General features: G+C 41.4%; 1 protein-coding gene across 1 annotated transcript; it reads left to right on the top strand.

Annotated features, from left to right (window-relative positions):
* Positions 1–5,031: 5,031 nt before the first annotated feature.
* ylpm1 (YLP motif containing 1) lies at positions 5,032–108,926 on the top strand. The gene is made up of 22 exons (XM_078234335.1): positions 5,032–5,659; positions 18,978–19,058; positions 30,561–30,827; positions 37,069–37,254; positions 41,551–42,638; positions 43,676–48,193; positions 57,237–57,351; positions 58,039–58,264; positions 65,120–65,209; positions 66,170–66,341; positions 66,815–66,963; positions 69,584–69,732; positions 75,599–75,661; positions 79,031–79,150; positions 82,366–82,542; positions 83,627–83,710; positions 87,197–87,280; positions 88,216–88,326; positions 91,695–91,746; positions 104,986–105,119; positions 105,968–106,144; positions 108,556–108,926. Exons 1-21 carry the CDS (start codon positions 5,210–5,212, stop codon positions 106,112–106,114), a joined length of 8,463 nt encoding a protein of 2,820 aa, XP_078090461.1. The 5' UTR covers positions 5,032–5,209; the 3' UTR covers positions 106,115–106,144; positions 108,556–108,926.
* Positions 108,927–119,623: the final 10,697 nt, after the last annotated feature.

Genomic DNA, 119,623 nt, shown 5'->3' with positions numbered 1-119,623 from the left:
TAACTTGGCACATAGGTCCTCAATTTTCAGTATAGGACACTGATCCAGTTTATATTTGGTTGACACATACTCTGACAGTCCTGTCCAGCTTTACAACAGGGACGATCAGGCAGCCCACTCAGAAAACTTTCTTATTCCCATATATATATATATATATGTAAAATAGTGCAGATGCTGGAATCTGAAACAAAAACAGAAAAATGCTGGAAAATCCCAGCAGGTCTGACAGCATCTGTGGAGAGAGATTAGATAGTAGAGCTCTGACGAAGGGTCATCTGGACTTGAAATGTTGGCTCTACTCTCTCCACAAATGCTGTCAAACCTGCTGAGATTTTCCAGCATTCTTCTGTTTTTGTTTCAGATAGAATTTTGTTTCAGAAAGAATATTTTATCAAGATGGAGAGTGAAGTAGTTGATTCGGAGACTAGGGTGCTGAATCTTAATGAAGGAAACTATGAGGAAATGAGGCGTGAGTTGGCCTTGATAGATTGGGGAGAGTTTCTTAAAGGGATGACAGTGGATAGGCAATGGCAAACATCCAAGGAGCACATGGGGGAACCGCACACAAAAGCAAAATGGGTAAAAGGGCCAATCCATGGCTTACAATGGAAATTAGAGAGAGTATCCAAGCTAAGGAAGAAGCATATAGATTGGCCAAGAAAAATAATAGGTCAGGATTGGGAGCTGTTTAGAATTCAGCAAAGAAGGACCAAGGGATTGATTAAGAAGGGGAAAATACAGTATGAAAGTAAGCTTGCAGGGAACATAAAGACTGATACGAAGAGTTTCTATAGATATGTGAAGAGAAAGAGGTTGGTGAAGACAAATGTAGGTCCCCGACAGACAGAAACGGGGGAATATATAATAGGGGACAAAGAAATGGGCGAACAACTGAATACATACTTTGGTTCTGTCTTCACAAAGAGGACACAAATCAAATGCCAGAAATGTTGGAGAATGCAAGATTTAGTGAGAGGGGAGATCAATATTATAGAAATTGGTGCTGGGAAAATTGATGGCATTGATCGCATAAATCCCCAGGGCCTGATAATCTACATACCAGAGTACTTAATGAAGTGGCTCTAGAAATAGTGGATGTATTGGTGGCCATCTTCCAGGATTTTATAGACTCTGGAACAATCCTTACAGATTGGAGGGTAGCTAATGTCACTCCAATGTTCAAAAAGGGAGATAGAGAGAAAACAGGAAATTATAGACCAGTAAGCTTAACATCAGTAGTGGGGAAAATTCTCAAATCCATTATTAAGGACTTTATAGCAGAGCATTTAGAAAGCAGTGGCAGGATCAGACATAGTCAGTATGGATTTATGAAGGGGAAATCATGCTTGACAAACCTGTTGGAATTCTTTGAAGATATAAGTAGTAGAATTGACAAGGGGGAACCAGTTGATGTGGTATATTTGGACTTTCAGAAAGTGTTTGACAACTTTCAGAAAGCGTTTGACAAAGTCCCGCACAAGCGATCATTGTGCAAGATTAAAGTGCATGGGATTGGGGGAAGTGTATTGAGATGGATAGAAAACTGGTTGGCACAGAGGAAACAAAGTGTAGGGATTAGTGGGTGTTTTTCAAATTGGCAGGCAGTAACTGGTGGGGTGCCATAGGGATTGGTGCTGGGACCCCACCAGTTCACAATATATATTAATGATTTGGATGAGGGAACAAAATGTAACATCTCAAAGTTTGCAGATGATACCAAGTTGGGTGGGAGGGTGAACCGTGACGCGGTGCAGAGGTCCTTCAGAATGATCTGGACAGGTTGGGTGAGTGGGCTAATCAATGGCAGATGCAGTATAATTTGGATAAATGTGAGGTTATTCACTTTGGAAGCAAAAACAAGAATGCAGATTACCACCTGAATGGCTGTAAATTGGGAGAGGGGAGTGTGCAGCACGACCTGGGTGTCCTTGTGCACCAGTCACTGAAGGTAAGCATGCAGGTGCAGCAGGCAGTAAAGAAGGCAAACGGTATGTTGGACTTCATTGCGAGAGGTTTTGAGTACAGGAGCAGGGACATGTTGTTGCAATTATACAGGGCCTTGAGGCCATATCTACAGTATTGTGTGCAGTTTTGGTCTCCTTTTCTGAGGATGTTCTTGCTCTCGAGGGAATGCAACAAAGGTTTACCGGGCTAATTCTGGGGATGGCGGGATTGATGTATGAGGAGAGATTTACTAGGTTAGGATTGTTTTTGCTGGAGTTCAGACAAATGAGGGAGATTCTCATAGAGACTTATAAAATTCTAACAGGATTAGACAGGGTAGATGCAGGGAGGATAATCCTGATGGTGGGGGAGTCCAGAACCAGGGGTCACAGTCTGAGGATTCAGGGTAGACCATTTAGGAAGGAGGTGAGGAGACATTTCTTCACCCAAAGAGTGGTGAACCTGTGGAATTCATTACCACAGGAAGTAGTCCATGCCAAAACATTGAATGTATTCAAGAGGTGGCTGGATATAGCGCTTGGAGCAAATGGGATCAAAGGTTATGGGGAAAAAGCAGGATTAGGCTATTGGGCTGGATGATCAGCCATGATCGTAATAAGTGGCAGAGCAGGCTCGAAGGGCCAATTGTCCTCCTCTTGCTCTTATCTTCTGTCTCTATGCGGTCAGACCTGCTGAGATTTTCCAGCGTTTCTGTCAGCTCCAGCTGCTTGAGCTCAGCTTCTATTTTTTTGGGTAATGTATTGGACATTGGACGAGCTCTGTAGAACTTGAGTGTTGACTCAGGATCGACATAGACTTTTGTCTTGATACCCTGTATCTTGCCCAGTTCAAAAATATTTCTTGGTATTTCCTTAATATTTCTTGAAAACTGCCTTCATTAATGCTGAAACTCCATAACTGACCTAATCAGATCTGACGGAGCCAATCTCAGCCCGAGACTTGGCCCTACATCATTAAGATGATAGCTAACTGGGCTGATTACCTATGTTAATTTACAGAGGTCTAAGGACAGTTGATAAGGGGATCTGGAAGACATGTGAGATGACACCTATCTATTCATGAGCTGATCATGCAGCCCCATGATGTCCAGTTACTAATTTCATTGGATCTATATGTAATGTATGTAGTTTGTAACCTTTATGATTGAATTGTGTGCAGCCGAGATGTATTTTCTTTGTTTGGTGGAGATGCATGTGGTCTGCCCCATGTCTTCTCCCCGCTGGGGTAACTTAGCTCCCACTGGGGGGGGGGCACAGTTGTTAACACTGCTGCCTCATTGCGCCAGGGACCCAGGTTCAATTCCCGGCTTGGGTCACTATGTGGAGTCTGAATGTTCTCTCCATGTCTGTGTGGGTTTCATCCAGGTGCTCCGGTTTTCTCCCACAGTCTGAAAGACCTGCTGGTTAGATGCATTGGCCACGCTAAATTCTCTGTCAGTGTACCTGAACAGACGTTGGAGTGTGGCGACTAGGATATTTTCACAATAACTTCATTGCAGTGTTAATATAAGCCTGTTTGCGATACTAATAAATAAACTTTAAGACTTAATAAACTGTTTGTTGATTGAATCAGGATTGTGTGTTGAATGATTCTTCTTGAGTTCATTCTCCCTAACACATCTACACTATTCAACCACTCCCTGTGGTCATATCAAGCCTTAAACAGGAGAAATTCATCAACATCTGGCCCTCCTTCCTCTCCTGCTGTGGGTGATTAATTACAATGTCAACTGCAGCCTCCAAATAAATTGCTCGAAAAGCCTGCTTCATCTCAATGGACAAGGGAATTTCCAAAGCAACTAGAGCCTGCAAGACTAAAACAATGAGCAGAGAGACACACACACACATATATATATATTTATAGTTCTCAAGGTTGTCACCAATGTCATATAATTCAAATGACAAGAATTACAAAGTATTTACAGCATAGAAACGGGCCATTCAGCCTTACAGGTTGATGTCTGTGTTTATGCTTTCACGTCTCTACATCTAAACTATTAACATATCAGGTCAGGCAGTTAACATTTCTGGCTGATGATCTTTCACACAACTGTTCTCATCAAAAGTTCTTGACCTGTTTCCCTCCAGCTGAGTATCTCCAGCACTTTCTGTTGTATGTCCAGCGTTTTGCTATTGTTCATATGTTTATGACCCCTGGTTATGGTCTCATCCGCAAGTGGAAAGATGATCTTTGTGATTTGATTTATTATTGTCACATGTATTGCGATGCATGCTACACAGGCAAAACATACCTTCATAGAGTACATAGGGGAGAAGGAAAGGAGAGGGTGCAGAATATTTTTAAAGTTTATTTATTAGTGCCACAAGTAGGCTTCCATGAATACTGCAAAGGAGTCACTGTGAAAATCCGCCAGTTGCCACACTCCGGCGCCTGTTTAAGTACACTGAGGGAGTATTTAGCATGGCCAACGCACGTCTTTGGACTGTGGGAGGAAACCGGAGCACCCGGAGGAAACCCACGCAGACACGGGGAGAATGTGTAGACTCCAACCCGGGTCTCTGGCGCTGTGAGGCAGCAGTGCTAACCACTGCCACCGTGCCACCCGAGAGTAAAAGTCTTAGCTGGGTGTAGAGAAAGATCGACTTAATATAAGGTAGATCCATTCAGAAGTCTGGTGGCAACAGGAAAGAAGCTGATTTGAGTTGTTTGGTAGGTGATCTCAGACTTTTGTATCTTTTTTTCCGGATGGAAGACGGTGGAAGAGAATATGTCCCGGATGCATGGAAGGGTCCTTGATTATGCTGGCTGCATTTCCCAGGGCAACGGGATGTGTAGACGGAGTCAGTGGATGGGAGGCTGTGGGACTAGGCAACATTCTTGCCCTCGGTCCGCGCAAGACCATGAAAGACCATTGTGCCTGCAACAAAGATGGCGCTCTCAACCTTTCAAAACGTCTTCACTGAAATCGCTTTGCCAGCGTGTCGTAAAACGAAAGAGCGAGACACTCACCGCGCCTTTTGCGACGTCGGTGGGAGCGCGTTATGCGCGCGGGGGGGAGAGCGTGACGTGATGACGCGGAGCGTCTGTTTTTCTGGTTCTTCGTGTAATGGCGCCGGTCAGGGAAGAATGAAGGAGCGTCTGAAATATTGATCGCTGATTGTGAATGTTTCGGCTCCGATTTGACAGGGGAAGCCTGTCAGAATTTTAATAATTCCCGTCATATTTCACCCCTGTTGAGTTATTTTCCTTGGTTTGAAGTGTTTGGTTTAAAGATTAAGAGCCGATGTATCCGTCGTGGGGTCGGTATGGTGGGGGAGGGGCACACCTTCCATACTATGGCGGAGCTGCAGTTCCGCCGCCAATGCCTCCCGGGCCCCGTGTGCCGGCCCCGGGCATGGTGGTTGGCGTCGGCGCCACGCTGAGCCCGACCACCGTGCCTCCGCCAGTTCCCACTGCCGGCTTAGCGTCCAACTTCCAGACGCTGAGGCAGCAGCACCTCCAGCAGATGCAGCAGCTGCAGCAAATGCACCAGCAGCAGTTGCAGTCGGTACTGCAGCATCCTGCCCATCAGAACCTCCCGCCACCGTCCATCCCACCCCCACCACTGCCGCCTCATCTACAGCAACCTCCACCGCCTCAGAACCTCTGGGACACCAGCAATACCCAGAGCCAACTAACTCAGACTAGCCAATCCACTCAACAACATCATGATTACTCCTCCGTGGCTTTGCAGGTGAGGTGAAGGGAAAGAAAAAGACAGAAGTATTTCAGATTTGCCGCAACTTCAAAGACTTTAAAATACATGTATTATAAGATGAAGAAAATCCAGATAACTTGCTTGATTTGATTTATTATTGTCACATGTTTTGGTCTATAGTGAAAAGTATTGTTTCTTGCACACTATACAGACAACATATCATTCATACAGAAGGAAAGGTGAGAGTGCAGAATGTAGTGTTACAATCATAGCTAGGGTGCAGAGAAAGATCGACTTAATACAAGGTAGGTCCATTCAGAAGTCTTAGAGACTGACACTTAGAATATAATTTGTAAGAAATCAAATCTCTAATGTTTAATTTGTTCTCTTTTTAAAAAAGTCAATAGATACTGGAGTTGTGGAGTGGGGAGAAACTGATTTGAATCACAGCCTTGGCCTGTGATCTGTTTGAACCCTTCAACAAAAATCTTGAGAAGTTTCTACAATCTAATGTAACACTTAGCAGCAGAGAGCAAATGATCGGATCACTGAGAAGGGATGATTGCGTACTTTACAACATTCTTACCAGCTGGACACTCAGTATTCCTGGCAATAATATAAATATTAATTGATTAGTTGGCGTTCAGGTTCTATGCCCTGTGAAGTGATGATGACCGAAACTATGTGAATGGACCAGTGTTCAGATTGATTTTCCTTTTCTTTCCTTGTTTCCCTTCCAACAGTTTTTTCCCAATGGAGAATATGTTGGAGACATGTCAAATTTCTGCCCAGTCCAACTTTTAAGACAATTGATTTGGAGGTAACAAAATAGTTCACGTAACAAGTCAGTTATCCTGGTTTTGGGTGAGAGCCTGATTTCTGGTGCTACTGATGATGGCATTGTTGAGATTGGGAATTCTTATTTGGAACCATAACCTGGTTTAATGTTTCATTGGATTATTCAAGATGTGTTAAGTTTGTTGTTAGAAAACTTTGATTTTAGGAGATGAGTGATATGCTGTGATAATTTACAGGATTAAGTAAAAATGTTTTGATTGGCGTACAGGAACAGAAAAACAAATTGTCAGTGCGGATTGCTGCTTGAAGCTGTAGCTGAGGTTTGGAAGATAAATCATCTCATTTTACAGTACTGGGTGTAATGTTGAAAATTCTTATTTCTCATTTAAAAAAAGTTGGAATAGGATATATGTTCTATTTTTCCAACTAAAACCAAAGTATTTCTTTTACAAAGCCTGAACAATATATCATTGTAAAAGCTTTTGGTTGTCTTATACTGTGTCCAGACAGTAATTCTTATATTGATAGCTGCCGAAATATGTTGAATGTATTGGCAATATTTGGGTGAAATTATGCAATGATACTAACTTTTGTGTCCCCCTGCTGAGGAAAGGTTCCTTTAGTTGGTATCACCCAGTGGTTGAAGTTGGCAAGTTTTTGTGCATAATTGTGAGCAGAAATACACATTGAGCTGCTTGAAAGAACTTTATTATTTGTTTTGTTATTTCTAATAGAACATAAACAATCTGGTAGAAACAATTGCTGTGATGGAGTTACAGTGATTTACATTTCTGATCTACATTACTGTTGCAATGTACAGTACAGTAACTGGCATAACTTGTCATGTCTGTTGCAGCAGCTCAATTGGAGGGAGGTAGGGCTGACTGGATTAGAAGATTTTAAAAGTCGGTAAAATTCTACTTTTCAGGTTTTTGGGGCAAGGTGAGAATGTTGAAAGTAGAAGCTGTCATAGCTGATCACTTGTGTATTTAAAATTGCAGTTTAATACGTCAGGCAGATACAATGTATGGGTAAAATCTAATGATGCCATGGAACAGGAAATATGTGAATACTGTATGCTAATTTAGTGTTTGCTCGGGCCATTTATCATATTCAGATTGCTATCTAATGTATATGCAGACCTACAAGTTTGGAAAAATCCTACAGTTGTTGAATTGGAATTCAGATAGGATTGATAAACACCTCTTAAGATGAAGCTCACCAAGTTCTAAAGATATAGTTATCCAAACAAGGATGCTGGTGTAATGAACGTTCAGAGTAGTATATTGCTCCTTGAACCTTCTCAGTATGCTATCCTGATCTGTCTTGAAGTTTACTTGTCTTTTCCAGCACTTTTCAACCATCTTTCCTGTGTCATAAAGTCTCCACATCATAAAGTAATGTCATTAGCTTTAACAAATATTTTCCATCCATAATCATCTTGTTCCCCAGCATGTTTAAAGTATTTCAGAAATATTGTAGAAAAGATTTATCTGATTAACAAAAGGTAAAATATTGCAAATACTGGAAATCAGAAATTTAAAATAAGGTCCTCAAAGCATTGAGTAGCTCAGATAGCCACTGAGGGAAAAGGAAAATCGGATTAACATCTTAAGTGTTCTTGCAAAGTGTCACAGATCTGAAGCATTTAACTTACATTTTCTATTTAACAATTGAGCTCTGGTAACAGTAATTAGTCATAGTCGATGAGGAACCATAGTCATCTCTCTCCATTAGAGGCAAGTGGCTATATAGCTTGAGAGGCACCACTCCACATCAAGCATGCACAAGGCAAGGATGTAGTCATCCATGAACTACCCCAACTAATACAAGGATTGATATTTGTATAATTCTGCACTACGCTTTAGCCAACCGAGTTAACCAACCTCTACACAGGTGAATTATGAAGAAAAAATGTCTTGGATTCTATTTTAGACCATGCTGAGATATCTGTTTTCAGTCAGAACACAGATGGCAGGGCAGCACAATTGACTTCAGCATCTCGGTTAAGAAAATCTTCCATGCATGCCACTCCTGATAGTGACGACAGCTAGGATTACACATCAATAAGCAAATGAGGACATGATTGGGCCTCATGTTTGAATAGCTGAGTTGTAAATGCTCATTCCTTGGAAGAAATATTAGAGCATTAATTCTACTTGTGGAATTATAACACAAATTACAATGCAACAGGGAGCCTGTGCCTTCAGGAAATGAAAGTTAATTGGTGAAAGAGAAAAGAACTTGTGAAAGTTTTGTAAAACATTTTCTTTCAAAGATGTGAGTTGCCTTGTCTGACAAACCTGCCAGATCAGGTAGTTCAACCTGCTGGGTTGCTCCCTAATGCCACTGAGAGCACCCAAGCATGATGAAACAGATTTATTGAAAGCAGTATTGACCACGGTTTTGGATTAGCCAAGAGAATGTACCCATTTAAATCCAAGCAAGTGTACCATTGACACAATGATCAACTAGTAATGTATTTTTTTCAAATTTTTGACACCAGTAAGTGGCCTAGAAGAAATGGAAGGCAATAAAAATAATGTGCATTTCTATGGATCGCCTAACATCAGTGCTTAAAAAGGTACAGTGATGGATAATGAACATGGAAGAGGGAAAAAAATGCAGGGATATTAAGGAGGCATTTGAAGAAAACAAAGAAGGTAGCAAACTGAAATAGTTTTGGGGAAATATTTCAAAAGGCAGGGACGTAGTGAATCAAAGGCTTACTTACAAGATGGGACACAGATCAAAGAATGAACAGTAATCTGGTATTAGCAGAGTGAAGTGTGTAGGTAGGATCATGCAATTGCTCAGAAGGTGCATTAAAATCATGCAGTATTTGAAATCTAACACCTTGAAGTCGATTTGCTGGACACAGGGAGCTGATGGTGTCTGGAAATAATAGATTGATGATGGATGGGTGTCTTGAAGAGTTCTGTATTGATTGAAGTCCTCGAAGACTGGAAATTAAGAGGTCCAGCGAGGAATGAGCTGGATCACTCAATCCTATGATGTGAAGGGGCATGGATAGGGGGTTAGTTAGGCAGCCAAGTCCACGTGGACAGTGATTCACTTGGGGTTAATTAGGCTGCTGCCGTTGCACTTTGCAAGGTTTGCACCAAGAGGGTAGCTAAGCTGGTTGATAGGATCAGAGCCAGAAAATGTGGCAACATGGGGAGATGGTGGTGTACTACTGATGCCACTGAACTAATAATGCAGAGGTATCGGCTAATGCTTTGGGGAAATGGGTTCAAATCCAATCTCAGCAGCTGATGAAATTTGAATTCAATTAGTAAAATCTGGAAAAGAAAACTAGTCTAAGTAATAGTGGCCACCATCATTGACTGTCATAAAAATCCATCTGGTTTATTAATATCCCTTATTGAAGGAAATCTGCCATTTTTACCATGTCCAATCTACATGTAATTCTAGACACACAGGAATGTGGTTGACTATTAACTGCTCTTTGAAATTGCCTAGCAAGTTACTCAGTTCAAGGGTAATAAGGATGAACGACAAACATATTTCAGGATGTCTTGGGTAAAAACTGGTCTCCAAGGTGATAACTAATCAGAGTTGGCCCAATTTAACTCTGTATTTAAAAAGCTTGCTAGAAAAGTGCAACTGCACCCAACTTAAATGTCCAACATCCATTTAATAATTGTTGCAACAACCCAACTGATACAATATGGTCAGTATTGGTGCTGTGTATAGAAATTTTTGCATTCACAATGTGATCCCTAATTCGTGGAAATTTAAAAGAAGAGCAGGTATTTTAACAATCGAAATTAGCCAGGAGGAAACACAAGGAAATATCTGGTGGATGACTTTCAATTTACTGGAAACAAAAACATGACGTTGTTTAAGAGCAGAGATGCTTTTTTACATCAAGTATTGGGAAAAAGAAATCATATCCTTTAGAGAAGTAAGTGGAACTCAGGGAAGAGACGAGGAAATGAATTGAAAGACTGAATGAGCTAAATAGGATGGTAACCATTGGCCCCAAAAGGAGAAAGTAAGCACAGCAATACCAATGGCACAAATTTTGCCACCAGTACTTTGTTCTGATCTTTGCGCCAACTCAATATCTCTCCCCATGACATTAATCAATTTATCCTGCAATGATAGCACTTCTTTCTGTAGAGTGAGAGGAGATTATAGCTGAGATTTAAAGGAATTAAAACCATTATTCAGGCAGAAGCTTGCACAGTACCCAGGAGAAAGAAGATGTGGTTTTTGGAGTAAATATTGAGCTTCACTGGAAAAGCGCAGAAGGCCAGACTAAGAAATCAGCTTGAGGCTGTGGCTCATTGGATAGCACACTTGCCTCTGAGTCAGAATGCAATGTGTTCCTGTCCCACTCCAGAGACTTGAGCATAAAATACAGGCTGATACTCTGTGCCAGTACTGAGGAATTGCTAAACTGACAGAGGTGCCATCTTTCTAATGAGATGTTAAACTGAGACACTATCATGGGTAAAAAATCCAACACTATTTGAAAAAGATCAGGGGAGCTTTTGCAGGTGTCCTGGCCACTATTTATTCCTCATCAATGTCTAAAACAGATTATCTGACCATCATCACTTATCTGTTAATGGGAACTTGCTGGGTGCAAAATGACTGCCATATTTCTTCGATTACAGCAGTGACTGCACCTCAGAAGTATTTTATTAGCTTTGACGTGCTTTGGGGCACCTTGGCATCAAGAAAGACACTATCTGTATTCAAGGCTGTTTTCTTTGACGTAGGGAAATTGAAATGCCAAGTCACTGAACTCACGTTCACACATATATAGGAAAAAGGTGTTCAGGGAAGCAATCATTGGGCAAACAAGTGCAAATCCAATGTAGAGGAGAATGTAGTGTATAATTAGTTATAGGAAATAAATACAAGTTGCTATTAAAATATAGGCAAGACTTCTGGGGCTTTGGATTGTGGAATGGGAGGAGGTGAATTAAGAGATATTCCACTTCTTCGTTTGGATGGGAAAGCACTGATGGTTTTCTGTAGCTGGTATTGGATGAGTGAACTAGTGTGACACAGAGGGAATTAATGTTTGTGTTGGGTGTGGGAGAGGGATCATGTAGTGACAGTGGCATGGAAACTAAGGACAAATGAGATTTGTTTTCTCAAGATGGCGCCAGAGCGAGGTGACTTCTTGCAAGCTGTGCCCAGCATACCTCCTAATTCTATCTTTTACTCTCATTCTATGCTTCAAAAACTTAATTCTGATCAAAAATCAAAAAAGATTAAGTCATTCCCTTTATCAATTCTGACTTTTCATATTCATTACTTTGTTTGGATGTATTCATCAATTTTAAAGTTTGAATTTGGACAGCTAAGGTAGACAGATCTGTCTTGCAATTGCACATTACTTTATCTGTGCAAGGTAATTTACATACTGAAGTCTTTTTAGGTACGATATACCAATAAGAGACAAATGTTTGTGTTTTATAAGCTGGTCAGACTTTGTTAATTAACCACTTTCTGTACTTAAGTGTGTTGTATATAAATTCTCCATATCAAAAAAGTTACTACTTTTTCTAAGCTTTCTAGATCTGGGACTCTCTTATGCTGTCAATGTTCAGTCCATAGTGAGATAGTCAACCAAGTCATGCTCCTTCCTTTAGTATGAACTGGGATTTCTTGTGATTGGGAAAACATGCTCTTAAAGAACTGGGCTCATAATATAAGAACTAGGAGCAGGAGTAGGTCATCTGGCCCTCGGGCCTGCTCTGCCATCCAATAAGATCATGGCTGACCTTTTCGTGGACTCAGCTTCACTTACCCGCCTGCTCACCATAACCTTTAATTCCTTTACCGTTCAAAAATTTATCTATCCTTGCCTTAAAAACATTCAATGAGGTAGCCTCAACTGCTTCATTGGGCAGAGAATTCCACAGATTCACAACCCTTTGAGTGAAGAAGTTCCTCCTCAACTCAGTCCTAAATCTGCTTCCCCTTATTTTGAGGCCATGCCCCCTAGTTCTAGTTTCACCTGCCAGTGGAAACAACTTCCCTACTTCTATCTTACCTATTCCCTTCATATATGTTTTTATGGCTCATGGAATAAAATGAACTATAGAAGAATGGATATGAAATTGGCTGAGTAATAGGAAACAGAAATAAAACCAGAAAATGCGGGAAAAACTTAACAGGTCTGGCAGCATCTCTCCACGGATTTCTTTCCAGCATTTACTGTTTTTATTTCAGATTTTCAGCAACTGCTGTATTTTGCTTTTATAACAGGAAATAGAAGGTAGTTCTGAACGGTTGTTTTCTTTTTGGACCAGAGGAAAGTATGCAGCAGGACTTGGTACGAGGATGACAGTTTTTTTGTATGTATTAATCACCCAGACTCTTCCACTACAGGGCAAAATATGCCAATGACACAAAACTTGGAGAGATTTTGAACTGTGAGTAAGATGAACTTCATGGGGACATAGCCAGGTTGGTGGAATGGATGGATAAGTGGCAATTGAAATTTAATGTAGAGAAGTGTGAAGTGATTAATTTTGGTCAGAATAACAAGGCAAGACAATAGAAAATGAAGGATACAGTTCTAAGAGGCACTGGAATGGCAACGTCTTGGAGAACTTGCACACCAGTTATTGAAGGTGGCAAGGCAGGATCAGCGGTTAATAAAACACGTGGGACCTTGGACTTTATATTTAGGGGCTAGATGACAAAATGAATGAAAGCTATGAAAAACCTTAATAAAAATTGGTTTGGCTTCAACTAGAGTATTGTGTCCAGTTCTGAGCACCATACTTCAGGAAGGATGTGAAGGCATTCAAGAGGGTGCAGAAAAGATTCACGAGAATGATTCCAGTGATGAGGAACTTAAGTTATGTAGACATGTAGTTATGATTGGAGAAGTTGTTCTCGTTGGAGAAGAGATGATGCAGGAAGATTCAATAGAGGTGTTCAAAAGCATAAGGGGTATGAAAGTGCAGGTAGGGAGAAACTTTCCATCGGCAGAAGGGGCAAAAACTCAGACACTCTTAAGGTAATCGACAAAAGAATCAATGGTGACATGAGGAAAAACTGTCATGCAGCAAGAGGTTGGGATCTAGAATGCATCACCCAAGAGGGTGGCATCGATAAATTCAATTGAGATCTTTCACAGAGAATCGTATTATTATCTGAAGAGAAAGAAATTGCAGAGCCATGGGGAAAAGTTGGGATTGGGACCAGCTGAGCTGCTCTTGCAGAAATCCATCCTGGGACATGATAAGCCAAATGGCCTTCTCCTGTACTTGTAACTATTCATAGGAACACGAGGAGGCCATTCAGCCCATCAAGCCTGTTCCGCCAATCAGTATGATCATTGCTGTTCGGACACATCAATGCCCTTTACCCACACCATCGTCATGGTCCTTTAAGTTATTGTTAATCCAAAATCTATCCCTTAAATATACTTAAGCATGACTCAGCTTTCACAGTCCTCTGGGGTAGAGAATTCCAAAGGTTCACAACCCTTTGTGCAAAGAACAAAGAACAATACAGCACAGGAACAGGCCCTTCGGCCCTCCAAGCCTGTGCTGCTCCCTGGTCCAAACTAGACCATTCTTTTGTATCCCTCCATTCCCACTCCGTTCATATGGCTATCTAGATAAGTTTTAAACGTTCCCAATGTGTCCGCCTCCACCACCTTGCCTGGCAGCGCATTCCAGGCCCCCACCACCCTCTGTGTAAAATATGTCCTTCTGATGATATCTGTTTTAAACCTCCCCCCCTTCACCTTGAACCTATGACCCCTTGTGAACGTCACCACCGACCTGGGGAAAAGCTTCCCACCGTTCACCCTATCTATGCCTTTCATAATTTTATACACCTCTAATAAGTCTCCCCTCATCCTCCGTCTTTCCAGGGAGATCAACCCCAGTTTACCCAATCTCTCCTCATAACTAAGCCCCTCCATACCAGGCAACATCCTGGTAAACCTCCTCTGTACTCTCTCCAAAGCCTCCACGTCCTTCTGGTAGTGTGGCGACCAGAACTGGACGCAGTATTCCAAATGCGGCCGAACCAACGTTCTATACATCTGCAACATCAGACCCCAACTTTTATACTCTATGCCCCGTCCTATAAAGGCAAGCATGCCATATGCCTTCTTCACCACCTTCTCCACCTGTGACGTCACCTTCAAGGATCTGTGGACTTGCACACCCAGGTCCCTCTGCGTATCTACACCCTTTATGGTTCTGCCATTTATCGTATAGCTCCTCCCTACATTATTTCTACCAAAATGCATCACTTCGCATTTATCAGGATTGAACTCCATCTGCCATTTCTTTGCCCAAATTTCCAGCCTATCTGTATCCTTCTGTAGCTTCTGACAATGCTCCTCACTATCTGCAAGTCCTGCCAATTTTGTGTCGTCCGCAAACTTACTGATCACCACAGTTACACCTTCTTCCAGATCGTTTATATAAATCACAAACAGCAGAGGTCCCAATACAGAGCCCTGCGGAACACCACTAGTCACAGGCCTCCAGCCGGAAAAAGACCCTTCCACTACCACCCTCTGTCTTCTGTGACCAAGCCAGTTCTCCACCCATCTAGCCACCTCCCCCTTTATCCCATGAGATCCAACCTTTTTCACCAGCCTACCATGAGGGACTTTGTCAATTTCTTCTCATCTCTTTCCTAAGCTGCTTCTCTCTCATTCGATGATTCTAAAAATGCCTTGTAGAGCCATTAAATGTGTGCAGCACAGGAGGAATCTATTTGACCCATTGAGCCTGTGCTGGTTGTTTGAGAGAGTTACTCAATTAGTCCCAGTGCTCTGCTTTTTCCCCATAGCCATGCATTTATTGTCCCTCAAATATTTTATCCAATTATCTTTTAAGGATTCTTTCCTGATACTGCCTCTTATTGAAAAACCCTTTCAGAAAGTTCATTCCAGATATTTTTTTCTGTGTATTCTCTAAAACCTTTCAAGATTTTGAACACCTATCACATATCCTCTTTATCATTTTCTACCCTGTGGAGAGCAATTCCAACTTTTCCAATCTCTCCACATATCTGAAGTACTTCAGTCCTGAGGTATAATTCTAGGAATTCTCCAATGCCACCCTCTCTCTGGCCTTGACATTATTCCTAAAAGGGGGTGTCCAGAATTGAACATGGTTCTCCAGTTAGTGCCTAACCAGTATTTTACAAAAGTTGAGCGTAATTTCCTACCTGTTTTATGCTGTACCACTGTTTATAAGGCTGAGAATCCCCTATGCTTTTCTTAACAGCCTTTCAACTTGTCCTACTTGTGTCTGTGTACCCTGAAGAATGTCTTCAAAATTGTCCCATTTGGTTTATACCTACCAAAATTAATAACTTCACAGTCTCACCTGCCGCATGTCTATCTATTTTACCAGGTTATTCTTCCCAAAATCTATTTTTGTATTCTAGTTTTGTGGTATGTACAAACTTTTAAATTATGAAGAAGGAATAAGATGTTGAATAAGATGTGTATAAGATGTTGAGAGGTATTGATAGAGTGGATTCTCAGAGGCTTTTACCCAGGGCTGAAATGGTTGTCACGAGAGGCCACAGGTTTAGGGTGCTGGGGAGTAGGTATAGAGGAGATGTTAGGGGTAAGTTTTTCACTGAGGGTGGTGGGTGCGTGGAATCGGCTGCCGGTAGTGGTGGTGGAAGTGGATTCGATTGAGTCTTTTAAGAGACTTTTGGATAGGTTCATGGAGGTTAGTAAGATAGAGGATTATAGATGAGCCTAGAAGGTAAGGAAATTGTTCGGCGCAACTTGTGGGCCGAAGGGCCTGTTTGTGCTGTAGCTTTTCTATGTTCTATGAATAATGCCATGGTTTCAGAATTATTCCTCAATGGAATTTGAGTAGATTGGAAATTATGGGTTAGGTATTTGAGGTGACTTGAAGGTCACTAGGTTTTTAAAACATTCACAGGCTATGAGTAACATTGGCAAGCTCAGCATTTATTGCTCATACCTAATTGCCCTTGAAACGGTGATAGTGTGCTAGTTGGAATTGAAGAATGACATTGAGATGAAAGCTTGGCCCATCCTTTAAAGTCTGCACCATTTCTTTGAATGGCAAAAAAATCACCAGTAACTGCTTATGAATTGCTGATGATGATTCTTCACTACATCACTAAATTCAATATATCAGTTGGAAAATGATAAAGTAAAATGATTTCTAATCTTTGCGATAGACTTCTATCTTGTATCTCTCTGTTCTGTGGGAGATGCAAATGTGGCAATGTGGAGGAAGTGTCAGTCTGGGTCACTTGGAGTCTGTTCTTTTTTATTTCTGATAATCAAATGTAGATTGCTTGTTACTTAGTGATTGCAATAAATATTTTAGTGCAGGCATAAAATGAATCGACTACATAGTCTGATCTAGTTAATGTCAAAGAACGTACTTATCTGTGTTCTTTTAAACTAATGCATCGGCTTTCTCAAATTCCAGTATAAAGAAACCTAAAATTGATAGAATCATAGAATGGGTGGCACGGTGGCACAGTGGTTAGCACTGCTGCCTCACTGCACCAGGGGCCCAGGTTTGATTCCCGGCTTGGATGACTCTCTGTGTGGAGTCTGCACGTTCTCCCTGTGTCTGCATGGGTTTACTCAGGGTGCTCTGGTTTCCTCCCACAGTCCAAAAGATGTGCTGGTCAGGTGCATTGTCCATGCTAAGTTCTCCCTCCGTGTACCCAAACAGATGCTGGAGTGTGACGACTAAGGAATTTTCACAGTAACTTCATTTCAGTGTTAATGTAAGCCTACTTCTGACACTAATAAATAAACTTAAAAAACTAGAATGTTGCAGCACAGGGGGGCAATCAGCCATCGAGTTTGTGATAGAAAGAATTATCCAATTCGTCCCAAACCTCTACAGAACTCTTTTGCCCCAGGCCTAGATTTTTCTTTTATGTATTAATCCAATTCTCTATTGAAAATTATCAAATCTGTTTCCAGCACTTCTTCGTGCAGTTCATTCTAGTTCACCATAACTTCCATGTGTGATTTTTAAAATTTTCTCCCAAGCCTCTTCTAGTTCTTTTCCCATTTACCTTAAATCTATATCCTCTGGTTATCAACCCTTTCAGCACAGTTTCCCCTTATTGATTCTTATCAAAATCTTTCATGGTTCTGAACATCTCTTTCAATTGCCTGTTAACCTTTTTCTAAAGAAACAATTCTCTAATATTTCCGTGTGACTGAGGTATTTCACTTCTGATACCATTCTAGTAAATCTCTTGTATACCCTCTCCTAAGATCTGAGAGTATGATGGCCAGCAATGGCCTCATTACTCCAGCTTGAGCCTTACCCGTGTACTTATAAAGGTTTGGCATAACTTGATTGTTTTTATACTCTATGTCTCCATTGATAAAATTCACCTTGTTGTAAGACTTGGGATTTTAAACCTCTTGTTTTTCCATGTATGTTATGACATCGTTTGGAGATCCTTGATTTAGATTTATTATCATGTAATCACAACATACTTTGTGTCTTTAATCTAGAAAAGTATCCCAAGATGTTTCTCAGGCGTGTTACCAACATAATCTGACACCAAGCCACATAATTATTTTTGAGGGGGGGTGAGGGGGGAATGATGGCTTTTAAGGAATGTCTTAAAGAAGAGAAATTGAAAGATTTAGCAAAGGAATTCTAGAGCATAACTGTCACCAATGGTGCAGTAATTGAAAAGGGAATGCGCAAGAGGAGATATTGAAGGACTGTAGTTTTCTCAGAAGATTTTAGGGCTGGATGAAGTTAGAGATATGGAGGGTCAAGGTCATAGAGAGATTTAAATATAAGTATGAGTATTTAAAATCCAAGGCATTGCTCAATCTAGAGCCAGTGTGGGTCAGGGAGAGGGTGAATGGAACTTTCTGCTAATTCGGCTGTGTGTAACAGAATTTTGGATGAACTTAAGTTTATTAATATTGGGAGCTGACAGGCTGGTTAAGGAGCGCATTGAAATGGTCAGCTCCAGAAATTGCAAAAGTTTTCATATGGGTCACGGCAGCAAAGAATACTTGAATGGGCCATAAACGCCAGCACGGACTGGTTGGACCGAATGGCCGGTTTCTGTGTTGTATATTTTATGTAATCCTAGGCAGTTGTAGCAGCAGAATCAACTGATAAGGTGATGAAATTGAAAATATTGTTTTCAGAGGAGTTAGAGTTAATAACTTTCCACAGGCATTAAAACAAACTATTTAGTTAATAGAAAAATTCCATGTGAAGGATTCTATAAAGATAATTTTGGGATTAAGAAAATGCTGGAAATACTCAGCAGGTCAGGTAGCGCCTGTGGAGAGAAACAAAGTTAACATTTCCAGTCAGGTGACCATTCATTGGAATTGATTTAAGATCACCTTTGATTTCCTAAAAGAATAGAGAAGTCATGATCTTTATTTTACTTGGAAAATTTAGTAATTTGTTTGATCTAAATTTTGCTGTTCGTTGTGAAAGAATCCTTATTAACATTTAATTACTTTCAAAATACACATTTAAACTCTAGTGAAAAGCCTACTGTACTTACATTCCTTGTTTCCTATGTATTTCAGTCAGTGACAGCGAACACTGTGACGGCATCTGGTGACAAGAAGTCAAGTGATTTCTCCAAAGCAATAAATGGCTCCTATCAGGTAAGTATAAGACATCCTGTGATAAATCTGTGTTGCCCATTAGACAATGTATATCAGCTACAGGTGTGTGGATACAATGATGCTGTTTTAGCCACTTGCCTTTGTACAGTACTTCATGTCTGCATATTTCTGTGACAAATATCTATCACCATGTGACAAGCAAGGAAGTAAGACACACAATCAAAAAAGCAATCACACATTTTGCTAATAATGCCCAAAAAGGTTAAAGATGAGATGCCCTACCCAACAACAGTAACCCATCATTATTTTTTACTAATCAAAAATTTAATTTGCCATGTCTGGATTCCAATTTCACCACATGTGACTAGTGGCTAACATATTGAACAACACAGGTGTAGATAAAGTATTAGGAATTTAGTACTATGAACACGGTACTATGTTTAAAAAGTTCCTTCCTATACTTTATGATCCGACAGCATGTTCATGTTTTTAAAAATTCATTTATGGGATGCAGGCATTGCAGGCTAGTCCAGCATTTATTGTCCATCTCTAATTGCGCTTGAGAAGATGGTGGTGAGCTGCCTGTTGGGCCACAGCAGCCCCTGTGGTGTAGGTGCACACATAGTGCTGTTAAGGAGGGAGTTTGAGGATTTTGACCACCTGTGAAGGAATGGTGATATATTTCCAGGTCAGAGTGATGAGTAGCTTGGAGGTGTGATTCCAGATGGTGGTGTTCCCATGTATCTGCTACTCTTGTTCTACTAGATGGCAGTGGTCGTAGGTTTGGGAGGTGCTTCTTAAGGCGCCTTGGTGAGTTTCAGCTGTGCAGCTTATGGTACTTGCTGCTGCAACAATATTCCTAGCTTCTGACCTGCTTTTGTAGCCACAGTATTTATAAGGCTACTCCAGTTTCTGGTCAGTGGCAACTCCCATGATGTTGATAGCAGGTTATTCAGCGATTATAATGCCACTGAATATCCAGGGGCCATAGATTCTCGCTTGCTGGCGATGGTCATTGCCTGACATTTGTGTGAAGTGAATGTTACTTGCCAGTTGTCAACCCAAGCCTGGATGTTGTCCACTTCTTGCTACATTCCAACAGGGACTGTTTCAGTATCTGAGGAATCGCGCAAATGGTGCTGGACATTGTATAATCATCAGTGAACATCACCATTTCTGAACTGATGATGGAAGCAGTTTATGATGGTTAGGCCGAGGACACTACCCTGAGGAACTATTGCAGTGATGTTCTGGAACTAAGATGACGAATCCCAACATCCACCATCATGTTCCTTTATACTAGGTATGACTCCAACCAGTGGAAAGTTTTCCCCTGATTCCCATCGACTCCTCTTTTGCTCGGGTTCCATGATGCCATGCTTGGTCAAATGCTGCCTTGGTGTCACGGGCAGTCACTCTCACTTCACCTCTGGAATTCAGCCCCTTTGTCTATGTTTAAGCCAAGACTGTAGTGAGGTCAGAAGCTGAGTGACCTGACTGTCAGTGAGCAGGTTATTGCTAAAGTGCCAATTGATAGTACTAGACCAAGTAATTGGTATGGTTGCATTTGTCCTGCTTTTTGTATACGGCACATACCCTGGGCAATTTTCCACAACACCGGTGAATGCTAATCACTAGCTGCGGTAGAACAGCTTGACTAGGGGAACGGCAAGTTCTAGAGCACGTCTTCAGTATCATTGCTGGAATATTGTCAGGGCCCATAGCCTTTGCAGTATCCAATGCCTTTAGCAGTTTCTTGACAACACATGGAGTGAATAGAATTGGTGTCTGTGATGCTGGAGACCTCTGGAGGAGGCTGGGATGGATTATCCACTTGGCATATGTGGCTGAAAACTGTTCCGATTGCTTCAGCCTTATTTTGTCACTGATGTATTGGGCTCTGTCTTGCGTTGGGGATAATTTTGGAGTCTTCTCCAGTGATTTGTTTAATTGCCACCACCATTCACAACTGGATGTGGCAGGACTGTAGAGCTTAGACGTGATCCGTTGGTTGTGAAATCACTTCGCTCAATCTTTCACTTGTTGTTTATGGTGCTTGGCACACTCGTCCCATGTTGTAACTTCACCAGGTTGACACATTTTTAGGAATGCCTAGTATTGATCCTGGCATGCCATCCTGCATTCTTCCTTGAACTAGTGTTGATCCCCTGGCTTGGTAGAATGGGGAAAATGTCAAGCTATGAAGTTACTATGGTGAAAATAGTGCAAGTAATGTATATTATGTTTAAGGAAATGTTAAAAATTCAGTTTTATGTTACAGGCAGTCGGTATGTCTGGAGGGTATGTAGCTCAGATTTTGGAAGAGGAGGATAGTTACTAATTTCAACCTTGCAAGTGTTTATTTTAAGTAGAGCTAATGGCCTTTTGTTTACTTAAGTTTCCCTGGGATTTATGATTACAGTGATTGACAGGGTTAATGTGCAGAGCTGGGTCTGTAGCAGAGAAGAAAAAGCATTTGCAGAAAGCAGTTAGTTGCAGCTGAAGCCTGGTTGAAGTTAGAAGGATTTTGCAGGCTTCTGTAACTCTATCTCTGAAAGCTTTAAGACTGTTAATTTACAGCAAGTATGCTGGGGTTTGCTAACTATTTATTTGAAAGTGGTTTTGATCTATGCATGAATGGGGATAATTTGGAACTGGAACAGTCGTAGTGTTTCATTTTAAAATCTTGTTCAACTGTTAATGGCTAAGCTGCTTCATTTATTAGAATTTATTTGAGTTGCCGGCAACAATGCACCCCCTCCCCGATGAGCTTAATGCATTCTATGCTAGTTTTGAACAAGAGGTCAGCGGGAGAACATCATCCGCCACAACACCCTCGGTTGAACAGGCATCCAAGGTCACATCACAGTCGTCAGATCGGTCTTCTTGAAAGTTAACCCACGTAAAGCGATTGGCCCGGACGAGCACTCAGATCCTGCGTGGACCAGCTGGTGCTGGTATTCGCAGACATTTTCAACCTCTCCTTATTCTGATCTGAGGTCCCTACCTGCTTCAAGAAGATGACCATCAACCTTGTACCAAAGAAAATCCAGGCAGCGTGCCTTAATGACTACGGCCCGGTGGCTCTGACATCCATCATCATGAGGTCCTTCGCAAGGTTAGTCATGGCACACACCAACTCCAGTCTCCCAGATTGCCTAGACCCACTATAGTTTGCCTATCGGCGCAACAGGTCCACAGCAGATGCCATTTCCCTGGCCATATACTCAACCTTGGAAAACCTGGAGAGCAAGGACACTTATATCAGATTCCTTTTTGTTGACTACAGCTCAATCTTCAACACCATTGTCCCAGCAAAACTCATCTCTGAACTCCATGGCCTAGGGCTCGGCTCTTCCCTATGCGACTGGATTCTAGACTTCCTAACCTACAGACCACAAAAACTAAGGATAGGTAACGACACCACCTCCACGATTATCCTCAACACCAGTGTCCTGCAAGGCTGTGTCCTCAGCCCCTTACTATACTCCTTACAGACTTATGACTGCATGGCCAAATTCTGCTCCAACTCCATTTTTAAGTTTGCTGATAACACCACTGTAGTGGGCCGGATCTCCAACAATGACGAGATGGAGTACAGGAAAGAGATAGAGAATGGTGTGATGACAATCTTTCCCTTGATGTCAGTAAAACAAAAGAGATAGTCATCGATTTCAGGAAATGTAATGGAGGACATGCCCCTGTCTACATCAATGGTGATGAAGTGGAGATGGTCAAGAATTTCAAGTTTTGAGGTGTTCAGATCACCAACAATCTATCCTGGTCCCTCCTCGCCGACATTACAGTTAAGAAAGTCTACCAATGCCTCTATTTCCTCAGGAGGCTAAGGAAATTCGGCATTTCTACAGATGCACCATGGAAAGCATCCTTTCCGGTTGCATCACAGCTCGGTACGGCTGTTGCTTGGAGCAAGAAACTAGAAAGAGTTGTGAACGTAGCCCAGTCCATCACGCAAACCAGCCTCACATCCATTGACTCCATCTACACTAATCGCTGCCTCGGAAAAGCAGTCAGCATAATCAAGGACTCCCTGAACATGCTCTCTTCCACATCCTTCCATCAGGAAAAAGATACAGAATTCTGAAAACGCATACCAACCGACTCCAGAACAACTTCTTCCCTGCTGCCATCAGAGTTTTAAATGATATCATCACACATAAGCTGATCTTTCTCTTCACCCTATCGTTAACTGCAACACTCTATTCTGCACCCTATCCTTTTCTTCTCCCCAATGTACTCTATGAACGGTATGTTTTGTCTATAACAGCTTACAAGAAACAATACTTTTCACTGTATCCCAATACATATGATAGTAAATCAATTCAAGTTATATTTAAACTGTTATTAAATAAAGTTTGCTTTACTGTAAAAGACCCCTACCATGTCAGTTGAATCATTCCTGGAAAGAAATATCCTATTCCCTCATTTATGGCAAAAAGGAAAAAATGTTTGAGTCCAGCCTGGCTAGGATGTAACTTGAGGTTCAGGTCCAGGACACTAACATGACAGATTGTGGTTGAGTGCAATTTTGCTGCTGCTGATGGTCCACCATGCCTCATGGATGCCCAATCTTGAGTTGCTAGATATGTTCCTATTTAGCACTGTGGCAGTGCACCACGACATGATGGAGGCTATCATCTATGTGAAGACGAGACTTAGCCATTTGAATGGCTTACTAGTCAACCACGTTGCTGTGGGTTTGGAGTCGCATGTAGGCCAGACCAGGTAAATATTTCAGTTTGCCTTCTCTAAAGGACATCAATAAACCCGATGGGCTTTTACGACAATTGACAATGGGGGTTTCATAGAATCATAGAATCCCTACAATGCTCATGATCATCATTAGACTTTAAGTCCAGATTTTTGTTGAATTCAAATTTCATCATCTGCTGTAATTGGATTTGAGCTCCTGTCCCTGGAGCATTCCCTTTGTCTCTGGATTACCAGTCCAGTGATAATACCATTGCACCTTCACGGCCTGTAGAACTGTTATGAACTTTTAAGTGGGAAAAACAAAAGATATATTCATGCTTGATTGGATGCAGAAGGAGCGCAAGGCTCTCACAGTCAATGTTGTGTGCATAGGAGAGGTGATGGTCTTGTGGTATTATTGCTAGACTATTAATTCAGAAACTCAGCTAATGTTCTGGGAACCCGGGTTCGAATCCCACCACGGCAGATGATGGAATTTGAATTCAATAAAAGCATCTGGAATTAAGAATCTACTGATGACCATGAAACCATTGTCAATTGTTGGGAAAACCCAACTGGTTCACTAATGTCCTTTAGGGAAAGAAATCTGCTGTCCTTATCCAGTCTGGCCTACATGTGACTTCAAAGCCACAGCAATGTGTGGTTGACTCTCAACTGCCCTCCAGGGCAACTAGGGATGGGCAATAAATGCTGGCCATCCAGCGACGCCCATGTCCCACAAATGAATAAATAAAAAAATCAGCACGCATTTCACTTCACGTGCCCTTGCTTTACATGCATATCACTTCAATTATACTGGTAGGAAAAAAGCGATGTGGATTGAAACCAATGGAATATGACAACTTTGCTCATGGGCAACAGTCAACGAAATGTCTTGTGGGCTGCACTTGGAACACTGATGGATCGCATGTGGCCCCCCCGGGCCACGGGTTGCCCACCACTGCTTTACTGAATAACCTGAATCAACAGGCCAAATGATAGTGTTTGATATAATTGCGGTTGTTTCAATCTAACGTTGCAGAATCAGGAAGGTTGAGATGTCAGGCAGGCTGAATTGAAACATAGGTGGTGGAGTTGGAAATAGGACATGAGCTGGAAGAGAAGTTGCATATTCAAAATTTTTGGAAACCAGCTTCCCAGAGATTCAAGCTTCAAATTTTTTGATCAAGTGGGAATTGGTGTCTAAAGTTTAACAAATTGAGGGGGAAACTAGTGGTCAACAGACTTCATGTAAAAAGTATAATTTTCTAACTAAAAGGAGAACGCACAAATCTTGATGAAATTGCAATTTTAATTTATTTTTCGATAGGCACAATAGGCGACCCGCCCTGATGGAATCATAGACATTTTTGTAAGCCAGTGGAGGTGTAGGTCACACGCCTGAAGCTTGACATAACCTAAACTGTCACTTCAGTACTGACTGAGTGCTGTACTGTTGGAAGTGCTGTCTTCCTACTAAGATATTAAACCAATACTCCAATCTACCCTCTCAAATGGACCTAAAAGATTCTATTGCACGTTCCAGTCCTCTCTGGCCCAGGCCAATTTTTATCTCTTAACCAACATCACTGACAGATTAACTGGTTCACCTCAATGTTTTGAGAGACCTTATGTGCAAATTAGTTGCTGCATTTTTTCACATTACAACAGTGACTACATATCAAAATGTTTATTGGCTGTAAAGCACTTTAGGACAAACAATATGAAAACAAGACCTATGAAAACAAGACCTTTATGGAATGCTGGCTCCCGAATCTAACTGGGATCCTATTTTGTAAGATGCCATCTGAATTACAAACCAATTCCTTTCACATGATTGGCTTTGACTCTCTGCCTCTCCATTAAAGTCAGTGCCAGCTAAAGTTGAGCAGTAAAATATTATTTACATTGTCACAACTTTACAGAGAACAAGATGGTGGTGATGAAAATTTTGAGTCCTGTTACTACAATGCATCTTTCTTCAAAGATTCAATTGTTTCATAAATGCTCATGATTAAGGTCATTCTTGATTTACTTAATATGCTGCAAACTACTAAATGGGTTGTTGTATGAATGAAAGTAGCTTTTGGAAACTATCTTCTGAACAGCTTGGTTGTACACAAGCTCCATATTGTCTACATCAACCTTATTATTTATAGACCTAATGTATTGAAGTTCCTTTGTGAGTGGAAGCTGTTTACTGTTATGAGATTGGGAGGAATAATATATTACCTTGTGTGGAATTAGATAATTATTAGTAGCATTGAGAAACAGCACATTGATATGTATATTTATGTACCCATGTATTTCAATCATTACAATGTTACTCTTCCTATGTACAAAATCACTTTTTATGCCATGAAAATAATGTCAAATATTCAGTGACATTTGAAAATAACAGTATCGAGTTTCTAAAAGAAATGGGCCAGCAGTAATACATTACAGCCATGTATTCATGACTGAAGCACCTGATTCTACTGGGTATGATTCATTACCAGATTAATCCGGAGTTGGATAAAATCTAACTGTGGCTGCTTGTAAATTTGAATTTAGTTTTAATAAAAACACTGGCAGAAAAAGCTGGTATCAATAAAAAGTCACTGTAAAAAGCTGGTATCAATAAAAAGTAAATAAAGCTGTCAGATTATCATAATTCATCTGATTCACTTATGCACTTCAGGAAAGGAAACTTGCCATCCTTACCTGATTTGGTTTATAAGTAACTCTATTCCCATACTAATGTGACTCTTAACTGCTCGGAAATGGCATGACAATTCTTTAACTGTATCAAATTGCCAAAAGTAAGAAAAAGCACATAGACCACCCCGCTTCAAATTAAGCATCAGATTTGAGTACAGCAAGGGCACAACCAGCTGAGTTGATCCTGCAAAGTCCTCCTCACTAATGTGTTGCAGGGCCAAAGTTTGGAGAGCTGTTTCTGTTCGAAAATAGAGCTGATTTAAACAATTCATATTTGTATTCTGGGTATTGCAAATAATGTATCAGTTTAAGTATAATTTGTGTTTCTGTACTTGTGTGCGATGAAAGGCTATAAACTTTAGTTAGCTCATACCAAAGAAAGGTACCTGCATGTCTGCTGATTTTGGTTTCACTTTAATTGTAATTAAAGTTTATGATGTAAAAGCAATTATATAGGTTATAGAAAATTAAGCTGTTGCATAATAACCAGGGCCCCACTGAAAAACATAAGCAATTAGGTTGAGTTGGCACCAGGTATCTGAGAAGAAAGCAGCTCTCGCAGAAACTGCCACCAGAAGCAGGACAATGAAATAAAGGGCAGAAAGCAAATCCCAGAAGCTAAAGAACAGAGTTCTAAAAAACAGGGAAAAAAGAAGTCCCAAGAAGCTTGAAGTCAGAGGGACAAAGAACTGCAATCTGAACGAGGTACTGTTCACGGAAGTTAAATAAAGTGGGAGAGAGAGGCTTCTAGTTAAAGATAAAACTACAAGGTGCAAATCTGGTGAAGTTGGTTAGTGAGAAGCCAGATATCTGAAGTAATCCTAATGTTGGTGACACCTTAATACAGCCTGTGAAGCAGTAGTGTTCTGTTGGACTAGAAAGGGCTCTCTTGGCATGGGCTGGGTACCTGAGAGATTGTGTGGAAGCTTGAATGCGTATAACAGTCCAAGGCAGAGGAATACTGAAAGGAGAAGTTGGAATTCTGGATGTAGATCCTTGTGAAGGCATCAAAGAGCCTTGTGTGGGAGAAGATTTCAAAATGTGTTCTTTGAGAGTGGTGATTGGAAACCTCCAAGTAGAAGTCAGAGTTCCAGTGAGACCTTTTGGCACACTGTGACAAGTATCTGGTGGGATTTGATGAGAAGCCCACAGAAATTGAATAGGGTGGCATCTGTCACTTGGTTTCAGAGGGTAGTGTGTCAGACCACATTTCACCTATTGGTTTACATGGATTGTGTGTTTACTGAGAACATTAGAGTACAAGCTATTTTGTAACTTGCAGATCTGTGTATCTGAAGGTGTCGTGGGAGTGAAGGAATAAATGTTTTATTCTTTTGTTATAAGTCAATCTGCAGTCCTGCAACGCTGTTCATCCACATCTCTAAACAAAAATAAAAGTTACGATTTGCTGAGTCAGAGTTCCACTCTGAGATCTGACTGTCTGGTAGTAACATCAGTTGGGATCATAACAGTTTCACAGACTAAGCAAGCAACAGCCTGATGTGACCATGCTCAGAGTCATGTCTATCTGACAAGGTTTCAGATCCTCCATCGCCATTCACGCATATGTCTCGTCTCACGAAAGGAGCAGACCTACACGAGGTGGCAGTACATTGGGTGGAAATGGCCCTGGCTCAGAAACCATCAAGTTTCATGGAATAAGATTACACAAGGAAAACTTCTGATTCCCACCCCTGGCTTCCCTCACTAATAAGTAATCACTCCTCCGTGTTGAACAACACTTGGAGGAAGCTTGGACAAGAAGTACTTTGGATGGGAGACTTCAGTATCCATCAATAAGTGGTTTGGGAGTACGACCATAGACTGAACTCTGAAGAATTTAGGCATTACACTGGATACGCAACAGGTGGTGAGGGAGCATTAAACCTGCCCTGGTCTTTACCAATTTACTTATTGCAAATGCAGCTATCCATGAAGTTAGTGTTATTAGGAATGACAGCATATTTGTTGAGACAAAACCAAGTCTTCACACAGGACACCCTCTCTTGTATTGTTTGGTGCTACCATTGTGTTAAGTGGGATAAATGATAGCTGAAAATTGAGCATATATGCGATGCTATGGGCCATTAGTAGAAATGTATTCTACCAATACCTGTAACTTCATGGCTTTTATAAAATCACTTCTCCAACACCACCTGGCCAATCTTGGTTTGATGAGGAGTTGAGAAAAACATGCTAGGAGTAGCACCAAGCATACCTGTTAATGAGATGCCAATGTGCTGAAACTATAGCACAGACTTAATTTTGTGCTAAATAGCTTAAGCAGCATGAGATAAAGCTAAGTGATCCCACAACCATTGGATGAGATCAATGCTGTACAGTCCTGTCACATCCAGTTGTAGATGATGGAGGACTGTTGAGTAATTAATTGGATGATTCTATGACTAGAAGCTTCTAATGCTCAAACCTTCACCACAATAAACAGGAACCTGTTGGGTGTGATGGATGGATGTAGTTAACTCTGCACCATCCAGATTAAAACAACCTGCTTTATTGGCAGCCCATCCACCACTTTTAAGTATTCACTTCATCCATCACCAACACAACATGCTTACTGTGTGTAAAATTTAGAATATGCACTACAGCAACTCACCAAGGCTTCTTTGACAGCACCTGTCAAACTTGAGGACTCTGCCACTTCGAAGATCATGGGCAGCAAGTGTATGGGAATACATTCAGCTCCCAAGTTCCTCTCCAAATCACACACCATCTTAACTTGGATATATATCACTGTCCACTCAGTGTTAGTAGGTTCAAATCCAGGAAATGTTTTCTAGATAGTTTGTGTGAATGCCTTGAACATATGGATTGCTATCTTTCTGCAAAGCCTAGCCTTCTGAAACCTGACACAACCCTATCTCCTTCTCTTCACAATTGGTGGTTTTCTAATGAAGGGTCATAAACCTGAAATGTTAACAGTCCACAAATGCTACTTGCCCTGCTGAATATTTGCAGAATTTTCTGTTTTTATTTGAATGCATGGATTTGATAACTGAAGGCTCTTCACATTTTGTAGATCAGAAGTATGTCAAAATTAAACATTTGTTTGATTATTGGAATCTTTCTTGTAGCTCAGTGCACAGAATTGATTTATTCACTGTTTCTCAGAATTATGAGGAATATGTTTTATGATTCAGCATGCTGCAGGGCTTGTTTGTAAGGATTGTTTACTATCCTCTCCTGTTCCTTGGAACAGATCACAGAGGTTCCCAGGAAGTTGCTACGCCTTTCTTCCAATCATGAGAATCCCTTGAATGGCTGATGATCGAATGTAGTTAAGAGATACATAGGTTAATTATTGGGCAGTATTACCAAAGACTAGATAGCATGAAGCCAGTAGAGATAACTTTAAGGCATATAGTGATATGAGAAGAGTTATGTTCAAGGGACAGTTTAATGTTGAAGATTAACAAGAAGAATGTTGTGTTTAACATTGAGGAGATTTGTAATTACTGTAAATCTTTTAACGCTCTAAATTTGTCTTGGAGTTGTAGCTTGAGCAAAGTTGGTATTGTATATTCCTCTGTGCCAAAGACATGAACGCTATATTGTGATTTTCTGATCTTTCATGTGATGTAATGATCAGGCAAATTGGATTGTAGAAGTTGTTAGTTAGGACTGGATAACCAGTTGTGCTAGATCAAAACAAATATCTTGCACTGGAGCAGAAAAAGGAATTGGATGATTGTATATTGTGCAGCCATCGAGTGGGTAAACAAAATAGTAACATTTTGAAATTACTATCTTGTTCTGGGACACACTGTAACTTAGTGCGGTCAAGACAGAGTAAGACAAAATTTATAAAATGGGAGAGAAGCACAGGATGAAAAGTGCAGTATTCATGTTTGAATTTCCACTTGCAATATTATTGTAATCTTTTTAAAAGTTTAAAATAGGTGCTACTAGGTACTAGAATTTCCCACATCTAAGAATATATTAATTTGATGAAAAAAGTGCTCTTGATATAAGATGCATTTCAATTTTGGAATATTTTGTACTATAGTACAACATGGATTGCATAGAACATCAACCCAGCAGCAAATTTACATTCATGACCCTTGAGTTGTAAACATAAATTAACATAAAATATCTGCATTCTCTTGGCAGCAACAGCAGTATTGGTACCAGCAGCACTTGCAGAACCTACAGAAGCATGGAAACAAACAATATGGAGGTCAGCAGGAACAGAGCCAGGATGTAGAAGTGAATCAGACCAGTGACTCTGTGCAGCAAAAGTCAGATGAGACCAAACCCTCTTACACTACTCAGCCACCTTTGCCACCAGCTCCACCTTATGAGGCCCCCAAAACGCAACCACCACCCCCACCGCCCAAAGAGGAGATACCACCACCACCACCACCTGAAGAAGCAAAGGTAGGCAATACCTTCTTATATCTTTTGTGCAAATTAATGACACTTCCTTTGTTTCCATATGGAAGGGAAATGTTAACAAAAGTATTGCTGAACTTGACATTATCAAGTTTATTTTTAGGATATCTTGGATAAAGGTTGAGACCTGTGAATCTATTTTTGCAGTTCCATTTGATTGCAAGGAAATTATCAGTAATGTTTTTTCTGGTGATTTGTGATAAAGTGTATTTTTAAGGGAGCTATAAAAAATGTGCAGTGCTTAAATGGATGATAATTGTTTTGAAGTCATCAGAGTAATTCACGCAGTGGGTCTGGAGATTAATAACATGATTAGTTCTAAATATTTGACTCCTATTTGATGAAGTTACCAGGGGGTTGAAAAGAGTAATGTGGTTGATGTGTATATCGATTTGTTAAGATAAGAGATAAAATGCCACACCATAGATTTGTTAACATAATTAAAACCCATGGAATTAAAAGGGTAATGGCTGTGCAAGTCAGAAATTTGCTAAGGGACAGAAAGCACAGTAGTGGTGAATGGTGGTTTTTTTCAGACCGCAGGGAAATGGTGTCACCCAGGAGTCAACATTGGGATCAGATTTTTTTTTAATGACCTGGACTTGGGTCTACAGGGGGATTGAAAAAACAGAAAATGCTGGAAATGCTCAGATCTGGTAGCATCTGAAGAGAGAAACAGAGTTTCAGATTAATGATTTTTTATCAGAAACGGGAAAAGTGAGAGATGTAGTAGGTTTTAAGCAAGTGAAAGGAGAGAATGGAAAAAAGGGAAGATCTGTGATAGGATTAGGTGGCAAAAAGGTTCTCAATGCAAGGCCAAAGGGAGTGGTAATGGGACAAAAAAAAGATCTAGAACGGGTGCGAATGACAGTTGTAAGCAGGTGCTATCTGAAGGCAAAAAATGGGAAGAAAAGGAAATATAATTTGAGACATTGATCTCTGCCCTTCCCCTATTTTGTTCCTATTGGTTTTGGTTTTTCTTTTTGCATTTGGAATGCAGCTGTTCAGGATTCAGCCATCTGCACCTTTTTGTTTCTTGTCCCATTATCATTATTTTTGACATTGGACAATTACACCTTTCATCACAATTGCATCATCGATGTTTGATAGCTTGAATGTTGAATTCTGGAAGATTACAAAGGTAGGGATGGGCATGGCCATGAGGGCATTTGCATTGAACGTAAACATCAGAAGTTTAAATTTGGATTTTTGAGGAATGCAATCTAGTGTCGGCCGTTGAGGACAAGGTTGGATGAGTGGAACAAGGAAAATGGTAACGGCTGCAAGATTTTAATTGTGGGAAGTTTATGGGTGTAATTGAAACTGGAGGCGAAAAAGGATATCAGTAACAGAAGGGTTATGTTAGGAGTTGGAGGCAAGTTGTTACAAAGGTTCAAGTTGTTACAAAGGTTCAAGTATTCTGGAATCTCCTGACGATGCTAGAATGCCACAACATAACATATTGGTGATGAGATGAATCAATTGGATGGCACAGCCTACCTGTGAGTACCTGGTTCGATTGAAGTTTGGAAAAGAGGGATACCCACCCGAGTGCCTGTTCTGAGCGAATAGACTCAGCAAATAGACTCAGAGGGCGTTGTCTAGGTAGTGCTAGATCCTGAGCAGATGAAGTAACAAACCCAGTGTGGCCAGCGATTCAGAGAGATTGGGAAATATACAAGAAAAATTTAAATGAAGCGAGATTAGCCTTCAGGAACAAGGAAAGTGCAACCTGATAAAAGAAAAAAAGGACAGGAATTTGAAATAAAAGGAGGTTATACCCAGCTAGAAAAAAGCTGTGTTTCAGATTTGAAGAGCAGAAATCTGGAAAGAAGTTTTTTAAAGAAGATATTGGCTGCAGTTAAACAAGTTCAGAAGTAAAGGGAGAATAAAGTCTCAAGGAACTGCAAAGCTTGTACTAAGAGCACAGAAAAGTAAAAAGCTGAGATCAGCAGGTCTCCCGATCTGAACAAAGCTGACAGGAAACCATTTCCATTCCCGCTCTGAGGACCTACAGGCAAAGAAGTCCGAAAGTTTTCAGAAGAGGAGAAATCCTTCAGCTGCTTAAAAATAAAATCTGTTAAAACATTAAAAGAAGATAATGGCCCAAAAATGGATAGCTCCTATATCTGAGTGAAATTAACAGAAAGAGTGGCATCAGGAGAAGGAGAGAAAAACTGTCTTCAGCCAACCAAAACGAATAAAAACTGCCGAAATTGTTGTCCATGTCGTCCACCAGCTGAAAAGGAGAAATTATACAGTTTACAAAGGTACAAGAAGGAAGAACTGCAGTTTCACACCAAAACTGTAAAAGTGTGGGTAAAGCACAGACACAGAGAGAAACACCAACTGTGGCTGTTTAAAACAATTAAAATGGTAAGTTTTACAACATTTAATGAAACAGCCTAAAGAAGGAACTAAGGCAAGGGACGAAGAAAATCAGTGACGACCCCAGATAGAGGGCAGCTCTAAAAAGAGAGGAAGGTAGGAAGAGTGATGAGGTCCTGCAGCAGCAGTTTAGGGAGTTGGGTAGAGAGTTAAAAAGCAGGACCTCTAGGGTTGTAATCTCCGGTTTACTCCCTGTGCCACATGCCAGTGAGGCTAGAAATAGGAAGATAGTACAGCTCAACACATGGCTAAACAGCTGGTGTAGGAGGGAGGGTTTCAGATATCTGGACCATTGGGATCTCTCCCAGGGCAGTTGGGACCTGTACAAGGAGGACGGGTTGCATCTAAACTGGAAGGGCGTAAATATTCTGGCCGGCAGGTTTGCTAGTGTCCACACGGGAGGATTTAAACTATTTATTTTGGCAGGGGGATGGGAACCAAAGCAAAGGTCAATTAACTGAAGGGAAACCAGAGAGTAGGGCCAGTAAGACTCGGAGAAAGAGCAGGCAAGGTGTGGTTGCTAATCAAAGATGGTCTGGTGGATTGAAGTGCATTTATTTTGTTGCAAGAAGTGTAACAGGTGAGGCAGATGAACTTAGAGCTTGGATTAGTACTTGGAACTTTGTTAAAGGAAGGACAGGATTGGCAGCTTAACATTCCAGGACACACATGTTTCAGGCGGGACAGGGGGGGTGTAAAAGGGGTGGGGGGAGTTACACTACTGATTTAAGGAGAATATCACAGCTGTACTGCGGGAGGACACCTCGGAGTGCTCATACAGCGAGGCAATATGGATAGAGCTCAAGAATAGGAAGGGTGTAGTCACAATGTTGGGGGTTTACGATACAACAGCCAGCGGGAGATAGGAGGACAGATATGTAGGCAGATTTGGCAAGATGTAAAAGTAACAGGATTGTTGTGGTGGGAGATTTTAACTTTCCCTATATTGACTGGGACTCACTTAGCGCAAGGAGCGTGGATGGGGCAGAGTTTGTCAGGAGCATCCAGGAGGGCTTCTTGAAGCAGTATGTAGATAGTCCAACAAGGGAAGGGGCTGTACTGGACCTGGTGATGGGGAATGAGCCTGGCCAGGTGGTCAACCTTTCAGTACGGGAGCAGTTCGGGAACAGTGATCACAACTCGGTAAGCTTTGAGGTACTGATGGATAAAAATAAGTGTAGTCCTCAAGTGAAGGTGATAACTTGGGGGAAGGCTAATTACAACAATATTAGGCAGGAACTGAGGAATGCAGATTGGGGGCAGATGTTTGAGGGCAAATCCACATCTGGCATGTGGGAGGCTTTCAAGTGTAAGTTGATAGGGATTCAGGACCAGCACATTCCTGTAAGGATGAAGGTGAGCTGGCCAGGTGGCTACAGAACTGGCTCGATCATAGAAGACAGTGGAAGGGTAGCAGTGGAAGAGTGCGTTTCTGAATGGAGGCCTGTGACGAGTGGCGTTCCTCAGGGATCAGTGCTGGGACCTTTTGCTGTTTGTAATATATATAAATGATTTGGAGGAAAATGTAACTGGTTTGATTAGTAAGTGTGTGGACGCCACAAAGCTTGGTGGATTTGCGGATAATGATGAGGTCCATCAGAGGATACAGCAGGATGTAGATCGGTTGGAGACTTGGGCGGAGAGATGGCAGATGGAGTATAATCCGGACAAATGTGAGGTAATGCATTTTGGAAAGTCTAATACAGATAGGAAATATACAGTAAATACTTTAGAGTATTGATAGGCAGAGAGATCTGGGTGTACAGGTACACAGCTCACTAAAAGTGGCAACGCAGGTGGAGAAGGTAGTCAAGAAGGCATACAGCATGCTGTCTTCATCAGCCAGGACATTGAGTTAAAAATTGGCAAGTCATGTTGCAGTTTTATAGGACCTTAGTTGGGCTGCACTTGGAATATAGTGTTCAATTCTGGTCGCCACACTACCAGAAGGATGGGGAGGCTTTGGAGAGGGTACAGAAAAGATTGATTAGGATGTTGCCTGATATGGAGGGCATTAGTTATGAGTAGAGGTTGGAAAAACTTGGTTTGTTCTCACTGGAACGATGGAGGTTGAGGAGCAACCTGATAGAAGTCTACAAGATAATGAGGGGCATGGACCGAGTGGATAGTCAGAAGCTTTTTCCCAGGGTGGAAGAGTCAATTACTAGGGGGCATAGGTTTAAGGTGCGAGGGGCAAGGTTTAAAGGAGGCAAGTTTTTTTTATACAGAGGATGGTGGGTGCCTGGAGCTCGCTGCCAGGGGAGGTGGTGGAAGCAGATACGATAGTGACTTTTAAGGGGCATCTTGACAAATACATGAATAGGATGGGAATAGAGGGATATGGTCCCCGGAAAGGTACGGGGTTTTAGTTCAGTCGGGCAGCATGGTCGGTGCAGGCTTGGAGGGCTGAAGGGCCTGTTCCTGTGCTGTAATTTTCTTTGTTCTTTGTTAACTCTGTTCCAAAAAAATTAGTAAGAAGTTTAACAACACCAGGTTAAAGTCCAACCGGTTTATTTCCAAGGGGCTTGGAGCTCCGAAAGCTTGTGTGGCTTTTGCTACCAAATAAACCTGTTGGACTTTAACCTGGTGTTGTTAAACTTCTTACTGTGTTTACCCCAGTCCAACGCCGGCATCTCCACACCAAAAAAATTAAGCAATGCAAGACCTCAAGGAAAAAATTAAGACATCAAGAAAGAGCTCAGGAGGTAATGAACACTCAAGCAGGAGGCAACACCAGACTGAGAGTAGGCAGTCAAAGCCCTCTGAGAGAGGGGTACTGCAAGACCCCAAAAGAAGGTCAATGAAAGGAGAGGATGTCTCAACTTGAAACACCAGTTTTTGGTGGTGTATAATTTTGTTTTTGGAATGGTGTGAGGAGTTACATTAAACTCCCAATGCAAATAACCAACCCAGTCATTATGTAACAATTATTAAAGACTATTTACTAAATTAAAGAAAAGACAAATACGCACAAATAGGACAAAAATACTCCAAGACAACTAAATATATAAATTACTAAATTTCATATAGAAATTATCCCTTGTTCCAAAATATATATGTGATCCTTGAGCTCCTTAAGACTTTCCCATTTCCAAACAACATCCAAATTAACTAAATCTACAAGTCAAATCAAGCTTATAGTTACCACACAATACAAGGCGGATGATCAAGTCTTGGAAGCAGCTTTTCCTGGTCCAGCAAAGGTATTTGAACTGCCTTTACAAAGGTTTATGCACTACCTTGGCTCTAAGTCTTCTTGGATGTTAAACTGGCTTATCAGATGTGAGATGTTAAACTGGCCTGTTAGCTCTTAAATGTTATAATGTCTGCCTGCTCCTGCAGGGGCTGACAATTATGCCCTGGTTCCTCTTTGAATCTCCTTCCTGTGTATGTGGGCTGTCTGCAGCTCTCACATTCCGTAAGTGTTGAAAATTAGCATCTGCATGCCTCCATAGACCTAATAGTTGTCTAGGTAAGCTGTTTCCTGATGATAGGGTTATTTGCACCCAATTCTGTCTGGATGCCTGCTAATTTCATTACTGGGTAAGGTCACATCTCATCATCCCCTTTAAGTGGTGGCAACTGCTTTCATCAGGCAGGTTTTAACTTGTTGTGCCGATCATCTCCTAACATTCTTTTTTAAATTCTTGTTCCTGCTGTTACGAGGCAGATCCATGACATGGAGGCATCAAGATCTTTATGCTACGTTTTCTGTGATTCTCATGTATGTTAGAACTTAAAAGCTATACCAATAATATCATAAGCATAGAATTTGTAGTTTCAGTCAAATATGCCTTGCAAAATACTTGCTACTCTTACATAGTGAATGTTCTTTTAGCCTACTATCCAACCTCCAGAGGATCCGGAGGAAGCAGAGAGGTTGAAGATGTTACAAGCAGCAGCAGCTCAATGGCAGCAACAACGCATAGAATACCAACAACAGAACATGATGCAACAGCATAATCAACTTCAACAACTGCTGCAACAGTACCAGCAGTTGATGCAGCAAATACAGCACATACAGGTTAGTGTCATCATAGCTATATAATTGTATCTGGGAGTGTTATGGTAACATTTTATTTTTCTTGATGTATTTATTAAGTATTGCCATGTTTTGGTACCACAACATAAGAGGAGCAAAATACTGTGGATGCTGGAATCTGAAACAAGAATAGAGTATGCTGGAAAAACTCAGCAGGTCTGCGAGCATCTCAGGCGATAGATGCTTTTCTCTTGAGAGATGCTGACAGATCTGTTGAGTTTTTCCAGCATCCTCTGTTATAATATAAAGGAAATCTGTTGGTTCTGAGACTGTAGGAATATTTTGATCTGGCATGGATAACTTTTCCCATGGAAGATTAATATTTATTACTCAAGATCCCAAATGCTGGGTACACCATTTTTAATGGCGTCTCATTTATTAATTAAGTAACCTAACATAAATATTCAACATTGTGACAATATTACATCAGAATGTTTTTTTTTTTTGCGACTTTAATTTCCCCACCTCCCCATCTCCTAGTCCCTCTTAGGCATCTTTTGTTGGCTGCAAGGATCATTTAGAGATCCCCCAAACTTTACCAATTAAGCTGTCAGTCAGTCATGGGAAGAAATGGCCCAAGTTGTCTGGACCTCTGATTTTTACAGTAATGCAGGTTGAATTAGACCTGCATGATTGAGGTGATGTATTCCACTGTCAAATTTATGACTTTAGAAGCAATTCTTCTGAAATTGTATTTGAATTATTAGTTAGATTAGGCATTCTGTTCATTGGTAGCAATGTAGTTACTAAAGAATTTTTTGTTTAGAACAGAACTTTTGAGATTATACTGGTGAGAGAAAAACAGTTGAAGTTTAGGTACTCAGTTTAGCAAACTGCAAGACGAAATGGGACTTGAATGCAACATTTTACCTATTGTTGGAAACCTAGCATCAGTCCGCATTGAGAGATGAAGCAGGGGATGGGCTGCCAGTACTGGCTGAGAGGATTCCATGTGTGCACTGATTTATAATTTTCGAAGGGATCTTTGTAAAGTTTGAATTTGGCATTTTAAAATCAGTTCTTATTCATAACTGAACATTCTAATTAAGTGCCCATAAGACACAAGTGATGATTAAAGTCTTCATAATTGAACTGATTTGTTTTTGTTTAATTTTGCAGAAAGAACTCATTCATGGGTTCATTCACACTCATAATTATTCATCAATAGAATGTTTACATTTTCTACTTGTCATTAAATCCCATAAAACAAGCAGGCGATAACACATGGCCAATGCATTTTTAATGCAGAGAATTATGATGTGATGTATTTTGACAGAATTAAATGATACAATTTTAAAGAGTTACAGGGCAGTACAGTGAGACCTGGAGCCATGCATATGCAAATCTATGAAGGTGGTAGGACCAGTTTGAAAAAATAACATGCAAGATCCTTGGCTTCCTAAATAGAGGCAGCAACTACAAAAGCAAAGAAGTTATGGTAAACCACTATAAATCAATGATTAAACCCCAGCTGAAGTGGATCTCAAAAATAGTCATCTCTGGATTAAGCCCGATACCAGGCATTAGTGATTACAGAAGTCAGCAGGTGGATCCCTAGCCAGGGAAATGCTGCAGGAGGAAGGATATTAGATTCCTGGGGCATTGCGACCAGCTCTGTGGGAGATGGGACCTATCGAAGTTGATTGTACCCATTTTTGGAGCGTATTTAAACTAGGCTGGGAAATGGGAACCTGAGCACAGATTCAGAAGGGAGAGAAGCAAAGCTGAAAATGGAAGGCAGGAAATTAGTAAACAAGTTGTCATCTTCTTTGATGATCACTTGCTAACGAGTATGATTGTCCACTTAAGAAACTCCTGTGTTATTGGACATGGGTTCTGTGGGTCCTTGCATGGCTGATGAGCCAGATACTAGATCCACATCTTCAACCATACTCTTGGCAGGGTTTCTGAGAGTGGGTTGGGTCCTTGGACTCTATGCTGGGATTCCTTTATGAGAGTCCTTTACCGCACCTCCTCTTGCTGTCAGGTGTCCTTGAAGAATTCTGTCCTTTCAATCAGGAGGTTCCTCCAAGAGGTCTCGACTGAGCAATAGACTCCCAGGCATTGATGTCTGTGTTGCATTTCTTGAGGTAAGCCTTCAGGGTGTCTTTGAAGTGTATCCTTTGTCCTTCTCTTGTTCGGGAGTCTACCTTGAGCTGGGCAAAGAAGAGTTGCTTTGATAATTAGGACTCTGACACCCTAAGCACATGGCCGGCCCAGCGGAGTTGGTTTTGGATGACCATGGCCTCAATGCTGCTGCTCTTGGCTCCTTCAAGGACGCTGATGTTAGTACGCCTGTCCTCCCAGCTGATGCGGCGAATCTGTCTAAGACAGCGATCTCGATGTGCTATCTGTATGTCATCCAAGTTTCTGAGTCGTATAAAAGAGTTGGGAGGATGACTGTCTTGTAAACGAGGATCTTGGTGTCACTATGAATGTCGCGGTTGTCAACGACACTCAAACTTAGGCGCCCAAAGGCGGCGCTCATGGATTGGTTACAATGTTGGATTTCTGCAATGATGTCAGCCTTTGATGAGAGGTGGCTCCCCAGGTAGGGGAAGTGTTCCACATTTGGGAGGATTATTCCGTTGATCGTGATGGAGGGAGGGACTGGATCTTGACTTGGGGCAGATTGGTAAAGGACTTGTCTTCTTGAGGTTGAGACTGATTCTTTTGTATGCTTCTACAAAGGTGTCAAGCATGGCTTGGAAATTCTCTTCTGAGAGAGCAGAGGTGGCGATATCATCTGCACACTGACATTTGACCGATGTCAGTGTCATTTTCTTCTTGAGTTTCAATCGATCAGTTGAGGTTGAAAGTTTTTCTGTCCATCCTGTTGACGATGTCCACTCAACTGGGAAGCTTTTTCTTGACCAGCCGAAAGATGCTGGCGGTGAAGGTGGAGAAAAGGGTGGGGGCAGTGACACATCCCTGTTTGACTCCTGTCTTGACCTCGAAGGTCTCTGTCTTATTTCTGTCGATGAGGGAGTTCGAGGGTGGTGATGAATTTCTTTTGGAAAGCCAGCTGTTGACAGGGTCTTCCATAAACACTTCCTGATTTACTGAGTCAAAAGCTTTGGTCAGATTGATGAAGGGCATGTATAGTGGCTGATGTTGCTCCTAGCATTTCTCTTGAAGTTGTCGAGCAATGAAAGTCGTGTCCTCTGTTCCACAGTTTGGTTGGAAGCCACGCTGGCTTTCCAGAGGATTACTTCAGAGACTGGGAGAAGGCGGTTAGCGAGGATTCGAGCAATGATCTTCCTGGCAATGGAGAGTAGGGAGATTCCTGCTCGTTCCCGTCTTCATCCTCGAAGATGATGGTGACGGCATCCCTGAAATCGGCAGGAATTTCTTTTCTGTCCCAGATTTTCAGGAACAACTGATGGAGATGACACATGATTCTTCAAGCTTGAACATTTTTGCGAGAATCCTGTCCATTCCTGTGGCTTTTCCATTCTTCATGTATCTAATGGTGACTTTGACTTTGTCCACACTTGATGGAAGTCCAAGATCATCTTTGATGGGGAGTTGGGGGATTTCCTCAAACGTGACCTCATCTATAAACAAGTATGGAAGGCAGAGAAAACAAAAACTGGAAAAAAACAACAAGGTAGTTGTTTGGTGCTGAGTGGGACACACAGCAATGCAATAAATCTAATGAATAGGGCAGATGAATTGAGGGCAGAGATAGATGCTTGGAAATATGACAGATATTACTGAAATGATAGCTCAACACTCCTGGTTGCAGAACTTTGAGAGTTTGTGAAACACATTTTTTTAAAAAGGAGGGTGAGTTTACATTAATTCGAGAAACAATCACAGCTGTGAGGAAAGATTATACGCTGGAGGTTGAACTGAAGAACCAGAAAAGGGACATTCACATTAAAACCCCAAACACTCAGAGGGGAGATAGAAGGTGAAATATGTGGGCAAGTTACTGAGGAGTGCAGAAACAGTAGTCACGGTTTACAACTATCCTAATACACACTATTATATTAATTAACCAGAGTAAAACTAAGTACTTGTCCAAAATAGTTGTGTTCTATAAGATTCTAATGTGATTAATAAAATCCTAACTTTTTCAGGGCGGGTCAGCTTTGCAGGTCTCTTGCTCAGTGTAGTATTCTTTATGGTGACCAATATTCGCTATCTAGACTAAATGTTTGTCAGTGGAGGAACAAAATCTCAAGCATCTTGATGAATAAGATGGTAGTGTAAAAAATCAGTGGACTATTTAAAAAATAGGACTTTTACTGTAATGCATTTCTTTTTCTTTAGTCGATGCCTCTGGAAATGCAGCTGAGACACTTAGAAATGCAGCAGCAACAGTTTATCCCTCTTTATCAAGAATGGCAGCGACAGTTCCAGATTTGGAAGGCACAGCTCCAAGCCTATCCCAACAAAGATCAGCTCCAACAATATGAAACTCAGTGGAATCAATGGCAAGAGCAAATGGTTTCAACAAATCATCACTTCCAGGAAAGGATGGATGCTCTCAGAAATGTTCAACAGCAGTACATGAACAGTCAATCCCAGAGTTATTTAGGAACTACGTCAAGCGGACTGATGTCTCAAGCACCACCGCTGCCTCCAGTGCCGCCCATGGGATTGCCCCCTACACCACCAATAGCTGGTTCTTCTGTAGGTTCAACACAAGGAGTGGCCAGCTCACCTGCAGACCCAGCTTCTTCAGAACCAAAAAGCCCGCCTGTCTCCCTGGCGCCTGCTCTGGTATCTCAGGCTCCACCAGCATTATCTCAAGCTCCTCCACTGGTGACTCAAGCACCTCCACCAATGACAGTGGTGCCTCCGCTGATGACTGTGCCTCCTCCACCAATGACTCTGCCTCCTCCGCTGATGACTGTGCCTCCTCCGCCGATAACTCTGCCACCTCCATCGGTCTCTATGGCCCCTCCTCTGGTCTCTATGGCCCCTCCTCCGGTCTCTATGGCCCCTCCTCCGGTCTGTATGGCCCCTCCTCCGGTCTGTATGGCCCCTCCTCCAGTCTGTATGGCCCCTCCTCCGGTCTCTATGGCTCCCCCTCTGATCTCTATGGCCCCTCCTCCAGTCTCTATGGCACCCCCTCCGGTCTCTATGGCCCCTCCACTCGTCACGCAGGCGCCTCTACCCATCAAGCAGGCCCATATGCCCAGTTCTCTGGGTCCTTCGTCATCATGCCAGACTGCTACTCCAGTTTCTCAGAACACTACACTTACCACAGAACAGAAAAGGCCCTTGATTCCAACACCACAGGCTGAAGTAATGGTGTCTCCTTCAGGTTTAAAACCACATGATAATCGATTTGGGATAAAGCCATCTGAACCATCACAAAGTGGACTGCGGTCTGAAGATCTCAGAACTTCAAGGTAATTAAAGTTCATATGTATGTATGTAAAAATGAGCTGGTTCTTTTTGTACAAAAGAGGATCACTCAATTTTATATTGGGTATGGTCCGTGCTTGTGGTGTGTCTCTCCCCCATCCCTAGACACACGCCTTTACCAGCTGTTTGACTAACAAATCAAAGCATTACCTCAACTCTAGATGATTGATTTGTTTCTGCCAGTACTGGTGTGTCGCTTCCTGTGCATTGCTGTGTTCCTTTCAGTTTAAGAGCTGCAAATGAATGGCGGGTCCCACCAGCTCATTATGTTGGCGCATTCACTTGCTGCTAGAATTAATTTTGCTGTCTTTAGAATGGGTCAAATGGAATTGAATTATGCTCCCTGTGAAATTGTGATTAAATGCATCTTTCATTTGTTCTGTTTTTCACATTAGAATTGAATATTTAGACCTCCGAGAAGGTGGTCGTAGCTTTGGGAGGGACTGGTTGGCTATCCCAAACTAAACTTAAGAACCTAGTTTATATTCCATTTGTAATAAATTTTATACTACCATTAAATGGTTGAAGTTGCAATTTATTTCCCTTTACTAGTTTTTGTTTACAGCATATTAGTTCTTTTGGTTCAGTAAGTTGCAGCACTAAAGTGATTATTTTGGAAATATTGCATTACATTTTGCATTTTCTATTAGAGAAGACCAGATGATACTAATGGTCCCCTTTAAAAGGAAAATGTTCTTCGGTTGCAATGTTTAGAATTGTGTAATGCATGCGATATACAGTCTGCATTTCTATGCTGAATAAATGAATAGGAAACATTGTTCCTCAAAAAAATCAACTGGAAAATGTGGTGTGAACTGACTAGCAAGCTTACTGCCATTTTACAAAATAATCAAAATTGAAGTAAGTTTTTTGATGAACTTGGATTAATTCAGTGTGTAATCTTTTGGGAAAGGAATTTGGTGCACTTCATCACCAAAAGTAAAACAGGTTTCCTTAGAATTTGCCAGGAGATTTTTAAAAGCAAAAGTGACCCTTATGAATTATTTCTTTTTCTCCAAAGGTTTGATGGACCACGTGGGAGAGGAATGCAAAGATTTGATGGACCAGGAACAAGAGGGGGTTCTCGTTCACGTTTTGATTTAAGAGGTCCTAGACTCCAAGGTCACCGATTTGAAGGACCCCAAACGAGATTTGAAGGACAGGCTTCCGGTCAGCGTGATGAGGGTGAGGCTGCAAGTCAGCATGCTGAGAATGACGTTCCAGTTCAGAGTGTCGTAGGTCAGTGCACAGCGGATTCAGCTATGGGTCAGCAAATTGAGGATAAAGCTCCTAGTCATTACCGTGAGGCTGAGGCTTTGAATCAGGCCCCTGCTCATCGCTTTGAGAAACAGGGTCCTAGTGAACACTTTGAAAAGCAGCTTCCTGGTAATCGCTTTGATAAGCAGGCTCCTGGTAATAGGTTTGACAAGCAGGCTCCCAGTAATCGATTTGACAAGCAGGCTTCTGCTAATTGCTTTGACAAGCAGGCTCCCAGTAGTCACACTGAGAAACAGGGTCCCAGTGATCTTGCTGAGAAACAGGAAGTCGTTAATTGTGTTGAAATGCAGGTCCCCAGCAGTCGCCTTGAGAAAGAGTGTCCAGGGAATCGTGTTGAGAAAGAGGGTCCCAGTAGGCATGCAGTGAAAGAGGGTCATGGCAATCGCCCTGAGATGCAGGGTCCTGGAAATCGCCTTCAAATACAGGGTGTGGGTAATCGCGCTGAGGTGCAGACTCCGAGTAACCGTGCTGAGACACAGGGTCCGGGTAATCGAGCTGAGACGCAGAGTCCGGGTAATCGAGCTGAGATGCAGGGTCCCGGCAACCGTGCTGAGACACAGGGTCCGGGTAATCGAGCTGAGATGCAGGGTCTGGCTAATCGAGCTGAGATGCAGGGTCCAGGTAACCGTGTTGAGACACAGGGTTCAGGTAATCGGGTCGGGTCGCAGGGCCTGGGTAATCATATGAAGAAACAGGGCCCGGCTAATCGCGCCGAGACGCAGGTCCCGAGTAGTCGCACTGACACGCAGGTCCCAAGTAGTCGTGCCGACATGCAGGTCCTGGGTAGTCGCACCGACACGCAGGGTCCTGGCAATTACCTTGGGAAGCAGGATAGTTGCTTTGAGGAGCAGGATCTCCATAATCGCCTTGCTAAACAGGATACAGGCAATCTCCTTAAGAATCCAGGTCCCACTAATTGTTTTGCGATGCAGGGTCCTGGCAGCAACATTGAGGGCCAGGATTCGAATAATCGCGTTGGACTCCAGGGTCCAGGCATTCACTTTGAGAAGCAGAGTGCCAGTAATTGCGTTGAAGCCCAGGGCGATCGCTTAGAACCGCAGGGTGCAGGCAATCGCATTGAGCTGCCAGGTCCGGAAAATCGCTATGCGAGCCAAGGTCCTGGTAGTTGTAGTGAGGACCAAATTCCTGGTAATCGCTTGGAGCAGCAGGGTCCCAGTAATCGCTTTGAGAAGCATGGATCTGGAAATCGTTTTGAAAAGCAGGGTCCAGGGATGAACTATTTTGAAGGCCAGGGCCCAAGCGATAATCGCTTTGAGGGCCCAGGGAGTAATCGCTTTGAGGGCCCAGGGAGCAATCGTTTTGAGGGCCCTGGGGGCAATCGCTTTGAGGGCCCTGGGGGCAATCGCTTTGAGGGCCCAGGGGGCAATCGTTTTGAGGGCCCAGGGGGCAATCGCTTTGAGGGCCCTGGGGGCAATCGTTTTGAGGGCCCTGGGGGCAATCGCTTTGAGGGCCCTGGGGGCAATCGTTTTGAGGGCCCTGGGGGCAATCGTTTTGAGGGCCCTGGGGGCAATCGCTTTGAGGGCCCGGGGGGCAATCGCTTTGAGGGCCCGGGGGGCAATCACTTTGAGGGCCCGGGGGGCAATCGCTTTGAGGGCCCGGGGGGCAATCGCTTTGAGGGCCCGGAGGGCAATCGCTTTGAGGGTCAAGGGGGCAATCGCTTTGAGGGCCCTGGGGGCAATCGCTTTGAGGGCCCGGGGGGCAATCGATTTGAGGGCCCGGGGGGCAATCGATTTGAGGGCCCGGGGGGCAATCGCTTTGAGGGCCCGGGGGGCAATCGCTTTGAGGGCCCGGGGGGCAATCGCTTTGAGGGCCGGGGGGGCAATCGCTTTGAGGGCCGGGGGGGCAATCGCTTTGAGGGCCAGGGGGGGAATCGCTTTGAGGGCCCGGGAGGAAATCGCTTTGAAGGCTCAGAGGGTAATCGCTTTGAGGGCCCTCGGGGTAATCGCTTTGAGGGTCAAGGGGGCAATCGTTTTGAGGGCCAGGGTCCAGGGGATTGCTTTGAGGGCCAGGGGGGCAATCGATTTGAAGGCCAGGGTCCAGGGGATCGCTTTGAGGGCCAGGGTCCAGGGGGTCGCTTTGAGGACCAGGGTCCAGGGAGTCGCTTTGAGGACCAGGGTCCAGGGGGTCGCTTTGAAGGCCAGGGTCGGGGGGGTCGCTTTGAGGGCCAGAGTCGGGGGGGTCGCTTTGAGGGCCAGGGTCGAGGTGCCCGTTTTGAAGGCCAGGGCCGGGGTGGTCGTTTTGATGGCTTGGGTTCGATGGGTTGCTTTGAGGGTCAGGGTCCGATGGGTCGTTTTGAGGGTCGGAGCCCAGGAAATCGCTTTGAGGGCTGGGGCCCAGGGAATCGTTTTGAAGGCCAAGGTCTGGCCCAGCACTCTGCTGGTCCTGGCCAACGCTTTGACAGTTGTGGTCCAGGGTATCGTTTTGAGGGCCAGGTTTCCGGACAGTCCTTTGAAGATTCTGGTGCAGGTCAGTGGCTTGAGCACCCAGGTCAAGGCCAGCGTTTTGATGGGCAAGCTTATGGGCAGCGCTTTGAAGGTCAAGGACTGAGGCAGCACTTTGACGGTCAGGGTCCCGGGCAGCGCTTTGACGGCCAGGGTCCCGGGCAGCGCTTTGACGGCCAGGGTCCCGGGCAGCGCTTTGACAGCCAGGGTCCCGGGCAGCGCATTGACGGCCAGGGTCCCGGGCAGCGCTTTGGCGACCAGGGTCCCGGGCAGCACTTTGAAGGGCCTGGTGGAAGATTTCAAGGTTCACGGTTTGATGGCCCAAAGGGACGTGGGCTTTGCCCCACTGGGCCTTCTGTACTCAGTCCAAGACCCAAAGGCCTTCAGGCTACATCTGGGCACACTGGACAAGGTATGGAAGGACCCAAGTCTTCTCACCCATCTTTAGACAAAGTTGAGGAGCAGATTAAACCAGGTGGAAACAAGAAACTTGAGACCACAGCTGTAGGCAAAGATGTAAAACACAACACTGAAACAGTATCACTGCCTTCAGTAGAACAAATAAATGAAAAAAACGCAGCTCATACACCTTTGGCTGCTGCATGTCATAAAAGTTCAGATTCGATAGCAAATCAAGATTCATTGAAAAAAAATGTTGATTTATCTAAATCACATGAAAATCAGAAGGAAATGGACATTTCTGAGGCAGCAACCCCTTCAGTAACTGTCGCCCAGGACCAAAAACCTCCAATTGTGCAAAGCCAATCCAATTCATCGGCTACCACTAAGGCTATATCTGAGAAATCTGAGTCAAAAACTGTTGAAACAGACAAAAGGTTTGAATCTACACCATTGCGTCTGAATAATGATCGAGAGAAAGGTCCAGAGCATAGGCCACACACTGGCAAGGACTACCCTTCTATGCGCAAGAATGATGTTGACAGTAACATAGATGGTCCAGAGATAAGACCGCTGTTACATCATAGGATAGAAATGCAGGGACATTGGCATCAGGGGGAAGAAAGACCTTTAGATGATCATTTCTCAGGACCTAGAGGAGGTCCAGCTTATGAAAGAGAAAGAGCTATGTCCTGGGAAAGGGGAAATTGGACTGGCCCTGGCCAAGACTTTTGGGATGAAAGAGATCCATTTAGAAGAGATGAACGCTCACTTCTTCGGCGGCCACCTCTGCCTCATGAAATTTTAGACAGAAGGGAAATTAGAGCTCCACCTCAAATTGATGTTTTTGACCGAGGCTTTGACAGAGAATTTGACAGGAGTGGAAGGTCACGTGAACATGGTTTTAACAGAGACAATGAACATGATAGAGAATACTTCCACAGACGAGAAGAATGGGACCTTCATGGTTGTGGAAGGGACTTTTCTCCTTTACGCCCACGATCAGATAGATGGAGAGAAGAACCATGGAGGGATGAACCGGAACGGGGCTACCATCATGAACAAAAACGGGAACTGTGGGGTCAGGGCTATCCAGACAGGCCAGACTGGAGGAGAGATGAGCATGATTATCCTCCAGAAAGGCTTGGATGGCAGCGAGAACAGGTAGATGAAAGGAGATATCCTGATACAGACAACAGACGGTTACCCTTTGACAGCTTGCATGAGATGTCATCACAGCCTGGTCCTGTTCGTGCATCTGTTTTAGCTGAGGAGCCACCAGTGTCTTTCTCTGAAAAACCTCCCGTTGACCAACCACCTGGTGGACAAAATATAGTCGCATTGTCTGAACGAGAGCATGAAATCATCTTGAAGGCAGCACAGGAGCTGAAATTATTACGGTAAGTGGCTCTTTGTAAAGTGGATATATTTTGAGAGAATATAGCTATGTATCGTGGGAAAACATGGTCAGATAATAGAAGTCATTGAGAAAAGGTGATTCAGCCTCTTCAGCTTGCTACCTATCGCAAATGATGTCTAATCTACTAAAATACTGCTGATGCTGGAATCTGAAATAAAAACAGAAAATGCTGGAAAATCTCAGCAGGTCTGACCGCATCTGTGGAGAGAGAATAGAGCCAATGTTTTGAGTCGAGATGACCCTTCATCTGAGCTCTCCACAGATGCTGTCAGACTGGCTGAGATTTTCCAGCGTTTTCGGTTTTTGTTTCTAATCTAAATCATGGTTCTGCTCTATATCCTGGTTGTAAAGTTTAATATAATATGCACCTGCCACCAAAGGTTAAAAATATTTTGGTTTCCAATCATCCTCATCACCACCAAATCTCTCCTAATCCTTTAGCCACCAGTAATCTGCATGATCAGAATAACATTTTGGTGTGTTATCCTAAACCACCAGGTTTAATCCCCATTCTGTCGATTCTAATCTGCCTTCATGCTCCTGAGTTAGTGAGGGAAGTATCTGTCAGTCGTCGTCCTCCTGATTGTTGTTCGGCAGCCCCTCTTAGCAAATGTGCTAATATGAAGATCTATTGGGGATAGAGTCCATGTTGGCTGTTGTAATTATTTAGCCTGCTGATGGTTTCTGTCTAGACTTGGACACGAAGCGAGTAACAAATCCAGTTGTCAGAGTTGATATCTATGCTCCACATTCCAACAAAAATTAGCACCTTCAGGAGAGGACAAAAACATTAAGGGTGACAGAGGAATTTGGAGGAGAAATTTACTTTATCAGATGTCCACAGGATACTTTCTGGCTGATAACTTCACAATGGCTTGACACATATTGATCACATTCTGACTAACCAATTCTGAGCTATATTCCATTATTCATGTGACTCCCTAACCATTACATGCGGAACAATATCAAATGCTGTTTGGAAGTTGAGAATTATTTAGTTGCGTACCACCTCTTTTAATTTAGTTATCCCCTCAAATACTTTGTCTTTGAAGTTTTGGCCCCAAATCCAGTTGGTACAAAGAAAATCGCTGTGATACTTTTATCCTTTAACATAAGTTCTCAACGTTTCCTGAGTTGTGATTGTGTTCTGTTTATTTATAGGTGGACTTGCTTTACAAATGATATGCTAACTTGTATTTACCTAGAACGTTTTATACATGGCGACCATAGCATAGTGTTTATGTTACTGGACAACTAATCGGGAAGTTTGAACTAAAGATGCAGTGACCTTGTAATATCACTGGACTAGTAATCCAGGGGCCCAGGTTGATGTTCTGGGGACATGGGTTCACGTCCTACCATGGCAGCAAATGGAATTTACATTTAATTAATAAATCTAGAATATAAAGCTAGTCTCATTTATGGTGACCATGAAATGATCATTGATATTAAAAAGCAATCTGGTTCACTGATGTCTTTTAGGAAGGAAATTTGCCATCCTCACCTGGCCTAATCTATATGTAACTCCTGACCCACAGCAATGTGGTTGACTCTTAACTGCCCTCAATTCAAGGGCAGTCGAACAAATGCTGGTCTCGTCAGTGATGTTCACATCGCAAGAGGATCTATGTGCCAGAGTGAGGATGTCTGACTGCGGTTGTGTAGAGGCTTGGTGAGATTGCATCAGGAGCATTGTGTTCAGTTTTGGTTTCCTTATCTAAGGAAGGATGTATTTACTGTAGAGGGAATGCAATGGAGATTCAGTAAAATAATTTAGGGTTTAGAACCAGGGGACAAAAGTCTTGGAATGAGATGAGGGTCATTTAAGATTGAGTTGAGAGGGAATGTCTTCAGTCAGAGGGTGGAAACTCAGTTATTGAGCATGACAGGAACCAATAGATTCATAGAAATCATAGAAACCCTACAGTGCAGAAGGAGGCCATTCGGCCCATCGAGTCTGCACCGACCACAATCCCACCCAGGCCCTACCCCCACATATTTACCCGCTAATCCCTCTAACCTACACATCTCAGGATTCTAAGGGGCAATTTTTAACCTGGCCAATCAACCTAACCCGCACATCTTTGGACTGTGGGAGGAAACCGGAGCACCCGGAGGAAACCCACGCAGACACGAGGAGAATGTGCAAACTCCACTGTCACAGACAGTGACCCAAGCCGGGAATCGAACCCAGGTCCCTGGAGCTGTGAAGCAGCAGTGCTAACCATTGTGCTACCGTGCCGCCCTTTAGGACCCTATTCCTGGATATTAATGATTTAAAGGAATCTGGGGATAGTGGGGGAAAAATGCTACAAGAGATAAATGATCAGCCATGGTCTGTTTGAATGGCGGAGCAGGTTCAATGGGCCGAATGGCCTTCACCTGCTCAAATTTCTTATGTTTCTATGAACGAATACAAAAAACACAGGAGCCGGAGAATTTTAACTCTAATTAAATAAATTTCTAATAAGCAAAAAGCTGGTATTAGTCATGTGACCATAAAATTATCAGATTGTCGTAAAACCTGTTCACGAATGTCCTTTCGGAAAAGAAATGTCACCTGTTTTGACTTGTATGAGACACCAGATCCACACCAATCCAGATCCACAGCCTTTGAACTGCCCTCTGTAATGGTCTCTCAATTATACTGAACCATTACAAAGAAACTCTTGAGAATAAAACTGGATTCATCACATGGCATTGACCTAAGTAAGCACTGGGAAAAAGTCAACCCAGCCCAATTGATCCTAAAAAGTTCTTGCTAATGTTGACTGGTGTCATTGTTGGAGATGAGCTATCAGCAATCTAACAAAGTTATGATTCTGAGAGTTTGACTTTGACGTTCAGACTCCTCCATCATCATCCCTGGGTAGGCCCTGTCCCCCTATTAGGCATAATGGTATCCACTCGGGAACAAGTGACATTGGGAGTTCTCAGCATTGACTCTGTATTGCATAAAGTTTAATAGTATTTAGCAAAGGGCGGCACGGTGTCACAGTGGTTAGCACTGCTGCCTCAGAGCGCCGGCCTTGGGTGACTGTATGGAGTTTGCACATTCTCCCTGTATCTGCTTGGTTTTCCTCCGGGCGCTCTGGTTTCCTCCCACAGTCCAAAGATGTGCAAGTTAGGTTGATTAGCCATGCTAAATTGCCCCTTAGTGTCAGGGAGATTGACAGGAAAAATACGTGGTATTACGGGGATAGGGCCTGGTGAGATTTATCAGTGCAGGCTCAATGGGTCCAATGGCCTCTTTCTGCACTGTGGGAATTCTATGATTCTTAGCATCTGATCAAACATGGTTGAGATGATCCATCGTTGATTGTCATCTTCTGCTGTCCCCATTAGGCAATGGGTCAGTACAGATCCATATTGAACACCATTTAGAAGAAACACTGAGGGTAGCAAGAGCACAGGATGCACACTGGATGGAAAGCCTTAAGAATGGTTCACTATCACTACTACTGGCTAAGCTGGCCCAGCCCTGAAAGGCATATCTGCCAGACTGGATTAGTAAAAAGTCTCCCAACACCAGGTTAAAGTCCAACAGGTTTATTTGGTAGCAAAAGCCACCAGCTTTCGGAGTGCTTGCTGCTCCTTCATCAGGTGAGTGGGAGTTCTGTTCACAAACAGGGCATATAAAGACACAAACTCAATTTACAAAATAATTTGGTTGGTATGCGAGTCTTTACAGGTAATCAAATCTCAAAGGTACAGACAATGTAAGTGGAGAGAGCGCTAAGCACAGGTTAAAGAGATGTGTATTGGCTCCAGACAGGACAGTTAGTGAGATTTTGCAAGCCCAGGCAAGTCATGGGGGTTACAGATAGTGTGACATGAACCCAAGATCCCGGTTGAGGCCGTCCTCATGTGTGCGGAACTTGGCTATCAGTCTCTGCTCAGCGACTCTGCACTGTCGTGTGTCGTGAAGGCCGCCTTGGAGACCGCTTACCCGAAGATCAGAGGCCGAATGTCCATGACCGCTGAAGTGTTCCCCAACAGGAAGAGAGCACTCTTGCCTGGTGATTGTCGAGCGATGTTCATTCATCCGCTGCTGTAGCGTCTGCATGGTTTCCCCAATGTACCATGCCTCAGGACATCCTTTCCTGCAGCGTATCAGGTAGACAAGGTTGGTCAAGTTGCAAGAGTATGTACCGTGTACCTGGTGGATGGTGTTCTCGTGTGAGATGATGGCATCCGTTTCGATGATCCGGCACATCTTGCAGAGGTTGCTGTGGCAGGGTTGTGTGGTGTCGTGGTCACTGTTCTCCTGAAGGCTGGGTAGTTTGCTGCGGACAATGGTCTGTTTGAGGTTGTGCGGTTGTTTGAAGGCAAGAAGTGGGGGTGTGGGGATGGCCTTGGCGAGATGTTCGTCTTCATCAATGACATGTTGAAGGCTCCGGAAAAGATGTCGTAGGAAGTACTGGACGACGACGGGTACTCTGTCCGCCGTCTCCCGTGTTTGTCTTCTGAGGAGGTCAGTGCGGTTTTTTGCTGTGACGCGTCGGAACTGTCGATCGATGAGTCGAGCGCCATATCCTGTTCATATGAGGGCACCTTTCAGCGTCTGGAGGTGTCTGTTGCGATCCTCCTCATCTGAGCAGATCCTGTGTATATGGAGGGCTTGTCCGTAAGGGATGGCGGCTTTAACGTGTTTACGGTGGAAGCTGGAGAAGTGGATGCTCCACTACTCAGCCTTCAGGAGAACAGTGACCACGACATCACGCAACCCTGTCACAGCAACCTCTGCAAGATGTGCCGGATCATTGACACGGATGCCATCATCTCATGTGAGAACACCATCCACCAGGTACACGGTACATACTCTTGCAACTCGGCCAACGTTGTCTACCTGATACGCTGCAGGAAAGGATGTCCCGAGGCATGATACATTGGGGAGACCATGCAGATGCTACAACAGCGGATGAATGAACATCGCTCGACAATCACCAGGCAAGAGTGCTCTCTTCCTGTTGGGGAGCACTTCAGCGGTCACGGGCATTCGGCCTCTGATCTTCGGGTAAGCGTTCTCCAAAGCGGCCTTCACAACACACACCGCAGAGTCGCTGAGCAGAGACTGATAGCCAAGTTCCGCACACATGAGGACGGCCCCAACCGGGATCTTGGGTTCATGTCGCACTATCTGTAACCCCCACGACTTCCCTCAGCTTGCAAAATCTCACTAACTGTCCTGTCTGGAGCCAATACACATCTCTTTAACCTGTGCTTAACGCTCTCCACTCACATCATCTGTACCTTTGAGACTTGATTACCTGTAAAGACTTGCATTCCAACCACATTATTTTGTAAATTGAGTTTGTGTCTTTATATGCCCTGTTTGTGAACAGAACTCCCACTCACCAGATGAAGGAGCAGCAAGCGCTCCGAAAGCTAGTGGCTTTTGCTACCAAATAAACCTGTTGGACTTTAACCTGGTGTTGTGAGACTTCTTACTGTGTTTACCCCAGTCCAACGCCGGCATCTCCATATCAAGACTGGATTAGTGGCAGGGATTGATAGCATGATTTAAGGGGGGAAGAACTCATTTGACCTCACCCTCACTAATCTACCTGGTAGAGATCCATTTACCCCTGAAAATATTAGTAGGAGCGACCACCTTGCAATCCTTATGGAGACAAAGTACCATCTTCAGACTGAGGTTGCCTTCCACTGTGTTGTGTGGCATGACTGATGTGCTAAATGGGATGTAGAATGGATCTAGCTGCTCAACAGGGTATCCATGTGGTGCTGTGGGCTATCAATAGCAACAGAATTGTATTCCACCCCAACACATTCTCTGGCATACTCCTCATTCTGTTATTGCTATTAACCCAACGACCATCCCTGGTTCAGTGAAGAGAGTTGGAGAGTGTGTCAGAAACACCAACAAGCATACCAAAAAATGAAGTGCCAAGCTGCTGGAAGCTACTAAACAGAAATGCATATGTACAAAAACATAGAGGCTAAGCTTTTACATTACCAGATCAAAGCAGTGGACAATTAAATTATTGCGAAGGCTCCACAAACATTCCCATCCTCACTGTTGGCAGAGCCCAGTACGTCAGTGTGAAATTCAACACTATATGCTGTATACACCCATCTACAATCAGAAAATTTGATCCGGTTTTGTCCCCTCCAACGGTGACCAGCAACACAGATGCTGGTCTTCAAACCAATTCATTACACCCCATATGGTATCAAGAAATGATTGAGTGCATGTGTACAACAAAGGCTTGTGCTCCAGGACTAGTATGTCACTCTCCCCCTGCCTCCCCAAGTCAAACTGTTCCAACACAGCTACAACACCGGCATCTATCTGACAAAATGAAATGTTATCTGTGTATGTCTTTGCCACAATGGGTCAAATTCAGTATTTCAAATGTTATAAGAATGATGGATGGTGTCATTGGAAATGCAATCAAGCTACACTACTCACCAATAACATGCTCAGTGATGTTCAGTTTAGATTCTACCAGGACTACTCCGCTACAGACCCCAGGTTCAAACATGGACGGAATCACTGAATTTTAAAGATGACATTAAGCTAGCGTTTGACAGAGTGTGGCGTTAAAGAACTTTAGTAAAGTTCAAGTCAGTAGAATCAGAGGGGAGGACTGTCCACTAGTTGGAATCGTACTGAGCACAATGGAAGATGTTTGTGGTTGTTAGAGGCCAATCACTTTTGTTGTAGGGCATGATTGCAGGAATTCCTCAGGTAGTCTCCTGGGCGCAACCATCTCCAACTACTTCAATGACCTTCCATCTATCATAAAGTCACGCTTGAGGATGTCTGATGGTTGCACAATGTTCAATTTCATTCTCAACTCCTCAGATAATAAAGCAATCCATGTCCAAGTGCGGCAAATCCTGGATGATATCCAGTCTTGGGCCGACAGATGACAAGTAATATGTGACTATCTCTCACAACTGGATATCTAACTCTGTCCCCATGTCATTCTATAGCATTATTATTCCTGAGTTGTCTAATATCAAATCAAGGGGATGCACCATTGACGGGATCAGCCACACTCACACATAGACCATGGCTTTTGAGCAGGTCACAGGCTGAATATTCTGAGGCAAGAACTCGCCTCCTGTTTTCCCAAAGCCTATTTGCCATTGATGGGCACATTAGGAATCTGATGCATTGCTCCCCATATTTCCTGGATGCGTACAGCTCGAACAACACTCGAGAAACTTGACACCATCCAGGACAAAGGAGCTTGATTGGTTCCCTACCCAACATCTTAAACACTCCCCACCATCAATTCAGTGTGTACTGTCTATAGGATGCAATGGTGCAACTAATTGAGGCTTCTCTGAGTGTATCTTGCAACTCGTGCCGTCCACTGCCTAGAAAGACAGCATGGGTATATACTCCTCCAATTGCACGCACCTCTGATTTGAAAATATATTCCCATTCCTTCACTATCATTGAGTCAAAATCTAAACTCCCTACCAACAGCTCTCCAGATGTATCTACACCATATGGACTGTATTGGTTCAAGAAGGTAGTTGGGTAATAATTGCTGGCCTTGCCTGTGATGCTCACATCCCAGGGACAAATAAAATAATATAAATCTGGTTTCGAGGAACTTTACAGTGAAATCATAGGAGAAACTGAACTGTTGGAAGGCTTTTTCATTCATTTACGGGATACAGGCGGCCAGCATTTATAGAATTCATAGAATTCCTGCAGTGCAGAAGGAGGCCATTTGGCCCATCAAGTCTGCACCGACTCTCTGAAAGAGCATCGTACCCAGGCCCACCCATCCCTGTAACCTCGGACATTTACCATGGCTGATCCACCTGACTTGCACATCTTTGGACACTAATGGGCAATTTAGCATGGCCAGCCTACCTAACCTGCACTTCTTTGGACTTATTGCTCCATTTCAGAGGACATGTGAGAGTCAGCCACATTGCTTTGGGTGTGGAGTTCACATGGGACAGCAGATTTCCTCCCTTACAGGACATTGGTGAACCAGATTTTTTTTAACCATCAATAATGGTTTCATGGTCATTATTAGACTTTTAACTCCAGATCATTATTGAATTCAAATTTCACCATTTGCCATGGTGGGATTTGAACCTGGGTCCCCAGATCTTGCCTTGGGTCTTTGGATTATTAGCACAGTGACAATGCCACTGCCGCCCCTTAAGAGAGTCTTTAAAGGAAGGGACAGAATTGGTTACACAGATTAAGAAAGGGAGAGGAGAAAATGTTGTTTGATTGAAGGCTCCACCTATCCCTATATTGTCACCATTTAACATTGCTGAGATTGACAATACAAAGCCAGAATCCTTAAGGCTAAAGCCTGGAGAAGGCTGCAATGCAGAACAAGAGCCCGTGGAGAGATTTGGAAACTGGGAAGGAGACTTCAGATTAAATATGTTGGGAAACAGCAAGTCTGTATAGGTCCTTCAGGGTGAAAGGTAGGCAGGGACTTGGAGTTCCAGTCACATTACAAGCAAGTTTTGGACATTTTGATCTGTTTTCATAAACTGCATGGCAATAGTTGGGTACCTTAATAGAGAGCACACTGAAGTAAACCTATGTTGAATCTGTGGCATAGTGGACTGGTGTATTTGTGATTTAATGTAAGAACTTATTGAAAAATGAATAGTGAAAGCATTAGATCTTTTGCATATTATGTTAAATACCTCTGATCTTTTTTGAAGAATTAATTGGAAACTTTGGGCTTTCCTTCAACAGTGGCTTACTTTCAATGTTCATGATACAAGTTAATTCCAGATCAGTTGTACTAGTTAAGGGAAGAGTTCTAAGGAAATGTGTTCAGAATTCAAAAGATGTGCTAAATCTGTGCAGTTCTTAATGTGTATGAAGCTGTATAGGCATTTTTACCCAGGAAAAGCAGCATAAGCATCTCCGGTCACAAGGATCAAGCATCGAGTCTGCTGTACTGCATTGTGAACATATGGCTTTCTGATTTTGTTGCTAACAAAATATCTCCTTCACCAGAGTTATACTCATTACTTTAACTTTTCTTCTTGTGGTATTACAGTGAATTGCAGGAGATTGAGAGAGTACCTCTTTTACCCAGCAAAACAGACTCAGCAGGAATTCCTCCTGTAATTCAGGATTATCAGAAAGCTAAAGCTGGTCAAGACTTTTACAAGGTAAGGAAATAGTTAGCCAGCAGTCCAGTACAAGACTGGATAACACCAGATTTGAACATGAAAATCCAAATATTTGCTCATAGAAATATTTCTTCACCGTATCGGGAAATTAAGTTACATGTCATTTTGTCATCTTCAATAACAACACGAGATATTGTTCATATGCAGTCATAGCAGACTATCTTTGAAATGTAAATTACATTCCATAACCTGTTGTGGTGTTTTTACCTTCTCTGGTTTGAAGAAGAAAGACTTGGTGATCTTTTGTCATTCATTCATCTGAAGGATCACTGGTCAGTCGGTTTGATTCAATCAAGTGTGCCTGGACGTAGTAAGATTGGCAGGATCCCTTCCATGAAGGACGTTAATGAGCCAGTTGGCTTTTCATCATGGCTTTATTGGCAACTGTTTTCTGATGCCATACTGCAAATCACCAAAATTTGCAGAGAGTTTTGCAGTGGAGTTTGAGCACATGACTTTGGAGTAGCAAATTTATTATCAGTCCTGAATGATAAACCCTCTATTTTTCCTACTTTGTTTTACAGTGAGATAGTTTATGTAGTTAATTTTAATCAAGGTACTATAAACTAAGTGCTTTCTATTACAGGTGGCTTTTGATATTTTGAATAATGAGGCAATTGTGCTCTAGCCAACTATTTAATCTCATCATTTTAATTGCTGTTATAGGATATGGCAAACACTGAAAACTCCATACTTGGTCCTGTGCCATCTGAAACTCCCATCCAGTCAGAGCGTTGGGACACAGATACATTCCATGGTTTATGGGATTCTGGGACTGAACCCAAAAATCCTGATTCCAATTATGGTTACAGTGAGCCTTCACCTGTCTCTACCACTCCACTTAACAAGCCACCACCTATTCAGAAAACCGTAGATTATGGGCATGGACGTGGTGAGTATGAAATCAACATCATCACCATTTATGTTGTGCCAGTAATGTGTTTCACAGGAACATTCCAAACAAAATTAGACACCCAGCTGCAAGTGCTGTGAGGATAGATGACCAAAAGCTTATTCAAAAAGTTAACCTTTAAGGAATGCTTTTAAGGAAGCTGAAAGAGTCTGAGAGGTTTAGGGTAGTAATTCTGAAGTTCGTTAGCAGCTAAAAGCTGGCTGCCAATGGAACCATAAAATAAGGATGCATCAAAATATTGACGGTTGTAGGACTGAACCAGGTTGGAGTTTGGGATGGGTGAGACCATGGAGAAATTTGAAGACATGGATGAAAATTTTGAAATACAGATGTTGACAGATTCGGACTCAATGTAGGTCAGCCAGTGCAAGTTTTTTTTAAAGTGTACATCCACCAGGTACACGGTACATACACTTGCAACTCGGCCAACGTTGTCTATCTGATACGCTGCAGGAAAGGATATCCCAAGGCATGGTACATTGGGGAGACCATGCAGACACTACGCCAACGGATGAATGAACACCGCTCGACAATCACGAGGCAAGAGTGTTCTCTTCCTGTTGGGGAACACTTCAGCGGTCACGGGCATTCAGCCTCTGATCTTCGGGTAAGCGTTCTCCAAGGCGGCCTTCACGACACACGACAACGCAGTCACTGAGCAGAGACTGATAGCCAAGTTCCACACACATGAGGACGGCTTCAACCGGGATCTTGGGTTCATGTTACACTATTTGTAACCCCCACGACTTGCCTGGGGTTGCAAAATCTCACTAACTCCTGGCTGGAGACAATACACATCGCTTTAACCTGTGCTTAACCCTCTCTCCACTCACATTGTCTGTACCTTTAAGACTTGATTACCTGTAAAGACTCGCACTCCAACCATTATTTTGTAAATTGAGTTTGTGTCTTTATATGCCTTGTTTGAGAACAGAACTCCTACTCACCTGATGAAGGGGCAGTGCTCCGAAAGCTAGTGGCTTGTGCGACCAAATAAACCTGTTGGACTTTAACCTGGTGTTGTGAGACTTCTTACTGCATTAAATCTGATAGCCCTTGTCCTAAAACTATGATCTCTTAGCAGTTTAATCCGTGATAGTCAGCACGGATTCGTGAAGGGTAAGTCTTGCCCCTCAAATTTGATTGAATTCTTTGAGGAGGTAACTAAGTGTGTAGATGAAGGTAGAGGAGTTGATATCGTATACATGGATTTTAGTAAGGCGTTTGATAAGGTTCCTCATGGTAGGCTCATGAAGAAAGTAAGGAGGTGTGGGATGGAGGGAAATTTGGCTGATTGGATAAGTAACTGGCTATCTCATAAAAGACAGGGTGGTGGTGGATGGAAAATTTTCAGACTGGAGACCAGTTACCAGTGGTGTACCACAGGGATCAGTGCTGGGTCCTCTGCTATTTGTGATTTTTATCAATGGCTTGGAGGAGGGGGCTGAAGGGTGGGTCAGTAAATTTGCTGATGATACCAAGATTGGTGGAGTAGTGGATGAGGTGGAGGGCTGTTGTAGTCTGCAAAGAGACATTGAAAGGATGTAGAGCTGGGCCGAAAAATGGCAGATGGAGTTTAACACTGATAAGTGCAAGGTGATTCATTTTGGTAGGACAAATTTGAATGCGGATTACAGGGTCAACGGCAGGGTTCTGAGGAATGTCGAGGAACAGCGAGATCTTGGGGTTCATATCCACAGATCTCTGAAGGTTGCCACTCAAGTGGATAGAGCCGTGAAGAAGGCCTATAGTGTGTTAGCGTTTATTAACAGGGGGTTTGAGTTTAAGAGCCGTGGGGTTATGCTGCAACTGTTCAGGACCTTGGTGAGTCCACATTTGGAATATTGTGTGCAGTTCTGGTCACCTCACTATAAGAAGGATGTGGAAGCATTGGAGAGAGTGCAGAGGAGATTTACCAGGATGCTGCCTGGTTTGGAGGGTAGATCTTATGAGGAAAGGTTGAGGGAGCTAGGGCTTTTCTCTTTAGAGTGGAGGAGGATGAGAGGCGACTTAATAGAGGTTTATAAGATGATGAGGGGGATAGATAGAGTGGACGTTCAGAGACTATTTCCTCGGGTGGATGTAGCTGTTACGAGGGGGCATAACTATAAGTTTCATGGTGGGAGATATGGGAGGGATGTCCGAGGTAGGTTCTTTACGCAGAGAGTGGTTGGGGTGTGGAATGGACTGCCTGCTGTGATAGTGGAGTCGGGCACTTTAGGAACTTTCAAGCGGTTATTGGATAGGCACATGGAGGATGATAGGGAGTGGGATAGCTTGATCTTGGTTTCGGACAAAGCTCGGCACAACGCCGAGGGCTGAAGGGCCTGTACTGTGCTGTACTGTTCTATATTTTGTTCTCTTGTTCTAGATTGCCCCACAAAAAGTTTAAAGTTTATTTATTAGTCACAAGTAGGCTTCCATTAACACTGCAATGAAGTTACTGTGAAATTCCCCTAGTTGCCACAGCCCGGCGCCTGACCTAACCAACACGTCTTTCAGAATGTGGGAGGAAATCGGAGCACCCGGAGGAAACCCACACAGACAGTGACCCAAGCCGGGAATTGAACCCGGGTCCCTGGCGCTGTGAGGCAGTGGTGCTAACCACTATGCTGCCGTGCCACCCTACAAGAGGAAGCATCCACTCTACACCTACTTTGTCGATACCTTTTATAATCCTATATACCTCAATTGGGTCTTCTCTCATCCTTCTAAACTCTAGGGTATAAAGGCCTAAACTGCTGAACGTCTCTTCATAAGAGAAACACCTCACCTCTGGTTGCTTGAAGTTACTTGGGTTGAGTTTCTGATCATTGCACCATCTGGTTTCTGTCTCCAACAGCATTTCTGAGATTGGAAGCTGCCATGTTCTAGTTGCATGAATTAGCTTATATGATACCACTTTGTGCACACCACACTTGAGCTGTACATATCGAATTAATAGATTATGATTTTAGCTTTGTTGCTTTTGGGTAAGTACCAAACAAATATTCTGGCCTTCATAGAATCATAGAATCATAGAAACCCTACAGTGCAGAAGGAGGCCATTCGGCCCATCGAGTCTGCACCGACCACAATCCCACCCAGGCCCTACCCCCACATATTTTACCCACTAATCCCTCTAATCTACACATCTCAGGACTCTAAGGGGCAATTTTTAACCTGGCCAATCAACCTAACCCGCACATCTTTGGACTGTGGGAGGAAACCGGAGCACCCGGAGGAAACCCACGCAGACACGAGGAGAATGTGCAAACTCCACACAGACAGTGACCCGAGCCGGGAATCGAACCTGGGACCCTGGAGCTGTGAAGCAGCAGTGCTAACCACTGTGCTACCGTGCCGCCCAACCACTGTGCTACCGTGCCGCCTTCATAATGGTGCTTTTATTTCAAGAAGCCTTGTTTACTCTGTGTAATTTTATAAATCTGGCTTGATTATTCAGTTGCCTGCACATCCTTTATGCACAGTAACAACAAATACTTGCGATGAATTTGAATAGGTCTAGAAAACGAAACGGGATGTCATAGGGATTTGTTTTGGAGAGTAGTTAGACAGAGATTTCAATCTTGATTTTGCAACTTTGTAACTGAAACTCAATATAGATGCAACAAAGAATCCACAATATGAATGTAAAAAGAACCAATGTAGACAAATACAGATTTTTTAAAAAATCATTCTGTGAAACATAAACAGCTAGAAGGAGTAGATCTGTTCTTATGGACGATTTCCTATTGTGACAGCTCTTTACTGTGTTTCACATTGGTCCAGATGATTTATTTGGTCTGTTCTGTGAGTTTATTTATTTTTCATGTTCTCTTTCCTTGATGCCTCTGTCAATGCATAATTTGAAGCTGCCATCTGAAAATTAATGTGGTGAGATATTCAAAACTTGTAGTGTTTGGGAACCAAAATACAAAATTAATGTAAAGAGAAGTACAGAGAAAATGTTTAGGAAGTAACAAGTTAATTGTGTTCAATAACTGCATATGTAAATTTCTTAAACAACAATGACAGCAGTCCTGACCTGTTCTTCCTTCTTCCCTGTTGTTGACGTAGTGAGGTGCAACATTTATGCTTCTTGAGCATTATAGAAAGAGTATTCCATTAATTGTTCTTTTGCTTTCAGCCATAATGGCACATTTATTCAGCAGGTAGTAAGTTAACTTTTAATCATAAATAGGTTTAATGTGAAATTGAGATCAAGAATGTAAGAAACGTATGTTGTGGAATTAAAATACAGTGAAATATATTGTCACATTTGGAATGTTGTTCTAGTTGCATGAATTAGGAATACCTGGCAAACCAGGTAGCTCTTTTTTGTGAAATATTGTTGCCTTTTTGTGAGTTCGAAATAATTCTTAGACTGACTCAGGGTAGGAAGGACAGAAACATGAAGGGATTTTACACCGAATACAGCAGATCAGTCAGACACTGAACTTTGCACCTAGGTCAATAGAATATAAAAAGTAAAAAGGAGATGTTTCACAAAAGAGTTGGATAAAATTAGCACTTTGAATTGTTTAACATCGTCCCACACAATACTTAACCCATTACTGCCTTTGCTTGCTTCTTCAATGTTCTAGCAACTAATTGAAGTTATTGTTTGCCTTCTACATACATGTTGGCCTTTATTTTAAAGGGAATGAAGTATGAAAATAGGGAAGTCTTGCTAAAACTATACCACGCACTAGTTGGACTGCACCTGGAATACTGTGAATAGTTTTGGTCCCTTTATCTGGCACTGGGAGCAGTCCAGAGAAGATTCATTCAGTTGATCTTGAATATGAAGGATCTTAAGAGGAGAGGTTAAATAGGTTGGGCTCATTGGAGTTTAGAAGAATTATAGGCAACCTCATAGGGCAAAATTATCTGATCTCATCCATGGCCATCCTGCGGCAAATGAGAACAAAGCATTTGACATTTCAGCCAAAACTCCATTGACTTTCAGTGGCACTGGAGAACATGGATGGATATTTTTGACAAAAGGATTCACTTGGCTTGGCAGGGTAGCTGCTGAGAGGTTGCTTCCCTTGTGAAAGAGTTGAGGACCAGAGGGCATAATTTCAGTAAATGGTTACCCATTTAAGACTGAGAAGAGGAGAAATTTCTTCTCTGAGAACATGTGGAATTCTTCACAGAGAGCTGTAGAGATTGGTTCATTAAGTATGTTCAAAGCTGAGATAGATAGATTTGTAATCAGTAAGAGAATTAAGGATTATGGAGATCAGGCAGGAAAGTGGAGTTGAGGAGTATCAGGTCAGGTCAGTCATGATCTCATTGAATGGTGGAGCAAACTCGGTGCGCCGAAAGGGCCACTTCTGCTCCAGTGTCTTATGGTCTTATTTTTTTCAACCCACAGCACACCTTTTCTACTCTCTGAAGTTACTGTTTCGGCTCAACTTCCTTTTTCATGTTAAACATCATGGCTCAAGTCTTCTGGTCTCCAGATTGTCAGGGACCACATGTATACCCCAAGTACTCTACTGAACCCCTCAAAAGTCCCAATGCACGGACTCCATGGGAATTAACCAGAAAGTTTGAAGTTCGAATGGGCAATTCTCCGAGGCCTTCTGAAAATGTCTCCAACTATGAGTTAGAGTCAGAGACATCTGGCAGAACTTGCTTACCTTCCTTAATGGCAACTCAGAAAATATTAGACTGAAAAATCCTAATCTAACTCCTGGAAAGCTTTCCAGCTGATCACACCACCCACCCAACCTGACGATCCCTACTCCCCCTGACACTCCATCTCCCCCTGACCTGACCTCACCACCTACCCAACTCCTACCCTATCCCCTGAGATCTTTACCAGATGTACCTTACTCCCTTATCCACTTAACTCACCTACCCCTGTAAACCTGTACCAAACCCACGCTATCCTCTTGCCTCATCCACCCTATCCCCTTGTATACCTATCTCATGTGTCCTAAAACACTCACTCACTAACCCTCTAAAAAGTTGTTTAAATGACCCAAAGCTTTTTCAGTGTATTAGTGAACACTTAGCCAGAATCTGGCAGCTAGTGCTGTAAAACGGGCGCATGGCTTGGCTGATATCTCTGAGGATTTTTACATTGAGTCCTGCAGGATGTTACACCCAAAGATTGGCTAGAAAAATTGGTGGAAGGTGAATAGGTATTTTATTTTAGCTGATCAAGGTTGGAAATAGGGGTTCCTACCATGATCAGAAAAATTGGGCCCATGTGTAACTCTGAGAAGTCCCCTTCAGTACAGAGGGACCTTGGCTTATCAGGTTGTTTCTTATAGCTGTTCCCCTCTCGGCAGCTCTATTGTTTTCCTTTGCTTTATCTGTATGACTTGGATGTGCAGCATTATAACTAAATGCTGCATTCTAAGTCATGTACCCAGACTGCAGCACTGAGCAATTCCAGTGTCATCCCAAGGATTTTAATTGAAGTGATTCAGTAATGCAGCCTCAACAACAACGAAGAAATTCTTCCAAGTGTAAATATATTGACAAGTTCACCGTAGCATTTTGGGGACACTTGCGTGACAGAGCTCCATGCATCTCTAATTGGCAGCACTGTTTAATGTATCATGCCAATATCTGGTCTATTTGGAATGGGTGAATAATTCAGAGCGGATATTTTCCTTTGAAAGCTAATTTTTGTTTTCCCCAATTGGTGTAATGATCCTGGGCCAAAGCCTGTTTTTTTGGGGTGAGAAAAGTTCAGATATGCTCGTTACTGCAATGAGATCGTGGAGAACTAATGAAATAAAAAGCTGCAAAATTCTCTGTTCAAAATTTGATGGTCTCAATTTCATTTTTAAGGAATATACTTTTTTAAAAAGATTTTTTTTTCTTTTTCAGATGCAGGAGGTGGAAGGATTGAACAGATCCCTTATGGAGAACGGGTTTCACTTGGTCCTGAGCCAATACGAGAGCGGATGTATGATAAAGGTAGTACTAATTACGCAAATCTAGTGCTTTTTATGACCTTTAGCATTGTACAGCCATTGAAGTTAAAGGTAATTTGTCCATTCTATTTTAGTCGCTCTATTTTTCAGAGTTCATTTGAAAAACATTGTTCAGGAAGAACCAGTTGTTTATTGTATGGAAACTTCATTTGGATACATTTAGATGTACATTACATTTTTTCTACTTCATTTAATTAGTAAGCACCTATTACAAAAACAAAATTAACTTTTGGAAAAGAGTACATTTGCTTTTGTTAGAAAGAAGTCAAATTTAATCCATTTTTCTCTAAAAGGAATGATTTTCTACATTTCTGGATTTTCAGTATAGCCCTGTATGTTATCCTTCAGTATTATGACACCTTTGGCTCCTTAGAATTTAGTCCTCCTAGCATAATTCAAACAGCAAGTTAAGATTAAGTGGTCGGTTTTTGTTCCTGATACTCAACTGTTTAGTGATTGGTAATAGACGAGCAAGCAAAACTAGAAATGGTGCTAACTTCAGGCAACCCTTGTAATACAACAGACTGTTTCTTCACTGACAATGACAGTGTGGAACACATGTGTTTTCCAATGTTTGAGTACTTACTGCACACTTGATATCACTGCAGCATATGCCCCGTCAGTTATTTAGTCATTAAATGAAACAAAGTCTTCACAGGATTCCTGCAAGCAATATTTTTCAAAAACAAAACCTTTTTACTAACATGGAGGTGATCCACAGGTAAAATATTTGCTCCTGCAAAAGTTAAATCAACAAGTGTCTTCTACATTAAATGGTCAGAGTCATGATAACGTACTGACACTTGTTAACATAACCTTATTCCAGACAGCAATCAATTAATGGTCAACTGTTTAATGCAAGTAAGCTTAAGTGGCAAGAAATAAAACTAAATTAGTCCAATTGACTTCAAACCTCCCATAAAAATGTTGTTCCCCTATTTAGATTCTCTCGGTCCTCGAGATCGTTATGGAGACAGAGATCCATTCCTGGAAAGAAGAGATCCATTTCTGGACCGCAGAGACTATGATAGAGAGCGTGATCTATACAGGGACAGATCCATGGGTGATTACGAGAGGGAAGGATTTGAGCGTGAACGATTTGGGCGTGAGGACAGGTAATCATTGGAAATGTATTAAAACATCATCATACAAAATGAAGAATTAACATGCTGAGAAAGTGTTTCTGCTTTGTAGCAGTTGAGTTTACAATGACAGCCAAGAGGCAACATCAAACTTCCCTTATTATTCATGCAGCTGTAAACCCGTGAACTAATGGTACAACATCTCACCACATCATTTCTGTAGTGCAATGTTGTATCATTAATATATGTTCATCTTTACTGAATGCAAATAACAAAACCTATGTTATAGATTTGTTTTAAGTGGTACATTCATTGGCATCCACCAAAACAGTCTTTGGACTTGAAGCCTGACAATGAAGCAGCTGCAAATTTCTGTACCAAGGGGAGATGCTTTCCGGTTGCCATATTATGGAGGAACCTAGTTCTCTTCTGTTCTTTGTAAGTAAACAAAATTCTTTCCCCAGTAAATACAAAAGGTCAACTTACTTTGTGTGCTTCATTTGCAGAATGTCCCACGGCCCATCTGGCCGTTCAAGTGGATATCACAACTTTCAGGACAGTAAAGATCATTTCAACCGAGGGGGTTTTGACAGACCACAGTTTGATCGCTTATCTGATCGACCACCATTTGATCATCCATCTAGTGGTTTTGCAGGTATTTGATTTTAAGTAGCTATTTATGTACCTATTGATGATGATTTTGCAAATTTGATTATTGCGGCATTGAAATGACTGCTGACATATTCTAAATCGCATTAGGTGATTTGAGGTGATAGCTATATCTAAACTACACGAAATTGTTGCACGGTACGCACATTGCTAGCAGTCTCTGGGAGTATCAATGGTTTAGATCTCCAGTGCTGGTAGATTGATCTGAATGGCATGATTTAAGTATTGTGGATAGGTTTAGCTATGTTTGGAATACCTGTGTGTTGGAATAGACGAGATTATCTGTACTTGTCCAAATTCCAATTGGCCAACTGCTTATATATGAAAATAACATCGACCAGCTTTAATATAAATTTGCTGAGGGACTGTTTCTGATTTTTAGTCTTGGTTGAGAATTGGCAGTTTTCTAATTTCCCTCATAGTACTCAGTTGACATTAGAAAATAATATATATCCATATTATCGATGACCCTCTGCACTTTATAAACCTAGGTCATTCTTTATTCACAAGAATACCAGAAATAGAAGCAAGGAGTGGACCATTTTGCCTGTTAAGCCTCCTCCGCCATTCAGTACTATCATGGGTGATCTTGGGCTTCAACTCCACTTTCCCACCTGCTCCCCAAATCCCTTGATTCCCTGTCTAAAATCTGTCTAATCCAGCCTCTGGGATAGAGAATTCTAAAGATTCACAATCCTTTAAATGAGCAATTACTCCTCATCACAGTCCTAAATGATCAGTTTGCCATGAGAATGTGCCCCCAAGATTTAGGTTCCTCATTAGTGAAAATAATCTCTCAGTATCTACTTTATTAAGTCTTTTCAATTAGTGTTATTTATTGGAGTTGTGGGAAGGCAGTGGCATAGTGGTATTGTCATTGGGCTAGTAATCCAGAAACCCAGGTTCACCCTCTGGGGACCAGGGTTTGAATTCCACCATGGCAGATAATGAAACTTGAATTCAATAAAAATCTGTAATTAAATGTGGTTGACTCTTAAATGCAACTCATTGCTTTAGGCCCTGAGTTACATGTGAATCCGACCACATAAGGACAGCGGATTTCCTTCCCTAAAGGACATCAGTGAGCCAGATGGGATTTTACGACAAACAACAATGACTTCACGGTCATCAAGATACTTTTGATTCCAGGTTTCTGGATTACTACTAGTCCATTGACAATGCCACTTATGCCACTGCCTCCCCTCCAGTCCAGTAACATTGAAGATGCTTGGTACCATCCAGGACAAAACTGTCCAATTGATTGACACTCCGTCCACCACCTTAAACATTCACTGTCTCTACCACCGATACACAGTGGCAGCAGTGTGTATCCCAGGATGCACTGCAGCACCGTACCAAGATTCTTTCAACAGCATCTTCCAAACTTGTGATCTCTACCAACTAGAAGGACAAGATGCGGAGATGTCGCTGTTGGACTGGGATGGGCACATTAAGAAGTCTCTCACACCAGGTTAAAGTCCAACAGGTTTATTTGGCATCACAAGCTTTTGGAACGCTGCTCCTTCATCAGGTGAGTCAGTACTCAGTGAGTCACCTGATGAAGGAGCAATGTTCCGAAAGCTTGTGATACCAAATAAACCTGTTGGACTTTAATCTGGTGTTGTGAGACTAGAAGGATAAGGGCAGCAGATGCATGTAAGCACCACCACTGCACCATCCCCTCCAGCCGAACAACACACTGACTTGGAGCTATATCACTATTCCTTCACTGTTGCTGGATCAAAATCCTGGAGCTCCCTCCCTAACAGCACTATGGATATACCTACACCACATGGACTGCATCGGTTTAAGAGGGTGGCTCACCACCACCTGAGGTGAAATTGGTTATGGGCAAGAAATGTTGGCCTAGCCAGTGATGCCCATGTCATGTGATTGAACAAAAATTGCTATCCCTGCATGCTGACTTCCTGGGTTCCTTGAACAAGCACAGCCAGACTCTTTGAACATCAATATTTAGAAGCTTCATATCTTTTTTAAAAGATTCTGCTTATCTGTTCTATTTTTATTCACCAAAGTAAATAATTTTACACATTATAATCATCTGCCACCTTGTTGCCCAGGTCATTCTTTGTCCTCCCCACACCTTAACTTTTCACCTAGCTTGGTATCATGGGGAAACATAGATATATTACTCTCTGTCACTTCACCTAAGTCATTAATATAAATTGTAAGTTGCTGAGGCCCCAGCACTGAGTCTTACAACACTCTACAACTCGCATTTATTTTTGTTCTTTGCAGTCAAATCTAGTTCCATTTTGCTTTCTTTACAGCTTTACTTTCAAGTTCCAGTATCCTCTCTCTTAGTTTTCTCTGTTCTCTTATGTCAATCTGCTTTTGTAAAGATGGTAACCAGAATTGTACAAAATCTAGATTCTGTAAATCAGTACATTTTGTTCATTTTGTGCCTATAGCTCAACATTACTGCTTTCTTCATATCATGTCCTGACTTTTGCAGTAAGAATCATTTTTTTTTTGCAGAATTGCATTGTTTATTTTAACTGCATGCACATCTTTGAAGTTTTTTATGTTTATTGGTAAACTGATACCAGTCTTAGTCAAATCTGTTCATTTACCTAAAATTTCAGGTGAACGACGTGGATATTCTGATGAAAGGGTACCCACCTCGGCCCCTCACCCATCACATCCTCCTCCTCCACGTGTTGAAAAAAAGCCAGAGAGTAAAAACGTTGATGATATTCTGAAAATGCCAGGCAGGCAAAGCCGACCTGATAGGGTGAGTTATGTTTGTTTGTTTCTTGTTTGCAACTCTCTGTTGAGCTTTTCCCCTTTGTTAGATTATATTTTGAAACTCGTGAGTCATGCTTGTGTGGTGTCTGTGTCAATCTTAGCTCAGTGAAAACACCCTTGCTAGTGAGACAAAATGTCAGACTTTCACCCCCACTTTAACTCCATAATCTTGGTGAAGCTGATTACTGAGGCAGTGCAGCACTATCAGAGCTGTTGCCTTCTGGGTGTGATGTTAAACCAAAGCTTAATTGGCCTCTACATTAGAAGAGCAGAGAATTTTTCTGATATCATGACTTTGCATTTATTCCTCAACAAACATCTTAAAAAAACAAGTTATTTGGTCAGTTTCAGCTTGATATTTGTGGGGACTTGCTGTGTGACAGTTGATTTGTTTTTACCTAAGTTCAGTTAGATCACAGACCTTATCTCCAGTTATCAGTCTTTGTTCCATATCACTTGATTCTGTTCCTAACAAAAATCTCCCTCTGTTTTGCAATTTCTGATTGTAATATTCTGTCCTGATGATCTGAAATCCCCACCGGAGGAAATAGGTTCTACATCTACTGTAACCAACCCCTCAATTATTGAAAATGCTCAGTTAGATCACCCACAACCTTCAAAAGAACAAAGAAGAACACAGAAAAGTACAGCACAGGAACAGGCCCTTCGGCCCTCCAAGCCCGCACCAATCATGATGTCTGCCTAAACTAAAACCATGCGCACTTACGGAATCCATATCCTTCCATTCCCATCATATTCATATATTTGTCTAGTTGCCCCTTAAATGCTGCTATCGTACCTGCTCCCACCAACTCCCCTGGCAGCTGGTTCCAGATATTCACCTCCCTCTGTGTTTTAAAAAAAACTTGCCTCGCTCATCTCCTCTAAACTTTTCCTTAAACCTATTTCCCCCAGTACTTGACTTTTCCACCCCAGGAAAGAGCATCTGACTATACACTCTGCCCATGCCACTCATAATCTTTTAAGCCTCTTAAGCCACCCCTCAACCTCCGTTGTTCCAGTGAGAACAAACTGAGTTTATACAATCTCTCCTCATAGCTAATACCTCCAGACCAGGCAACATCCTGGTGAACCTCATCTGTACCCTCTCCAAAGCATCCACATTCTTCTGGTAGAGTGGCGACCAGAATTGTACACAATATTCTAAATGAGACCTAACTAAGGTTCTGTACAGCTGCAGCATGACCTGCCAGTTTTTCTATTCAATGCCCTGACCGATGAAGGCAAGCATGTATATGCCTTCTTGACTACCTTATCCACCTGCATTGCCACTTTCAGTGATCAGTGAACACATACGTCCGGATCTCTCTGTCTGTCAATACTCCTAAGGGTTCTACCATTTACTGTATAATTCCTATATGCATTGGACCTTCCAAAAAGCATTGTGTCTCACTTGTTGGTATTAAACTCCATCTGCCATTTCTCCACCCAAGTCTCCAACCAGTCTGTATTTTGCTGCATCTTCTGACAATCCTCTTCACTATCCGCAACTCCACCAATTTTTGTGTCATCGAGGGATATGAGCCACTTTAGGTAACCTGTCTTTCTAATAAACTGTTGAAGCTCTGGGATTCTGGTGAATCTACACTGTATGCTTTCCATGGCCAGTTTATCTTTTCTGAGATTTGGTGCTCAAGTCTGAACACTGCTCCAAATGTAAGGTCCTTAGTCAGACCTCACAACTGAAACATAACTTCCTCTCTGTTGGACTCCCCTTGTAAAGGCCAAATATACCATTGGATTTCGAGTGATTTATGTACATGGACACCTGTGCTCCTCTACAGCTCCTAATCTCTCACAATTCAGAAAATATTCATTTTCTTTCTCAGGTTCAAAGGGATGGTCTCACACTTCCCTTTGTTAACTCCATTTTGCTGATTTTGCCCACTCACATCTCCTGTCTTTTTTTTGTAACTTATTGTTCCCATCCACAAAACTTTGCCTCCTTACTGACATATGAAATTTGAATAAGCATTTTTTCATCCAAACCGTTGGTATATAATGAAAAGTTAAGGTTACAGTACTAATCTAAGAGGAACACTATTTTTCACATCCTACCATCAGAACAAAGCCTTATTCTCTCTCTCATTAGCAATTACTGATATGTGTCAGATTCTTCTCTAACTATCTATAGCCTTTCAAGCTGATCGAACCAACGTGCTCCAACTTCTTTCCTCTGTTATCCATTCAACTCTGTGGCGCAAGCCTTGTTTGGTTCTATTTTTACATTTTCAGTCATGGCCAAAACATATCTAGCAATGGATTCTTTTCCCAAACAGCTTATCACTTTAAGGTTCCCGAAGGATCTATCCTTAACTCCCTGATTAAAAAAACTCCAACAGTAATTAAAAACTAAAGGAATGAGATTGCATCCTTGTTTAGGTGAATTTTCAGTGCCAAAGAGGTTATTTGATCGTAATTAGGATTTAACCACATTGTTCAAAGGATACATACACTGGAATGAAGGAACTCATAGTGACAAATTTAGTCTGTGCCTATGATGGCACTACAAGAACTTCTTGCCATTCAATATGTTTTAATTGGTACCAGACAGGGCCATTTTCATACAGGCTATGGAGGAGTAATTCATTTTGAATGGCTTCTTATGATTTTCATCTTTAGCTATGCATGCGCTGTCACCAGAGGTTGTTATCCAATTTAGAACATAGAACATAGAAAGCCACAGCACAAACAGGCCCTTCGGCCCACAAGTTGCGCCGATCACATCCCCACCTCTAGGCCTATCTATAGCCCTCAATCCCATTAAATCCCATGTACTCATCCAGAAGTCTCTTAAAAGACCCCAACGAGTTTGCCTCCACCACCACCGACGTCAGCCGATTCCACTCACCCACCACCCTCTGAGTGAAAAACTTACCCCTGACATCTCCTCTGTACCTACCCCCCAGCACCTTAAACCTGTGTCCTCTCGTAGCAACCATTTCAGCCCTTGGAAATAGCCTCTGGGAGTCTACCCTATCCAGACCTCTCAACATCTTGTAAACCTCTATCAGGTCACCTCTCATCCTTCGTCTCTCCAGGGAGAAGAGACCAAGCTCCCTCAACCTATCCTCATAAGGCATGCCCCCCAATCCAGGCAACATCCTTGTAAATCTCCTCTGCACCCTTTCAATGGCTTCAACATCTTTCCTGTAATGAGGTGACCAGAACTGCGCGCAGTACTCCAAGTGGGGTCTAACCAGGGTCCTATAAAGCTGCAGCATTATCTCCCGACTCCTAAACTCAATCCCTCGATTAATGAAGGCCAGTACGCCGTACGCCTTCTTGACCGCATCCTCCACTTGCGAGGCCGATTTAAGAGTCCTATGGACCCGGACCCCAAGGTCCTTCTGATCCTCTACACTGCTAAGAATGGTACCCTTCATATTATACTGCTGCTTCATCCCATTGGATCTGCCAAAATGGATCACCACACACTTATCCGGGTTGAAGTCCATCTGCCACTTCTCCGCCCAGTCTTGCATTCTATCTATGTCTCGCTGCAACTTCTGACATCCCTCCAAACTATCCACAACACCACCTACCTTGGTGTCGTCAGCAAACTTACCAACCCATCCCTCCACTTCCTCATCCAGGTCATTTATGAAAATGACAAACAGCAAGGGTCCCAGAACAGATCCCTGGGGCACTCCACTGGTCACTGACCTCCATGCAGAGAAAGACCCCTCCACAGCCACTCTCTGCCTTCTGCAGGCAAGCCAGTTCTGGATCCACAAGGCAACAGCCCCTTGGATCCCATGCCCTCTCACTTTCTCAAGAAGTCTTGCATGGGGACCTTATCGAACGCCTTGCTGAAGTCCATATAGACCACATCCACCGCTCTTCCTTCGTCAATGTGTTTGGTCACATTTTCAAAGAACTCAACCAGGCTTGTAAGGCACGACCTGCCCTTGACAAAGCCGTGCTGACTACTTTTGATCATACTAAACTTCTCTAGATGATCATAAATCCTGTCTCTCAGGATCCTCTCCATCAACTTACCAACCACTGAGGTTAGACTCACCGGTCGGTAATTTCCCGGGCTGTCCCTGTTCCCTTTCTTGAATATAGGGACCACATCTGCAATCCTCCAATCCTCCGGAACCTCTCCCGTCTCCATCGACGATGCAAAGATCATCGCCAAAGGCTCCGCAATCTCCTCCCTCGCCTCCCACAGTAACCTGGGGTACATCCCATCCGGTCCCGGCAACTTACCAACCTTGATGCCATTCAATAGTTCCAACACATCCTCTTTCTTTATGTCCACATGCTCGATCCTTTCTGTCCACCGCAAACCAGCAGTACAACCACCCAGATCCCTTTCCACCGTGAATACCGAGGTAAAGTATTCATTAAGCAGCTCCGCCATTTCTAACGGTTCCGCACAAACTTTTCCCCCTTCACCTTTTAAGGGTCCTGTGCCTTCACATCTCATCCTTTTACTCTTGACATATTTGTAGAAAGCCTTGGGATTCTCCTTAATCTTACCCGCCAAGGCCTTCTCATGACCCCTTCTCGCTCTCCTAATTTCCTTCTTAAGCTCCTTCCTACATCCCGTATACTCCTCTAAATCCTTAACACCTCCTAGCTCTCTGAACCTTCTGTACGCCTCTCTTTTCTTATTCACCAGGTTCATCACAACCTTCGTGCACCACGGTTCCCGTACCCTACCAACACCCCCCTGTCTCATCGGAACGTTGTCATGCAGAGCTCCAGACAAACATTCCTTGAAAATCCTCCACTTTCCTTCGGTACTTTTCCCCAAGAATGCCTCCTTCCAATTTACCCGTCTAATTTCCTCCCTGATGACACTGTATTTCCCTTTACTCCAGAGAAACACTTTCCTAGCCTGCCTGATCCTATCTCTTTCCAATGCTATCGTGAAGGAGATAGAATTATGATCGCTATCCCCAAGATGCTCACCCACTGAGAGATCCTCCACCTGTCCAGGTTCATTAGCCAGCACCAGATCAAGTACAGCCTCTCCTCTAGTAGGCTTATCCACATACTGTGTCAGGAAACTCTCCTGGACACACCTAACAAACTCCTCTCCATCCAAACCCCTAGCCCTAGGGATATTCCAATCTATGTTTGGGAAATTAAAATCTCCCATCACGACAACTCTGTTATTCCTACATCTCTCCAGGATCTGTTTCCCCATCTGCTCCTCAACATCTCTGTTACTATTGGGCGGCCTATAGAAAACACCCAGCAACGTTACCGACCCCTTCCTGTTCCTCACCTCCACCCACAGAGACTCCGTAGTCAATCCCTCCACGGCGTCCACCTTCTCTACAGCCGTGACACTATCCCTGATCAACAGTGCCACTCCCCCCCCTCTCTTGCGTATTTGTGTATATAGTGGTGAGAACTGTTGCCTCCACCATTTGTTTCACATCAGAGTCTGGCCCAATCTTTTAGTTGCAGTTCAGTAAATTTTAATTTGACTCCTATTAAGGATGAATTTGGTTCATTCTAACATTTGGTTGCTTTAAGTGCAGTTACCCGACACTAAGCAAAAGCAGTTTATACAGATGTTCAGTTTCTCTCTATTTCTGTGCATAGTAATAGAATTTGATTCTTTGTGAGTTTTTAAAGGAATTATTTATTACGCATTTCATGGCTAAATCCTATCATATGCTGCAATAGATTAGGACAAGTAGAAAATTTGTCTGACCTGAGTACAATAGTAATATATGCTAAGAACCAGTTTATTTTCGATGCAAATTTGCTTGTATTTGATTAAAACATTTGAAATATGTGGATCTGATTATTTAAATTTTACTTTAACTCATAACATTACTTTCCTTGTTGTCCATAATATCTTACAGATTGTAGTTATTATGCGAGGGCTCCCTGGCAGTGGGAAGACACATGTTGCTAAACTAATTCGTGTGAGTATCATCTTTTGATTGGCCATTTTAAAGATTGCAAATTATTAGGGAAAATTGTACGAAGAGTGGAATAAAAATAGAGTGCTGAAAATACTCAGGTCTGGCAGCACTTGTGGAGAGAGAAACAGTCATTGACATTTCGTCAGAACAAAGGTTGGAATATTGTCCATTATAAAAACATTTGAGAGATTCCCTCATGACTCTGCTACTGAGAAGAATAAATAGCCCTGTGCCGTAAAGACCAAGGAGCGCGAGTCAGTTGACATCAACTGGGAGTGTACAATTTAACTTAGCATTTCTGGTTGGAGATGAAAGGTCCTCAAACGTTATCTGCTACTATTCATTATCCAGCAGCTTGGAGGTTGTGTGCATGCATGTGTTCTCTTTGACTGAGCCTAAAGGCACTATATAAATGTAGGTAATTATCTCTGCATGCATAAATCTATGGGTTCATGATTGAGATATACTAGAGGACTAACTGTACTCCAGCAAAATGTCAGTTCCTGAATGATGGGGGTGAGAAAAAACTGGCAGGAAGTTTTTCCCTAATGCTTTGCTTTTTCACGGCATGCCTGCTGAATTATAAGGTTTGCAGTGGAAGCTTGCAGATACATGTTATTTAATTGCACAGTTGTTGGAACGACTTTGCATTAATATTCTTATTGTAGACTTAATTAGGTTTTTAAAAATATGGAATCTTTAGAATTTAGCCAGTAGTGGTTGAATGTACTGATTAATAGGACATTTTGAACAAAATCTTGACTCTGGTTATCACCAAGTAATGCATTATTAGAGATTGTTTTTAATTTCATGGGTGAGTGTGTCTGTCGCTGGCAAGGCCAGCATGTATTGTTCATCCCTAATTGAAGATGAGCCATGAATCCCTGCAGTCCCTGATATAGGTACACGAAAAGTGCTATTAGGCCCCTTGGTGCTGTACTTGGTCAAATGCTGCCCTGATGTCAAAGACATTTATTCTCATCTCACATCTTGACTTCAGTTCTTTTGTGTGCATTTAAACCAAAGTTTTAATTAGGTCTGAAGCGAGTGGCTCTTGCAGAACCCAAACTTGGCATCAGTGAACAGATTATTGTTGCGTAAATGACACTTGATAGCTTGGCCAATGACTGCTTCCATTACCTTGTTGATGATTGAGAGAAGTCAGAGGGTGTGGTAATTGGTCGCATTAGATTTATCTTGCATTTTGTGGGCAGAACCTACTTGGGCAGTTTTCCACAATGTTGCATATGTGCCAGACTTGTAGCTCTATTGGAACAGCTTGGCTAAGGGTATGGCTAGTTTTAGAGCACAAGTCTTAAGTATGACTGCCAGGATGTTGTCAGGGCTCATAGCCTTATTTATACCCATTGCCTTCAACCATTTCTTGATATTGCATGGAGGGAATTTAATTGGCTGAAGACTAGCATTTGTGATACTGGAAAAACTCAGGTGAAGGCAAAATTGGATCATTCACTTGCCATTTCTGGCTAAAGATGTTTGCAAATGCTTCAGCCTTGTCAGGAAATGGCAGACTAATAAAACAACTACTTTAGTTCTGTCTTCACGGAAGAAAACACAAATAACTTCCCAAAAATGCTAGGGAACCAAAGGTCTAGTGAAAAAGAAGAATTGGAGGAAATTAATATTAGTCAAAAAAACAGTGCTGGAGAAATTAATGGGGCTATAAACTGAGAAATTCCCATGGTTTGGTAATCTACATCCCAGGTTACCAAAGAAGGTAGCCATGGAATTAGTGAATGTGTTAGTTGTCATCTTTGAAATACTATTTAAAAAAGGAGGGAAGGAGAAAATGGGGAGTTACAGACCTATTAGCCTAACATCAGGAGTAGGAAAAATGCTAAAGTCTGTTATAAAGGATGTGATAGCGGGACACTTCAAAAATCAATGGGATTAGACAAGGGCAATTATCTTTGACACATTTGCTGAGATCTATGAGCGCGTAACTAGTAGAATAGGTAAGGGAGAACCAGAGAATGTGGTGTATTTATGTTTTCAGAAAACTTAAGTCATATGAGGTTACTGTGCAAGATTAAAGCACATGGGATTGTGTGTGATATATTGGCACAGATTTGAGAATTGATTAGAAGATAAACAGTAGGAATAAATTGATCTTTTTCGCAGTGGCAGGCAGGTGGGGTACTGCAGAGATCAGTGCTTGGGCTCTGGCTATTCACAATATTTATGAATGAGAGAACCAAATGTAATATCTCCAAGCTTGCTGATGACACGAAACTAGATGGGAATGTGAGTAATGAAGGGCATGTTCAAGGTGATTTCAGACAAGTCGAGTGAGTGGGCGAGTACATGGTAGATGCAGTTAGTGTGGATAAATGCTGAATTATCCACTTTGGTAGGAAAAGCAGAATGGTAGAGTATTTAAACAATGATAGATTGGGTAATATTGATGTACCAAGGGACCTGGGTTTCTTTGTACTGCAGTACTGAAAGCAAGCATGCAGGTGTAGCAAATGGTCTGGAAGGCAAATGGTATAATGGCCTTCATTGCAGGGGAATTTTGAGTACAGGACCAAGGATGTCTTAGTGCAGTGGTACAGGACCACGTGTAGTTTTGTGTGCAGCTTTGATTTCCTTACCTAAGAAGGGATATACTTGCCACTGAGGAAGTGCAGCAAAGGTTTACCAGAATGTTTCCTGGGATGGCAGGATTGTCATATAAGGAAAGATTCGGTCTGTTTCCCTTGGTGGGGGGGGGCGGTGGTGTTCAGATCTGGAACAAGGGGTCACAGTCTCAGGATACGGGGTAGACCATTTAGGATTGAGATGAGAAAATGAAAAAGAAAGCTGTGGAGGCTAAGTTACTGAATATATTTAAGAAGGAAATGGATTTCTAAACACTGAAGCTTTAAATAGTATGGGGAGCGCAGGAATATGGAGATGTGCTAAAGGATCAGCCATGATTTTGTCGAATGGCAGAGTAGGCTTGAGGCGCTGAATGCCCTACTCCTATTTTCTGTGTTTCTATGTTTTACACTGAAGTACAGGACTCTCTCTCATCATTGAGGATGGTTATATTTGTGAAGCCTCCTCCTTCGGTTAGTTGTTTCATTGCCCACCACCATTCATGTCTGGTAGGCAGAAATGCAGAGCTTAGATTTGATGCGTTGGTTGTGGGATTGCTTTGTTTTCAGCATTCGGATACAGATCTATCTGAAATAACCCCAAATTTGAAATAAGAGTTTCTGTTTGGGAACTTCTGTTAACATTTTGTCATCCAACAGCAGATATTAAATCGTATTTTAGTCTAAAAGTTAGGTAATAAATTGGAACTTCTCTATAGAGTCTCTTTGTTGTTAACTAAAGTACCTGTGTCTCTATGTGTATATTTAGGACAAGGAGGTAGAGTATGGAGGAGCTGCACCACGGGTCCTCAGCTTGGATGATTACTTCATGACTGAGGTAGAAAAAGTAGTGAAGGATCCAGACAGTGGCAAGCGAATCAAAAAGAAGGTAAGTGCTGAGAAAAATGGTTATAGCAACTTCTAGTTTGAATCAGAAAGTAATTACCTTCCTGGGTTTGATTAATGCACCAGGTTATGTCTTTGCTATGTGGGGCTTGAGGTTCAAATCTCCTTAAACAAATGGAAAAAAATATATACTGGCATTAGAGGCTGTCCGGCGAGGATTCACTCAATTGACCACTGCTATGGAGGGATTTTCTTATGAGGAGAGGTTGAATAGGTTGGGCCTATATTCATTGGAGTTTATAAGAATGAGAGGTGGACCTTATTGAAACGTATAGGATTCTCAGGGGGCTTGAGAAGGTAGATGCTGAGAGGACGTTTCCTCTTGTGGAAGAGTTCAGGAACAGTGGGCATAATCTCAGAATAAGGGGTTGCCCAATTAAGACAGAAATAAGGAGGAATTTCTTTTGTCAGAGAGTATTGAATCTGTGAAATTCTTTATCGCAGAATGGTATGGAATCTGGGTAGTTAATATGTTCAAGGCTGAGATAGACAGATTTTTAAGAACTATGAAGATAAGGCAGGAAAGAGGAGTTGAGGATTATATCAGATCAGCCATGATCTCATTGAATGGTGGAGTAGATGCAATGGGCTGAATGGCCTACTTCTGCTCCTACAACTTATGCTCTAAAATCAGGTGGCTACTAAAGTGTCCACTGTGAAACATGTTTTCCTGTGAATGTGGATCCATTGCACAAAACAGACAATTTACTATTGGATTGGATTGAGTAATTTATTTTTTTCTCAAAGACTTTATATTTAAGGAGTGGCTTTTAAATTTTCATTTAAGTATCAAAAACTGCAGCATTCAAACTAGCTGAGGAATTTTCCTGTAATTGCTCAGTCTGATGTGTATTCTGTGATCTCTGTATCATAAGAGAACCTCTACACCACAAGTAATTATTCAAAGCAGATAATCTCTCAATATCACTCATGGAATTCCACATCCAAAGGCTTAGTTAATTATAATTCGCACAATTTTGCCTACTATGAATCTTGCCAACTCCAGTTGATATTATTGAAGATGCAGGTCTAGCCTTTTCTGGGTCTTGCCTCACTATAAGCCTGTGCAATTTATCTCATAGAATCATAGAATCTCTAAAGTGCAGAAAAAGGCCATTTGGCCCATTGAGTGTGCACCGACTCCAAAAGAGCATCTTACCCAGGCCTATCCCTATACCCCCGCATATTTACCATGGTTAATCCACATAACCTACACATCTTTGGACACTAAGGGTCAATTTAGCAGGACCAATCCACCTAACCTGCACATTTTTGGACTGTGGGAGGAAACTGGAGCACCCGGAGGAAACCGGAGCACCCAGAGGAAACCCACGCACATACAGGGCAAATGTGCAAACTCCACACAGACAGTCAACAAAGAACAATACAGCACAGGAACAGGCCCTTCGGCCCTCCAAGCCCGCGCCGCTCCCCGGTCCAGGATTGAATCCTGAATCCAGGATCCCCGTCCAATTTACCAGCCTATCTACATACTAATATCCTATCCACCGAGCTGTCCCTCACAGCTACGATGCTTTGTTCATCACAACCTATCAACTCACCCCCACCCCCCCATTTCAGACCATGTGATCTCCAGGGAGAGGCGAAAACCCAGAGTGAAAACCCCAGGGCCAATATGGGGGGAAAAAATCTGGGAAATTCCTCTCCAACCCCCTGAGGCGATCGAAACGAGTCCAGGAGATCACACTGGCCCTGATCGGAAAATGCTTCCCAACCCTAGTCATTTCCACTTCCACGAACACCATATGAATTCCCTGCCCCCGAGACAGGTTCCCAACTATCCGCAGTCACCTGAGTCCAGTATCGAACCTGGGCCCCTGATGCTGTGAGGCAGCAGTGCTAACTACTCTGCCACTGTGCTGCCCTAATCTATGTCATCAGAGCCCTTGAATAAAGCAATAGAGAAATAGAAAGATGGGATAAGTGTTTTACACGATTGCTTATGAAGCTCTTATCTTGGCCTGTCGTGCAACTTTGCAGATCCCGTTGCCAAAACATTTGGAATCTGGTTTTTATACCTCCACTTGCCACTGTAAACAATGACATTTGCACTTGAGTCTTATCAACTTTCATGCAGCTGCCACTTAAACCTAAATATAATGGTGCAGTGGTCTGGCAGCAATATAATTTATAACCAGTGGATTCTTTATTTTAATTGTCTGCATGATTCAGTGTGAGCTGGTCTGAAACTAGGAGACAGACTCAGCTCAGTTATGGGAACTACAGCAGGCCAAAAGATTCCATTGAAACAGAATCAGCCTGTTGGCAATTGCTGAGCGTCGTATTTTAGCTTTGCATAAAAGTCAGTTTTCAAGACTTTTCATCCTCTTTATATACAAATCAAACTTCTTGGGATTGTGGGAGTGGCAGGGAAGCAAAGGGGGTGGAATGGTTGTTCTGTTTCCAATTGGCCTCCATCCCTGATGTGGCACACTGATCAGAAATGCAGCAAAATATGGAGGAACTTATTAATAGTGAGATTATTCCACTAAACTTGCAGTGCACTTCGTTGATTACGATGTTGCAGGAAATACTGGACTGTTTTGTAATTGAATTCCTTTCCCGAGATTCTAATAAAGATCAGCAGCAGTTTTCGCATCACGACATTATCTCAAGTGTCTGGAGAAATTCTTGATCTACAGTGGGAATGGTATTAAGTACGGTCCTTTGAAGGCTGCAGTTGAACTCTCACCAGATAAGAACTAGTGTCAGTTTTGCCAAAGATTTCCAATCTTTAATGGGTCCTGGACAGAATCAGTTGATCATCTTAGCTGTGCCTACAAATGCATCTCTTTGGAACTCAATATTGTTAATAATACTGTTTCTTCGCTCCAAAATTGGGCTCTCAAACACTTTATGGTAATGTGGCCCTGAGCTGTTTGACTTACAAATGACTTAGAGTGCACGTTGCTGAACTGTCCCATCGCATCCATGGGAATGACTCCACTCCCTATGATTTGAAAAAATATTCAGTGCTTTGTGCATGGATGGACACAGATTTTGTCCCATTGCTCATGTGCTGATGGAATCCTGGAGTTTTAGGTTTATAGTTGATACTCATTAGGTGTAGTGCATTGCCAATTATCATTATCGATCCAATTATTTGGAAAGAAAAAGACTGATCTGTTCTCCAATGCTTAATCAAATGTTTGTTTTCTTTCTCTCTTTTCCCCTTAGGTCTTGGAGTATGAATATGAGCCAGAAATGGAGGACACCTACAGAAGCAGCATGTTCAAAACATTCCGGAAAACACTAGACGATGGCTTTTTCCCCTTCATCATTGTTGATGCCATCAACAACAGAGTCAAACATTTTGAGCAGTTATGGAGTGCAGCTAAAACCAAAGGCTTTGAGGTAAGTTAACAACTTAAGGTGTATAAAGCACCCTTAACGTGGATAAACGTCCCAAGGTACTTTACAGACTGCCGTCAGGAAAATGATGGGTGTCGGAGAAAATGGCAAAAGTCATGTTCAATGTGGTGAATTAAGGAGAATTTTAAAGGAGGATGTAGAGGTGAAGGGATTTAGGATCACAGTTCCAAACATGGAGCTAAGGTGGCTGCATATAAAGCTGCCAAGCAGCAAAATTGTTCACACAAGATGCTGAAGCTGCTTTTCTTGATTCAAAGTTTATAAACACTTATGCTAACTTGAAGTCACCATCACATCCATGGAAATGACTCCAGTCTCTGTGATTTGATATAATATTCAGTGCCTTATGCATGAAAGGACAAAGGTTCTGTTCCACTTCTCGTGCTGATGGAATCCTGGAATTTTAGGTTTATAGCTGATACTCATTAAGTGCAGTGCATTGCCAATTATCATTATTGATCCAATTATTTGGAAAGAAAAGAAATAATCAGGGCTGCACAGTGGCACAGTGGTCAGCACTGCTGCCTCACAGTACCATGGACCTGGGTTCAATTCCCAGCTTGGGTCACTGTCTGTGGGGAGTCTGCATGTTCTCCCCGTGTCTGTGTGGGTTTCCTCCGGGTGCTCTGGTTTCCTCCCACAATCCAGAAGACATGCTGATGAGGTGCATTGGCCTAGCTAAATTCTCCCCCAGTGTACCCGAACAGATACCAGACTAGGGGATTTTCACAGTAACTTCATTGCAGTCTTAATGTCAGCCTACTTGTGATAATAAATAAAACTTAAACCATATTTTAAAGCGTTTCATTTAGATTCCAAATAATTGCAGCTACATTGATGGAAGGAGGAGAATCGTGGGGAGAAAAGTCATAAAGATCTGCTTAATTAATGGTGCAGATTAAGTTGCTTAAATGTTTACTAAAGAATTAAACTGGCAATTGATTGAGTTGAGCATTTTCCAGGAAACGTCGTATTTTGCTGTTCTGGCAATTTTCTCTACCTTCAGTTGTTGTGTTGGAAAGTTGAATGCACTAACATGATTTTTAATTTCTTTCCCTCTTTACAGGTTTACATCGCAGAAATGAGTGCAGATAATCAGACCTGTGCCAAGAGGAACATTCATGGACGCAAACTGAAAGAAATCAACAAGGTGAATAATCAGGGTTTCTATTTCTTTAAGCCTTTGAAAATAATCTTTGTTCACAATTTAACACAGAGCTGGAGAAAGGGATTGATTTTGGGTTTTCCAAGTTTTGTTCTGAAAAATTCATCTTTGTGCGAGCACTTCTATCCAGTTTGCTCCCTTGCCTCTACAGCCATCTGCTAGGAGAGAAATCTGAGGATGCTATTTGAGATTTTTTGTTCCCTTCCTGTAGGGAAACTCTTATCTCCTGTTGGTTTATTCTAATTTTAATACAGCTTGAAGCAGAAGCTTGGGTGGAAACAAACTTGCATCCAATCATACCCAACCTCTGTACACAAATCAGAGTGTGGTGGCCTATCAGTGGCCAATATATTACTCGAGTGAGTATGTTGTGACATTAAAAGCAGTCATTTTGATTTTACATTTGCTGTAGCAGAAATAACATTCTTTTTAAAATAAACTACAATGGTTGAAATGAGTACAGTTTTTTGATCAAGTTTACTTGATTTTACAAGATCAGAAAGAATCAAGAACAGATATAACCATGCTCTTTACAGCCAGTGAATGTAGTGACTGTTGGAATGTAGGAAACTCACCGGCCAATTTGCACACATCAAGCTCCTGCAAACAGCAATGTGATAATCAGATAATCTGTGTCTGTATTTGATTGAGGGATGAATATTGGCCGGAATAACTCCCCTGCTCTTTGAATCGGTCATGATGTGGAGATGCCGGCGTTGGACTGGGGTAAACACAGTAAGAAGTTTAACAACACCAGGTTAAAGTCCAACAGGTTTATTTGGTAGCAAAAGCCACACAAGCTTTCGGAGCTCTAAGCCCCTTCTTCAGGTGAGTGGGAATTCTGTTCACAAACAGAGCATATAAAGACACAAACTCAATTTACATGAATAATGGTTGGAATGCGAATACTTACAACTAATCAAGTCTTTAAGAAACAAAACAATGTGAGTGGAGAGAGCATCAAGACAGGCTAAAAAGATGTGTATTGTCTCCAGACAAGACAGCCAGTGAAACTCTGCAGGTCTAGGCAACTGTGGGGGTTACAAATAGTGTGACATGAACCCAATATCCCAGTTGAGGCCGTCCTCGTGTGTGCGGAACTTGGCTATCAGTTTCTGCTCAGCGACTCTGCGCTGTCGTGTGTTGCGAAGGCCACCTTGGAGAACGCTTACCCGAATATCAGAGGCCGAATGCCCGTGACCGCTGAAGTGCTCCCCAACAGGAAGAGAACAGTCTTGCCTGGTGATTGTCGAGCGGTGTTCATTCATCCGTTGTCGCAGCGTCTGCATAGTTTCCCCAATGTACCATGTCTCGGGACATCCTTTCTTGCAGCGTATCAGGTAGACAACGGGTAAGCGTTCTCCAAGGCGGTCTTCGCGACACACGACAGCGCAGAGTCGCTGAGCAGAAACTGATAGCCAAGTTCCGCACACACGAGGACGGCCTCAACTGGGATATTGGGTTCATGTCACACTATTTGTAACCCCCACAGTTGCCTAGACCTGCAGAGTTTCACTGGCTGTCTTGTCTGGAGACAATACACATCTTTTTAGCCTGTCTTGATGCTCTCTCCACTCACATTGTTTTGTTTCTTAAAGACTTGATTAGTTGTAAGTATTCGCATTCCAACCATTATTCATGTAAATTGAGTTTGTGTCTTTATATGCTCTGTTTGTGAACAGAATTCCCACTCACCTGAAGAAGGGGCTTAGAGCTCCGAAAGCTTGTGTGGCTTTTGCTACCAAATAAACCTGTTGGACTTTAACCTGGTGTTGTTAAACTTCTTACTTTGAATCGGTGCCATGGAATCTTTTACATCCACCTGAGGGGGCAGGTGGGGCCTCAGTTTGACATCTCATCAGAAAGGCAGCACCTCTAATAGTGAAGCACTCCCTCAATATTTTTATTTTGCTTACTTTTCCATTTTGTGTGCAGTGAATTGCTTTTGTTCTTTATTTGAATTTCATCTGACTTTTATCTGCCCGCATAAAATATCTTGTCCAGCCAACTGTAATTTTTTATTTTCCTACGTTTCCACTGTCCTTCCCAGTTTGCCGGTAGCAAATTTGGCACCTTGCATTGAGTTTTTGAGACTGCATCATTTATGTAAATGGAACAAGATGTATTTTGGCACCCTGATTATTTTTTTTGAGCTTTGCTTTTTAGCAATATTGCTGTCCATCCAAAGTAATATGTACATATATAAAAGGATTGATTTTTTGAAAGGAATATCATGTTTAATGAACCTTATTAAATTCTTCAAAGAAGTAAGTAAGAGAAAGTGGCAATGCAGTGGGAGCAGTAAACATTGACTTTCTGAAGACCTTCGGTAAAGTGCCACATAAACTCAAAACCAAGGCATGTGGAATTAGGGCCCAGGTAGCAAAATGGATTGAAAGATGGGTACGAAACAGAAAACAAAAGTTAAGTTTTGGGAAGTTTCTCTGCCTGGCAGAAAGTTGGAATTGGTGTCCTGCCAGGACTACTACTGTACACGTGCATAAATAATACTGAGTTAGTATGGTGTTGAAATTTACTGATGACAATATTTTTGTGTCTATGTGCTGGGTAGGTGTAGTGTGGTGGACTACATCAAAGTGCAGGCAGGCATAAACCATATTTGCTGATTGGGTAAATAAGTAATACAATATGGTAAAATGTGCTAGGGCTCCTGTTGGTTGGTGGATTAATGAGGAAGATCCTTGGAAGGTAAGAAACTAAATGGGGTAAAGAGCTTAAAAAAAATGTAGCACCTTGGTTAAAACTCGCTTGTGTTCTGTAGTTCTGGGCTCTATATTACATAAAGCAGGTTGAAGTGCTAGAAAAAGTGCAGAAAAGATTTATAAGGATGTTGCCAGAATTGATAGGATTCAACTATTTGGAAAGAATTGAGCTGTCTCTGGCTCTTTTATCTGGAAAAGAAAAGACTAAGAGGAGACCTGAATGGGATCTTCAAAATTCTGAGCTGGTTTAATAGATTGAATGTTCAAAAATTGCCCCCACTGTGGTAACCTTTAAATAAAGAGATACAAGTCATGAAAGCTGCTTAGAAATAGAAAAATAATTTGGAAAGAATTTCTTTACACATGCACTAATGAGAATGTGGAACTCATTGTGTGTCATCATTGATCTGGCCTGAAATATTGGGTCTTGTTCGCAGCTCATCTTCAAGAGACTCTACATAAAGTTATATCAAACATGAAAATTTCACTTCCTCTTTTTAATTCAGTAAGTTGATAGTGTTATGCAGGAAGGTGGGAATCTCTTATTTTATCATTGACATTAAAGACCCATCAGGATTCTAAGCAAGTTTGGAAAGGAAAACCTGGGCCTGAAAGTTGTTCAAATGCTCAGCTGGCAACAAACAGTTCGAAGCAGCTGTCCTCATCAACTTGGATATTAATTAAAGTGCTGGTCTTTAAGTAACCAAACACTGAGACTTAATTTGTCATGTTGTTTGATGTTTTATAGATGGCTGAACATTGGGATTCAACTCCCCGTCACATGTTACGTTTAGATATCAGATCGCTACTCCAGGATGCTGCTATTGAAGAAGTAAGTGACGTACAATAAATTCAAGCTTGTCATTTTCTATTATTTCAGGATTGTAGTAACCATATACAGGTTTGCAGTTACACCATTACATTACCAGCTGGATAACTGTCTTGTATCTGAATTGTTTGTCATAATTGTGATATAGAAAGATAGGGAGAGAGAAATTTTATTTAAGTTTGTGCTGATCATTGAAGCTACCTTCAGAGTTTTGCAGCACTTTAATCACTGAAGCTGCACTCTTTGTACCTATATAAAAACAAGTTATTTCATTTATTAAAGTAATCTCTGCCAGTAAGCTGTTAATTATTTCCTTTTCTTTAGCACAAGTCTATAGATTCAACAAGTTAATGGCCTTTTAGATCTAGCCCATGATTCAGTCCTGCTGTAACACCGTTGAATTTGGATTTTTCTTCTCTCTCATAGAAAACTGAAGACTACATTAAAAACAGAAAATCCTGGGAATGTTCAGGCCAGGCTGCATCTACGAGAGACAAACAAAGTTAGCATTTCAGACCGATGATCTTTCATGTTAACTTTGTTTCCCTCTTCACAGATGCTGCTTGACCTGCTGAGTATTTACAACAATTTCCATTTTTATTTCATTTTTCCAGCATTTGCGGTATTTGGCTTTTGAATAGTGTATATTCTCCTTTGAAAGATATTAAGTATTAAGTAGTATGGTGCAAGTTTTTAATCTGTTTGCAATGTAAGTTTGTGATCATGTGCTGGCTGGCAGTTATAATATTGAAAACAAGTGCTTTGTGGAAACAGATTAAAATTAGTTGGCAAGCCATCCATAATGTATTTCTGCACCTCTTATGAGTCTTCTAAGATTGTCAACATCACTTGCATCCCTCCCTCCTGATGTGCAATGAAACATTAAAGGGAAGGGAGTAAATTAATTGTGGAATTCCTTTTTGAAACTTATTCTGTAGGTTGAAATGGAGGATTTTGATCCAAGTACTGAGCAGCAGCCACAGCAACAAGAAGAACAGCAGCAAGATGAATCTAAGAAAGACACTGCTGATGAAGAGGAATGTGAGACGGTAGGAGATGCCGTCACAAAACTAAATTCTTTAACCTCTTCAATGAAACTTGTTCCTAGTATTTTATACTGGTGTACCTGTCAGTAAGAAATGCAACTCTCTAGTACAGATGTTGGTGCAGTGTAAATTATAGGGGCCTTTCCTCATTATCAGCTATGGAATCTTAGTTGTCAGATCCTTGACCTGTTGACCAGATACTGCAGTTCATGTTGTAGGTTTGGTGAGAGAACACACTTATTAGGCATGCATGCAATTCTGATTTTTAAGTTATCTAATCAGTCTTGAGTAAAACTGTCTGTTGCAACTATGCAAACATTATAACCATATCATAATTAAACATGCATTATCAATATATGAAGAGGCATTAAGACCAAGCAAAATAGTTCTCATTAAATTAATTGACCCAGGATCATAACTGCATTGTGCGTTATCATAGTTGTTTATAGATTGAACGCAATGGCCTGAATTTAGTTATGAAAGTGGGTGCTTGCTTGAAGATAGCTGCCCACAAATATCTAGTTTTTTGACAGAATTTTCCTGTTTCCTGTTTGCAGTGTAAATCTGGCGCCAAGTTAAGGGCTTGGATATCTTGGGTGCAGCAGCAATGATGTCACCAAGTTATTAACTCATATTTGAGTATTTACACACAGCAAACTAGGAAGCTAAAGCCACCAAACCCCTTCACTTTTAATTTAAATTTTCAGATAGAAAAGTACATAGCTTACTGCATTAAGGTTCATACTAAAATAAAGATTAAAATGTTTCTAAAAAAACATATGTAGAGTTTTTTATCATTAGGGAGAAATTTGATATTCCATAAATATCACATTAGCTTGTCAGGACCAGTGAGTGTGTTTAACAGTGATTATGAAGTTAGTATGTCATTAAAAGTGCATTGAGGTGTAATTTTTTCAGAGGGTATTACAATGAAACTAACTGCATGAGAACAGAAATTTTCATCAAATCATGATTGCAATGGTGATTGCCATCTCTTGGAGCCTCTACAGCACATCATGTGGAGGAGCGTAGATTCTGGATTTCCACATTATTTTACAAAGATTGCTGTCAGGTAATAATGGCAATGGCAGATTCAATGGCAGATTCACTGTCATTACCATCACAAAACTAGGCCAATGTTGTCAGCAATCTGCTTTAATGATGTATTTATGCAGTTACCCAAATTCAAAATGTCCAACTATATAACCAAAAGTTTTCTGTATGGTTGTAAAATAATAGTCAATGGAGAGTAGCCCCAGTGGGACCTGTCTTTGACTAGTGTCAGTGATTTACAGTTCATATGTAGAATGTCGTTGGTAAACTCATGCAAAATATAAAGCATCAAGTTCTTTGACACTGAAAATACTTTAAAGAAGAAAGGTCTTTCATGACCTCAGTAGGTCCCAAAGTGCGTAAATTCATCAGATTACTGTTGAAGTGTGGTCACTGTTGCAGGAGACGTGGCAGTCAATTTGCACAGAGTAAAGTCCCGCAGATTAGAAGAAACTAAATCACTGAATTATCTGTTTTAGGTTTTGGTTGAGGGATAGATGTTGACCAGGCCACCAGAAGAACTTGCCTGTTCACTTTCCAATGTCGCCTTGAGATCTTTTACATCTACATGAGAGGGGAGTTTGGTTCTCAGTTCAATATCTTGATTCAAAAACATTACCTCTAACAGTACACACTCCCACACTACAACCTAAATCGGTGACACGGTGGATAGCACTGCTGCCTCATAGTGCTAGGGACCCGGGTTCAATTCCAGCTTCAGGTGACATGTGTGGAGTTTGCACGTTCTCCCCGTGTCTGCATGGGTTTCCTCCCACACTCCAAAGATGTGAGTTAGGTTGATTGGCCATGCTAAATTGGCCCTGTGTGTCAGGGGGATTAGCAGAGTAAATGCGTGCAGTTATGGGGATGGGGCCTGGGTGGGTTGTTGTCGGTGCAGGCTCAATGGGCCGAATGACGACCTCCTGCACTGTAGGGATTCTAGGATAAATGATGTGCTCAAGTCTCTTGATGCAAGTCTTGAATTCGCAACCTTCTGACTCGAGCGTGAATGCTGCTGGTGAGCCAAGGTTTTATTTTTCAGAAAAAGCAACTCGTAATCTCCATAATATTTTATTTAAAAAGTAGGCTATAGAATTCACTTCCGGAGTTGGTGGTTGAAGCAGAAACTATTCTAACGTTCAAAATTACGTGGTTAGGAATTTGGAAGAAAAAGGGGTTGAGGGCATATGCTCGCATAAAGAGTAAATACGATTAGATCTATCTGATTGAAAAGAGAGAAAATAACAGTGTAATTGAGCTAAATGACCTGTTTCCATATTGCAACTTCTATTTTTTTTGTAGATGCACAATGTAGTCTTGTTGGGTTGATTATGCTTCTACAGGTAGTTGATGCTTAATGGCCAACGTATCCCTATATTTCTTACTGACACGGATACCTGATACCTGACTGGCAGCTTACTTTGAAAGATATCAAATAATATGAATGTTTCTCCGTTTCAGTAAAATTAAGTTTAATCTCCATTGTTACATACAACCTTGGAAGATTTGCGGTAGACATGTGGTATCTATAATTCTTTAAATTATGAAATATTGGCAATATTGAATGCATTATGGCCATTTGAGTATATGTTTACTAGTTACTTATCTGAAGCCTTGGAATTCTGCAAGCCATAGGGCAGTCTTTCCATTCAGCATGACAAGCATTACAGTGCAATTTCAAAATCTGATTTCATCAACGTTGGTAACAATACATATTAATACAACAAGTTCCATTGTATAGCCGCATAAAGCCATTCTTTTATTTTCCAAATAACATCTATTTTTTGATGAGAAAATGTTCTTTCCTCTGATCCTCTTTAAAATCCTTTAGTCACATAAAAATAAGCTCTTTACTGATACCTTACCACTGACTTTTAAGCATCTCTAAAGTTTGGGATTATGCAGTGCAAGTAGATTAATTTCCAACGCATTTGTTTTACAGTATTTTGTTTTTCTGATGTGACATATATGGTGCATATATTTATTTTCAAACTGCTGAATTGTGTGAATAGACTGAGATAAATTTTAAATTGGAAAAGTAGTTTGTAAGAAAAGTTGACAACTCCTTATTGCTCAACATCTGCCATGTACAGATAATGCGTAACTTTGCGGGGGTGGGTGTGGTTGAAAGAAAATGGTAGACTTTTCGACTGAATCACCATTATTACTTCTGTGCTGTGGTGTCTTGATTGTGTTTTTCTCTTAGCTTATATTCTATTCATTTTGCTGATGAAGAGAGAATGGTTGTCTTCGATGCTATATACTGTTAAGCATTTCACTCTAACCAGATGAGCTTCTCTTGTGTGTGTATGATTTAGGGTTTCGTGACAAAAAGCAAATGGGAAATGGACACATCGGAAGAGAGCTTAGGTAGGTACAGATTGTTTTTCTTTGACTGAAAGGTCTTGGTTTTAAAAGCAAACCACAAAAGTTTTGTGGGCATTAGATTTTATGATGACCGAGGAAATTAGTAATCATTTTGATGAGAACAAACATTTAACTAAAGCTATAGCAGTCGCTGCCTTGCAGTGCACCAGGAGATGCTTAGCAGTACTTTTCTGAAATTCTTGTATCGATAGATACAGACTTAAGTAGTACAATAATCTATTGATGCCTAGGTAAAAGAAATTGAATTTCACACTACAGTATTTAATTGTTTTGCTGTGATTCTGTGTTGTGAGAAAGCTACCAAAGTTTTACTGTAGCATTATAAACCACAGAAAAATGTGTACATATGCGATGCATAGCAAAACTTTCAAACTGATACTGCATCAGTCTGCAGTGAGGCACGTAATGATGCTACTTCTGTTCATGATGAGATTTGCTGTAAACAAGAATAATCCATTTGTCGAATTGTACTACTTTCTGGTTCATGTATAAAAAATGCATAATCTCAAATTTCTACTTGAGTTTTCACAAAACATTGTGCACTTAGCGAAATCTTTTTGCACAACAATACATCAACAGTAACCATGCCCATGTATCGCTTAACGCGTTTAGTGTTAAACATCATGTCGTAGTAATGGTATAGTATCTGTTATTTTTGATGGTCTTTACAGTATTGTAGTTTCATATTGATGATAAATGTGCCGTAGAGACTTTTTTTTATTGTTCAATGCATTAGAAACTCTGGCAGAAACGTGTTGACAGTTTAAAACTTCCTATGATATTCAAACTTATCTAACTTGGTTAAGATTGGAAGGGTGCCATTTGGCTGACAATCAGATTTGTGTACTTCTTTTGCTTCACTATCTTAGATATACATTCATAACAGATTTGTCACTTTGTATATTGGTACAGTGATGCAAGTTCAGCTGGCAATTTACTACGAAAAGGTATTTTGTTAGCCAGTCACACCGATCAGCTTGCATTTGTTGGGGTTATAATGTGTTCCTAAATTTGGCCAATGCTAAATTAATTAACCTTCCACTTTCCTGCGAATATTTGAGAACATGTACACTTAGTACAATAATTAGAGGCCGCAATAATTGGAGCTGTTTATTGACAATGTGCATTGGTGGGAGGTGGCTAGGGTTTTGCCCAATAATTTAAAAGTTGAGTTGTTTAAGAAAGATGTGACAAATATTAGCATGGTCCTTTTTTGTTTTGCAAATGACAGCAATCCTTTTGGCAGTATGTCCTCCAGTTATTACTGCAGTGTTTGTTGTCTAGAAAATAGCCTGCTGATTACGTTGCGTTATTCTGTTGCATGTATACATTAGGTGTGAATAAACTGTTATGGCAAACAATGACAACTTTCCATGAAATATATTGTCCCATTGCTTTATTGACCCCCCCCCCCCCCCCCCCCCCCCCCACCAGTGCACTGCACCATTTGTTCATTGGTCATTGAATGATGCCCCTCTGTAGCCTAGCTACCAAACCCAGGGGTCTTCAACCTGTGGCTTAGGAACCACATTGCCCCCACCATAGCAATTTAGCCCATAAAGCCAGACATATCTGTCTTGTTTGTGTGTTATCAACCAGAGCTTTGCAGGTACAAGTGCCGTTGTCTCATTGATGGATAAATCCTGTATCAAAACATCAGGAAGTATTGTGATATTTCAAAATGAATGACAGCGTTGATTAAAATTTTATTAATGCCCTCAAGGTGCCATTGTCCACACCTGTGTGTGAAACTTGGGCAACTCCTGATCGTTTTTTCTTGTGGAAGGAGGGTAGGTTTAGCCATAAGAACTGCAATGCATATGTAAATCTACCATTTATTCCTAAGCGATTATGCTTTTATGATAATCCAGTGCCTTAAGGTAGAATAATAATTCGTAACTACTGTGTAGTTGATTGGGTGAAACCTTTTTTTAAAAGAAGGTTTTCCTGTATCTTTCTATTCAGTTTGTTATGCTGCACTTCGCTGAGTAGTAAACTAAAACAAGTTACTGTGATGTTTGCAGTCGCATGCAATGGAGATATTCACAATGACAGGATTTTCTAAGTTCAGTGGTTTTATACTTGTATTAAAGAACTGCATTATATATATATATAAATAATTCTGATTCATCCTATGGGTCTTTTCCCCTACTTAGCATCATTTTTCTTTCAGTTTAATATCCAATGTAATTCAAAAAACACTTGTGAACTCAGCAACGATGGCAGAAATGTGTACAAATCTGTAGAAATCAATAGAATAAACTGTTACATTAACTAATATTACATTAACTACTGTTACATTAATCAAAGTGAATAACCTCATGTATGCAATTTTTAAAACATTTCTGAAATGAAATATTAATTTCCAACACCATTTGAATAGCATGGTCATGTCCTTGATCTCCATAATTTTGAATCTAAACAGGGCTAAAGTTATCTGTCATAACTGTATTTGACTGGATTGTTGTTGGTGTGGGGTACGGTAAGTAAGTAGTTGTGATAAATGGCTACTACCATCTGGTTGAAAACTAAAAACCAGATTCAAAAGTCCTAAATGGCTGACAATATAGAATAATATTCTGGGTAAGGTTCCTTTTATGACATCCTGCCATCTTGCTGTCTAAAGGAGTTTGAACTTTTGCATAAAATCCAGAATAGGAACAACTTTGGCATTTGTTCTCTGACTGCTGAAGAAGATGCTACATATCATGTTATTTGCTCCTACCTATTTCTCACCAGTGCATTTTTGAAAGAAGAGAATCTAACTTTGATCATTAAAGTTCTTTGCTCATTGTGTTCGGAAGGCTGGCTTTTAGTTTCCTGTTATCATTTTTCTTTACCAGGCTTGAGCTAATTTCCACTCTTGAACAAGCATATATTGTTACTTAATTATCTCTTATGCTGTTTGCTTACACTTCTACAGTGTTAATTCACTCAAATACCTATTTGGTTGTTATTTTTAATTTTAAAAAGCCACTTCATTTATCAGTGTATCTGAGGCTAAACAAAAGGAGCAACTTGAATGCTTGATTAGGATTTTCTGCTGAAACCTTTAATAGTTTACAAAAATGGCTGAGAAGGTTTCTGCAGTATCAAAATCCTTTTTGTAAATAAAGTTAATGTGCAATTTATGGACATTTTACTGGATTTCTGACTTTAATGCTCAACTTGCGTTTGGCATTGAATTTTAGAAATTTTTTAATGTGCTTTTAATGCAGTGTCTTGTTGGTGTTTTCATTGGTTTTTAAAAAGGTTTTATTAAGAGTAGACTTGGAAAGAAAATGATGAATCAAAATAGATTGTTCATCAAAATCAGTTTTATATTTTTATCAACTCAACATAGAGCGTTCCAAAATATATCATTTGGCTACAAAATATGGTTGTTGGAGGCTAATCTCCTCAGCCCCAGGATGTCACTACAGGAATCCTATCTACATCAAAAATGATCGTTTTTACTGATGACACAGACTCCCCCACTATTCGCATTTCTTCGACTAATGAAGCAATCCGTGCTTGCATGCAGGAAGACCTGGACAAGTTCCAGGGACTGGCTGATAAGTGGTAAGTAATATTTGAGCTACACAAGTCAACAGCCAGTGACCTCCGATGAGAGAATCTCACCATTCCCCTTGACATTCAGTGGCACCTTCAGCATTACTATTGACTAGAAGTTTCATTAGATCCACCACATAAATACTGTGGCTATGAGAGCAGATCAGAGGGTGCAAATTCTATGGTGAGTGGCTTGCCTCTAATTTTCCAAATTCTTTCCAGTATCTACAAGGCACAAGCCAGGCGTGTGATAGAATACTCTGCAGATGCTTGGATGAACGCAGCAACAGCAGCACTTGAAACTCGACACTCTCTCGAAGAAAGCAGCCTGTGTGATCACTTGCCTACCACCTTACACATTCATTCCCTCTATCATGGGCACAATATGGTTGCAGTGTTTACCTTCTACAAGATGCACTGCAGCAGCTTGCAAAAGCTTCTTCAGCAGCACCTTCCAAACCTGTGACCTCTACCACCTAAACAGACAGGGCAGCAAATAGATGGGAATATTGCTACCTCCAAGTTTCCTTTCAAAGAAGTAGGAATTTTATCACCATTGGTAACTGAGCCATCAGCTGTCAATGCTCTGGGAATTTCTGCCCAAACCTTTCCATCTTTATCTCACTTTGCTCTTTTAGGATGCTGTTAAAACCTATCTCTTGGATCAATCTTTTGACCCCCTTCCCTGTTATCTCCTAGGTGTCAAACTTTGCTTTATAACACTCCTGTGAAGCACGTCGGGATGCCTTATTATACTAAAGGCGCTATATTAAAGCAACATCATATTGGAGATCACAACTTCCTTTCCAAGTGGATCATTTGTATGATATATGCTATATACTAGAATGAAACTTTGTTCACTTCACTAAATCCTTAAAGATGGTGGGTTTTATGACTTGATGGAGCCAAGGCAATACTTGAGCTCAACAGTGCACATGTGGTGGGTTCGGACTGGATGAACTTTTTCTCCAGCTTGCTCTCATGTAGAATTCTAGCGACAATCAAAATGGTACTCAAAATTGTGTGCATTTGGCTCTTTCCAGATGCCAGGCTTTTCATTACTTCAGACCTAAATATGCACCACCAAAGGAGAACAAGATTACTTGGTTCTTTTCCTTGTTGCTAATGTGTTGCTTATGCTCCCTGATGAGCTCAATGCATGCTATGCCCATTTTGAGTAAGGGGTCAGCGAGAGCAAGCCCTCCACCCTGGAAACCTCGGATGACCGAGTATCAGAAGTCACCATTGCAGACCTCAGAGCAGCCTTCTCGAAGCTCAATCCACGGAAAGCAACTGGACTGGATGGGGTACCTGGACGAGCACTTAGATCCTGCATGGACCAGCTGGTGGATATTCACAGACCTCTCTTTACAACAATCTGAGGTCCCTACCTGCTTGAGGATCATCCCGGTACCAAAGAAAAGCCAGACAGCGTGCTTTAATGACTATCGTCCGGGGCTCTGACATCCATCATTATGAAGTGCTTCGAAAGGTTAGTCATGGTACGAATCAATTCCGGCCTGCCAGATTGCCTGGATCCACTTCAGTTCGCCTACCACCGCAACAGGTCCATAGCAGACGCCATCTCCCTGGCCCTGCACTCAACCCTGGAACACCTAGATAACAAAGACACCGATGTCAGACTCCTTTTTATCGCCTACAGCTTGGCTTTCAACATCATTATTCCTACGAAACTCATCTCCATATTCCGTGGCCTGGGACCCGGCTCCTCCCTCTGAGACTGGATCCTGAATTTTCGAACCCACTGACCGCAATTAGTAAGGGTAGGCAGCAGCACCATTTCCACGATCACCCTCAGCACCAGTGCCCCACAAGACTGTGTCCTCAGCCCTTTACTATATTCCTTATACACCTGACTTTGTGGCCAAATTTTCAAGTTTGCTGATATCACCATAGTGGTGTCATCAGCAAACTTGGTGTCAACAAAGACGAGATGGAATACTGGAAAGAGATAGAGGAACTGGTGCGAGGACAAAAATCCCTCCTTAAATGTGAACAAAATGGAGGAGATAGTCATCGACTTAAGAAATTTGGCATGTCCACTACGACTCTCTCCAACTTTTAGAGATTCTTTCTAGCCACACCTTGGTATGGCTCCTGCTCTTTTCACATCTGCAAGAAACTACAAAGGACCAGAGGACATGCCCCTGTCTACAACAATGAGGACAAAGTAGAAATGGTCGAGGGCTTCAAGTTTTTAGGTATCCAGATCACCAACAACCTGTCCTGGTTCCTCCATGCCGACACTATAGTTAAGAAAGCCCACTAATACCTTACTTTCTCAGAAGGCTAAGGAAATTTGGCATGTCTGCTACGACTCTCACCGACTTTTACAGATGCACCATAGAAAGCAATCTTTCCGGTTGTATCACAGCTTGGTATGGTTCCTGCTCTGCCCAAGACCGCAAGAAACTGCAAAGGGTCCATCACTCAAACCAAGTTCCCGCCCATTGACACTGTCTACACTTCCAGCTGCCTTGGAAAAGCAGCCAGCATAATCAAGGACCCCACGCATCCTGGACATACTCTCTTCCACCTTCTTCCGTTGTGATAAAGATACAAATGTCTGAGGTCATGTATACCGGCCGACTCAAGAACAGCTTCTTCCCTGCTGCCATCAGACCGTTGGACCTACCTTGTGTTAAGTTGATCTTTCTCTACGTCCTAGCTATGACTGTGACACTACATTCTGCACCCTCTCCTTTCCTTCTCTATGTGCGATATACTTTGTATAGTGCACAAGAAACAATACTTTTCACTGTGTACTAATACATGTGACAATAATAAAGCAAATCAAATCAAAGAGTAATCTTGCTTTGCACAAATAGGCTCTTGGATTGCCTATATAATCATTATAATTGATAGTCATGCATTATATGCAGATATTTTCAGTTGTTTCGGACTAATGTGATGAAGCACTATATAAACTGAATTTCTTTTTCTTTCCCTTTTTTTCGATTTGGTTCTACACGGGAAAATTTCTTTGCAATAAAGAATTTAGCCATATCATTGTTCAGATTGCTCCTTTATTCATTTAACAGCAAACTGCAGTACTTTTTAATGAAATTATATACAGTCTTATACAAGTCACTTCACTAATGAAAAATGAAATTTTGATCACACTGGGGATTTATAAGCATCAATTTGTGCTGTGTCATAGTTCTTGAAGGTTATCTTTAAGTGGGTTTAATTTGGTGTTTCTTTGTAAGAAGAGTAAAACTCTAGTTAGATTCATGTTGGACAAAGATGTTTGTGTGTGTGTGGGGGTTTTGATCAATTCAAAATGTGTTTCTGTTGTGGTGAGTGTTTACAACATGGAAACAAGCTTGAAGAGATGTTGCTTAGCAACCAGAGGCACATTTAGGGTCGGAAGGCCTTTTGTGATTGTGTTTAACTGAATGAATAGCAGTTGGTGACAGGAAGCTAGAGGGTGCATAGCTCTCAGCTTTGCTAGACGAATAGCAGTACAACGGAGTAATGTTTAAGAATGCTAGTGCAAGCCATGTAAAGGACAACTCATTAAGGAAGCTAGAGAAATGAAGAGGCGTTACTCGGAAAGCTGAAATGAAAGGAAGAGAGGAAACTGGAATTAGAACAGGATGCTATTAAGTGAAGACAGAACTGAGAAGGAGTTAGCTGCTGAGAAGCCAGAAAGATATCTGAAGTTTTTCTAAGGTTTGTGATATCTTACTACAGTTTGTGAAATGTTAGTTAAAATAATTCTGGAGCAATCAGTGTCTGCAGTTAGCATTCAAGAGAAAGGAATCCTGAAAGGACAGTTGGAAATCCTGGAGGTGAATTCGAGATGAAAACAAGCTGATGGAAAGCATCAGTTGAAAGAAGATTTTAAAGCATATCTTTTTGAACGTGGAGTTTGGAAATACTCGTGTAACAATCATCTGGGGGAATTTGAAGAGAAATCCATGAAAGATCAATTGAGTGGCATCTGCCATTTAGTTTCAGTGTGGAGTGTTATCCTTTAAATCTGTACATTTGTGAAGATAAGGGGAGTGAAGGAATATTGTATTATAACCAAACTGTTCATGTTGAATAAATGTTTTCTTGTTGTTAAAAACTGACTCTGTTCTTCCATGTTTTCTTTAAAAAATTAAACATTGCGGTCTTCTGAGCCAGGGTTCCATTCTGGGACGTTCCCATCCAGTAGCAACACCAACTGGGCTTGTAACGGTTATCGCACACAGTTTCATAATTTAACTTAAGAGAGTGGGATTTTCTGTCTGTGCTCGTCCCAAGACCAGAAAATCCCACCTGAGGTCAACGGTTCTTTGTATGGTTTGCCTCCACCCATTACGATTCCCGTGGTGGGTGGGACGGGAAATTTCTGCCCAGAGTCTCTAAAGAAGCACAACATCTTTTCGCTACTCTTCAAAATTACCCAGACCTTCTGAATTGGATCAGATCAAAAGTGCTTAATATTACAAATGAAACATCTTGCATATTTTCATGATGGTATATTTGCTTCCTTCATTATTTTTTGCTAAATGTTCTGTACAGTAATTGGATTTCTATATCTCTCTGGGATTTCTGTCCATCTAGACATCTTGAATTAAATCTCGTATCAAGTCAACATCAGTCCAAAATGTTATAGGTAGAGGTTAACTTGCAGCAAAATCTTTATAAGAGAGCATTGATGATGGAATATCACCATCATTCTCATTCAGAATAATTGGAGATGTAACACAGCATGCATCTTTTCACCCTTGTATTCTACTTGAATGTGTACATTTCCAACTAGAGGCTTTTCTTTTGGACCATCTTTAGTTCAGATGATAATTCAGAAGATAATGAACAGATTGAAGACATTGAGGAAAGCCAGTGTCCTGAGTTTTGCAGGCTCAGGGTTCTCAATTAATGACTTTGGACATATTCTTGCTTGCTTCATGAAATTCTTGGAAATGATGAACCAACTGGCGACATACATAACCTTAAGAAGAAACCGATTTTGCTCAATAGGACAAAGATCATGCATGATTGATCTCGTGGAGTTTTTTCTAAACGTGGTATGCTTTTTGGATATGGGACTGGTGGATGTTCAGTTTTTGAAAAATGCTACATAGAAGATGTGTTCACAAGGTTGGAAGGCATAGAATTGATAGGTGAGTTTTGTCATCAGGTTACAGAGCTGAGAATGTTTACCCTGGAGAAAAGAAGATCAGGAGGTATTCAAAAACGTACAGATGAGATAAACATCAGTATATTTAACATACACAAGATTCTACAAACCAGGCAGAGCCTTAAACTAAGTTGAAGAATGATGAAAAGATGGTTTAGAATTAACAATGCAGAAGATGATAAATGCACTGAAGTCCGATGTACCCCATTACAAATATTCAGATATATAGGTTGTGTTCTTTTCCACTGATGAGTGGTTTTCTTGAACAGAACTACCTTTCCTTCATTTTCAACAATTAAATCTAGATGTTCCTGCCTTAGGTTTTTAGAATTTTCAACTTCTCTGGCTTCCCTATGGAGGAACTGAAAATTCACAAAACAACAACAAATCTCATTTTGGCACCCAAGTGCACATCTTAAGGATTTAAAACAGGAAATATGCATGCACCACTTGGGTCTAGAGTTTGACTCAGTTAAGTGGGTGGCATTATTTTAAAACTTGGGCAGGCTGCTGAATTTGTTTATGGAATTCTTGCTGTTAATGCATTATAAATTGTCAGCCAAAGATGAGCATATTTTATTAATTTTTCCCTTTTAGACATTGGTATTGTTGAAACAAATAGCAATTTCAACATTATTCGGTTTTTTTGGACTTTGTAAATCTGACAATGGAAACCTTGTACAATAATTTTATTTTGATGTCATAACATTGTAAGCATTAGTCAATAAAGTAAAGTCATAATATTGTTGAATTTGTTTTGAAATTTTTAAGTATGATTATTTGAATATATATTTTTGCTAGTTATCCTCAAAAGCAAACACGTTATTTAACTTGAACTAGAAGTGCTGCATATACATTTGAACTTTGGGTAAAGAATGAGATTCAAGGTTAAGAGGATAGCTCAGATAGTGTCACTGAGCACTGTTGTACAATGTGAAATATGAGGTCCATGAAAGTATCGGATGTGGGAGAAATGGGAAATGTTAGATGGATATTCTGAAGGCCGTACTGAAGTTTTAGGAGAAACATTTTCAAACTTTTCCTCAAGTTTCAATGGGCCTGGTAAGACTCATCCTTTGCAAGAATTGGATTTACTTGGACAAATCGTCTTTTTTTCATCGTTTTATTGAAATTTAAGATTACTAACAACTTGGGGAATGAGAGTAGTAAGTGGGAGGACTAAAGTACAGCAAAATGTTCCTATCTGTGTAAGGCATGAACATTTTTGCTAGTAATGCTTTATCAAACGCTATTGAATGTTTTGTGTAGGCAAGTGATATGAATTTCACTAATTTTATCAAGGGAGGTGTGGAATCCTTCTGTTTCAGACAGCTTGTAATACACAGGAGTACTGTTCTCCCATTGAAACCAATAGAATGAGTGCCCTGACATCCACTTAAATGTCTTGTGTATCTGTGTGATGTATTAGAAATGTAATAGCTACCCATTTACTATTTTTGTATCTGTGAATTTTGTGCTACACTTAATTCCTAATGAAATTCAAGGGGAGCCATTTGAGCCATTATCATTAATTCTATTTTGGAAGTTTTGTGTCGTCCACCCCTACCATCCCCCCATTATCTTGTATCATCATTAGATTTGTATCAAATCGAACTTAATTTTGAGCCATAATTAGAACAAATATGTATAAATAGAAAAATAATTGTCTTTCACATATTTGCACAGATGGATGTCAATTCAAAAATGTCCAATGAGGGGTGGCAGTGGTTTAGTGGTATTGTTGCTGGACTGGTAATCTAGAGACCCAGGGTAATTCTCTGGGGACCCGGGTTTGAATCCCATCACCGCAAATGGTGAAATTTGGATTCAGTAAAAATCTGAAATTAAAAGTCTAATGACCATTCTCAATTGTAGTAAACACCCATCTGGTTCACTAATGTCCTTATCTAGTCTGGCCTACATGTGACTCCAGATCCACAGCAATATAGTTGACTCTTGATCCTGAGGGCTGAGCAATAAATGCTGTCCCGGCCAGCAATGCCCACTTCCCATGAACGAATATTAAAAAATACTTCTGGCCATTGAACTGCATGGTATTGCACAGATAAAGTAGGTCTGATAATTACATGCCTCAGTGGCCTGTGTATAAACACAGGAATAAAGTAACTGGCTGGCTTTGGTATGTGAGCAATTTGAAACTTAAAGGGGGAAAAATAAAATATAAAAACAGGATAGACAAATGTCCTTACACCTGCTAAGCTAAGACACCAATTTTATGGATTTACCACTTTTATTTTAGGGCAGTCTGTTTAGTTATACCAGAAATTAATAGTAAAATGGAGAACTAATGGATTGAAGTGATGAGGTACTAATCAAGTTCATTTCTTAATCAAGGTTTGTATATAAAATAAATAAATTGCAGGATGATAGTTCTAAGAAGAATTGTTGAGATAAAAATGATTTAACTTGCAGTACAGGTAACTTGTTCCGTTATTTTTATTTCACACCTATGTCTAATTAACATACTTCAGTAAATCTTAAAATTGCAAAACTTGCAGATCTATTGATCTAATAAGAGATCAGATTTTAGAACTCTGAAGGAATTTACGATAGTGACTTTTAAGAGGTATCTTGACAAATACATGAATAGGATGGGAATAGAGGGATATGGTCCCTGGAAGAGTAGGGGGTTTTAGTTCAATTGGGCAGCATAGTCGGTGCAGGCTTGGAGGGCCGAAGGGCCTGTTCGTCTGCTGTAATTTCCTTTGTTCTTTGAATCGAGGGACATAGGGATTGTGACGGAAAGTGGAGTCGAGCCATAATATTGAATTGTGGAACAGGCTCAAGGGACGATACAGGTTACTCCTCCTATACCCTATGTTATTACGTTTCTAAGAAGTGTTAATTGTCTTTTAGCAACTTTGTATTTTGAATTCCTACAAACATAGACATCATTCACATCTAATATAGTCAGCATATATTCTGATTTAATTAGTCATACATGTCAAATATTCACCGATGATGATTACAACTGTTTTAAGATTGTGTAAACCAAATGTGATACGAGCATGACCATTCATCTTTAATCTAATTTGTGGTTGTAAGTTCAGTACATTTAATTTTCACAAAAATGAAGTTACCATGATTATCTATTACATGTATATAGGATGGCATGGAGAATTGTATGTTGGCAATTGCACTAAAACATAATGACACGATCAAATTGTGAGATTAAAATTCAAGCAATTCATCTGTTTATCAAGTCTTTGCAGCCTTCAACCACTGTTTTGAGCTATTCTTGCTTGTAGCATTCTACTATTTTATAAAGGGTTGCTCTCTGAGTTCCCAAATGTGCTTACTTAAATTTGACACCTAATAATCCTTGGTAATGGAACGGTAATTTGTTTTTACAATGTTGGAAGCAATCAAGCTGAGCTGTACATATACAAATATTCATCCAGAGCAGCAATCGCATCACATTTCGAAAAGCAATTGTTTCTAATTTATTCGAGCCTGAGAAGCCATACCACTGGTGTGCAAGTGTTCCTATGTGAAATAACATAGGATTTATGCACCATCTTGAATATCAATTAAGTGTGAATTTAACTTTGTCACATTATTTACTGTGAATACGAACAGGATTAGATTAGGTATTTGCAATGCCTCTGGTACAGTTTTTCGCAAGCTGATTGTTATGTGAAATTTATTCAGTTAATGCTATTTATTAAAGAGCTTGTCACAGTGTCTGTGCAGTCTTGGTGATTATCATGTACTTAAAAACCACATGCTAATGATTGTCACATTGAAGAAGGGAAGCATCTTCAAACAAACACTGTTCTCCACAGAAACAGAATTGTGGCAGCATTTCAGATCTCACTATTTCCTGGCAATATATCTTGCTTTGTTATTTCCTTATTTAAAAAGGCGCACTCTGAAACTCCAGTAATTTTTTGTGGTGTCCACCTAATTTCTGACAAATATAGCTTCAGCAATTAGTAACATGCACAAACTATATTTAATGCACATGATGGTTCGGTTTCACATACCAAACATCTCAAAATACGACTCATTCTTCTGACTTGAACCTTGGAAGAATAAAAGCATTAACGGCTGAAGCACGATGGACTAGTTACCTGTCCTTCCAGTGCATTTTTCGTAAAATGGAAGGGAGGGGGCAATTTTGAATCTGTTGCAGTTTATTTTTTCAATTATTGTTTCAGTACAAATTGTACTGTAAAACCTGTTTTCATTTGTTGAGAAATTTTGTGTGCAGAAATTGTAATCAGAGTTATGAGGTTGCACAAAATAAAAACACTGAAAGGTTCAGAGGAGTCTGCCTTGTAAGTTAATGAACTACATCGTGATCTGTTCCGTACTACTATCACGGTCAACCAGCCTGTGCTGTACATTAGATGCAGCAAGGATATTCAGCTGTGAGCTCAACTATAACACCGTATACATGTATGTATATATGTATGCATATATATATATATAATTCCCTCTCATGCATTCACTCTGAACCTGACTGCAGAGCCTATGTTTTTGTTGTTCAGACAAGCTGGATGGATTGAGAACCGGCAACAAACGGAAGCGAGGCTGGCATGACAGCATTGCGCACCGGTTGGAGGATTACCTTCAGCTTCCTGATGACTATAACTCTCGTTCTTCAGAACCTGGAAAGAAACGGGTAAGGAAAATCATTTACATTTCTTCTTTGCTCATTTTGTGTGCATTTTGTTGTGCTTGGTTGGTTGAACATGCAAAATAATATTTCCTTTGATTGTTATGGTTTGGAAAAAGTGAGAGATTGAATGATTTATCATGTAGAACAAATGTTGCAAAATACTTACCTTAGGTATAAAGCATTCTTCAGTAAAACCATGTTTCAAAACAACCGAAGATGTTTTGAGGTATGAAATTCCTTTGGTTTTTCATTCCCTTTTACTCTCAGCCAGATCTCATTTGGCCATCTTGTCAAACAGTATATAGGTTGTGTTTGTTGCCTCTTGGTATCAACCTGAAATGATTCAAGAACAAGGTAGCAACAACTATCTCTTGGTCTTCCAGTCCTTACATCAGAGCCAAGTCCAAGGTCTTATTTGCAGCAAAGTTGAAATGAGTGCTCAGCAGAGTGAAAGTTCAAAGTAGTATTTCGCAACTGATTGCAATTTCACTGCATCAGTGCCCCAATGCATTGTGCTGCCACATTGAGTCCAAAATGTGCATTTGGTTAATATATCAAACAATGAATCGAATCAAATCAAGGGTCCTTAGAAGCCTTGATAACAAAGAAGAGTTTTTTGTGAACAGGAGAATTTTGCACATTCGAAGAAGGAAGTGATTATTTGCTGCCAAATGGACGTCCACATTTACCAATGAATAATACAGTATGTGAAAAATTAACTTGCAGAATAAAATTCTGATACATGAATGCTTCTGCGCATAATTATTCATTACTTTGGAAAACAGTATGCTTCAGTTGGGCAAGCAGGAAAAAAAAATGTATCTCAACTTCCCCCCCCCAATCTGCTTTAGGTGAGATGGGCAGACTTGGAAGAGGAAAAGGATGCTGAGCGCAAACGAGCCATAGGATTTGTGGTTGGACAAACTGACTGGGAGAAAATAACAGATGAAAAGGGTGAATTAGCCCAGAGAGCATTGAACCGCACTAAATATTTCTAAGAAGAATAATTGAACTTTTTTTACAATGAGGTAAGCAATAAAACAAAGTTGCAGTTTTTAAAATTGGTTTAGTGAAATGTATTTCTTTTCTGCATATGATTTCAGTGAGCTCAACTGCATGCTCCATATGTATAGGTAAACAATTGTTGGCTTCTAGGGCAAGTTTATAACTTTACTCCTATTTAGAATCATTTTGAAAGGGCTAGTCACCTTTTTTTTAAATGGGTTTATCACTGTATGGAATTGTACTTGTTCTTGGAATAGGGAACAAAATACAGTATTAGTCTCAATATTCTGGATTTATGTGGAAGATGCTGGAGGAGTTTCTTTAGGGGATTTACTTTCGCCTATTTTTTAAAATGGTCGCTTTTTTCAATGTCAGTAGACTGTTGTGGACTAATAAGTCATAAAACATTTTGACAGGAAATGTAGTCAATGGAGAGAAAAGAAACATGCTTAAGTTATTGAATGAGTAAATCAGCCTTGGCAGGAGAGGGATGAATATGTCAGAAAGGGCTGGAGTAGTTTATTACTGAAGGGAATACTCTCTAGAAACAAGAGCAGCTGAAGTAGAAATTAGAAGTTTAGAAATTTCGGCACCATGGGATTTGACCATGATAGTGTTAGTTCCACACAGGAGCTTTCTACTCAACTCTTTATTTTCTTGTTCTTTTCCAATAGCTCTTGTTTTTTCTTGTGTTTAATTCTTTCTTGGGTTATTTACTCAACATTGATAGCTTTGGCAAGCATTGCTCTGTTTTTCTCTTCCAGTGCGAATTCTGAGATTAATGCCAATTGAACAACCACTGGAAATTTATGATTCGAAAAACTTCATAAATGTTAATATTTCCTTGAGACTCTTTGCTTAATCTTTATTTTGTGAATATAACCCCACTAACTGTATCCTCTATTTTTGGTATTGTTACTGAATTGATACCTTATTTTTCTCATGACTCAAATTTATTTTATAATGGAATGCCTGAACTGCATACAATACTTCCCCAATAATGAGTTGACCAATATCATCCACAAAATCATCATCACTCCCATATGAAATGCATATGTATACTTTTCCTATCCTGCATGGCTCCAAAGTGCAATATTTTGCCTTTATTGATGTTGAGCTCTCTCTCTTCTACCACCCTCTCAAAAATATTGTTTTCATGTTCCTTTTATGCTTATACTCAACTTGTATCCATTTCATCCCTTCTATGGGCACGAATCAAAGCTCCAGAGTACCATGAATAAAAATGTTTTGAAATAAATTCTAAAACTTCAACTCAATTTAGAATCCAGTTCAGGTCAATTTAGAACCCAACCACGGTGGCACAGTGGTTAGCACTGCTCCCTCACAGCACCAGGGACCAGAATTCAAACCAGTCTTGAGTGACTGACTGTGTAGAGTTTGCACGTTCTCCCTCTGTTTGTGTGGGTTTCCACTGGGTGCTCAGGTTTCTTCCCACAGTCCAAAGATTTGCAGGTTAGGTGGATTGACCATGCTAAATTGCCCCTTAATGCCCAGAGATGTATAGGTTAGGGGGATTAGCAGGATAAATGTATGCAGTACAGAGATAGGGCCTGGGTAAGATGCACTGTCAGTGCAGACTCGATAGGCCAAATGGCTTCCTGCTGCACTGTAGTTATTCTATGACTCTAGATGTTCATATTGTAAGGCAGTTCCTGGAAGGCAAACAATTTTCTAGTTAACCTTGCATGTGCAAGTGAAAGCCAAAAATTATTCACCTGTAATTGGCAAAGCATCTTGAAATCATGTACTGCATAACAACTTTACCTGCCAAGTAATTTTGTGAACATTTTGTAACCAGTTTACTCCGCTGAAAACTTTGCTTGGAGAGATTGGCAATTTGCAGAGTCCATGTTTTCATTGGATCAAGTTTGAATGAGGATTAAGGGCAACTCTTATTTGCACACAAGGCATGTTGGTGTTGGCGATCAAAGCTGCTGGTATTGCTTGCTCAGTTTTCGCAGCCAAGTCCTGGAAGCTAGGCATCATACCCTAGCCTGTACATCCTATTTGAAGGAAGTGGCATTTGGGATGACTTAAGTATGGTGTGATCCTGCTGTCCCAGCAACACAATCCCAGAAATTTCATATTTGAAAAGTTTTTTTTAAGTTAGTGAATCATGTACAACTTTCTCAGTTAAGTTCAATCACAATTTAGTATAATATGCGCATTATTTCTCTAATGATGTGTCCTAGATTTTCCAAAGTGCAATATAATGGTCTTTTGTCATTTTCTACATTGGGAAAGTTGACGAAAAACCTTGTTAAGCTGCAAATGGTATGTTAATTTATAGGAACTATGGTTGTGATGAAGTTGAACATTTAATAATTTAACCATTAAAGTTAAATTTTGTTCAGCTTGCTTAAATGTTTAAAATGTTAATTGAACTCATTTTAATTTTTCCATTTCTTCTTAGGCTCTGCAATAACGGTGGAGTAGGCTGGAAAAACATCTTGCATAGAGGTTGGGCAGACAAGGAATCACACAAGTGGTTTTGAGTTTTTTTTGTTTTATTTTATTGTTACACTGTATGAGCACTAGACTATAGGTGGTTGACTTCTCTTATTAGCAGCCTGTGGGAATACTTTTTTAAAAGTTAATTGATAGTGTTATCAGAAACTAAGTTGAAACCACATTAATTGTAATCCAGTGTGTCCTGAGCCTGCTATCATGGCTTTGCTTCATCAGCTTGTTTTTTTATTATATACTGTGTTGCTGTATTGTTCCTTTTGCTGTCATGCCAACTGTAATTTTAAGGAGCAATAAAGTTAACTTGAAACCATGGAACAGTTCGTGTGTCTGCACGCAATGGGCGTTCCAACAAGTGTGTGTTTATTAAGTGTTCAGTATTTCTGTTTCTTCTTTGAAAGATCGTGTCCGCCTTTTGATTTTGGCTATATTGAGTTCTCTCACCGATCAACCATCCCGATTTATTTTAATCACAGTCGCAGTTGAGGAACCTATCAATTCTGCGGGGAATGGGGAAGTATACTTCACAGTTTGCTAAATGTGCCAAAAGAGGAATGTGCTGTTCCAAACTATATGACATTTCTAGAGTGTGTACACTTCCAACAACTACTGTTTCATAATTTTTGCAATTGCACCAGTTAAATGAAACGCTTTTCTTGGTGCAAAATCATTTGAGACAAGTGTAACTTCACTGAATGACAAGACTGTCTCATAAGAAATGTTACTGCTCCTTTTTTTTGGTTCCTTTGGCCATTAGTAACTATTGTAGATATTCCTTATTTACTGCCTGAAAGATGCTGTGAAATGGGCAGGAGTGAAAATGAAATGTTGCAATTCAAATAGTTAGGAAATTTGCATTTTTATTCAGAGTTAAATAATGAAGTTCCCTGAACTGAATGGGGATAAATGTTTCTAAAGGAAGTTGGTTTTGACATCTGTTGTGGGAGTGTATATGGCAAGAGTGCACTTGGGGCAGGGGGGTGAAGTGTAATCCTCCAAGTTATCACTTACTGTGTGCTTGGTAACTTAGTGTTATTTAGTTTTTCTGTTGCTGATGAAATACTTGTGAGATTTTAAAGTTACTAAAACACATTTCTGAATGCTAATTGGACATGACGCTAATTGGACACAAAGCAAATGTAAGTGACAAATTTTGAATTTAAATTTCAATGCAAAAACATTTAAAATTGGAGATCTAGTCGTGAGTAATATAGTTGCCATTAATTTCAAACTGTACAAATTAAACTGTAGATACCAGTGAGCAATTAATGTAATTATTTACATTTTTATAACACTTGCACTGGTGGGCAGAAGCGACGGGCATGTCTCACAATAGTTGGAAAATACTTTAGTGTTTAATTCAACTTAATTAGTAACCCTCCTTAAACAAACTAGAGTTTCTTTTGAAATGAGTGCATGTGAAACTTTGTCACAATCACATGTTGGTAAGAAACAGTAACAAATAAGAACTTTTAAAAATGTAGTTTTTCGCGTTCTCATTTGGAGTATTGGAAGGTTTCTTTTGAAAATGAGCGCACTTTGTCTCATTTGCACCACTTAAATGAATGATTTATTGCCTTGCTTACTGTTTTTGGTCTTCATTTTCTGTGGTTCCTATCGCCTTGCACCATTACCTGACTGAAAGGAGGGCAGATCTCTGACAATTCGTTCTTTAATGTACTATTTCAGCCACTCAGGAATACGTCCAAATTACCTAAAGTAACCCTCCTCCTACTTGGTTATTTTACTGCTGTGAAATAGAGTGCATTCATTGCTCAATAATTGATTTTCACATATCCTCTGAGCTTTCTTCATAAATAAGCATCTGAGAAACCATCCATTCATTGGATCACACGTTGGTAAGCATTCTGCACTGGCAAAATTTTGTTATGCATAGCCAATGTCTTCATGCTCTGTACACCAACCAAATGGGTTTCCGTAGCTTCTTCCTGTTCTGTGATTTCTGAGGTACATAGATTTAGAATATTGAAATTCAGATTTAGGATAGTTAAAAGTTAGTGATGCTTTTGGTACCTTTTTAGGTATTTTATTAAGGTTTAGAGCTCTAGGAAGGCCAATAAGACTGCACAGAACCTGGCTTCTAAGAAGGTGAAACAAAGTAGAATGTGCTAGTGATGTCCCACTTTGTTTCATTACTATATATAGAGACACCAGCATCAGGTCTTTATAATTAACTATAACAGCACTATCTCGTGAGTTGCAATTCATTTATATATATCATTAATTTCTGACCTAAATTACACAGTGTTATTTTGGTTTGGCATTACCCTGCCTTCATTGGAAGGCATGTCAACCTCCTGCATGTAAAACAAAAGTTATTGTCACAATTCATTTTTGTAAACCTCAACGCATAAACAACAACAAAAGAGCTATAATTCAAACTATGTTAAATAATTTGCAATTGCTTTGTACCCAAGATAAAAGTAAAAATGCAAAAGATTTATTACAGGACATGATCTTTTAATATTTTAAGTCGCTTCTATTTTACAATTTGTTGTAAACTTTTAAAAAGTATTTTTTAAACAAAGATAAAGCATGAATTTTTTTTCAATGAAACAACCTAAGTAGTAACCAACTGACCCTCCTGTCTAAAGAACACAATGGATTAATGCCGGTTTCTTTGTAGTGGTCACAGCTTGTCAGAACAGAACTGGCATTAAAAACTATTCTTATGCTACACCACCTGTTTGGCCTTAAATTAAGTAACTTGCAGGTTACTTGATTTTTCTTGTGGGTCACATTTGCATTTATAACAGCTAAACAATTAGAGGCTTAGGAGATTTCAAAAACTACATAATTTTTTTCTTTAAATGCCAAATTTTCAGTATTTCATTAAGAGATAGGGACAGATTAGAGATCATTGGGTTACTGGAGGTGAAGAACTGGATGAAAGTGGCAAATCTGTGGCCGTCTTGCTATTCCTAACTTCTATCTTATTCTTTCCATTTTCATTTTAACACTTGTGAAGTTTGATCAATATTGCTTAGAATATTCACTTGACGACTATCAACTTTTGATTTAAAATAAATCCTAGCCACAATAATTGATCTTGATTAAATATTACCATAACATTTGCACCCTGTTAGAATTTGTATGCAAGCAATTCCACTTTAATAAATAATCAGGTAAACTGTTCAAAATTCAGTTGATTTGAGTCAATATGCTCAGTCCAAGGCAGAAAAGTAGCAAAACATGTACTCAGGAGAACACAGCCATTTTGCGGTGTTGTATAAATTTCCAAAATATTTTTTTTAAAGCGAATGGGCTATTTTTGCTGGCATCTTCGAAGCATGCCTAATTTCTAAATGTGTGCATTCTCGATGTTTCATGATTTTAGGATTAAATATTTCTCAATTATGTAAGAATATATTACTGTATTCTCCTGGTATTCCACCACGTAACAATTATGTATGCGACTGCTGCTTATGATCTGATGACTTTGTCATTTAATGTATTTTCTTCTGTGATATTGACCCATAAAGACCAGAAAAGTCACACATTTAGACTGTGGTATGAGATCCTATAGGATAGCCAAAGGGGTTACTGAAATATTCTGGCACTTTTCATTGCGCCTTCAGGAAGAAGGCAGGTATGTGAACTTCGAGTGAGAGCATTAGAGAGCTCAGATGTGATGCTTTTAACAGTTAAGCACCTACCAAAACTCATTGCCAGGATGAACATCTGAAGCATCGTTAAATCCTATCTAAGGGATTTGTGGCACTCTTGATTTCTTCAAGAAATAGGGAAAGAAATGCAAATGTATTTCATTAAATTTGAGAAAAATACCTCTTTCGTGCTTTTTAATCAGCTGAAAACTAACACAGCCCAATGTACTATTGCTGATATTGTATAACTAATCTCCAAGCTATACTCCAAATGTACTTTTCTGTTAAGTGTAAAAGGAAAGCAGTGGTGAAGGCTCTAGTTGCGGCTGCAAACTGTTTTCTCGCTCAGTGCTACTGCACAACTGTCAGTTTTTGAATATTTAATTTCTCAAGCTATATTCAGTAATGGAGATTGATCTGAAAAGAAAATGCTAGACTTTCTTCTAAAGAAGAACACAATTCCAGGCAAAATCCTTGTAGGAACAGTAACAAAAACTAAAATTGTAGGATATATAAAGAGAAAACTCTGCCTTGATATTTTAAGAGAGCTAAATTTGTAAATACAGTCTCATTGGGGAGGGGAGAAGCGGCAGTAAAACCTGTGAATCCAGTTTATACTTTTAGGATGAAGATACCTTCTGTTCTATTAGAATATCATAATTAAAATAGATTTCAGATATTTTCCACAACTATTTAATAGGCTGGGACTGGAGAAGGGATTGGAAGGTATTTGATTTGGACGCGACTACAGCATACCCAGCCTAGTACAAAGTCCTTCTCGTTAACATCTGGAAATCTGTGCCAAACTGGGAGAGCTGTCCCACAGATGGTTAGGAATCATCCTGACATAGTCATGCTCACAGAATCATGCCTTTCAGCCAATGCCCCTGACTGCACCACCATCCCTGGGTATGTCCTATCTGATGTGGAGATGCCGGCGTTGGACTGGGGTAAACACAGTAAGAGTTTTAACAACACGAGGTTAAAGTCCAACAGGTTTATTTGGTAGCAAATGCGCCCTTACAGGCAGGATAGATGTACCAGTGATGGTGACACAGTAACATACATTGGGAGGAAGTGACTTTGGGAGTTCTGGGCGTTGATTTCAGATCCTATGACATTTGGCATCTCTTCAGGACAAACGTGCAAGTGTACCTCCTGTTGATTATCACCTACTGTCCATCCTCAGCTGATAGCTGATAAATCAATACTCCATCTTAAACTACTTGGAAGAAGCGCTGAAAATGATGAGGACAAAGGATGTGCTCTGATGGACATTAAGGTTTGCCAATCACCCAGTGTGGATTGAAGCACCATTAGTGACCCAAGCCCTGATGATCATAGCTGCCAGACAGGGCTTGCAACAGTTGGTGAGATTACCACCATGAGAGAAAATCAGCATGACCGTTTCCTCCTCTTGCTGCCAATTGCATATGCATCTGTGCATGAACGTATTGGCTAGTGACTACCACGCAGTCCTTGTGAAGACTCAATTTCACAAATGGCATCCCTCATCATGCGCTGTGGCACTGCCATCATGCTAAATGGAATAGATTGCAAACAGATTGGCAAGCTGGGCATCCTGGAGGTGCTGTGGGAGCCAAGCTGCAATACTGAAGATTTGTGCTGCAGACGTAGTCAAGTAGTATTCCAATACAGCTAAAACACAGCCATCTACCGGACAAAGTGTGAATTGCCCAGGTAAGTCCTATCCACTAAAAGCAGGATAAATTTAATTAGTCTAATCTGCGTTATTAGTAAAGTGATGGAAAGTACAATTGACAGTGTTGTCAAGCAGCACCTTCTCTCTGCTCAGTTTGGATTCTACCAGGATCACTCAGCATCAGATCTCATTACAGTCTTGGTCCAAACATTAATAAAAGAACTGAAATCCAGAGTTGAGGATTGAGTACCCATCAAGACAGAATCTGATCATGAATTCAAGGAGCCCTCATAAAATTGAAGTCAATTGAAATGAAGGTGAAAACTCTCCACTGGCTGGAATCATGCTCAGCCCAAAGCAAGGTTTTCTGCAGCTGTGATTCACCTCATCTCTCTCCAAAGCCTATCCACATCTACAAGGCACAAGTCAAGACTGACTGAATATTTCACTCTTGCCAACACTCAAGAAGCTTGAGACCTTACAGGATAAAGCAGCCCACTTAATTGACACCCCATCAACCACGGCATTCAAAGCCTTCAACATCAATTCGCTTTGTCCACGAGATGCACTACAGGACTTCCAGAATTCTTCAACAGCACCTCCCAAAGCCGCAAACTACCATATAAAAGAATAAGGGAAGCAGGGACATGGAAACACCAACACCTCCAGGTTTCTCACCCACCTGCACACCATTGTGACTTGGAAATATGTTGTGTTCCTTCATTGTTTCTGTATGAAAATTGCCAACACTTAGGGATGAATAATAAATGTTGGTCTTGCTAACAGCTCCCGTCCCGTGAATATCTTTTCTTAATGAACATTGATGATCTGCTTCAGACTACAGATATTGTTATGCTATTGGGAAAATTGAGGATGTTATATTGATGCAATAAACAGTCACTCAAGAGGTCTGCATCTAATTTGTGCTGTATTTCATGTTGTGCTTGGTAAACATTTCCATTCCAAGCTCTGATGTTCTCCTCCATAATCGGTCCAAGTAGTTGTTTAAAAGCAGGCAATTTCTACAGATGGCCAACTAGTCTGAGTAATACAATGTTTTGATAATGTAACGAGATAGAGATGAGCTGAATGCTTATAAATGTTCTGCTGAACTATTGTGTAACTAAGGTGACACTGAAACATAGTTGCACACAAGAAAACAGTGTTATTAGGAAAAGTAATTTATTTCAGCAAGTTTTTTTACGTCTAAATGCCTATAAATTGTAGATTTTGTCCAATCCATTTAATCAGAGAAAATAATCCCTTATTGTTCATCAATACCTGAGTTTGTTCCAAGTGATAAACACATCACAAATATATATATATATACATTTATATATTTAACTGGATGATGAGTTGGTAGTCTGGTGGTTTGAGAGTTATCACCAGAAAAATCACTATGAAGACCACTTTGTCTAAAAGCCCAACTTTTCATGTGCCTCCTTTAGGGGAGGGATGAATATCTACCATGCTTATGTGATCTGCCCTACATGCAACTTGAGTCCTACAGAATATATTGTTGACTTTTGATGCACTCTGGAAGGTAACACCGTTGCTTCAAGAAAGTCTACCACCATACCTTCTCAGGGTAATTATGGATTTCCAATAAGTGACATTTTGTCTGTCTCTCCCATGTTCCAAGAACAAGTAGAAGGTCTTGCAGCTTTGAAAGAGGAGAGCTGTGATTCTCCCATCCCGCTGCGCGAATCCCGCGGAGATGTGATGCGTGGGATTTGCGTGAGGATTTGAGTCCCACTAGCGTCTCCCAGCGCTGGATTTCCGGTGCGCTCTGCTCCGTGCCAGAAATTGGCGGGGAAGTAGGGCTAGCATTTAAATGATAAAATATCATTTAAATGCTACTAGGAGGCCCAGGACTGAATTCTCCGGGTCCGCTAGCCTCTCCCACCCCGCCAAAATGTTTCACTCCAGCCAGGGATTACACTAGCTCCCCGCTGGAGTGAAGGGGGGGCAATCGAGGCCCCCCCCCCCCAGGGGGCCATATGGCGGAGAGGTGGTGCCCCCTGGGCATAGGCACCCTGGCAGTGCCAGCCTGTGCCCCCTGATGGCCCAAGGGGCAAAGTGCCCATGCTCAGGGGGCACCTTGACACTGCTCATTGAACATGGGGCAGTGCCAAGGGGTTGGGGCATATGGGGGGGGGGGAAATCAGTGGGGTGGGGGAACTGCTGCCACTCTGCCATTGGGATCGATGGGGGCAGGATGGAGGCCAGTGATCTTGAGAGGGGGGGGGGTTGCGTACGGGAGGTGTCTGCACTGCGGGGGGGGGGAGGGGATTGGCACTTTTGGGGGGGTGGTGGTGTGGAGCTGGAGATCGGGGTGGTCCGGGGGGGCTGAGGCTGGCCCGGGAAGGATGGGGGGGGCACGATCGGGTCATGGAATGGGTTGGTGGGACAGGCTGGCCAGCAAACGGGAGGCTGACAGTTCGGGGCCATGGATGCTGGCATTTTGTTTTTGTACCGGCCAAAGATGTGACCAGGTTTACCAGGCCGATTCCTGGGATGGCAGGTCTGCCATATGAGGAGAGACTAAGCCATTTAGGATTATATTCACTGGAGTTTAGAAGGGTAAGAGGGGATCCCATAGAAACTTACAAAATTCTAACAGGGTAGATCCAGAAAGAATGTTCCCAATGGTGGGGGAGTCCCAAACTAGGAGTCATAGTTTGAGGATACGGGATACACCTTTTAGAACTGAGGTGAGGAGAAATTTCTTCAACCAGAGGGTGGTGAATGTGTGGAATTCACTACTACAGAATGTAGTTGAGGCCAAAACATTGTCTGATTTCAAGAAGAAATTAGATTTAGCTCTTGGGGTTCAAGGCATATGGGAGGAAGGGGTGGGATCAGGATATTGAATTCAATGATCAAGATGAATGACGGAGCAGACTCGAAGGGTCGAATGGTCTACTCCTGCTTCTAGTTTCTATGTTTCTATTTCCCTTAAAACCATAATTTGTGTTTTTGCCTTCTCTGAAAAGATGGAATGGGTTTTTAAAGTCTTATCATTATTGTAACAGTTCTCTCGTCAAGCTTAGTGCACTCTGGCCTTTCACTTAGCTTCATCATCAGTTTCTGTGAACGTAATTTCAGAAGCTGGGGACTAAATTTGATAGTACCCGATATGAACACAGGAATGTTTATGTCTGATCCAAGGAGCACCATTTTGTAATGATTGTCTATTTCAATGATTTCAACATTCTGTCCATTGGTTAGGTTCATCAACAGGAGGCCAATATTATGAGTGGTTAACACTGCTTAAAGCTAGACTGCCCTTTCAGGGGAGTGTGGATGGAGTAGAAGTTGGAAGTGACTCTGACCTGGGTAACATTTAACAATGGCACAGTGTGGGAGAATGCAGATACCAAGGATTCCAGATACTTCAGCAGGGGCCCTGGTAAAAGAAGTGGAAAGGAAGAGAGATGTATCTACAGGGCCAGGAGCAATGTTCATTCTAAGACATGTGGTCGTGCAGTAAACTGGATGTCCCAACACAGCACACATCAATCGGCTCCTATAAATTACTGCACATAGACAGTCATGAAAAATGTTTAATGGAGCCATGCATTTAAATCACCTGTGTACTGCAAAAAAAAAAGAAATGTTGGCTAGGATGCCCTCCAGGCACTTGTTCTGAAGGCAACAGGAGCAAATAACCATGGAGAACAATGCCAGGAGTCAAACTTCAAGCAGCTGAATGCTGGAAAGTGCAGTGGCCTTACACAACTGGTCAAGGTCAGTGAATGCATCTCCAAATGCCACTCCTACCACTGAACTACTAGCCTCAGACACTGCTCAAATTTCCACAGTCCAATCACTCACCTACCAATAATCTCAGTGAGTCAGGACATTCATGTGCTGCACTGCATCTTCACACACCAACTTTGCTGCAAACCTTGTATGCACGTTTTTACTGCTTGCACATCATGCCAACTATTCAACCGTGACAGCCATATCATTCAGACGGATTACATGACATTTACTGAGAAAGTGCGGAAGTAACAGTGGCTAATTGGAGTGTGACAGACAGGTGTGCCTGCATGCCGTAACCTTGGAGGAGATGATGCTGGCCATTTTTGGAATGGTCATTGCTTTGGCAGTGGCCAGCAGCAGGGCTGAAAAAAAAACCTAATCATCCTGGACTTCCCACCATCCCACACTCTTTATGATTTCCAAGCTGCAGATGAAATGCTTGATGCATAGGGAAGCTTTCATCCAGTGGCAAGGAATGTGGAGGAGTCCAGTACTAACTTGGTACAGGGCTTTGCACAGAACTTGAAACCTATCCTTTCCAGCAGGAAACTAGTGGCCAACTTTGCTCGCACAATTGGGATGCAATTGTGCAGCATCTGATGGCCAATGTTGTACCTTCAACAGAAGCTCAAGCAGCAGCCACCAAAAATTTGAGTGCGGCCGTGCAAGTTCAGACTGCTGTTGTCACGGCTGTGGGTGACTGTAGTCAAAAGGGCTTGGAGGAGTTTGCGGCAACCAAGCAGTCAGTGCCCCAATAAATTACTAAGATTTCTGTGCAGTGTGCCAGCTTGGAACACTGATCACAAATCAGTGCCTTCTCTCAGAATGATAACATTCACCTTCCCATTCTGCCCAGGCCCTTGCTGCTGACTGTCATCCAGTCAGCCCAGATGTGCGTGACCTTATCTTCCAACTGCACCTGCAGTGTCCTCTGCTGAAAGTCAACAGCCATCTATTAGTCATGGTGCATAGCAGCATAAGGACAAGCCAAGACACATGGGAGACGGGCAATAAGGGAATGCAGAAGATGAATATTTGGCTTTTGTGTATGATATGACATGATTTGATTTATAAATTTGGTTTGAAATGTTCACTTAATGGTGGCTTTTGTATTGTGGCCAAGTGGATACTGACAGTGACAGGAAAGCTAAGGTATGTGGAACTGTTGGTGAGTTGGAAATTGGTTTTATGGTTACTGCTATTGTGGTCAGATGAGGTTCTTCTCAGACAGCCCAAGCAGACAGCTGCTCGCAATGTAGCTGGTGGCAAGGGCTGTCCTTTCAGGATGGCAGGTTATGTAGCATTATGTTTCTTAATATCCAGTCTGCTGATGATTACAGGCAGAAAAAGCATTGTTTCTGCGCACCATTAGTCTTCTCTATTACATTTTGTTGTATGCATGCTGTGCATGTGGTTTGCACACCAGAATCATCAGCCATATCATCAGTGAAAAGCCCTTGCCACCCATTAGCCACCCTTTGGTGGTTCAAATGCAGCATACTGCCTCTGAATTAAGGCATCATAGGGGCTGCCAAAATACTAACATTGACCTGTATGATTTTCTGCTTATGGTCACACATCAGCTTTCAGTTTTGCTAAAGAGTCAGAGTTTACAGCATGGAAACAGGCACTTTGGCCCAACTTGTCCGTGCTGCCCTTTTTTTTTATAACCACTAAGCTAGTCCCAGTTGCCCAGTTTGGCCCATATCCCTCTATACCCATCTTACCCATGTAACTGTCAAAATGCTTTTCAAAAGACAAAATTGTACCCGCCTCTACTACTGCCTCTGGCAGCTTGTTCCAAACACTCACCACCCTCTGTGTGAAAAAATTGCCTCTCTGGACCCTTTTGTATCTCTCTCCTCTCATCTTAAACCTATGTCCTCTAGTTTTAGACTCCCCTATCTTTGGGAAAAGATGTTGACTACCTAACTGATCTATGCCCCTCATTATTTATA

Source organism: Mustelus asterias, chromosome 18 (genome assembly GCF_964213995.1).
Source record: "Mustelus asterias chromosome 18, sMusAst1.hap1.1, whole genome shotgun sequence".
Classification (NCBI taxonomy): domain Eukaryota; kingdom Metazoa; phylum Chordata; class Chondrichthyes; order Carcharhiniformes; family Triakidae; genus Mustelus; species Mustelus asterias.
Note: the sequence above shows the minus strand (reverse complement) of the source record. Positions and strands in the feature narration are given on the sequence as shown.

What these genes read in the sequence shown, in the direction of transcription:
- ylpm1 (XM_078234335.1), top strand. Translation starts at nt 5,210, where the DNA reads ATGTATCCGTCGTGGGGTCGGTATGGTGGGGGAGGGGCACACCTTCCA. An exon ending in CAATAAATGGCTCCTATCAG is followed by an intron (nt 19,059 to 30,560) that starts GTAAGTATAAGA and finishes TTCTCTTGGCAG; the next exon opens with CAACAGCAGTATTGGTACCA. An exon ending in ATGTTGCTAAACTAATTCGT is followed by an intron (nt 75,662 to 79,030) that starts GTGAGTATCATC and finishes GTGTATATTTAG; the next exon opens with GACAAGGAGGTAGAGTATGG.